Below are 144,179 nucleotides of genomic sequence, written 5' to 3' on the forward strand. Positions count from 1 at the left end.
ACTCTAACATTTGGTCAAAGTTAGCCTCGAAAAACGCATTAGACCCTGTATGCTTTGTGTAAGTTGCATGTCATATATTATTACTCTAACATTTGTGTAAGTTGCATGTCATATATTATTACTCTAACATTTGGTCAAAGTAGTATAGTGGAAGTGGATCCTCTGACGTAGGTATCCCTGCCTTACCCTCCCTTTCGGTCACTTACTGGCGGACCCCATGCTTGCTAGGCCCCGCATGTCAGTTACTCAATGGGTTCGGCCACGTCAGGGGATCCTCATCCGTAGTATACTCCCTCTGTTTTTATTTACTCCGCATAAAACGGAGGGAGTGGTGGTATAATAAATGACGCGGGCGGGGGAGGGGGAGGGACGTCGGTTTGCTCTCAACTGCGGTCCCACAAGCGAGCGAAAACGCAAGACGAAGCGCGTTCCATTCGGTGAGCGACGTGGAGGGTCCAGCGTGCCGGGCTGCAACGCGAACGCGACAAGAGCGATGTACAGTCAAAACCGATTGACCGGTCGTCACCGGAACCACTATTCACACCAGAACCTTCGCTGCTCGGCCTACGCCAGCCACTGCCCTAAAACCACACCAAATCTCCAGCCCATTCCCCCACCTTTCGATCCCCTAGCCCGCATCAAGCGTCCCCTAGTTCGCCGGAAAGCCATGGTGCGCCGCAAGATCACTTACTACAAGATGCTGACGCCGGAGCGCCGCGCAGAAATCGCGGCGGCGGTCGGCGCCACAGACCTCCGTTCCCAAGCTCGCTTTGCGGCGGGCCAATCCCCGAGTTCTCTGGAGCCAAGCTACGAGGAGGAGGAAGCCGATCCAATGTTCATGGCGGAGGTCGCGGCGCAGAAGGCCCCCGATGGGTATGAGACGATGGACGTCGACTTCGTGCCGGCGTCCGAGTCCCCCATGGTGCAGGCGGACCAGCGGTTCAACATGGCGATACTAAAGGAGGACCGGGAGGCAGAGGCTCAACTCGACGCGGAGCGCGCGCATGCCGCTGCCATCGAGGCTCTCCTGCAGGCGGAACCGGATGTCGTGGATGTGAACCGGGCGGCGGAGGCTCAACTTGAGGCGGAGCGCGCGGATGCCGCTGCCATCGAGGCCCTCCTGCAGGCGGAACCGGACGTCCTGGACTTGAACCGGGCGGCAGAGGCTCGACTCGACGCAGAGCGCGCGGATGCCGCTCTCATCGACGCCCTCCTGCAGGCGGAACCGGACGTCCTGGACTTGAACCGGGCGGCGGAGGCTCGACTCGACGCGGAGCGCGCGGATGCCGCTGCCATCGAGGCCCTCCTGCAGGCGGAACCGGACGTCCTCGACTTGAACCGGGCTGTGCTCTCGTCCGTGCAGAGCGCCCGCACGCTCCGCTTGAACGAGTAGCTGGAGGCCGAGGACAACCACGGTGCGGAGACACACGTCGGCAGCGACGGCTGGTTCGCGCCGGCAGCCAAAGACGACGAGGCCGTCTCTTTCCGCGAGCAGTGATAGTTTTTCTTTATGTTGTTGTTTTTATGGATCTTTTGCTGTGTAAAAACATATATTTGTTATGCAAGTCGCCTGACTTGGGTCAGTCTACCATTTCAGGCGGTTGGATGAATATCCTACGTCTCCTAACCCTTCTTTCCTTCTTCCTCACCTCTTCTTCTTCCCCAACAGACCACCGCACGGGCCGTACGGATACTCCCCAACATGCGGTTGGATAAACATACTCTATGAACGAAAATTATGTGTCAGCGATAGGATGGCTGAGTTTGGTTTGTTCACATGCGACAGCACGTGTCAGTGAGGGTGCGTTCCCTTGGTTGGGTTTGCGGCGTGCAGGAGCGACTGTGTGAGGGTGCGGTGCGACCGCGGCGTGCAGGAGCGACCGTGTGAGGGTGCGGTGCGACCGCGACAGCCGTGCGCAAGTGTACCTCCTTCTCATTTTGAAAACTTTAGGCAAGCTTGGCAAAAATGTGTGGCGAAGTTTGGCAATGCAAGGCCTAGACCCAAACAGGATAAGTACGTACGTACTAGGAGTACTAGTGTTAAAAAAGAAAGGCGGGGTTTTCCTTCGCGGGATTTAATCGATACAAATCCTCGTTTCACGTGTCAATTAATGCGTATTTTTTCTCCAAAGACCAAAGAGCTAACCATCTCACTCCTCATCGCTTGATTAATGCAGCGCCATGCAAACCAACCTTCTCACTTCCGCATGCATGCAGGGGATATTAATGTCCTTGGTTGCTAACCCCATCAATTTTGCCTCGATTAGTGTTAGTGGCCCTTTGCAAATTGTAATTTTGATATACTGGCCTTGTGTACAAAAAAATGGAGGTAGTAACTATATTTGACTTCCTTCCCCATTGCGGTGACGTCGACGATATCTTTTTTTGGTGGTTTGGCGAAGTGCGTTCGACGGAGAACACCATTGAGGGAGACCACGGTAAGTCGTTCGCAAGTGCCGCCTGCAAGCCGAGACAACCGCCTTATTTGCATCCAGGAAGTCCTTTACTAGTACTACTAGGAGTACTAGTGCGGTGAGATGGTTTCTCGAAGAAGACGATGGAGAAGCGGAGTCAGCGAAGAGTGAAATGATGGTTGCTTCGTCCGTGCTTTTGTGATTTGACGCCTCACTGCTTTGTGATTTGTGATAGAAGGGACAGGGGAGTAGACTCTGTGCTCTATACTGTACTACATGCGTCCAAGCATGGGAGAAAGAGGAGAGACGTTGCATTTTTCTATTCCTTCAATCAATCAATCAGGGAGCTTCGGTTCCATCTTTTTGGCTTTGGCAACACCGTCCACAATGGTTCCCACGATGCCAAAAGCTATTTTCACATTTGGCTACACATTGTGGATGCCCTTAACCGTACCACTTGGTTTTGCTCCTGTGTGCTATCTATACAAATCTCAATTATATTGATCTAAAAAATTATAGAATCAAGATTAGTAAAAAGGAGGTGATTTTGCCGCGCGGATGGCGGGGGAGGTTTCTTATTTGAGCAATGCTACATCCACGTAATGGTTTACGTAAAGTTACGAACTGATGTGATGTGGGACTATTTGATTGGATTAAAGGAGAGGATTAGGCCCACCCCACCTGAAAATCAGGGGGGCATATATAGATTAGATGGAAAGTATACGTAGCAGCTACGTAGCCCTTTGTAAGTCTAGGATTAGGCTTCTTATTTTCGGAGGACGTTGTCCTGGCGGTTTGCTAACATGCGGTCCCACGTGTCAGTGCTTTACCAAGCCGATCCGCGTCCCACATGAGGCAGAACAACGGCAGAAGCAACACGTGGTTAAGTTGAAGAAGATGAGGGAGAAGCGGATTCAGCAACGAGTGAAATGATGGTTGCTTCGTCCCTCCAACTTAACTGCGGGAAAGGTGCAGCTTGTGATTTGACGCCTCATTGCTCATTACTACGCCGGCGCCATGACTGGGGTGCTTCACCCCGGCTGCTCTGCACTGTATTCCGGTATGGCACGTGGACCCGGTAGCTTGATGTCCCACATGTCGGCGAAAGGGACTAGAAGATTTATGAAAGCGAGCGCTCCACTCTTACGACGGAGGAGTAGACGACACGACGGCCCAGTGAACTGTCACTTGTACTGTATAGTACTATAGTTTTGTTGTTTCGCACGATCCATCGATACAAACCCGATTAAACAGGAAAGGGCGGGATTTTTCCCGCGCGGTAGATGATACTGGCCATACATTTCAAAGGCAATTTTAATGTATGCAAACTGAATAATTATAAGTAACAATATGATATCTAGTAAAACTAAAAACACATATGATTTATTGTGTTAGAGTGTAGTAGTAGTGCTGTATTGCATAGTTGTTAGATGTAACATGCGAGAACGTGTAGAGATGTAGTTTTGGAGGGCCTACAGAGAGAAAAGCGTAATACGGTCACCGAACTTCAGAATAAGCTGATTACGGTCACTATATACGTTTTGCGGTGATTATACGGTCACTTGCTCACAGTTCAGCATCGGATTGCACTCTGTTGACCGGCCAAATAGTCTGCGTGGCGCCATGTTGACTAGTTAAATTGACCACGTTCCTTGTGGGTCCCACCTGTCAGTTCGCATAGGCAAAAGGTCAGATAAACACAAATTTACGCAGGCGCGACAAGGCTCCAACCCGTGCGCGGGAATCACCTGGTTGTGTATGTGTCTGTCAGGGCCTGATGTGTGCGCATGCACGTGTAGGTTGAGCACTTGAGCGTGAGAGTGTGTGTTGGTCGTGTGGTGTACTGGTGTGTGCATGCATGCGTGCGTGTGTGCGTGTGAGTGTTGCGTGCGTGCGTGTGAGTGTTGCGTGCGTGCGTGGCTGCGTGTGTACGTGTGAGTGTTGCGTGCGTGCGTGGGTGCATGTGTTTGTGTGAGTGTTGCGTGGATGCAGTTCGTGTGCATGCGTGCGTGTGTGTATAATCACCACACCAGCTCCTGTGTGTTAAAACAGACGGCTCAGCATACCAATACAAGGCCACCTTGTCCGCTGTGCCCGCGGTCATGACTTCGAACCACCGTCCAAATATTTTTTGTCGTTTGTTTTCATTCTTACTAGCAAGATGCCCGTGCGTTGCACGTAACATCAAGATGCATTTGTATGACTTGTTTATCTTGTGAGAGAAAAGGATGAACGAGGGAAGGCCTTATTTGCAAATGTGGAGAGGTGTGTGGGTACCTTTTTGCAAAATTGCCATAGTTTCTTTCCTATCCGTCAGATATAAATCGGACGGCCTATATTGCAGGATGGCAGGCACACCATCATCACCAACTCTGTTTTTTATAAGAGTGTATTTTATGTATTTTATAAGAGTGTAGATGTAGAGTAGATACAAGTCGACAGGTGGGCACGATGGTAGTGAGATAATGTGATGCAACACTAGAGGTGCCACGTGGAGCGTTTAACTGGTCAACTAGTCATGTCATGAGCAAATACAGAGTTGTACGGTGAGCCCGTGACTGTATAATAACCACTAAACGTAAATGGTGACCGTAATGAGTGGATTCTGAAGTCCAATGTATGTATCGTGCTTTCGCTTCAAATACAATGATCGTCATTGCATATATCGCGAGAGAAAGATGAAACATGCGTGAATTTTCTGGGGGCTTACTTTTAGAGGACCTGGAGATAGTTTTGTGTGCATACGTGAAAGGGGCGTACAGGGGGGGTATGCGATGGAGAGAGAGATGCTCTTCGTTTCTCTTTATTATGACTAACTTTGTATATAGTATAAAAATATACAAATTCACAGTGCGGAATAAATATCATTGTGGGCACCATGCAATGCAAATTAGCGTTCGTACTCCTCCATATAACTTTGTAATGTTGTATATATGTAGAAACTCTAAAATAATTTTTTGGCCACACTTTATTCAAAAGGAATGTTGTATGCGAAATAAACGTGAAGAGAGGGCTTTTTAGATCAATGGGGTACGTGATGTAACATGTGTGAATGTGTAGTTGATGCATTTGGCGGGGCCTAGAGAGGTATGTGTGTGTATTACGTATTCGAGAGAGGCATGGATAGAGGGGCCGACGGGGGGGCGTGGGAGAGATAGCACGAGAAATGAGAGTGGTCTAGAGAGAGAGACGAATATGACGTCACGACAAGAGATTCCATTCCCTTGAGTGTGTATATGCAAGGGGGGAGGGAATAGAGGCACCAGGAGAAATTTTCTGTGTGTGTGGTGTTTGTGTTGGTATGTGTGGGTGTGAGAAGATAATGAGACGTGGGGGCAGAGGGTGTGTCACCGCGTGAGGTCCGGTGGGTCGAGGTGAGGCCCTTCGTTCGGTTCCGTCCTGCGCCACATTGGTCGGCCCGTGACGCATTTAGGAAGACCCATGGATGACTAGTCGTACAAGACAAAGATAGCAGAATTGTGAAGGACTCTGTGTCCACTGACAAAGCCGGCTAGGATTTGTAACCCTAGGTTCTCGGACTAAGGTAACCCCTTTATCTCTGATATTACTATTCATCCAACCTAACTTTAAGGGGCATCCTACAGAATGCTCTGCTAGAATCATACTCGTCGATTAGGAAGAGAGGTGTGAGACAATGCGTGAGAGACAGGCGTAAAGATAATGTGCGTACATGAGACACGTAGGCAGGTCCATGTATATAGAAAGGGTCGATGAGGATTGTGCGTGTGTATGTTTGCGAGAGGAAGAGTGCTTGTGATAAAGGTTAGTGAAAACAGTTGTAAATGGTTACGAGAGGGAGGGAGGGTTATATCTAGAGCATGTGTGCGAGAAAGACACCTCGGGAGAGAGTGTGTGAGCATGTGTGAGAGACCACCGATGGAGAGTGAAACTACACGTAAAAGACTGCTCTACACATTGATTAAAGATATAAATTGTATCCAAATATTAGGATGGGATCATGATATTTGCAATTCGCGTAAGGAGCGGTCATTGATCCATCAGACATCTAGATTCTATCGAATTTGAGCATGTCTATGTTATTATTCGACACAATTGATCCACATAGTTAGTATTTTGAACTCCAGACAATGCATCGCTTTAGCAATCGAATATAAACGTGAGTATAGTTCATGTTGTGTGTGTAAAGCACATTATACATACGAAAGTTACACAATGGACATTATAAATAGCTACCTATGAACTAGCATACATTTGAATTCAACTTAAGGTGGTTTAAAAAAATCGAATTCAACATGAAGTCCATTCAATTATTTGAATTTGATATCATGGCATTTGTAAACCATACCTAAATTATGGGGGCACCAATCTTTGCTCTGATTTTGTACATAATAGCATATGTAGTCGTGTACAAAATAGATTCAAATTTAGCTCCTCCATTCCAAAATAATCGTAGTTATAGGATTTTCAAGTGTCAAAATTTCAAAAAGAAGCGGATAATTTAATGAGGTTTTCAAACATACAAGGTCAAATATAACGTTGTCTATTTAGGTCAATCCTCATAGTTCAAGAGTACTCTAAACGTGAATGCTTGTGTTTCAAAATTTCGAACGAAGCGCCAAAAGAGCCTCTACTCGCCCGAAACCGCGTGAGACCAATGTTTGGTAGTACAAGGAAATTACTTTTCTAATAACTCCGACCCGTGAAACCTACCGGCCCGACGTCCAAAGGTCTAAACCGGGGTAGGTTTGTAGCTTCATCTAGACGCCACGCAACCGCATCCGAAAAACATTCATACACAATGGCCGCCTAAGCACACATGCGCGCGGCCGAAATCGCTCCCGCCCACTATTTGGGACACCTGGGATTACCATCCTACCCCCGACCCGCAGTAGGTCCGAAATTTAAGAGGGGGGCAAAGTTTGTACTTTCCCCAAATTTCAAACAAGCGCGTCCCATCTTCTGTTCAAAAAAGCCAAAAACAAGCGCGTCCCAGACCGAAACATGGTTCCCCCCACCCGTCCGATTCCCCATTCGTACTCCGTGGGCGCCAAAACTACCTCTCCACCAGCCGCGAAACCCCGGCGTCCTCCGTCCGCCACCCCATCCCACCCATCAACCGCCGCCCTCCTCCATCACGCCGGAGCCGATACCCCGACGTCGTCGTCCACCGCAACCTCAACCGCAACGCCCTCCACGGCTAGTAGTTGAAGCCGAGGCCGAGCCGTCCGTACCCGAGCCAGTTCAACCACGCCGTCCTGCGCCTCACCGCTGCCGCTCCAACTTCGCCACCCTCCACCGCACCGGAGCTGTTCCTGCTACGCCGTCCTTCGCCGCCTCGGATCTGCTTCCCCTCCGCCGACATACGGCCACGGCAACACAGTCAACAATTTGGCCATGGGTTCGTCCAAGCCTGCACCCTCCAGAACATCGGTTTCCCCGGTAAAAAGAAGAAGATCGGCGCGACATGTGGAGGTGACCACACCGGCAACCGAAAAAGGTACTCCTCTTCCCTTATTCGTGCAAATCTTACGTCTCTGCTTGCACGGTATTCATCCCACAGAAGACACTAGTTGACCGCTTCTTCTTGATACTAGATGTTCCTAGTAACTCGCGATGCACAAGGTTTCTCCTCATATACTATTTCACCTTAGCTAGAGGTCCGTCGCCCCCCTGAATTTCAATTTCTGGCCAGTTGATTCCCAATTAACGGAAGCATTCCCCGGCGTAACAGGCGCTAGTACGCCTATTACGCCGGGGAAGCAGCGCCTTGGTGTTTATCTTAGGGGCGTGTGCGGCCTAGAGCTACTGGCGCCCGATCTGGAGGTCGGCCGGGATTAAAGGGATGGCCTGGGGGCGCTGCCAAGCACGGCGGTGGTGTGAGGTCGATGGGAGGGCGGGGCGGCGGAGGCAGGGGTCTGGGCCGGTGGTCGCTGGCGGTTCGAGAAAGATCGTCAACAGTGACTGGCGGGAGGTAGACGAAGGCCATCTGCCCGTTCCTTATAGATCGGACGGTTCATTAAAAAAATCGACTGACCTATTTATTTTCAGTCGACTGTTATCTTAGATATGACCACATGTGGTGGTGTGCTGGAGGAGTACCTGCATTTCCTGTGCTCATATATTACAAAATCATACGGAGTAGAATCTAATTTTGTTTGCCATGCAATGTTGTAGAGCTATCATATGTCTCCTGTCATTTATTTTTCAGCCACCTGCTATCTGCTACTTTTACAGTGCACTAGTTCTGCACACACTTCACCCTTACTCTCACTATTGTGTTTTTATGCAAGGGTATTTCAGACTCTGCTGCCATGAGAGAAGCCAAAAAGAAAAGAGAGAAGTCGCTCCAGCTTCGTGTGCGGGTAGGCAAGACACGTTACAGCGCTATAAAGGGTGCAGTGTCAGCAGATGGAGACGGTAAACGTAGCTCTGGAGTTGATGACCTCGCTCGCAATGAACCACCATCCCAGGTGCTTGCTTTAACTTCGCGGTGTCATATGTGGTTGCATGTTCCATATGGTGTCTAGCTTGTATTCGAAAGGCCGAAGTCGGTAAGATAAGGAAAGATATTTTTTTACATGAACCACCATCCCGTGAGCACCAGAAGACAAATAGCTAGTCAGGGCACTGGCCGAGCCAGTGACAAGCCCAGCAAAGATAGGCATCACCTGGAAGCCAACTAAAAAGCTGCGATGGTGGCGAAGCAGCCCGCCTCCCACCAGGCTCTCAGGTCCTAGATGATCATGCTCACCACTCCAGCCGGATGTCTAGCTTGTATTGCTTCCAATTTGGTTAAATTGCATCTGCTTAGCTTACACATTATACCTTTGAATATGACATGCCTTTCTGTTTTTGGTACATACTAGTACATCTGTGTATTAACCATGTTCTTACATCAAACTAATGTTCTTGTGTATCCCTCATCAATCACTTATGACGAGGCAGGCAGGCAAGGGGACTACTCCTCATTTAAAGAATGCAGCGTCAGCCTCCCGACATGATTCTCAAGAAACAGAAATGCTAGATGAAGATAGTGAACGTAGCTCTGTAGTTGATTACAGCATTTCCCCTACACTAGCATCGCAGGTGCTTGCTCTAACTTGGCAGCGTGATATGTGGTTGCATGTTGCATATGGTGTCTAGATTGTAATTCTTCCAATCTGGTTAAACTGCATGTGCTAGTCTGCTTAGCTTATACATTATACCTGTTAATGTGACATGCCTTCCTGTATTTAGTACATAGTACATCTGTCTATTAAGCATGTCCTTACATAAAACTATTGTTTTTTTGTATCCCGCATCAATCAACATGACGAGACACCTTTAGTATATGCAGTGCGATATTAGTTGCATCTTTCATATGATTTATAGCATGCGCTGCTTCTAATTTGTTGAAATTCCATTTATGATGGGACGCTTTTAACTTGGCAGAGTCATATTGGTTGCATCTTTCATGTGGTGTCTAGCTTGCATTGCTTCTTATTTGCTGGAATGGTTTCTGCTTAGTTTACACAAACAGTTGTGAACATGCCATGCCGTCCTGTTTTTCGTACATATTCCATCCTGGTATCATGTGTTTGCCTTACATCAAAGTAGTGATTGTCAGTATCATGCATGAATGAGTTCTGAAGAGAGAATTTTATTGCTTTTTCTTGTCGGTTTTACTTGACAATTCAAAATCAATAAAGCGGAAGGAAGTTAGCAAGGCAGCGGATAAAGGTGCTCCTTCCGAACGGAGGGCCTCTACAGTTTCTACTCCTCCACACCCCCAAGATGATTTCCAAGACAACACATGCATAGACACTCAACAAAGCTGTGTTTATGATGAGCACGTCTCCCCTAGTGCAGCATCACCGGTGCTCCCTCTAACTTGGCACTGTTATATGTGGTTGCATGTTATGTGTGATGTCTAGCTTGTATTGCTTCTAATTTTGTTGAATTCCATCTGCTTACTTTACACATTATACTTGAATAAGACACGTGTTCCTGTTTCTAGAACATACAATATCTGTCTATCACACCATGTTCTTACATCAAATTACTACTGTTGTGTAACCTGCAACAATCACTTATCATAAGACACGTTTGACTTCGGAGTGTGATATAGGTTACATCTCACATTCTTTTCTAGCTTGTACTACTAATTTGTTGAAATGGCACTTATGACGAGACAGTTTTAACTTGGTAGAGTGATATTCGTTGCATCTTTCATATGGTGTCTAGCTTTCATTGCTTCTAATTTGTTGAAATGCCTTCTCCTTAGTTTACACATCATAAGCTGTGAATATGCAATGCTGTGAATATGCAATGGCACTAATGACGAGAGACCTCTAACATGGTAGTGTGATGTTGTTTGCATCTTGCATATGATTTATTTCTTGTACTGCTTCACATTTGTTTAAACGCCATTTATGATGAGACACTGTTAACTTGGCAGAGCGATATTTGTAGCATCTTTCATATGGTGTCTACCTTCCATTGCATTGCTTCTAATTTGGTGAAATGTCTTCTTCTTAGTTTACACATCATAGTTCTGGTTATCTCTTCCGTCCTGTTTTTCATACATATTACATCCTCCTATCATGTGGTTGTCTAACATCAAAGTTCAGTTCGTCTGCATCACGCATCAATTTGTTCTGAAGAACTAAATTGTTATTCGTTTTTCTTGTCGGCTTGACTTAACATGGCACAGAGAAAGAGGAAGAAACACAGAATGGCAGGGAATGAGAAGCGGATGAATCCTGCAGATTCTGCTGGTACTGATGGTGCAATAGAAGGTCAAAGTCCAGCAGAAAATTCTACAAACACGGCATCCCATGCTACACGAGTTGCAAAAAAAGCCAAACAGAAACAAATAGCTGCCACCAAACAAGCAGAGACAGCCCTAGTTCTTGCAACACCTACCACAGTACTACCAGCTGCACGACTTACTCGTGCGTCAACTGAGCTAGCAGCACGTTCCCAAGCTCCCTTGCCACCTGACACTACTTCCCAAGCACTCTTGACACAAGACGAGTTGGCAATATCAGATGAACCTTGTGAGCTTCAACAGCAAGAAGGTAGTTGCTGGAGTCAAGTTACAGTTGCATGCTTCTTTATATGTAGTCTCACAGTTTGATGTACACTAACACTTCCTATGTTCGTTGTTGGACTAGCACCTAGGCGCAAGAGGAAACAAACATCAGGGATAATGCTCGATAGGTTAACTAAATCTAGAGGAGGAAGAATGGAGATCCGTTTTGAGGCAGGTTTAAAAAGGCCACGTGATGCTACAGAGTCAGCCAAGTTAGTATCAGAGGCAGCGGTTGCCGTTAGGTGTCATGTACGTATCCTCCCAACATGGATTCAGTACAGGAATGACAAAGACGAAACCCAGTTCAACACCTTCCTCGACCATTTATCTGTAAGTATGGTTATGTATGGAAACTAGTAATATCGTCTTGCTCTGTCCCATACTTTCTAGGTTGCTGATAATGAGACTCCCATAATTTTCAACAGATGAGGTTCAAGTTGGATAGCCAAGATGATGCAACCAGACAAGCTTGCACCCATGTTTTCAAGTCTGCTCTGCGACAGTATCGGTATAACTTGAGGAAAACTCACTTTGAAGGCAAGGCTAACAGTGAACTTTCCCAAACATCTCCAGTGGAAAATATATCGGATGAAGACTGGAGGGGCCTTGTTAAACACTGGTCTGATCCGAAGTATCAGGTACATTATATATATGTGATCAGATCACATGTTGAAGTCCTATTTACGCATGTGCCACACAAATCTATCTTCTTGTAGGTGAACTGTTCAAAGAACAAGGCCAACCGTACGAAAGTGAAATTCCAACAGACGACAGGATCTCGTAGCTATATTGCACACTGCGAGGCTCTTGTAATTAGCTGTTGTTTCACTCTTTTCGCTGTACCATATTATCAGATCTATATTGACTTGTTCGAAATGCAGAGGAAAGCCCGCAAGGACCAAAAAGTACCTGAACCAAATGCTGTGGAAATCTTCAAGGACTGTCACACCAGCAAGAAGAAGGGCATGACTACACCAGTCAAAGCCGCTGTTGTAAGTCCTTAATCCTCATGCCTTTTAACTACTACTTACTCTGACTTGTGCCTTGAACTGCATGGTTTGCAGCCAATGTCTATTACTCTTTTCAATTTTATACACAATTGTCTTAGCGTATCATTGCACCTTACAAGGTTTAAAAGAGAGGAGTGATGTTCCTTTGATCTTGACCCGTAATCTAGTTCCGTGCTGGACTTGCCCACACAACGTTACAATTGCCTGTTTGTCTGTTCTCAGTTGTTTTGTGATATGAATGATGTCATACTATGCTTACCGTATTATAAACTTCGTCTCTTTATCCTTAGCCCTCAATACAATGTGAAGAAATAGACAATACATTAGCGATGGTACATGGTCATATGTTTGGAACCTGGTTTTATTATGTACTTTGCAATAAAATACAACTAATATTTTACATGGGTTCACCAGAATAAGTTCTGTATATAGACCAAAGCTATTTTGTTTGGTTTTGCTGCCTCCTTAATATCTTCTGTTCTGGTACTACTAATGTAAAACCTCAACTTTTCAGCGAGCTATGGAAAAAATGGTGGAACCGCCACCTTCTGAAGGTGGCGAGGCAACTATAACCGCAATGTCAGCTCTTGCTGCAGTGGGTCAGTACCTGTCCACTAACAGTGCCAAAAGCACGTTCCTGCGTAATACTGGGTTGGTTGTTAAGGCAATATCGTCCAAACTGCCTCATGATCAAGATATGCAAGCTCAAAGCAATGTTGTATCTGCGCTCCAGACACAAGTCCATTCCCTAACAGAGACCCTTTGTGAAACAAGGAGAAACATTGCTCAATGTCGTCAAGATATGCATGGTTTTGAAACCAGACTATCAGACATTTGCTATGTTGTTCAGGAGCCTAGGGGAAATGAAGGCGAGGGTTATGGTGCTCCATCGGACAATACAGCATGAAAACGTAACAGTCAGGTCAAATGAACTGAGCTTCTGAACTTCTGGTGGTGCATTTATCTGCTAGACTGTTAAGTTTTATGCCAACCTTCCTTTTGTTATATAGTTGTAATTTGTTTTGGTGCGATACAAAATTTATTCTTAACGTGCAGCCACCGGGTCAAGAAAATAGCAAGCCATTTTTGTATAGTGTAGGGTGTTCCCTATATTTGCACTGGTGGCGATCTTTGATGTTGAGTGGATGTAATCTGTGCAATCGCCATAATAGCCTAGCGTTTTTCGGCCTTATTTATTTCCTAGTCTTCTTTCCCTGGTTTGCTAGTGGCCGCAACTACCATGGGCCATATACGGGCCGTAGGATCCATGGGTCTCCTACGGGCCGTTGATAAATGGGCCTGTAATCGGTGGGCCTCGGGCCGTCGGATAAATGGGTCTACATGGGCCGTAATTGGTATCGGCCCAGCATGGTAACAGGCCGTAGGACAGCAAAGGCTTAATTCTGTCACAGGCATAACGGGTCGTTAATGGGCCAGAATATAGGACGGGTTGGAAACGGCGCAACGGGTTAACAGGCCAGAAACGGGCCGACTCTTGCCATGGGCCGAATTTGGCCCATTAGGGTAACAGGCCAGTAACGGGCCGACTCTTGCCATGGGCCGAATTTGGCCCATTAGGGGAACAGGCCAGTAACAGGCCGACTCTTGCCATGGGCCGAATTTGGCCCATTAGGGGAACAGGCCAGTAACGGGCCGGAAGTAATCGAGGGCCGAAAAGGAGCCCAAGAACGTATGGGCCGTCAATAGGCCGAAAGCTAACACGGGCTGGAAATGGCCCATGTAAATCACGGGCCGTTAACGGGTATAAAGAAAATTACTGTTCATTATGGGCTAGAGTCACCGTGGGCCTGTAAAGGGCCGAAAGATACGAAGGCCTCATATGGGCCGAAAGACGTCGTGGGCCATACATGGGCCGAAAGTGAAATGGGCTGGTGTTATATTCGACGGCCCACATGACGTTGTTGGGCCGATTTCCTTTAGGGCCTAACGGGCCGTGAGTTAACGGGCCGTAAAATGGGCTATTTGCGAAGAGACCGTTAACAGGCTTTTCATGGGCCAGCCCGTTAACTTTTGACCAAGTCAAACGGGCCGGCTTTGTAAGCTAAATGGGCCAGTGGTGGGCCGTGGCACGTGTCGACATATCATAGGCGCCTATCTGACCCACTGACGAGCTGACACGTGTTTCGTCCGGCCAATAAGAATTTTACACGTGGAAATTTCCCATTGGTCGGGGCTGTTAACGGGTTATCGGATCCAAAACCCGACCCGATAGCTTAACGGCGTTCCGTTACGGTGGATGCCACGTGTCGGTCACCCTTGACGAAAGCACTTCTGTGACGCGTGATTTATCGTCATGGAAGTGGACACTTCCGTGATGATAATTTTGGTAATGTCATGGAACACTTCTATGACAGCACAAGTATGACTATCTTGATTCTGTCATAAAATCGTCCTGGATGTACATGCATGACAAAAAATGCGACCTACTGTGACAAACACGCATCATCATGGAAGTGTATTTTTTTGTAGTGCCACCACATTCATTCCATCATCACTCCACCATAGCAGGAGTAGGGTCTTACGCCTCGCGGCGGCCCGAACCTGGGTAAATTGCTCGTGTGCTTTTTGCCGTGCGCTGATCTGCTCTTTGTGCAACGCGATGTCCCCCTGCCGAACCATCAAGGGGCCAGCCAGTCCCATAGGTGGCCGCAGATATCCCGTGACATCTTTGGCGCGCCAGGTAGGGGGCTATCTTGCGTGAACTAAAAAGCGTGTGTAGCGCGTCATCTTCATCGTCATCTTCATCTTCGACGGTGCCATCGACCATGGCGCCCAGGAAGAAGAAGTCTGACCCTCCAGCCCAGCCATCAACCTCGAAGGCTCCGCCGCCCGCAGCCTCTAACGCTGCGGGGGATACGGAGATGAGCGAGGACGTGAACGCTGCTGGGGGCGTGGTTGGAGCAGGTGGCGCCATCACCACTCCCCCCGCGGCCGACACAGGGGCTGGAGACGTCAGAGGAGAACATCATCAGCAGCGTCTCGACGGCCATGCTCGGCAAGGCGCGGATGAGAGGGTCACTCAGCTTGCACCCCCTCCTCCTGCCGGCGGGCGCAGCCACATCAACGGCGCTCGGTCTGGGGTGAGCCATCGTCCTCTGGCCACCCCTGCTATGGGAGCAGTCATGGTGCATGCGCCTCTTCCCGGACGAGCTGACCCGACCACTGTGCCCGACGGAGCCGCGAGCCCTCGAGCACCATTACCGCGCGATCCCGCTGCCCAGGTGGTCATCCCACAGCAGCACGGGCGTGCCACCGCCGCCATCGCCGCCCCAGGCACCGTAAGGAGCCAGGCGATGGTGCGGTCGACGTCATCAACCGCTATGCCAAGCACAGCCACGGAGGCTATGTTGTGAGCTCAGCTTCTACTGAGGTTCCCGTCGGTCGCCGAGGAGATGGACAAGTGGCGTGCCACTATCCAGAGCCTGCTCGGTTTCGCCGAAGCTGGGGGCTCGCGACGAGCTGGCCCACCACGACCTCCCCAAGCGACAGCAACCGCCCACATTGATGGCCGAACGGAGGGGGCTGTTCACACAGTGCAGTCCCCACCACGGCAGCCGACGCAGGCACAACAGAGTCAAGACCCCGATGACGTCTCGATGGACTCCTCTGGCCCTCGAGCACGTCCAGGCCAACGTCGATCCCCGGAGGATGGGCGGCGGGGAGACGTGCGCATCGCCATGGTTCGGTGCCATGACGACCTTCGCCAAACCGATGGGTGCGGCGGCCTCAACGTCGACGAGCCTGCGTTCGGTGTTGGCGGGTGCCTACCTTTCAAGGTCGGCTGCCCTGCCTTTACACGAGAGCTGTGGCAAGTCCATTGGCCGTCCGTTCGCACGTTCAATCCAGAGATACCCGAGAAATACGATGGGAGACTGAACCCGACAGAGTTCCTGAGCATCTACAACATCGCTGTTCAGGCTACCGGGGGAAGAGATGAGAAGGTGTTCGCCAACTACTTCCCTTTGGCCCTGAAGTCCAATGTGAGGTCTTGGTTGATGCATCTGCCAGAGATCTCCATTTCGTCATGGGCAGAGCTGTGCCACGAGTTCATCAGTGCCTTCACCGGTGGGCACCAAGAGCCCGACAGGCCCAACGACCTGCAACTTCTCCAGCAGAAGGAAGGAGAAACCCTCCGTAAGTATTTATAGAGATTCAATAAAGTTCATAGAAATATTCCAAATATCCATCCAGTAGCTGTTATAGCAGCTTTCCAGTCCAATGTGCGCAACCGTCGCATTCGTTCTAAGATGAATGTACGGTTGCCCAAGACCGTGAAGGAGCTATACACACTGGTGGATAAGTGTGCTCGAATGGAGGAAGGAAGGAAGTTGCCCGGAGAGGAGGATTGCGTCAATGTTGATTCAGAGGATGAAGATGAATCAACTAGTAAGAGAAAGGGCAAGAAGCGCAATAAAAAGCCAAGAGATAAGGTAGTGATGACTGTAGAAGGTTCAGGCTCACCTAGTACCGGCAAGAAGGCCAAGGCTGAGGCTCCCGGCAAGGAAGCTGCCACGTGCACTGTCTGCTGGGAAGCCGCTGCCGCGGAAAAAGTTGGGGGCCATACTGCAAGATCCACCAAACCAAAGGCCACGACCTTAAAGAGTGCTACCAGGTTGAGCAGCTCGCCAAGAGGCAGAGAGCAGAGTATGATAAGCGTGATAAGGAGAAAGGTCAGAATGCTGCTTGAGGTAAGAGTCAAGGCGGTGAAGCAAATCGCCCTGGCAAACCCTTTCGGAATCAAGGAAAACCCGCCAGGGGGCAAGAGAAGGAAGTATGTGATGATGTGAGTGATGAAGGGAATGAAGAGGAAACCAGTGAGCAGGAATTTCAGAGGGCCACTGATGCCCTGTGCATTGATGGAGGTGCATCTTTGCACACCTCTCATCGCCAACTCAAGCGATGGGCATGGGAGGTCAATGCTATGGAACCAGCACCAGAGACCCGGAAGCCGCTCAAGTGGCCCCACACGCCCATCATCTTTGATGAGGAGGATCACCCTGGCCGCACCACAGCGGTGGGGTGTTTGCCATTGTTGGTCTCCCCAACAATTCGCAACCTCAAGGTCACAAAGATGTTAGTGGATGGCGGGGCCGGGTTGAATCTGATTTCCCCGGCAGTCATCAACAAGCTTCAGATAGGAGAAGAAGAGCTAGAGGTTACTGGCACGTTTCAAGGAGTCCATACCGGCAGGAGCCATCCCAAGGGAAATATTACACTGCCGGTAACGTTTGGGGGAGAACTGAACTATCGGACTGAGAAGATTGTGTTTGATGTGGTTGATCTCCCCCTGCAGTACAATGGGATTCTGGGACGCCCGGCCCTGGCCAAGTTTATGGCAGCATCCGACTATGCTTATAAGACATTGAAGATGCCTGGGCCACTGGGAGTCATCACTATCCCATCAGATGAGAATGGATGCAATTATCTGCGTGGACAAGATGTACCGAGATGCAGTCGCGGCAGAGGCAGCAGCAGCTCCCGCCAAGGAAAGCAAGGGAAAGAAGAGGGATTGTAGGACCTCTGGCAAGGAGTCTGGGAAGCGTGCCCCCTCCGAGTGCACGACACCCATCGACGACGTGCCGGAGTGTTCCAACAACAAGAGATCCAAGGTTGCTGCACCCCAAGTGAAGAAGGTCCCGACAGGGCAGGCTGGCGTTGATGGTACTTTCACTATTAGCGCCACCCTTTATGGCAAATAGGAAAGCACGCTCGTTGCCTTCCTGCGGGTGAATATCGATGTGTTTGCTTGGCAACCATCTGATATCCCCGGTGTTCCCAGGGAGGTAATCGAGCACCACTTTGCTATCTGCCCACATGCCCGACCCGTCAAGCAAAAAGTTCGGAAGCAGGCCTTGGAGCGGCAGCAGTTCATTGCCGAGGAAATCAAGAAGCTGGAAGCAGCTGGTTTAGTCAGAGGAGTGTTACACCCTACGTGGTTGGCAAACCCAGTGGTAGTCCAGAAGGCGAATGGGAAATGGAGGCTTTGCATTGATTTCACAGATCTCAACAAGGCTTGCCCGAAGGACCCATTTCCCTTGCCGCGCATCGACCAGATCGTGGATTCCACTTCAGGATGTGATCTGCTCTCCTTTTTGGATGCATACTTTGGGTATCACCAGATCTTCATGTCCAAAGAGGATGAGGAGAAGACATCATTCATCACTCCATGTGGTACATTCTGCTTTGTCCGCATGCCTTTCGGATTAAAGAGTGTCGGGTCCACTTTTGCAAGAGCAGTCCAGATTGGTTTTGAGCCACAATTAGATAGAAACATAGAAGCTTATATGGATGACATTGTGGTCAAAACCAAGGATAAGGCCACCCTTATCCATGATTTGGAGGAGACATTTGCTAATTTGCCCAAGATCAACTTAAAGCTTAACCCGGTGAAGTGTGTGTTTGGTGTTCCCTCCGGCAAGCTACTTGGATTCTTCATGTCCCAACGGGGGATTGAAGCCAACCCCGACAAGATCAAGGCCATTGAGCAGATCCAAGCGCCCAGGGCAGTTAAGGATGTGAGGCGGTTGACGGGATGCGTTGCCGCGCCGAGCAGATTCATTTGCAAGTCTGCCGAGCGTGCCCTGCCGTTCTTCAAAATTTTGAAGAAAGCAGGGCCTATGAAGTGGACCCCGGAAGTGGATGCAGCTTTGCAGGAGTTGAAGGCCGACCTATCGTCTGTACCTACCTTGGTTGCACCCAAACCTCAAGATCCGTTACTGCTTTACTTGGCAGCAACCAACCAAGTGGTCAGTGCAGCCTTGGTAGCACAGCGGAAAGTGAATGAAGCAGAGAGCGGCCACAACGCGGCGGAGTCAGAAGAGGATTAGAACAGCAGTGAGCACGGCAACGAGTGCAACCCCAAGGACGCGGCAAGGAAGAAAGTGGTGCAGCGCCTAGTGTACTTTGTCAGCTCCTTGTTGCAAGGGACTAGATTGAGGTACTCTGGTGTGCAAAAGTTGATCTTTGGCCTTATCATGGCCTCAAGGAAACTGCACCACTACTTCCAAGCCCATGAGATTACGGTTTTCACTCATTTCCCATTGCAAAGGATACTCCGAAATCCCGAGGCTACTGGCAGAATGGTGGAGTGGGCTTTGGAGCTATCCAGCTCTGGTTTGAAGTTTGAGAGCACATCAACTATTCAGAGCAGGGCACTGGCAGAGTTTATTGCAGAATGGACGCCAAACCCTAATGAAGAGATGACAGAAACAACTCTCCCTGGCAAGGAATCACCCCAAGAATGGATTATGTATTTTGATGGTGCTTTTTCCCTACAAGGTGCAGGGGCTGGCGTGCTTCTTGTTGCTTGCCCAGGAAGAAGCCACCAACAATACAACTGAGTATGAAGGGCTCCTTGCCAGGCTCAGAATTGCAGCAGAATTGGGAATCAAGATGTTAATCATTCAAGGAGATTCACAGCTTGTGGTGAGACGAGTCAACAAGGATTATCAAAGCCCATTGATGGAATCATACGTCAAGGAAGTGAGGAGATTAGAGGAGCACTTTGATGGGTTGAAAACAGAGCACGTACCCCGTGCGGAAAACAACATAGCTGATCACCTGTCAAAGTGTGCTGCGCAGAAGCTTCCTGTGGAACCAGGAACTTTTGTTCTCCATCTCTCTCAACCCTCCATATCACCATCCACAATGGCCCGGAAAAGGAGAAAGTTGGACTACGGTAAGCCTCTCCCGGCAGAGAGCCTGCCGGAAACAACTCCTCACAGCCTACCAGACCGCCCCCTCCAGCCGGGCCTATGGACCCCGCGAACGAGGCTGGTGCTCCCGCAGCCGAGGAGGTGCCGCTAGTCCCCTAGGCTCCAACTTGGGCAAGGCACATTGCCCACTTCCTCCAAACCAGAGAACTTCCCGGCGACCAAGATGAAGCTGAGAAAGTAGCCCGGAGGGCCAGTATGTATCAGTTTGTCGATGACACTCTATACAGAAGAAGGCCCAATGGTGTGAAATTGAAGTGTGTCTGTCGGGAAGATAGAAAGGAACTGTTGGCTGAGATTCACAGAGGAATATGCGGCTCACACATTAGATCAAGGGCATTAGTTGGGAAAGCATTCCGGCAAGGACTCTATTGGCCCACAGCCCTCCAAGATGCAGTTGAGCTCGTCACGACATGTGAAGCCTGCCAGTTCCATTCCAAGAGAACACACCTGCCTGCCCAAGCCCTTCAGACAATCCCTTTATCATGGCCATTTTCGGTCTGGGGGCTCGATATCCTCGGCCCCTTCCCTCGAGCAATCGGGGGCTTTGAATTCTTGTCTGTTGCCATCAACAAGTTTACAAAGTGGCCGGAAGTGACTACCATGAGGAAGGTGACTGCTCATTCAGCTATCAAGTTCCTAAAAGAATTGACGTGTCGTTTCGGAGTTCCGGCAAGGATCATCACCGACAACGGCACCCAGTTCACGAGCCACTCCTTCATGCAATACGTCATGCCCTCGTATGCAAGATCTCATTCACCTTTGTGGCACACCCCCGGAGCAATGGACAAGCTGAGAGGGCGAATGTTGAAGTGCTTCATGGACTCAAGACAAGGACTTCCGATACGCTGCAGAAGCACGACAGGAGGTGGATTGAGGAGCTGCCGATAGTTCTCTGGTCCCTCAGAACGGCACCTAATTGAGCTACCGGGCAGACTCCCTTCTCCCTGGTCTACGGGGTAGAAGCAGTTATCCCCACGGAACTCATTTACGGGTCCCCTCGAGTGCTTGCCTACAATGAAGTAGCACAGGATCAGCACCGGCGTGATGATGCTGTGCTAGTTGAGGAGAACCGTCTCCGGGCTGCTACGCGTGTTGCATGCTACCAGCAAGCCCTGCATCGCTATCATAGCCGCAGGCTTCATGCCTAGTGTTTTGAGGAAGGTGACCTTGTCCTTAGGCGCATTCAGTCCGCCAAGGGTACACACAAGTTATCACCGAAGTGGGAAGGCCCTTACCGGGTAGTACGAGTCACCAGACCTGGCGCAGTCCGTCTGGAGACTGGAGATGGCACTCAGTTGCAAAACTCATGGAATATTGAGCATCTCCGAAGGATCTACCCGTAAGGCGCAGAGGCTGCCGGGCCCTGCCCGGCAGCCACCCATTGTACATGGCCTTGCCGAAGTTGCATGTAACACCCTGTACAAGCCGGGGCGATGACCCCGTGCAAGAGAAAATAAAGAAGCACTATAGGGGGCCCCTGATGTCTACTACGCAACCTTCTTCTTGTAGACATTGTTGCGCCTCCAAGTGCAGAGGTTTGTAGGACAGTAGCAAATTTTCCTCAAGTGGATGACCTAAGGTTTATCAATCCGTGGGAGGCATAGGATGAAGATGGTCTCTCTCAAACAACCCTGCAACCAAATAACAAAGAGTCTCTTGTGTCCCCAAGACACCCAATACAATGGTAAATTGTATAGGTGCACTAGTTTAGCAAAGAGATGGTGATACAAGTGCAATATGGATGGTAGATATAGGTTTTTGTAATCTGAAAATATAAAAACAGCAAGGTAGCAAGTAACAAAAGTGAACGAAAACGGTATTGCAATACTTTGAAACAAGGCCTAGGGTTCATACTTTCGCTAGTGCAAGTTCTCTCAACAATAATAACATAATTGGATCATATAACTATCCCTCAATGTGCAACAAAGAGCCACTCCAAAGTCACTAATAGCAGAGAACAAATGAAGAGATTATTGTAGGGTATGAAACCACCTCAAAGTTATTCTTTCCGATCAATCCATTGGGCTATTCCTAGAATCAAACATCCCTAGAGTTCGTAGTAAAAATAACACCTTAAGACACAAATCAACCAAAACCGTAATGTCACCTAGATACTCCAATGTCACCTCAAGTATCCGTGGGTTTGATTATACGACATGCATCACACAATCTCAGATTCATCTATTCAAACCAACACAAAGAACTTCAAAGAGTGCCCCAAAGTTTCTACCGGAGATTCAAGACGAAAACATGTGCCAACCCCTATGCATAAGTTCACAAGGTCACAGAACTCGCAAGTTGATCACCAAAACATACATCAAGTGGATCACGTGAATATCCCATTGTCTCCACAGATAAGCACATGCAAGACATACATCAAGTGCTCTAAAATCCTTAAAGACTCAATCCGATAAGATAACTTCAAAGGGAAAACTCAGTCCACTACAAGAGATAGAGGGGGAGAAACATCATAAGATCCAACTATAATAGCAAAGCTCGCGGTACATCAAGATCGTGCCATATCAAGAACAGGAGAGAGAGAGAGAGATCAAACACATAGCTACTGGTACATACCCTCAGCCCCGAGGGTGAACTACCCCCTCCTCGTCATGGAGAGCGCCGGGATGATGAAGATGGCCACCGGGGATGGATCCCCCCTCCGGCAGGGTGCCGGAACAGGGTCCCGATTGGTTTTTGGTGGCTACAGAGGCTTGCGGCGGCGGAACTCCCGATCTAGGTTTCTTTTCGGGGTTTTTGTATTTATAGGAATTTTTGGCGTCGGGAACAAGCGAGGGGGGTCTTCGAGTCAGCCACGAGGTAGGGGGGCGCGCCCAGGGGGGTAGGGCGCGCCCTCCACCCTCGTGGATGGCTCGGGACTCTTCTGGCCCAACTCTTTTGCTTCAGGGGCTTCTTTTGGTCCATAAAAAATCATCAAAAATTGGCACGTCAATTGGACTCCGTTTGGCATTCCTTTTCTATAAAACTCAAAAACAAGGAAAAACAGAAACAGAAACTGGCACTGGGCTCTAGGTTAATAGGTTAGTCCCAAAAATCATATAAAATAGCATATAAATGCATATAAAACATCCAAGATTGATAATATAATAGCATGGAACAATAAAAAATTATAGATACGTTGGAGACGTATCGGGCCCCAACTAAGATTGCATGCGTGCACAAGCACACCCAGATCACTGCATAAGCATTTGAATGAGCATTTGCATATGCATATAGATAATATTACATCCTGCATTCATTCTCATCTACATGGAGTAGCAGGTTCCTGTCGTGAACTTGACTTTGACAAGGAACGAGAAGATTGCACGACATGACAATCCCTGACAAGCCAAACAGAAAAGTTTACCCCTTGTCCATTAGTGTTCTGTACAGCTATAACTTTGCATAAGGAAACCACGCCTCTCTTTTTGAAACTTAGGTGCTCCCATCCATGACTTGAACGTTGTTTCGGTTAGGATGGTCGCAGCAGCCTTTGGTAAAAGGGAGTTGGCGGGGGGCTGGCCCCTCTGTCTGTTCCCCGGCAGACTGAACTCTCCGACAGACAAAAGGGGGTGCCGGCAGGATATCCTGCTCGGGTAACACGTTTATTTTTTTAAAGAGGCACTCCACCTCTGCATGGACATACACATGCATGGGTCCCCGGCAAGATTCATCTTTTTCATTCATATGCTGATACAAGTACAAACATTAGATAACACAAAGATGGACTCGAGAGATTACATTATTTGAATTAAAATTTGGCAATTGCCGGCAGGTTTAAGATTGAAAAAATATAAGTGCCCCGTAATCCCCTCTTTTCGTTTTCCCTCCTTCAGGCACTGCGGCGGAAGGAGGAAAAGACGAGAAAAGGAGCACCCAAGCAGGAGCCCACCCCGGTCTCGTCAGGGCCCGACGATCATGGCCTGACAAGGCCGGGAGTGGCGAGGCTGCAAAGGAGGAGTGCGGGGACGGGGCGGCGCCTTCTGGTCGCCACCTCCAGAGCCAGCAAGAAGCCCCAGCTTGAGCACGGTGGAGTTATCCACCAAAGCTCAGCCGAAAGACTGCTGGAGGCGAGGAGAAGGCACCAAGAGAACATCCCTCCCCGGCTACCACCCGGAGGGCTGGTGATGACGGTGCCGGGGAGGGAGGGGAAGAGCGGAAAAACGAGGCGACAGGTTGACGATCGGAGGCGAAGGCATCCATGCCATCGTGCTCCGACCTGACCCCCAACCACCCGCCTTCTCCGTCTTCCCTCGCTTTGTCCTTGCCACCGCTGCTCTCGGGAAGCGCCAAGACCCCGGTCCAACACCTCCAGCAGAGAAACAACAAGCAGTCGGAGCTGTCGGGGGGCCTGAGGCGTGCCGCACCCCTCCTTGGTGGGCAAGAAGGCGCGCCTCTCATCGGCAATGGCCCCAAGGCCTCCGGGAGGGGCGACGCTGGGATTACCAATGATCTCCAGCCCTGCCTCCCAGCCGAGCCTTGAAGAGACCCAGAAATTCACCACGTCAAGGACCTGGCTCACTCCTCGAGTGCCAGCACCAGCATGGGACAACAGTTGCCCCAACAGAAGCCCCGGGGCTGGCCCCGGGCTCTCCCCTTCAACATCACCAGTAGAAGCAGAGATCAAGAGAAGAGGAGGAAGAATGCAGGGATGAATAACTTCGCCCTCCTCCGCCCCTCCTTTTATAGGCTAGGCGGGGAAGGGCAGCTGCCCCATCAACGGGCGACCACCGCCCTCCTCCGCCAATTCAAGACGGATGGACCCACTTCAAGATGCTCTCCCGTGCCACGCACCCCCGTTACCTACCCCGCGCGATGCATGCAACATACGTGGATAAGGATAAGAGCACGCTATGGGAAGAGTAATTTGGCAGTTTCTACCTCGTGCGTTAAAGTCATTCACGTGCCATCACTACCGTGGCCCCACCACTATTGGCTTTACACCACGCACGGGGAAATCGGAAACCGCCCCCGAAATCATGACTAATGAAGCAGCAACGGAAAAACTCAAGGGGCCAACCCCTTCAGCAATTCTGCCTGTGCACTTGTTAGGCCCTACCCCGACAATGCTCAGCAGCCCGTTCGGGGCAGGCCCCGGGGCTTCTGTCGGTGCAACAAACCCTAGGTCTATTGCCCAACTGTGCATAGGCACAAGATCAAGATTGAAGCACCAGCTCAAGACAGAGATCGGAGAACCACGAGACTTGAAGAACCAACATGCAGCTCAGAGATATCGAGATCGAGCCAAAGGGACAAGATATCGGCAACAGAAGAGCCTCCCTTGCTGGGCAGGTGAGCCCGGCAAGGGGCGAGACCAACACCCGAAGCAAGCAACCAAGGCTCCCCGACAGAGCCTGCTGGGGCTCACAGGGGCTGAACCACCCCGCCAACCACTCAAGCACAACCCACGTCGTCAATCAGTGCGGTGTCAAGCCGCAAGATGATTAAGTGGCAGCCATTCGCCACATGGCGGCCATCTCCTACAGAAGAAACTCACATATGACACCCGTCCTGCGACGTGTCAAGAGAACAGGTGCGGAGCTGGCGAGATAGCCTGGCAGGCCTTGCCGGATGGCCATTGATGTGACAATAAGTGGTGCATTTAATGCACCCTGTCAGCCCGTAGAGTTAGGTATGATAGCACTGTTTGCTATCATATCAGTGGATAATGACCACTTTGCCACTGTGGTGACCCCTTAATCTATAAAAGGAGGCCCATGGCACTCATAGGAGGGGTTAGAGGGTTAGAAACTTGACAAGCCCAAGCCACTACATGCGCGTAGTCGCTGCTGCCCTGAGGCACCCTTGCCGGGCAAGTGTACTACGCACCACCACATTCATTCCATTATCAATCCACCAAAGCAGGAGTAGGGTCTTACGCCTCGTGGCAGCCCGAACCTGGGTAAATTGCTCGTGTGCTTTCTGCCATGCTGCCGTGCGCTGATCTGCTCTTTGTGCAATGTGACGCCCCCCTGCCGAACCAGCAAGGGGCCACCCGGTCCCATAGGTGGCCATGGATATCCCGCGACAGATGAATATAATAAAGCCGACATCCCTAATAATTCAGGGCCTCTGTCGTTTCATTTATGAGAATATGAGTCTTTATTGTCACTTCATACGATCACTTGGAGGCTTCCTGCTTATTGAGCATAGCTATGATTACCCTCTTGATCTGTCTTGTACGCCATGATTACAAAATACTTGGGGGCTTCCTGCTCATTGAGCATAGCTATGACTACCCTACTGATCCGGCTTATAATCCTGGAATGAAATATTACTTGGGGGCTCTTTGTTAGTGAACAGAGCTTTGTGGACCCTTGTAATAGGCTTGGACGCCAGGTGTATTCACCAAAAAATTCGGGTTATCCTGCCTTTTTTTGCCTGCCACTCCGACCAGGTAATCCTGGAATGACTCGCCGTACTCTTGACAAATCAATCTTTGTAAAGACCCTGAATTTGTCAAAGTTAAAATGGTGATTGGTCATGTGAGGTCCGGCTTACAAGGTTTGAATTAAGGTATAACTCAGCGGCTGCGTGGCCCTTGAATAACGCTTGACATGCAGGCGTGGCAGCCTATGAATGCCTTGTTTTCTGTTTTTTCTGGTTTGTCTTTGATTTTTTGAGATTGATCTTTTCTGCCGTGTTGACACATGGTTTAAAACTGATATAGGCTATGTTTGCCTCATGGTTCATATATGAATCCATCCGGAGTTTATTAACCCGGCCTGGCTTTGGACTTTAAGTCGCCAGTATATGATGATTTTTGTGCTTCGAGTTCTGGCTCTAAGCTTTGGGATATTAACCCTTGCTACAAATGGCGTGATGAGCCGGCGGCAGGAATAAATTGAACAGGGCGTTGTGCTCTATCTTTAGGGATGATACCCTTACTGGCATGATAAGCCGGCAATGTGCATATATATCACAGGTATGATATTTATCTGTTATGATTATCTAAGGTTTTGATAAACCGGCCCTGGTTTTGGACTATTTAGTCACCGGTGGTTTTTATATGGGGTATTGTGACCCGCCCTGGGGTTAACCACCAGGGCACTTGTTATCTGTTTATGTGCAAGAAAAACAATAAGTCTAGCCTGCATAATTGATAATATTCTAAAGCATAAATGGCGGATCTTTCAATGATGGGTCGGCAGTGTTATGCAAATAAATACGCACGATGGTGTGACAGATCAGAATTGTTTAACTAGCCTATTACAAGGCATCTGATGGCCCAAACGGACAAGTGTTTTTGGGACATAGCATCAAAACGGTATGACTGGTAAGCCGGCTCATGAATCTTGGCGGGTTGAAGCCTCCGGATCATCCCGAGCCTCTTCTTGTTCAGCTCCTTGATTATCCATTAGCTGGAAGTCAGGCATAGACCAGTTGATACCGGTCAAAGCTCTAAACAAAACCTTGTCATCAATAAGGTTGGATGGATCAATGTTAGGAGCAAAGGTGTGCTTATGCGTCGGCGGGATGAGATCCACCTCTTGATGAACCGACGCCTTTATCTTCTTGTTCTCAGCATCGTAAGCCGCCTGGTATTGGGATAGATTGGTCTCCTCAGCCAGTTTGCTTGCTAATGGACGCATTGCTCTTTGCTATCTCTGCAAAGTCATAAGCACTGAAGGGAGACCCGTCTTCTTTAACACTTGGACAACCATTAGCCAAGTCTTCTGGATCAAGATCGGCTTGCCACGGCTTTGCCCGGCTTAAAGCAGTCAAAGTGTCGGCTTTGGCAGATGCTTGTTTTAACTCGTCGATCCTTTGGGGCAGCACTGATAACCTCTCCAATGTTTCCTTGATGAGGGTGGGCGGATGTTTCTTATGCATAGCAACAACAATGGTCCATTGAGCGCCCGTGTATAGCTGTTCTACAAGAGTGTAGACAGCCTTAAGCTTGATGCGCATGTCTGAGCCCAACTTAACGCTCCGGGAGCTTGTATTAGTAAAGTTCTTGCTAAACCGGCAGATGATTATGATATGCTTGTTGGGGTAAAGAAGTCATGTTTACTACTTACCGAAGATGGCTGATGTCATACTATTGATCTGATATTTTAAACCAGACAACTCGTCAGTCACAGGTTTAAGAGCTGCCTCGGCATCTTCTGCTCTCTTTAATAGAGCTGCTTTTTCAGTCTCCCAGCCAGTTTTATCAGCACTGAAGCCCGGTTTCAATTGCTCAATGTTTTCCAATGCAGTCTTCAGTTCTGACTTGGCCTTGGACGTCTCACATTGCTAAGTTTTAATATTGGCCCTCAGATCATTGATCTATGAGTCCTTTTCAGTTAGTTCAGCCCGGGACATGAACAAACATGGAAGATATTGATTATTTTTGAAGTCCCAAGCACAATACAAGTATTTTCCTTGGCACTTGGGGGCTAATGCCTATTTGCTCTTTTCAAGACATATTTATCTGATGACCCGGGCAAAATGTTATGATCCGGTTTATAAAGGCTACATATTGGGATATTGGTTCCAGCAATGGTTATAAGTCCCGGTTTATTCATACTGATTAAACCGGCCCTTGGGGGCTACAGACGCAAAGTTGATTACTACAAATTAAAGTCCCAGTTTAACTTGACAGTTTAAGCCGGCCCTTGGGGGCTACTAGCGATGATGTTCGTTTAGTTATGGGTATTTCAAAGTCTACAACATATTCAATTCTATCATATTCTATAGACATGGCGGCTGATAGAGATATAGTTATGAGGAGAATTTTGTTGGATTAACTCATAGCGCTCCTTCATCAAGTTGACCAAGCCGGCTTCAAAATCACGGCTGGTGTACAAACGGTTCAAATAACCGGAGTGGATTTCTTGGGCGTCGAATTGGGCGTAGCTCTCCAAGTCTACCTTCCACTTGCCTTTATCAGCAGCAGAAAATTCTTCGTTGGCGCTGTGCATGGATAAGGCAGTAGGGTTACCCGGCGCTGTATAACCAAGCCCGGTGGTGATGACATCATCATTTTTCTCTTCAGTGGGATTGACGGGACTTGGTGGCTTAGAGATGACTGGTTCAACATCTATTTGATCCATGGTGACTGGTTCAACAGCCAGAAGCCTCTCATTCAACCGCCGAAGAGCATGACGCCACTGAGAATAAGAGATACATAGATGTCAGCATATTAATCAGGCATGAAGTTTCAAGTGATGGAATACACCCTTACACAGGCACGGTCTTGAAGGCTGGGATTTGAGTTCCCGTTGAGTCGCCGGAGGAAGAATGAGATGTTCCCTGATAGTTTGAATCAGACGGGTAAAGAGGTTGTCGAAAAAGACCCGCCTTGGGATAAAATAAGTCGGAAATATTTGAAACCTCCGGTCGACGTTTGCGAGGTGCCGGGGTGTTTGGTAAGCCGGAGGATAAAAATCCACCGCCGCTATTCCGGGTTGTGCGGCGAGCTTCATGTTGCTGCTTCTTCAAAAGAAAGTTGGGATCCAAGTGAGCTAAAGGGTGAGAAAATCTTACTTTACGGCTTGTTTGTTGAGTTTTCTGTGTTGGTAGAGGTTCTGAGCCGGAGGAAAGAGTAATTACCTCTGCATCATCTGCACGGCTAGCCTCCTCTTCATCCTGACAATAGTCATTGTCAATAAGATGTACAAAAAACGAGCCAAGGGAATCAAGTTCTACCTCCGACTCATCATCATCATCCTTGTCATCCAATTGAATAATTCAGCAGGATTTGTCTTCTTCTTAGCAGGCTTTTTGATAGCCTTGCTCTTCGTCCGGGTTTTCTTGGGCTTATCCTGCAGCTTCTCGGTCCAGAAAGGTGAATCGGCCTGTAAACATTGAATGAGTATGAACAGGCAGTACAAATGAAAACATGATTCAAGTATGAACTTGGTTCAAAGCTTACAGCTGGCGACTTATTCAGAACGCAGAAAGGATTTAATCCGACTTGACTGCAATCTTCCAAGCTCTCATTCAGCAGGGTTTTGGTCATGTTATTGATGTCTTCATCAGTCATTTCGATCTGATGGTGGCGTTGAGGATCTGTTAACTCGCCGGTATATTCACACATTAAACCGGGCCGGCGGCTTAGAGGCAAGACTCTCCAGGCGACCCAGCATCGAACTAGATCAATTCCAGTCAAGCCATTGGACATTAAGGCCCGAATCTTTGCAAAAACCGGCACGTATTTCTTCCGTTCTGCTGTGCTGATATGGTCTGGAAGATGATGTCTGTTACTAAGCCGGCTGGCGCGATAACCCGGCAATGGATTTTCCCCTTCCGGCGAAGTATCTTGGCAATAAAACCAAGTCTGGTTCCAGTCTTTGGGGTGAATAGGAAGAGTGTCAGCTGGGAAGGTGGCTTCTTTCTGGCGATGTATAGAAAGCCTCCTAGCTCTAAGCTAGGCCCATCTGTGAATTCTTTCTGCCGGTTTAAGTAGTAGAACTCCATGAATAGTTCTACGGTGGGCTCCTGTTGAAGGTACACCTCGCAGAACACTTGGAAGTTGCAAATGTTTGAAACGGAGTTGGGTCTGATATCTTGTGGATGGAGCTTGAAAAAATGCAGCACATCGCAGAAGAATTTTGAGCCGGGAGGGCTGAAGCTTCGGTTTATGTGATCAGTAAAGACAACCACTCACCGTCCTTGGGCTCAGGACAAGTTTCATTGCCTTGAACCCTCCAATGGATGACATATTTTTTGGCTAAAACACCAATCTGAACATATTCGTTCAGATCTTCCTCAGTGACCCGGGAAATGACCCAGTTGCAGGCGGTGACAGTCTTGACAATTTTTAAGAAAAAGGCCTACAAGACAGAAACATTACTGACTTAAGATCATGCTATTAAACCGGACCATTGATTCAAAGGTAAAATACTATAAACGGTTATTACATTAAGCCGGAAGATGAACATTTGAAGTACGAAGGTATTCATATTGGCGGCTTAAAAGGGGACTAATGGTACCCACCGGATTAAGGATTCTGCTATTAAGTCGGACAGAGTTTTAAAGGCAAGTATATTATGCAGAATCAAATTATAAACAAGTATGGTTAAACCGGAGAAATATTGCCGGGTCATGCAAATTATGAAGCATATGGTGGATCACGGTTTGCAGTATAAGCCGCTGTGGCAGTTATGGTACTTCAATTTTTTGCTAAGTGTTGGACAAAAAGATTGTGCAAGCTGGAGCAATAATTTTGGATCTACCACAGTTCAGAAAAAGCAATAAAAATCTAGCCTAAGGTGGCGGCAGTAGAAAAGTTTGGATGCTCCGATGAGATCTTCTATGGAGAGATGCTAGTCTAATGATGAAAATCAATGCTAAAACTACTTCCGCGCAAGGTTTATGACCTATCTAGATTAAAATCCATCAGAGTTGAAGGAAACAACGAAGAACGGCAAGAACACCAATGAACTGCCCAAACCTTAATGCAAATCTAAGGTAAAAGGAAAGTGTACTTAGAGGTGATGAGGAGCAGCGGTGGTGCGCCGGAGTTCTCTGGTCCGGTCAGGTCGATGCAGCGGCCGGAGGTGGCGGCGACGGAGCTCGGGTGACAGAGGAGATGCGAGAGGAAGACAAAGGCAAGGAGGCAGGGGGGAAATGATAAAGACCCTTGTCGCTATTTATAAGGGGTGGATACAAGGCATGCGCGGGAATCGAGGAGGCCGAAATCATCATGTGGCTATATGGACGCCTCGGTTTTCGGGATGCTTATTAAGATAAGGATCAATTAAGATGTTCTGGGCTTTGTGTGAAATTAATGCGAAATGACGTCATGGCAGTTTAAGAAGATTCTGGGAGCTGACGTCATGGCGGGTTACAGCAAGGTTTATCAAACAAGCGATGCAAGATTTTCACAAGTCAGGTATTGAAGATTGATATGAACAAGTTCAAATCTACCTGGTGCCTAATGTTGGGGATATAACTACTGGGTATGAACCACCCAAGAGGGGCCGGGTCATACCACTGGCGACTTATCAATGAATATGGCGGCTCATACAAGCCCATTGACGGCCCAAGACCCAGAGGTGACTTGAGGCCCAAGAGGATGAACCGCCATATGTGCATGACTCTTTTGGTAAGGCAAGCGTAGTTAGTCACCGAGCCGGACACGTTGTGTACGAGCTGGCCGGGACTCCATGAGCCGCAAGGCATCTTCCTATGTATATAAAGGGGTGACCTGACGGCGGTTCAGGACAAGAAACAACAGATCGAGAACTAGGTCAAGCGTATTCACTCCCTGGTAATCGAAACCCAAGCAATACAATCGCAAACTGGAGTAGGCCTTGTTACCTCCAACGCGAGGGGCCGAACCAGTATAAACCCTCTATGTCCTTTGTCCCGATTAACCCCTTTAAGCTAACCTTGTTGCGATGGCTCCACGACTAAGTCCTTCCACTAGGACATCTGCCGTGACAATTCCATGACACATGGCGATGTGAACTAATCACATAAAAAGATGTGAACTATTGGTGTTAAATCACCTGACGATGTGAACTAGATTATTGACTCTAGTGCGAGTGGGGGACTGAAGGAAATATGCCCTAGAGGAAATAATAAAGTTGTTATTTATATTTCCTTATATCATGATAAATGTTTATTATTCATGCTAGAATTGTATTAACCGGAAACTTGATACATGTGTGGATACATAGACAAAACACAGTGTCCCTAGTAAGCCTCTACTAGACTAGCTCGTTAATCAAAGATGGTTAAGTTTCCTAACCATATACATGTGTTGTCATTTGATGAACGGGATCACATCATTAGGAGAATGATGTGATGGACAAGACCCATCCGTTAGCTTAGCATAATGATCGTTAAGTTTTATTGCTATTGATTTCTTCATGTCATATACATATTCCTTTGACGATGAAATTATGCAACTCCCGGATACCGGAGGAATACCTTGTGTGCTATCAAACGTCACAACGTAACTGGTGATTATAAAGATGCTCTACAGGTATCTCTGAAGGTATTTGTTGGGTTGGCATAAATCGAGATTAGGATTTGTCACTCCGAGTATCGGAGAGGTATCTCTGGGCCCTCTGGTAATGCACATCATAATAAGCTTGGCAAGCAATGTGAGTAATGAGTTAGTTGCATGATGATGTATTATGGAACGAGTAAAGAGACTTGCCGGTAATGATATTGAACTAGGTATGAAGATACCGACGATCGAATCTCGGGCAAGTAACATACCAATGACAAAGGGAATAACGTATGTTGTCATAATTGTTAGACCGATAAAGATCTTCGTAGAATATGTAGGAACCAATATGACCATCCAGGTTCCTGTCACAGCCCCAGATCAGCCCTTGTTTGACTTTTGCTTGTTCCTCATGTCATCATGTTTAATTTTCAAAGAAACTTGAAATGGGGATGTTGAAACCCTAGCACCAAATGCATTCAACTAGGTTCAAGTAAACAATATTTTCAATGAACCCAAATGCCCTTTAGAAAAGTTCATGATTTTTGTTAAAGGTGAAAACCTCTGCCAAAAATGATGCACCTATTTCTAGGCCATCCTGGATTTTTGAATTAAATCTTATTGTATTTGACTTTTGGGCATTTAAATGCTATAAATAATTTAAATGTTCAAATAATGTTGGAACTATTTTTGGGCCACTGAAATAATTCAGCAAGTGTCCATGAATATTTTCAGGATTTTAGGAAATGCCTTGGTATTTTTCCTAAGCTCAAAACAGAGGCAAATAATTAGAAAACAAAAACAAATTAGAAAACAGAAGAGAGAGAGAGAACCTTACCTGGGCCTTACCTGCAGCCCAAGTGACTAGGCCAGCCCACCACTGTGGCGGCCCAACCCAGCTAGCCCCCCCTGTCGTCTTCCTCGCGACAGAAGGACGCCGGGCGTGTGGCCACCGTGCGCCGGCACGCGCCCGTGCCACCTCCACCTTGCCTGCGTGCCCCCTCGGCGGCCTGGACGACCCTGGAGTCGCCACGCAGCCCCCGGCTCCCCCTCTCTCTCCCTCGAACGCTCTCCCCTCCTCTGTTCTTCCCGCCCGAACGCCTCCGTCGCCGCCGCTCGCCACCACCGCGGACACCGCCATCCCGGCGACGCCCTGAGATGCCCAAGTGCTCCGCCTAGTATCCCTCTTCCTCCCCACCGAGTCACGCCCCGCCGGAAGCCCTGCAGCGTTGTTCCCGACCTCGTCTTCAACCTCTGGCCGTCGGCGACCTCACCTGGGATTCGCGAGCTCCAGCCCGTCCCCGGCCTCGCCGTTGCCTCTACTCGATCCGCTGTGAGCCCCTGCGTCGAACCCCCCTCCTCTCTGCTCCGTTTTCTCATTGTAGACGCCGCCCCCTTGCTCACCGTAGCATGCCGCTGCGCGAGCTCGACGCCAGCATCACTCCGGTGACCATTTGGTCACGCGCGGGTGCCTAAAACACTCACCGCACCTCGTAGCGCCTCGCTAGTGCATCCATTCACCCACTAGCACGCTACAGCAGCAAAACCACCGACGCCCGAACTCCGGCCGCCGCATTCATGCTCGCCGCCGTCGACTTAGACCACCCCAGCTCCTCCCGCTTGGCCTACTAGATGCGCGAGAGCCCCAGCTACGCGTAGGACCAAACCGCGGTCGATTTAGTCGACCGTGGGCAAATCCCGAGCCCCTTCGCCGTCCCGGGTTTCACCGGCGACGAGCCGTGGACCAAGTCCGGCGGGTTTGACCCTGCTTGACCGGGGTTTGACTTCCCCCCTGACCCACTGACGTGTGGGGCCAGCCCTGTTAAAAGTTAGTTTAGTTTAAACCTAAACTTAATTAGGCACTGAGAGACTGACACGCGGGACCCACTGGTCAGGTTTGACCTGGACCAGCCGCTGTTGACCAGATGACGTCACAGTGACGCAGTGCTGACGCAATAACTCATTTTCTGGATTTAAAATAATTCAGAAAATTCCAGAAAATAGTATAAACTTCTAAAAATCATGTAAAATCAACCGTAGCTCAGAATGAAATAATTTATATATGAAAAATTATCAGAAAAATGCAATCTATCCATCTGTATCATTTTCATGCATGTCAAACTAAGTTATACCTGCTGTATAGGTGAAAACATGATAATGCACTATTTGAATTCATAGTTTGAATGTGAATTTGAACCTTGAGTTCAAACCAACCCAAACCTTTCTGTTGCTAGTTGCATTAGGCCAAATCACGTCATATTGCCATGTCATAATCATGCATCATAATTGTTGCATTGCATTGATTGTGTTCTTTCTTGTTTGCCGGTGATTGTCCCCTTTCGATAAGCCGTGATTCCGACGATGAGTTCGATGACACCGATGAAGAACTATAATATCTTCAGAAGTGCCAGGCAAGCAAAACCCCCTTGCTCATTCCGATACAATCCCACTCTCTCGCTCCTGCTCTCTTTTACTGCATTAGGACAACAATGATTCAACTGTTACATGCTGCGGTAGTTGAACCCCTTATCCTCTGCATGACCTGTCATTGCCACAGTAAATAGATGAAACCCACTAGCATGAGTAGGAGTTGTTTGAGCCCTGATGTGCCTACTCATTCATGCTTGTTTGTCATGCCTGCTACTGCTTAGAGTTGAGTCGGGTCTGATTCATCGGGGATGAATTGGAGTGGTGATGAACATGTCCTACTGTGTGTGAGCTAAGTGTGTGAACACGATTTGGTAAAGGTAGCGGTGAGAGGCCATGTAGGAGTACATGGTGGGTTGTCTCATTGAAGCCGTCCTCAGGAACTGAGTTCTGTGTTTGTGATCCATGATACAGTTACTACCACGCATTGGGCCCGAAACCAATGGACCCTCTCGGCTTCTTAATCACCCTTGTCCTCTGTCCAGGAGTTGCAAGTAGTTTCTGGTGTTTGTAGTATGCTGGAGGCCGTGGACAGCGCTGACCGAGGGGTGGGCTGTGATGCGGTAGGCACGTGGCACGGTGTACCGGGCGCCCGTTTGGTGTCTCGGGAACCCTGCACACATCGTTCGGGGCCGTATGTGGAAACCTCGGCCGGACTCCCTGCGGATGGAACCTGAATAGGCGATAAACCTGGACTAGAGACTTGAGTGTTTAGGTAGGCTGTGGCCGACACCCTCGCTGGGCCTCCGCTTGAAGGTTGCCGAGTACATGTCGTGTAAATGGCGGTAAGTGGTGAGAGCGTGTGTGTCGAAGTACACCCCTGTAGGGTTAACATCATCTATTCGAATAGCCGTGTCCGCGGAAATGGACTTCTGGGTTGCCTATAACAGTTCATAGACAAGTGAAAGTGGATACTCTAAAATACGCAAGATAAGCGTGAGTGCTATGGACGGCGTTCTCGTAGGGAGACGGGAGCGGGTCCATAGTGGAGTATTGATATGGTGAATATGTGGACTCGTGTGCGCCACCTCAAAAGAGTTACTTGCAGTCATAGTTTAGGATAGCCACCGAGTCAAAGCTGGCTTGCTGCAGTCAAACTCCACCACCCCCCTTTGTTGATACCGATGCATATGTAGCTAGTTCTGATGTAAGTCTTGCTGGGTACATTTGTACTCATGTTTGCTTATTTATGTTTTTGCAGAGAGACTTCAGTCTCGCTAGTAGTTCCGCGTGGACTTCGACGTTTAGCTTGATACCTCAGCTACGATCTTGTGCCCTCGGCAGGATCTAGTAGATAGTCAGGCTTCTCAGCCTTTTTCATTTATAGTTGTCTGTACTCAGACATGTTAAGCTTCCGCTTGTGTTTGACTTGTATGCTCTGAGTGTTGGGTCATGAGACCCATGTTTGTAATATCTCGCTCTTCGGAGCCTAATGAATAAATACTCTGAGTCGTAGAGTCTTGTTGTGATGCCATGTTGTATTTGCACATATCGAGCATATTGTGTGTATGATTGAAATGCTTGGTATGTGTGGGATCCGACAATCTAGTTGTCTATCCTTAGCAACCTCTCTTATGGGGAAATGTAGTCTAGTGCCTCCTTGAGCCATAGTAGTCCGCTACAGCCCGGTTCACCGGAGTCCTGCTAGCCTAGCACTACTGCTCTGGACACTTGACTGGCTGGCATGTGTTTCATATCGTTCCTGTGTCTGTCCCTTCGGGAAAATGTCACGCGGTGACATCCGGAGTCCTGCCTAGCCTGCTACAGCCCGGGTTCCCGGAGTCCTGTTAGCCCAGTGCTACAGCCCGGATTCGCACGCTGCTGACCGACACGTTCGATGTTGATTCATGTATGCCTGTCCCCATACGTTAGTGCCGCTTTGGGTTCACGACTAGCCATGTCGGCCCGGGTTCTCTGTCATATGGATGCTAGCGACACTGTCATATACGTGAGCCAAAAGGCGCAAACGGTCCCGGGCCATGGTAAGGCGACACCCGTGGGAATACCGTGCGTGAGGCCGCAAAGTGATATGAGGTGTTACAGGCTAGATCGGTGTGACTTGGAATCGGGGTCCCGACAGTTCCGCTATTGGTTGTTGACCGGAGAGGTGTCTCGGTCATGTCTACATAGTTCCCGAACCCGTAGGGTCCGCACGCTTAACGTTCGATGACAATTTTGTATTATATGAGTTATGTGATTTGGTGACCGAATGTTGTGCGGAGTCCCGGATGAGATCACGGACATGCCGAGGAGTCTTGAAATGGTCGAGAGGTAAGGATTGATATATAGGACGATGGTATTCGGACACCAAAAGTGTTTCGGGATGCACTAGGTACTTATCGGTTCACCGAAAGGGGTTCCGGGCACCCCCAGCAAAAGATATGGGCCTTATGGGCCAAGAGGGGAAACACACCAGCCACAAAGGGGCTGGTGCGCCCCCCCATATGGGCTGGCCAAATTGGAGAAGGAAAGGGGAATAAGGAAAGGAAAAAGGGAATAGGATTCCCCCTTCCCCATCTTCCCTTCCTACTCCGAATAGGAATAGGAAAGGGGGGAGGCCGAATTGGGAGGACCCCAAGTAGGATTCCTCCTACTTGGGGCGCCCCCTTGGCTGCCTCTCCTTCCCTTCAACATATATATATATATATGGGGGGGGATCTCTAGAACACACATCAACAGTTGTTAGCCATGTGCGGCGCCCCCCTCCACAGTTTACGCCTCCGGTCATATTCACGTAGTGCTTGGGCGAAGCCCTGCGCGGATCACTTCACCATCACCGTCACCACGCCGTCATGCTGATGGAACTCTCCCTCAACACTTTGCTGGATCAAGAGTTCGAGGGACGTCATCGAGCTGAACGTGTGCAGAACTCGGAAGTGCCGTACGTTCGGTTCTTGATCGGTCGGAACGAGAAGAAGTCCGACTACATCAACTGCGTTGTCAAACGCTTCCGCTTTCGATCTACGAGGGTACGTGGACATACTCTCCCCTGTCGTTGCTATGCATCTCCTAGATAGATCTTGCGTGAGCGTAGGAAATTTTTGAAATGCATGCGACGTTTCCCAACATTAACATCTTATATTATGGGCCAGAAGGAGTTTATTGCATTCTTACAAATTATTGGTTGATTAACTGTTGTTGTATCCATGGGTTAGAGTTAGTTTGAGCTAGTTCGGGCTCAAATAACCTAAAGTATATCCAAACATGAGGGCTAGTTTGAGCTACTTGCATATAACCCACCCAAGAAAACTATCCAACCCAAGAGGTGCCAATTGGAGCTAGTTCTCCTAGTGCATTTATTGTCAATCTAACCCTGTCAGCCAAACACCTCTTTGGATGGAGTTAGTTCAGGGTTAGTCATGAGCTAGAAATTAATTCTAAACTCTAGCTAAGTTGAGTATCCAAACAAGGCTGTGTTGTTGTTGTTATTGTTGTGCTGCTGCTGCTATTCTACGTATATCTAGACATCAACAGAACATTAAGGTAACACTCTTTGTTGCTATGTAGCCTAGGGTTGCATATTTAGACATTAGGTACAGTGCATGTTGCTATGTAGCCTCAGATATATTACATATGGCCCTAGTTAACCTAATGATAAATGGGTTATAGATATATTCAGTTAAAAGTTGATTCATCGATTAGTCCCTTGTCAGCCCCCGACCTATATGGTACTAGCTACCGATATCCTGAACAGTGAGTATGTATAAGCCATGGGATGAAACTAACCTCGATGGAAAACAGTAGTCGTTCCCAAAATTGTCCCGTGTAAGTACATCGAGAGGCATGTTAAGCACAGCAGGCTAAACATCAACCAAATATATCCATGGTAGACAAAATAATCTCCAAAAGATAGCTTCAGTGTGCAGGTTTAAGCCCGCTAGTAAAGCAAAACAAGTGGAAAGGTGTGTTAACTGCAACAGGCCTAACATTTAACAACAAGCAAACATAGTCATTCAAACTGGTATTGTCCCGGTCTAAGTACACTGGTTATTGTTAAATAAAAATGGAAAGGCGTGTTAACGACAAGACGCAACAACCAAATGTAGTCATTCATAGTGGTATTGTTGAAACTAGTATTGATGAAATTGAACTGCACAGTTCATAGTTGCACATATAGAACATCACATTGTGAAATAACTGGAATAAACAAGGCATACTACGAACAACCAAAGATAACATTTGAAACTGGACATATGCTAACTACAAACAACCGAACAATCAAAAAACTTTAAAAGAGGCATGCTATAACAAGATTAACAGCAAGCAAATATATGCATTCCTATCGGTATGTTTAAAACTGGATTGATGAAATGTACTACACAGTAAATAATTGCACATATAGAGCATCACATTGTGAACAACTGAAATAAACAAGGCATACTACAAACAACCAAATATAGCAATTAAAACTGGACATATTCTCACTACACTACAAAAGGGACTCGACAAAACAAATCATGGGTTCCCCCCTGTGAAGAGGCACATCAAAAAATATCATGGGTTTCCTCACTTGTCACAGATGGGCTCGTTCCCGTGGGAAGAGCATGGACCCTGGATGCGCTCCATGTTGTGGCAGATGGGCTCCTTCCCCTTGGAAAAGCACGGCTATAGGGTGCCCTCCCTAATGTTGCACACGGGCTCTTTCCTCTTGGAAGAGCAGATGGGCTCTTTCCCCTTGGAAGAGCTGGACAGGGTGCTCTCCTCGTGGTCGCCGTCGATGAGGTCTGACTTGGAAGCTGTGGATCCCAAGCCAGCATCGTAGAACATGTCCTTCAGAAATGACAAAAGGGGCTCGATGGCGATGTAGGATGGCAAATTCTTGACAACGAGCCAGAGGAGATCAGTGGTGATAACCCACAAGTATAGGGGATCAATTGTAGCCTTTCTCGATAAGTAAGAGTGTCGAACCCAACGAGGAGCTAAAGGTAGAACAAATATTCCCTTAAGTTCTATCGATCACCGATACAACTCTACACACGCTTAATGTTCACTTTACCTAGAACAAGTATGGAATTAGAAGTACTTTGTAGGTGTGATAGGATAGGTTGGCAAGATAATAAAGAGCACGTAAATAAAAACTAGGGGCTGTTTAGATAAAGACACAACTAAGTTAGTTTTAGTAGAGAGCTTTTTGTCACGCAAGAAAGTTATTTGTCTCTAGGCAATTGATAACTAGACCGGTAATCATTATTGCAATTTTATATGAGGGAGAGGCATAAGCTAACATACTTTCTCTGCTTGGATCATATGCACTTATGATTGGAACTCTAGCAAGTATCCACAACTACTAAAGATCATTAAGGTAAAACCCAACCATAGCATTATGAGGTATCAAGTCCTCTTTACTCGCATACGCAAACAACCTACTTACTCGGGTTTAAGCTTCTGTCACTCTAGCAACCCACCATAAGCAAATCATGAGCATATTGCAAACCCTACAGCAGGGATCCCTCACGCTTGCGCGACACGGAGAGCACCATAGGACAACACCAATAATAAAATATGCAACTCAAACCAATCACAATCATCAATCAACCCATAGGACAAGATGGATCTACTCAAACATCATAGGATAGCCATACATCATTGGGAAATATATATAGCATTGAGCACCATCTTCAAGTAGAGATTACAATGGGGAGAAGGGGTGTTATACCGCTGCATAGAGGGGGCGATCCGTAACTCCGACTGGGCTGAAATTTTAACACAATTTTTATTTGGATATTAGCTTTCTTGCGCCAGAAGAAGGGCACCAAACGCCATACGGGTTGACCACAAAAGCCCAGGGAGTGCCCTACCCCTGGGGCGCCCCTGCCTTGTGGCCCCCTTGGGCATCGTCTTGCGTTGATTCTGTTTCCCAAAATTTACATATATTCCAAAAAAAAATCTCCGTAAGTTTTTACCGTGTTTGGACTCCGTTTGATATGGATTTTCTACGGAACAAAAAACATCCAACAAACAGGAACTGGCATTGGATCAATATGTTAGTCCCAAAAGTAGTATAAAAAGTTGCCAAAAGTATGTAAAAGTTGTAGAATATTGGCATGGAACAATCAAAAATTATAGATACGATGGAGACATATGAGCATGCCCAAGCTTAATTCCTGCTCGTCCTTGAGTATGTAAATGATAAAAAAAGATAATTTTTGATGTGGAATGCTACCTAGGATAATCTTGATCATATAATCTAATCATGGCATGAATATTAAGACACGAGTGATTCATAGCAATAGTCTATCATTTGACATTAAGACAATAATACTTCAAGCATACTAATAAAGCAATCATGTCATCTCAAAATAACATGGCCAAAGAAAGTTATCCCTACAAAATCATATAGTCTGGCTATGCTCCATCTTCATCACACAAAGTATTTCATCATGAACAACCCTGATGACAAGACACGCAATTGTTTCATACTTTTAATGTTCTCAAGCCTTTTCAACTTTCAAGCAATACATGAGCGTGAGCCATGGATATAGCACTACACACTACAAAAAAAGACACATCCGTGACATTTTGGGCCAAACAAATTTTTTTGTCATGCTTATGACACTTCTATGATGATAATTGTGACAAAACCCGGTATCATCATAGATGCGGTGGGGTCATACTTCTATGACAAAAAATCATGACAGAAAATGGGCTTTTCGTCCTGGGCGGGCCGGAGACGCAGCTGCATGACATTCTTTGGGTCGTCCATGGCGAAAAAAACTATGGTAGAAGCGAGGGCAAGGAAAATATCGGGGGAGTTCCCGGTTACGGTGGGTGGTCGGGGGCCGAGCGATGCGCGTTTCTCTCATACGTACGCGCGTGTGTGCGTGGCATTGGGCTCTAACTGAACCCGAGCGAGGCGTTGGGCTCTAACTGAACCCGAGCGATTGCACTAGCTACATTACTGAACCCGAGCGATCGATCCCTTGCTGTTAACCGAACCCGAGTGATTCCTTCCCTACAGCTGCTAACTGAAGCCGATCGATGCTGCCTCTGGATGAACAATGAGTGTTATTGGGGGGGGGGGGTTGGATGAATAGTTCCCGGTGGGGGGTTGGATGAACAGGACCCCGTGGTAGTAGAGGCCGTTGCCGCTGGATGAAAAGAACCCCGATCGATCGAGCCAGTTGGGGGGTGGATGAACAGGACCGCGTGGAGGGCTGGATGAACAGGACGACCCCGTGGAGGGCTGGTTGAACAGTAGCCCGTTCAGGGGTGGTTGAACAGGACCCCGTGGAGAGGGCTAGTTGAACAGTAGCCGGTGGAGGAGCGCGTGGTGGAGGCTGGATGAACATGAGCCCGTGGATGAACAGTCGTAGGTGGAGGCTGGAGGAGGTCGAGGGTGGATGAACAGGACCCCCGTTTCGACCGTAGCGCTCCAACACAAGTCCGTTTCCTCCGTTTTGCGGTACGCCACACCCCCTCCCGATGAATAGGACCCCCGTTTCGACCATAGCGCTCCAACACAAGTCCGTTTCCTCCATTTTGCGGTATGCCACACCCCTCCCGATCAACAGGACTCCGTTTCCACCGTCGGAGGTCCGTTTCCTCCGTTTTGCGGTACGCCAGATGCCTCCCGATGAACAGGATCCCGTTTCGACCGTGGCCGGTCGAACACAAGGCCGTTTCCTCCGTTCTGCGGTACGCCAGGCCTCGTTTCCATCGACTATTCCGTCCAAGCCGGTTGGCTCCCGATGAACACGACGTATTCCATTGCCTCCCGATGAACACGACGCATTCTGTTGCCTCCCCATGAACACGACGATGGTGCAGCTTCTCTGTTCCGACCCAGCCATGTACACGTACGTATGTGCGACTAGGCGTTCGAGACCCCGTCCGTATGTACGTACATGGCCATATTTTCTTTCTTGCACCCTGGCCGCTGTACGTATGTGTACATGCTATGTGTACGCCTCTACTACGACACGTGCGCGCCTCTACATCAACCAGTATGTACATACACGTTCGCGACCAGAATGACAACGCTACGTACGCTTCGACCAGGTGGGTCCTGACTGTCAGACACTTCCTTGCGTGCGAAGATGTAGCTGGTGGGTCCCAGCAGTCAGGGGGCGAATCATTTTTTTGCCCGTAATATGGACGCACTTCCTCGCCTGTGAAGATATAGCTGGTGGGTCCCAGTAGTCAGGGGAGAAACATTTTTTCACGAAATATGGTGGCCCGTCCAGCGGGTCCCTGCTGTCAGGTGGAGGAATCATTATTTTCCGCGCAACAAGGAGGCACTTCCTTGCTGTGGCCGTGGACCCAACTGTCAGCCTCTCCACGTACAGTACTCTTCCAATGGAAGTCGTTCCTTGACCACGTTGACCGCGCCGTGCCGAGAGCACCAGCGTGGTGGATGACGGCGAGGCCTAGGAAGGGGACGACGTGGAGCCGGGGAAGACGCGGCAGTGGAAGCCCACGTGGACAAGAGTACGAGGGTTCACTGGTTCGGCTGTGATGTGAGCCTGCCGTCGCCGCAGAATAACAGGGGTTGTGGGTGAGTAGAGGGATGGACTGGCCAGCAACGGGAGTAGTAGGGGGAGGTGAGGCCTCCACAGCAGCACAGCCGGCCACGAGAGGCAAGAGCACGCGGTGGTTTGGACGGCTGGAGCAAGAAAATCAGAGGTTGAAGAAGCAGGACGACCGTTGGATGTTAACAATCCAATGGTCGCTGGTGATAGAATCGTTTGTTGATTAAGTTGACAAAGCCCTCCGTCCGCCTCAACTTAGTAGGCCCACAAGTCAGGCTCCCACTATGGTGGGTCCCAGCTAGCAGGGGGAGTATTCATTTTTTTGTGCATAATAAGGAGGCACTTCCTTGCGTGCGAAGATATAGCTGGTGGGTCTGAGCTATCAGCGGGAGTATTCATTCTTTCTTGGCGTAATAAGGAGGTGCTTGCTTGCGTGCGGCCATGGACCATGTGGGTCCCAACTGTCAGCCTCTCCATGTACATCCCTCTTCCGATGTTGTCGTTTGTTGACAACATTCACCACGCCATGCCAAGAACACTAGCGCGATGGACGACGGCGAGACCCAGGAAGGGAATGACCCGGAGGCGGCGAAGCCACAACAGTGGAGGGATGTGGGTGAGTAGAGGGATGGCCTGGCCAGTGGTGGGAGTAGTAGGGGGGTGTGAGGCCTGCGCGGCAGCACAGCCGGCCACGGGAGGCGGGAGCAGGCGGTCCCGCCGGCGCTGGATTTGGCGGCTGGAGCAAGAAGATCAGAGATTGAAGAAACACGACGGCCGTTGGATTGACATCCAACGGTTACGTCTGCTAGAATCGTTTGTTGACGTATATAATAAGTAAAAAAATCTTGCATACGCGTCAACTTAATAGGCCCACAAGTCAGACCATTCCCTATTTTTTTAATAATTTATATATAGCTCATTGCAACTTCTTATGCAATTTATTGCAGTCCATTTTTTTGTTGGCCAGGGCCAGGGTTAAAAATTTAAACGAAATTTCGCATATTTCTGTGGGTTCCAAACTATTTTTAATACCGAAATGTCGAGCCAGATTTAAAGTACTTTGAAGATATATTTAAATTAGGTTAAAGCCCAGTGAAATAGGAATCTGAAAATGTGAAAAAATTCAGAAATTATAAAGTAATTGCCAATTTGTCATCTGTTTTTATATTTACAACCCATTTCATATTACTTTCAAGATTTGCAGGCGTCTTGAAAGAGTTGCAGCCCATCAGGGCGTAGAAAAATAAGTAGGCCTGGATTGGGTATTCTTCAGAAAAAATAAATGGGCTCATTTTCACAAAGAAAAAATAGCTGGGCTGGTCATATGGTGAACATAAAATATAAGCTTGGGCTAGATGGGCCACAGCCCAGTTGAAACCCTGCTCCGTCTCAACAATAAAAAAATATTGCTCGAGCAGCTACGTCCCAGGTGTTAGCCGATCTTGTGGTGTTGTTCTCTTGTCTATTGACTATATACGCTGACAATGTCGTGGGTCCCAGATGTCAGGAAACCACTAGGAGGAAGCATTTTCTTTTTCCATACGCTGACAATGGAGTATATATAACAAAAAATGAGGAACTTCCTTGTGTCCGGCCATGGACATGGTGGGCCCCTACTGTCATCCTCTCCATGTACAGTCTGCCGATTCCTGTTGTTTGTTGACCATGTTGACAATGCAAGAGGGCGGCACCGTGGCGAGCGTACCAAAGTGCACGGAGGACGATGGCGAGACCTCGGATGTCGGCGTTAACGATTTAGGAGACGGTGGGGCGGCGATGCGTGCGCTGAGGCGCAGCCAGCCGTGGGAGGCGGAAGTAGGCGGCCCCGCCGGCGCTGGTTTGGTTTTGGCGGCTGAAGGAAGACAGGACTGAAGAAACACGATAGACTGTAGAAGCAGCATGAGTACTTAACGACCTTAACTGAAACCAGCAGGGGCACTTAACAACCATAGCTGAAAGCAGTATGAGTACTTATACAGGTTCAACCGTACAAAACACGCCTCGAACTATGCTACTTTGCCTACAGTTAACCAAGGGTAAGGCCGCCAAGCCCCAGGACAAGGCCCAGGCGCCACCCCGCGCATCCACAATCTTCTGAAAGCGACTTCATCTCGCAATGTGGTCAATAAACAGTATATTCGTTTTAGAGCCATGGAAAAGCAGGAACATAATCTTCTGTCCTATTCTCCAAGATGGACGGGCCTTCATTATTTGAGACCACCCATGAATAAGTATCTTTTCTCCTCCAAGGGGAATGGAGTAGGTCGACATAAACATCATGTTGTGACCAAGCGCAAGTCTGACCTGACCATGGTCAGACATATGTATAGGAACAATTGAACTGGGCAGTTTCTGTTTCAAGAAGATCACAGCTGTAAAACTGTGTATAAGCAAGAGTTTATGCACAACATATATAACAGAAAACATCTCATACCATAAGTTTCTCGAAAAAGTTGGACCTGTTCAACGAGTGCAGCAATGGCACACATATCCCACGTGGCCTTCCACCATTGAAATGCCCCACAAGGACCTCAAGACGATCATTGAAGTGTAGGAACTTGTGGATGTCGTCCCAGTCAACTTCAGTGCCATCAGTAACAGCCGAGTTCTTACAGAATAACAAACGAATAGCCTGCTTAACTCTGAAAAAACTTACATGTGCCACCAATTATAAGAAAATATTAGTTAGAAGTAGCATCTTCGTGAGAGATTCATTGCTACTTCTAAAGTTAAACTGTGATTAGTTAGACAGAATAGGTGGATTAAGAAATAATTGAGGCAACAAGCAAGAACCAGATACAAAACTAACATGGATGAACAATTGGAACAACGTCGGGGTGGAAGATCACAGTGAAGATGAGACCAGGTTCTGCTATTTCCATCAACATTCGTGCGCCAACTTTCAGTCCGTAACACTTGAGAAAGTTTATCCAAGTTCGGCCATAAAAAAGCAGCGATCTTCTTGGTTCATGAACCCAACTCGGAACTTATATCCATGGCTTGTCTTCACTGTGACCATTAAACTGGTTTATTCAGTTATGGCAAGGCCGAGCATCTTGAGTACATGTGTTCTGGCAGAGCAAGGAATGCACTGCAGGAAAAATAATATGAGAACACAATGTATTCCCTATCCAAATCTAGAAATAATTTCCTCCTTCACGTCAGTGTTGACCATGGTACTAGTACCTTTTATCCAAATATAGCAATCCAAATTTCCAAATTAGTCGACAGCATGTTCAAAAAACCCCACCCTCCCGGATAGAAAAGAGGATTCTAAGAACATACTATGCGCATTTTAAAATCCTGTGTTAGGATGAGAAGGAACAAGTGTGGCGTCTCGCCGAGGGCGCAGGAACCTGTAGGGTCCTCGCACTTTGGGCACTGCAAATGAAACACACTAGATTCAGTAGGAAGAAAAATGCATCAACGGTGGCGGCTGCCATCCTAGGATTACCCGCGACCAAGGGACTTGGATTTATCGGGGATGGATGAAGAATTTGTACCAGGTTCTCCATGAGAAAACCCTATGCAATCGCCGAGCGGGGGTTTTCTCTGAACAAGCAGACGAGGGAGAAGGGGATTCAGGCCGAGTGAAATATTGCCGCTTCGTCCGTCCAACTCACTGCTAAAGCTGGAAAGGTGGGGTTTTTTTGTGATTTGATGGCTCATTGGGCATTACTGCGGTGCTACGACCGGGGTGTGTCTACCGTGCAGTTGTGCACTCTAATTTGGTGCATATGGCACGTGGACCCCGTTGCCGGATGCCCCACATATCAATGAAAGGAAGTAGAAAGACAGGAGTAACTAGTTACACATAAATATATTTTTGACAGAGAGATACTCCCTCTGTAAAGAAATATAAAAATCTTTTATATCACAACTTTATACATAAGAAAAATCAAGGGGAATATATATAACATATATAATTATGAAAACAGAGTTTTTTTACATAGCATAGATGAGTTGGTGATGATGGTGTGCCTGCCATCCTGCAATATAGGTCATCCGATTTATATCTGGCGGATAGGAGGAAACTATGGCAATTTTGCAAAAAGGTACCCACACACCTCTCCACACTTGCAAATAAGGCCTTCCCTCGTTCATCCTTTTCTCTCACAAGATAAAATACTCATACAAATGCATCTTGATGTTACGTGCAACGCACGGGCATTATGGGGGTTCAGCTGAGAATATAATACTCAGATAGGCTCACGGTTCTGGACTTTGGGCCACAGGCCGGTGGGCCTGCATGTTTGGGGGCCCATGTGTTCTACCTCAGCGCTTTTCATATTGCAAGCGATCGGTACGGCGCTGGTTTTAGATGCGGTCGCAAGGCGAATACACAAAATTGAGTAAAGCACGACAGCTGTTAGAATGAAATCGAACGACAGTTCCTAACCAGCAATCAGAGTTGCAATTCTATCAACGATATACCATGTGATAAATAATACTGTCGTACTACTTATACACACAGGACACTTGTTTCACCATGCCAGATTATTACATCAAAATCTCTCGGAGGATAGATCAGTTCGGCAGTTGCGTGCTGCTACTGAAGAATTTCAAAGTTGATTTGGACCAGCTCTCCTTGCCGAGAAAGTTCGATTTTGACATCATCCCCTACCGCAAGATATGATTTAGATTTAAACCTTGACCATCCTTTAGAATCAATCATCATGCGACCATCCTTTGTACTTACGGTATATTGAGCAGGTTCATTCACACCAAGGCTGCGCATGGTAAGAGAAACTTGGCCACGGTCGCCCGGATTGTTGAACGACTCCCTCGTTGCTCTAGGAATTCTCTGTTTGCAAACAAGAAGACATACACAAACAGTTAGATCAACAAAGTGAATCATGTGAAACAACATGGAAAGAAAAAAAACGAAGCACTTGGGCAGCCAATGCTTACCAAGAAGGTGGACATGTCGGTTTTTGTAAGGACTTTGGTATATGAAGTGCGAACTGCAGCCCAGTCTGTTGTCGGTGAAACTGTTGTTTCTGTTGCCGCTGCATGGGCCGGAGCAGATGCAAGTGCAAGTGCTGGTGCAGGTGCCGAAGCCGTTGCTGGTGCCCGTGCCGGTGCGACTGGTAGTGCCGCTGCTACTGTCGGAGATGGTGATCCTTGTAGAGCTGGTGCCGTGTCGGAGCAGGTGCCGTTGTCGATGCCCGATCCTTCGGTAGATCAGCCTGATCCGCTGATGCGGTCGGTGCCCAATCCTCAGCTGGATCAGACTGAGCTGCTGCTGCTGTCAGTGCTAGAGCAACTGCCGGTGCTCGATCCGTTGCTGAAGGTGGTACCGATGTGCGAGACAACGACGATCGTGTCTGGTCTACTATGATCAGCTTTCTAACTTGAGTAGGCTCCGTGACCGTGATCCAGTCTTTTTCTTCATTTCTTTTAAACGCAAGAAGGACTAATTGTGGCATGTTTGTTAAACCAAACTACAGTTCATCATAGGGATTCATCTTGTACTCAGACAACAGACTGATCCAATTTTTTCCAGTGATATAAGTGATGGACAGTGCCTTCGTTACTGACACGATATAAGAAGGGAAACCTGCAAAAATATCCATCGTAGAGCAAACCAAATAATTTATTCTGTGATGAATGTCACATGGCAAAACCTGCATCGTAAAATTGCAGCAAAAGAAAGAAAACATGACACTAAATCACTAAGATTTAGACAGTAAATCAATAAGATTTACTTGATGTGACACAAGTGAATCCTTACCAGGAAATCACTATGTTGAAGTACTAAACGGAAGATTGATCGTCCAACTACGCGTGGCATACAGGGCCCCCGCCTACTCCCACAAGTAGGACAGTCCAAAGGTCGTGACAAATCGTATGGACCGAACATCCATGGGACTGGAAATCCTGGTGGGTGCGATAAACCCTGCAATGCATACAGATATCACAGTGTAACCATAATTGATAAACCATCCTCACAAAAAAGATGATCTGGATACTCCAAAATATACAGACTGAATTGAGTGGACAAACATGAACATAGACTATTCTTAGGTCTCATCACACACCAAAAGCGGCAGTACTAAACAATACAGGGTTCACAAACACAAATCAAGTACTGAACAATAGTACTTACTACAGACAAGCAAAGTTGCACTAATTAAACTCTGCGGACTATTTCTTGCCACCGACCTACGGGATGAACCCCGCATAACTGACTAGGCCATGGACTTCGTGAGATGTCTACCGGCACCATCACCATCTTGTCAACCTTGGAGAACCTAACAGAGTGGTCTTTCCACTCATAAACATTACGATGAAGACATGACGCATTAGATTTGTCAGGAAGCTTTATAAGAACCACACCCTTCGTAATTGAAGGCACAACCAGGTAATTGTTGTGGTCAAGTACAGCCTCGAGAACACGCCTGACAACAATGCTACAGGAAAACACTAGTTCAGGACACGTGGCGACAAGGACACAGCAGCTGGATAGTTTAGCAGTAGAACTCATCCTCAGGTCTTACAGTTCACACGACATGACTTTGAGAACTTCATCTCCACCGCGGACCTGGTTCTAATTCAAACAGAAACCAGATATTTTATTACTACCTCTGTTCAGAAATATAAGATGATTTTCGATATTTTACTCCATATATGACTACATATAGGCACAGAAATGAGTGAACAAAGACACTAGAACATGTCTTCAAAGGCATGAGAGCAGAGGGATTACTTGCAATATCCATAACACAAGTTACTGAGGCAAATATACCCTCTTCAAAGGTAGCATTGATGTTCATAAAGTAGTTGAAAGTAATCTATAAGAAATCAGTGTCAACCTCTCGCATGTTTTGGTCAAAAGAGGAATTTAGAATCGTCATTTGGCACACAAAAATCACATGCAGGATCACCCAGAAAGTTGCACTACTAGTACTAGTACTGCGTGTTAGATGAAAAAACACGATCAAGATCGAGAAAAAGATCGTCAAGAAGAGATATTACCTGGACTTGCTTAATGAGGGATCCCGGAGAGGGGGGCTTGGATAGGGCGATGGCTTTGAGCTTGTCTGCGGTAGTCTCGGCGGGGTGCTTGCGCTTCTTCGTACCATGACCCTCGACGGTTTTGGCCAGAGCCATAGACATCACTTCGGCCGGTGCTCCAGCGTCCATCATGAAACTATCAAATAGAAATAAAAGAAAAGAAACCATAATCACAAACCCAAAAGAAGAACAGAGAGGGGGTTATAGGATCAGTCTCGGGGTTGCAAGACCAGGCCTTGGCCAGAATCAACACCATTGATGCGCTCACCTTTCCTTCTTTGGGAGAGAAGAACAATGGCAGAAGCAGGTCGGGGTTTTCTTGAAGAAATGAGGAACAAGATGAGGGAGAAGCGAGTGGGGGTTTTCTTCAAGAGAGGAAGCTGAGAGAGAAGAGTGAAATGATAGTTGCTTCGTCCGTCCAACTTACTGCTGGAAAGGAGGGGGTTTTGTGATTTGACGGCTCATTGGGCATTACCGCGGCGCTTCGATCGGGGTAGTCTACCGTGAAGTTGGGCACTCTACTACGGAGTAGTTTAGTGCATGACTGGTGGACCCCGATGCTGGCTGTCCCACACGTCGGCGAAAGTGAGTAGCAAGGTTCCCGACGATCGTCGAGGAGGATCCGCACAGTAGAGCGTGTCCACTATTTTTCTGAAGAAAAAAATTATTACAGCAAGCGTTTCCACTCTTACGACGGAGGAGTGCGAAACACGGGAGCCACTTGAACATACACAGTGCTCCTACTACTAGGCATGTGCATCGGTTCATATGTCAGTACTACATAATCTTGTTGCTAGCATAGTAAGATATGACGACAACAAATGATGTTGTGCATATGTCAACTATATGAACAGTAATGTAACATAGTACCGCTTTTTCGACTGTCCGGTTGAGAATGAACGGTGAGATCAATGTTAACAGAACTAGGTCTACAGTGCACGGAGAGTACGGTTCTACAGTACTCCACTAAACATGAACCACATGAAGCACGAATCGGTGTTAGGTAGGGTGTATGAAGGGTGCACAGGATGGGAGCAAAAGTTCCCTTCTCGACCCACTTTTGGGTGTTTGGCAGAGTGCATGAAGGGAGCATGAGTCCACACTAGTAGGTTAACACAAATACACGAAGAGGGAACAACTATATTGAGATGAGAATGCAACCAAACACACCCACACGCTTTGTGCTACAGTGACCGATCTGCACCATCTGAGTTTGATCCAACGGTCATGTTGCGCCGAGACATGGACATGCCCACGTAGAGGACGCCTAAACACCACCGAAGTCCCTCTGCTTCTCGAGGCGCACGACATTCGTGATGTAGGGTGCAACCGCCCGCAGAGCCCGCTCCCGGTCGACGGGAGCCAGCTCGTCAAAGACGGCGTCCAATGGCACAAATGGATTCCGGTGAAGGAGCCCTAAGAGGATTCGCCCAGCAACGGCAACGGCAGCCCGCAACCCCTCCTCGTCCAGCTCCGCCCCCACCATCGCGTGGAGACGACTCAGCTCCTCGAAGATATAGGTGAATAAGGAGACCAGGTCAGGAAGCCGCAACTCGTTGAAGTCGACGGGGTGGTCGAACGAGTTTAGCCCGAAGGCCGGCATGGTCGTGCTGGCACGACGGTAGGCATCACGCAGCCGCAACACGTGCGTGGCAACTTGGTCCACCAAGTGGCTGAGGCGATCCTGGACCTCGTCACGATCGGCCCGCTCGCACTCCAGCCGGCTCCCCTGACGGCCTATCGTATCTCCCTCTTTCTGCAGCAACGCCGCCGATGCCTCGAGCATCTTTGTGCTGGACGCCTGCCACTTTTGAAGCTCCATGAACTCCCGCACATAACAGAGGAGCATGGCGCTCCTCTCCTCCTTGAGCTCACGGAGCTCCACATCCTTGGCCCTGAGCTCCGCATCCTTGGCCTGGACCCTGGAGCTCTTGTGTCAGGCGCCTCACCTTAGACTCTGTGATCTGCTGCGCCGCCATGGCACCAGGTAGAAGTAATGGGGAGAGGAAGCAAAGGGGGCAAAACGGCTGAAAGGCAATGCAATCTACGGGAAGGCGGAGGGAGCCAGCCGAGGAGCGGGGTGGATCTTTTGGTTTTCACCATGGGAAAACACCAGTTGACGACTTTTCACATCAGCGAGCAGTGGTTTTTACAGGCGGAGTCATCATGACTAATTGCTGCCACGCCTGCTCTCATTAATCAAAAAATTAAAAATGCTGCCGCGCCTGCTCCCGTCAATCAAAAAATTAAAAATCATGCCACGCCTGCCGCACCCAAAGACCAGAGCAACGCGGTGGTGGATATTTAAATTTACCTGCCAGCAAGGAGATAGAAAAAGCGGTGAAAAAACAAATGTGGCGGCGGCCTAGCTAATCGGTCGCACTAGCCCAACTAGCTAGCCACCGTGCTTCACTGATGTACTCGGCGAGAAAGGTGGTCTTTCGTGATTTGATGACTCATTTAGTTCCTTCGGCGCTACGACCCAGGAGGAGCCAGAAAACGCGCGGTAGGGCATCCCACATCTCGGCAAGGAAGAATATATGCGTGCACCACCCGGGAGGAGCCTGAAACCGCGCGGTAGCAGGGTGTTCCACGTCTCAGCACGGAGGAAAAATGTGCGTGTAAAATTATACTGTATCAAACGTACTACCTATGTTTCGACCTCGGGACACAGCCAGTCGGTCGAAAACACCCCACTAGCCACATAGCTTCATCATGCTAATGTGGCACAGAGGATAGGTGTGGTTAGCTCCGTCTCGACCAGCCACAACGTCTCTTATTCTAGGCGATTCTTCTATTTTCCAAGCTTTTTTTAGTTATAATAACACCACGACAAGCTAGCGCCGCTCTGCATGTGTGCCCGTGCGTCTAAAGGTTAGACGATGGAGAGGAGAGAGAGATCGCAGACCTGGGACCCACTAGTAAGTGAGTCAATGGTCATGCACGTGTTGACGAGCCACTCCCTCCACTCTACTCAACGTAATACTATATAAAATCAAGTTATGGGACAAAGCCAACAACCGTTGTTGTTTCAGGCTATCGACTTACGCTTTGTAGTCCAGGTTGCCAGTTCGAATCTCGTCTTTCAGATTTGTTAGTTTTAGGTCCAAATTTGATCAATGACAAGTGGGACCCCCGTGTGTTGTTCCGATATTTCAGTGTAGGATGGTTTTTTGAACAAACATTGTGCGCGCTTAGACAAGTAACGACACAAGTTACACGTATTTTGCAAGTTTACGAACAAAAATGACAGCGGCATAAAATATCACATCCACCCCGCAGCTTAGATGCTATGGTGATACGAGTTTTTACATCGTTGGAACTGAGATCCAATGGCTTGGGAGTAGTCTTTGTAATTATGCGCAATTTCCAAACACTCCAAGTTTTGTTTTGCAAATAAAACATTCAGGCCTCGTGTGTGCCGCTGCATCTTGGATCCAATGGCTCCCCGTTGCTCATATTAGGTGCTCCCGTAGCTTAATTAGCCGATACGGTTACAAGCATCTGGGTCATATGATCTGTGATCAGATGCCACATGCGTAGTACTTGTAATTTCTGCGCAATTCCCAAACTCTCTCAGGCGTATATTGCAAAAACATTCAAACCTCCTACTGTGAGCCGTTAGATCTCCGTGAACTCGTATCACCATAGAATCTACGGTGTGGGGCACCTCATATTCTCCCATGCGAGAAAACATTAGGTGCTCTCGCAGCTTGGACGCTACGGTGATACGAGCTTCGATGTCCTTTGATCTGAGATCCAATGGCATCTGAGCAGTCTTTGTGCTTGTAAGCAGTGGCTGAACTCTTTGGGGGCTTTTCTGCAAAAAAATATTCGAACCACCAAGGAGTTGTTGGGCCACAAATCCAACGGCTCCGAAGAGCTTGTATCACCAAAGCATCTAAGGTGTGGTAGCACATGATATTCTTACATACAGGAGAATATGATGTCCTCCTTCATCTTAGATGCTACGGTGATACGAGCTTCGAGGTCGTCGGATATGGGATCCAAGGGCATCTGAGTAGTTTTTGTACAAATTGTGTGCAATTCTCAAACTCATCAAGGTTTCTTGTAAAAATATTAAGACATCTTGTGAGCTGCTATATCTCAGATCTACAAGCTCCAAGGAACTCTTATCAGTATATAGCATCTAAGGTCTGGGGGCACATGATATTCTCCCGGGGAGGAGGGGGGTGCAGAACCAATCGCTGTTTGGGAGGGTGGGGACAAATATAATCTAAACAATCCTAAACACAGCTTCACAATTTTATCTAAGGTCGAGGGGTTAACCCCCGACAATCTACATAGCTCTGCCTAAACACAACATTTGCATGTACTGTAGCACTAGACTTAATATTCATGTTTCAGTTTCCTGTTCCTTTTAAATATTAAATTGAGGACCATGCATGTCTTACATTTTACTCCCTTCGTTCCTAAATATTAGTCTTTTTAGAGATTTTCAAATGGACTGCCACATACAGATGATTATATACATATTTTAGAGTGTAGATTCACTCATTTTGCTCCGTATGTAGTCATTGTTGAAATCTCTAAAAGACTAATATTTAGGAACAGAAGGAGTATTTTTGAATTCGTGCCATACATGCATGGTTTGGAAAAATAGATGCACTATACTTATTGGATTGTTGTTGTGTTCGTGTGTGTGTGTGGTCATATACTTGATACATACAAAGTTTTCTCACCACCATACCATTCATCTTTTAAATTTGAATTTGCAATGAAAAACTTACTAGGGATACCATGAAATGTGAAATCCACGTTGAGATCACTATATCACAAACTCAGTCTAATTCAAGAACTCATCATAAATCAATTACCATGTTGAGATTACTATTTGCAAGGAAAATACGGGCATTGTAATACACATAGATTCGTTCGGAAATTGAAAAGATTCATTTCGTATACTCGAATGGTAGGACCGAATGGCGTACCATCCAGACCTTGGCTCGTGTTGATCCTAAAAACACCGGGCTCGTGTCCTTCTGGTGGCGTGTGTGGTACGCACATTAGCCAACTGATACGTCTCCAATGTATCTATAATTTATGAAGTATTCATGCTATTATATTATCTGTTTTGGATGTTTATGGGCTTTATTATACACTTCTATATTATTTTTGGGACTAAACTATTAACCCAGAGCCCAGTGCCAGTTTCTGTTTTTCTCCTTGTTTCAGTGTTTCGCAGAAAAGGAATATCAAATGGAGTCCAAATGGAATGAAACCTTCGGGGGAGTTATTTTTGGAACGGAAACAATCCAGAAGACTTGGAGTATACATAAGGGAAGCAACGAGGAAGGCACGAGGCAGGGGGGTGCGCCCACCCCCCTAGGCGCGCCCTCCACCCTCGTGGGCCCCTCGTGGCTCCCCTTACCGACTTCTTTCGCCTATATATCTCCATATACCCTAAAACCATCGGGGAGCAGAATAGATCGGGAGTTCCGCCGCCGCAAGCCTCTGTAGCCACCAAAAACCAATCGGGACCCTGTTCCGGCACCCTGCCGGAGGGGGGGGGGATCCCTCATCGGTGGCCATCTTCATCATCCCGGCGCTCTCCATGACGAGGAGGGAGTAGTTCACCCTCGGGGCTGAGGGTATGTACCAGTAGCTATGTGTTTGATCGCTCTCTCTCGTGTTCTTGAGGTGATACGATCTTGATGTATCGCGAGCTTTGCTATTATAGTTGGATCTTATGATGTTTCTCCCTCTCTACTCTCTTGTAATGGATTGAGTTTTCCCTTTGAAGTTATCTTATCGGATTGAGTCCTTAAGGATTTGAGAATGCTTGATGTATGTCTTGCCGTGCTTATCTGTGGTGACAATGGGATATCACGTGATTCACTTGATGTATGTTTTGGTGATCAACTTGCGGGTTCCGCCCATGAACCTATGCATAGGGGTTGGCACACGTTTTCGTCTTGACTCTCCGGTAGAAACTTTGGGGCACTCTTTGAAGTAATTTCTGTTGGTTTGAATAGATGAATCTGAGATTGTATGATGCATATCGTATAATCAGACCCACGGATACTTGAGGTGACATTGGAGTATCTAGGTGACATTAGGGTTTTGGTTGATTTGTATCTTAAGGTGTCATTCTAGTACGAACTCTTGAATAGGTCGATCCGAAAGAATAACTTTGAGGTGGTTTCGTACCCTACCATAATCTCTCCGTTTGTTCTCCGCTATTAGTGACATTGGAGTGACTCTTTATTGCATGTTGAGGGATATTTATATGATCCAATTACGTTATTATTGTTGAGAGAACTTGCACTAGTGAAAGTATGAACCCTAGGCCTTGTTTCCTAGCATTGCAATACCGTTTATGCTCACTTTTATCGCTTGCTACCTTGCTGTTTTTATATTTTCAAATTAAAAAAACCTATATCTACCATCCATATTGCACTTGTATCACCATCTCTTCGCCGAACTAGTGCACCTATACAATTTACCATTGTATTGGGTGTGTTGGGGACACAAGAGACTCTTTGTTATTTGGTTGCAGGGTTGCTGGAGAGATACCATCTTCATCCTACGCCTCCCACGGATTGATAAACCTTAGGTCATCCACTTGTGGGAAATTTGCTACTGTCCTGCAAACCTCTGCACTTGGAGGCCCAACAATGTCTACAAGAACAAGCTTGCGTAGTAGACATCAAGCCCTTTTCTGGCGCTGTTGCCAGGGAGGTGAGTGCTTGAAGGTATATCTTTAGATCTTGCAATCGAATCTTTTAGTTTCTTGTTTTATCACTACTTTAGTCTATAAAATAAAACTACAAAAAAATGGAATTGAGTTTGTCTCATACTCTTCATCTTTTTAATATCTTTCGTAAGTATGATGGGAAGGAAAATTTTGCTCAAGTGCTAGAAGAAGAAGTCTATAAAATGTTTGGCACTAAATCTTTGAATGATGAGCATGATTGCAATGTTGTTAGTATGAACTCTTTGTATATCCATAGTACTAATGATGATTGCACTAGTTATGATGAAAATGTCTCCTATAAGCATGCCAATTTTTGTGGAGTGCATTGGGTTTGCAAGTACACACCAAATAGGGAAGATAGATATTGCAAGAGGCATAAGCATTTAGAAACTAAATTGTTGCAAGAAAGGCTAGATGTTTGTGCTGAAAATTTAAATTTTCTTAGTCGTACTTGTGAAATTTGCAATGAACGGGGTCATTTAACTATCCGATGCAAATTGTTTCATGACCTAATCGTGTCTAAAAATTGTGATGACTTGATTTCCCTTGCACATTATAATGAACTTAGTTTTCTTATGGGTTAGGAAGAAATGAAACGTATAACTAAGCATCTTCCAGAATTTGTCCGTTATAAACTTCTTGATTTTGATCTAGAGAAAATTTATATGTATTGTGCGGTGAATTGCATTGAAAATCCTTATATTGCCAATTACATAAAGACAAGAAAACAAATAGAAGATGTAGAGAATACTAATGGAAGGGAAGAGACTTCCCAATATCCTCCTATTATTTCTTATGATGAATCAGGCAACGAGGAGGAGCCTTCTATTCAACCAATCTCATTAATAAGGAGCTCCAAAAAGAGGATTGAACCCACACATGATGTGGTGAAGAAGAAGAAAAGAAAAAGGAAGAGAGGTAAAAAGATATCTCTCCCAAATAATGTTGCTCCTATTATTGTTGTGCCTCATGAAAATGAATCAAAAATAATTGTGGAAGATGATGCACTTGACGATAATCTCGTTATGCCTATTGCTTGTTGTGATGATTATGATTGGGAAGATAATGATACTTCTTATGATCTTGAAAATCTTTTTGGCATTTGGTTGGAATAATATGATAATAATGTTTGCTATATTATTGGTGCTATCCATACTATTAATGATGAGAGTGATTATGCTTAGGATATGAAAAGGCCCAAGCTTGGGGATGCTATGTTTGATGAGAATGACATGTTTCAGAATATATTTGCTGAAATGAATGTTTGTCCCAAGCTTGGGGATGCTATGTTTAATAGAAGATGATATTTTTAGCCTCCCAAGTTTTGATGAGCAAATTTATTATGAGGATAGCATGCCTCTACTTATGATGATTATATTGATGAAAGTGGGTTTGGAAGAGTGTTAACTTTAGGAAGTAATGATCCCACTATTTTGGAGGATGTTGAATCTTATTATGATAATTATGAAAGTGGATTTGGAGAGGTCATGACTTTATTTAGTGATGTATCCACTATTTCAGAAGATGTTTCAATTGATTATGATGAGAACAAAGTTGCTACTTATGATGATTATTGTGATGAAACTTATGCTATAAAAAGTAGTGATGGTTCTATTTATAAAACTTGTCATGATTATGATTACCCCTTTTCTGAACATTACTCTTCTAATGTGGAAACAATTTATAGTATTCAAGTCTCTTATGATACCCCCACTATCCCGAATGAGAATAAATTTGCTTATGTGGAGAGTAATAAAATTTCTATGCTTGTAGATCATGAAAAGAATGCTTTAGGTGCTGGTTATATTGTTGAATTTATTCATGATGCTACTGAAAATTGTTATGAGGGAGGAACATATGCTTGTAGGAATTGCAATAATATCAAGTTTCCTCTCTATGTGCTGAAAGTTTTAAAGTTGTGCTTGTTTTGCCTTCCTATGCTAGTTGATTATTGTTCCATAAGTTGTTTGCTCAAAAAATCCCTATGAATAGGAAGTGGGTTAGACTTAAATGTGCTAGTCATATCCTTCATGATGCTCTCTTTATGTTTCAATTCTTATCTTTTAGGTGAGCATCATTGAAATCATCATGCCTAGCTAGGGGCGTTAAACGATAGCGCTTGTCGGGAGGCAACCCAATTTTATTTTTGTTTCTTGCTTTTTGGTTCTGTTTAGTATAAATATTTGATATAGCCTCTGGTTAGATGTGGTTTTATGTTTAATTAGTGTTTGTGCCAAGTAAGACCTATAGGATCTTCTTGGATGATAATTATTTGATCTTGCTGAAAAAGACATAAACTTTCTGCTCACGAAAACTATTGTTAAAAATCATCAAAAAGTGATAAAATAGTGATTCCAATTTAAGTAGATCAATAAAGAAATTATCTAGGTCGTCCTATTTTGGTAGAATTTTTTAGTTACATAAAGTTTGCGTTTGATATAGATTACTACAGACTGTTCTGTTTTTGACAGATTCTGTTTTTCGTGTGTTGTTTGCTTATTTTGATGAATCTATGGCTAGTAAAATAGTTTATAAACCATAGAGAAGTTGGAGTACAGTAGATTTAACACCAATACAAATAAAGAATGAGTTCATTACAGTACCTTTAAGTAGTGTTTTGTTTTCTTTCGCTAACGAAGCTTACGAGTTTTCTGTTGAGTTTTGTGTTGTGAAGTTTTCAAGTTTGGGTAAAGATTCGATGGACTATGGAATAAGGAGTGGAACGAGCCTAAGCTTGGGGATGCCCAAGGCACCCCAAGGTAATATTCAAGGATAACCAAGAGCCTAATCTTGGGGATGCCCCGGAAGGCATCCCCTCTTTCGTCTTTGTTCATCGGTAACTTTACTTGGAGCTATATTTTTATTCACCACATGATATGTGTTTTGCTTGGAGCGTCATTTTATTTTGTTTTGTTTTGCTTGCTGTTTGAATAAAATACCAAGATCTGAAATTATTGAATGAGAGAGAGTCCTCACATAGCTAAATAATTATTTAACTACTCATTGATCTTCACTTATATCGTTTTGGAGTAGTTTGTCATTTACTCGTGTGCTTCACTTATATCCTATGAGTAAATGGTTGAATGAATTGAATATCATAAATATGAAATTTTACATGTTTCATATGCTTATCCCATGGGGAGTAATGACTTTACATATAAGAAGTAGAGGTGGTAAATTTCTTGAAGGTTAGCAAACATTGTATTGGTCACTTGAACAATTCATGAAAGAATATTGAAGGAAGAGAGATTGAACATATAAATATACTATCTTGGACATCTTTTGTAATTGTGGGCACTCATTAAAATATGACATGCTAAAAGGTTGATGTTGGACAAGGAAGACAACGTAATGGGTTATGTTTTCTTATATCCGAAATAAAGTATATTGTCATGGATCGCCCAACACGTTGAGCTTGCCTTTCCCCCTGATGCTAGCCAAATTCTTTGCACCGAGTAGAGATACTACTTGTGCTTCCAAACATCCCTTAAACCAGTATTGCCATGGGAGTCCACCATACCTACCTATGGATTGAGTAAGATCCTTCAAGTAAGTTGTCATCGGTGCATGCAATAAAAATTGCTCTCTAAATATGTATGATCTTTTAGTGTGGAGAAAATAAGCTTTATACGATCTTATGATATGGAAGCAATAAAAGCGACGGACTGCATAATAAAGGTCCCTATCACAAGTGGCAATATAAAGTGACGTTCCCTCGCATTAAGATTTTGTGCATCCAACTATAAAAGCGCATGGCAACCTCTGCTTCCCTCTGTGAAGGGCCTATCTTTTATTATTGTCTTTTACCTTATGCAAGAGTCATGGTGATCTTCACCTTTCCTTTTTTACATTTTATCCTTTGGCAAGCACCTTGTGTTGGAAAGATTCTGATATATACATCCAATTGGATGTAAGGCATCATGAACTATTATTGTTGACATTACCCTTGAGGTAAAAGGTTGGGAGGCGAATCTATAAGCCCCTATCTTTCTTTGTGTCTGATTAAAACTTTGAACCCATAAATATTGCGTGAGTGTTAGCAATTGTGAAAGACTAAATGATAGTTGAGTATGTGGAGTTTGCTAAATCAAGGCTCTGACATAGACTCTTCCTGAAAATAAGATGGATTGTAATTGTTTGATGACTAATAACACGGTTTGTTGGTTTTCAAGAAAGTTTATGATCTATACTTAAACATGTGAATAGCTTGTTACTTGATCATGAGAAGTCCTATGAGTTGAGCTACTGTTATGATATATAATGATGCTAGAAAAGGTGATTGAAATTATCATTGATCAAACATGTGCACCTGCTAGCATTCACACTTCATAAATTCATTCTTTTATCATTTACCTACTCGAGGACGAGCAGGAATTAAGCTTGGGGATGCTGATACGTCTCCAACGTATCTATAATTTATGAAGTATTCATGCTATTATATTATCTGTTTTGGATGTTTATGGGCTTTATTATACACTTTTATATTATTTTTGGGACTAACCTATTAACCCAGAGCCCAGTGCCAGTTTCTGTTTTTCTCCTTGTTTCAGTGTTTCGTAGAAAAGGAATATCAAACGGAGTCCAAACGGAATGGAACCTTTGGGAGAGTTATTTTTGGAACGGAAGCAATCCAGAAGACTTGGAGTATACGTAAGGCAAGCAACAAGGAAGGCACGAGGCAGGGGGCGCGCCCTCCACCCTCGTGGGCCCCTCGTGGCTCCCCTTACCGACTTCTTTCGCCTATATATCTCCATATACCCTAAAACCATCGGGGAGCAGAATAGATAGGGAGTTCCGCTGCCGCAAGCCTCTGTAGCCACCAAAAACCAATCGGGACCCTGTTCCGGCACCCTGCCGGAGGGGGGGATCCCTCACTGGTGGCCATCTTCATCATCCCGGCGCTCTCCATGACGAGGAGGGAGTAGTTCACCCTCGGGGCTGAGGGTATGTACCAGTAGCTATGTGTTTGATCTCTCTCTCTCTCTCGTGTTCTTGAGGTGATACGATCTTGATGTATCGCGAGCTTTGCTATTATAGTTGGATCTAATGATGTTTCTCCCCCTCTACTCTCTTGTAATGGATTGAGTTTTCCCTTTGAAGTTATCTTATCGGATCGGGTCTTTAAGGATTTGAGAACACTTGATGTATGTCTTGCCGTGCTTATCTGTGGTGACAATGGGATATCACGAGATTCACTTGATGTATGTTTTGGTGATCAACTTGCGGGTTCCGCCCATGAACCTATGCATAGGGGTTGGCACACATTTTCGTCTTGACTCTCCGGTAGAAACTTTGGGGCACTCTTTGAAGTAATTTGTGTTAGTTTGAATAGATGAATCTGAGATTGTGTGATGCATATCGTATAATCAGACCCACGGATACTTGAGGTGACATTGGAGTATCTAGGTGACATTAGGGTTTTGGTTGATTTGTATCTTTAGGTGTTATTCTAGTACGAACTCTTGAATAGATCGATCCGAAAGAATAACTTTCAGGTGGTTTCGTACCCTACCATAATCTCTCCGTTTGTTCTCCGCTATTAGTGACTTTAGAGTGACTCTTTATTGCATGTTGAGGGATATTTATATGGTCCAATTATGTTATTATTGTTGAGAGAACTTGCACTAGTGAAAGTATGAACCCTAGGCCTTGTTTCCTAGCATTGCAATACCGTTTACGCTCACTTTTATCGCTTGCTACCTTGCTGTTTTTATATTTTCAGATTACAAAAACCTATATCTACCATCCATATTGCACTTGTATCACCATCTCTTCGTCGAACTAGTGCACCTATACAATTTACCATTGTATTGAGTGTGTTGGGGACATAAGAGACTCTTTGTTATTTGGTTGCAGGGTTGCTGGAGAGAGACCATCTTCATCCTACGCCTCCCACGGAATGATAAACCTTAGGTCATCCACTTGAGGGAAATTTGCTACTGTCCTACAAACCTCTGCACTTGGAGGCCCAACAACGTCTACAAGAAGAAAGTTGCATAGTAGACATCACCAACCCCAACCAGTCGAGCCTCCGCATTTCGAGTCGCAATATCTGGCGGCCAGAATTCCACCCCTAGGAAATTCCCCTGATGTCCCCTGTCCATAGTGACTACTGATGAACAATGGAGGGATGCTTTAGTAACTAGACAACATTACCTACCGTGCGGAGCACGGTTCAATTCCCTCGGTCGCCGCTACCCACGGTCACCTGTCAACTGCATTGCCTAGTACTAATAGGAGTACTACACCAGGATGAGCACAGAATTGAGCCCGTTTGTTCGTGCCTAGTACTTGACTTAATACTCCTATATCAGGCAATGCACTGGGACGGAGGGATTATCCTTTTACTCTGCATATATAACTTGTCTGAAATCTAACTAAGCAAAATGTTTGACGAAATCCTTTCTTAAGAAATACAACATTTTACTTATGTGATATAGGAGTAAATATATTGAAATATTCCTGGATTTTATTGCATTTGGTCACTGTGCTCAGGTTATTGCATGATATAGGAGTGTTGTAATATGTGATATAGGAGTAAATGTTGTATCCTGAGAAAATTTATTGCATGATGCAGGTTATGGTATTGTTTCGAATCCTATATTTTATATTTCAGAAAATCCAAAAGTGACCAGAAATTCATGAAACTGAGCATGGTCACGTGATATGGCACAAATATTCCTACGTAATTTTTTCTTCAATTTGAGACAGGATGCTTATGTGAAGTTGCACAAATGAAGAGCCAAGGTATTTTGGAACAAAGACCTGTCACATTAAGGCGAACGCTTTCACTATTGTAACCGTGGGCGTTTACGTGCCGCCACGAGTACCGCTTCTCATCGGCAGGTGCCGTCCGAGCAAGCGTGTGAGTCGACGGGAGGCGTGCGAGGAGACCGCTGCGCCGGCTGACAGGAGGCGTGCGAGCAGACCGCTGCTCAGGCTCCCCAGGAGGCGAGCCCTTTGACCAGGCTCCCCCGCCCACCTTCGTCCCAACTGCTCCCACTTTTAATGTTGCCGGCGCCGCTATTTAAAATCAACCCCGCACTACCCGGTATCGCTACAATCTGCTCTCTTCCTCTCCGATTCTCCTGTCGGCTACCTCCAACCAGCCTGACCTAACCGTACGCCATGCCGCATCACGATGGTCTGCCCTTAGTCTTCCAGTTTCCTGAGGAAGACACCCAACCGGAGTCTCAAGCACATAAGGTGCTTTGGGACGAGCTTGAACCGGCCTTGCGGGAAAACGTTGCGCCTGTCCCCACTCCCGTTCCGGCTCCCGTCGCCCCGACTGCACCAGCGCCAATCCCCGTGGCATTGATGGGTTGGGAGCCGCACATTGTCGCCGAGCTTGATGCCACGGGGTTCCACGAGGTCCCCACCGACTTTCACGCGCCCGTGCACTTGCCAGCGCATGCACCTGCGCGTGCACTGACGTGCGCGCCCGTGCCGGTGCCCGTGCACATGAATGTCTCCACCGCGCCGTTGCCAGCGCCTATCCCCGCGCGGGTGCCAGTGCCCCCCTTAGCGGCATGGATGGTCGCCGTCGACCGCTTCCTTGCACCAACGCCAGTCGCCTCCTCCCACCAGTTGACTCGCTCCTGGAGACCGAAGTCCAGAACATTGTGGCCTTCCTTGAAGCTAGGGCCAACGTCCAGGGGTACACCAACATCGGCGCAAGACGCCGCCGTCACCGTCGGTCAGTGGCCTGATGACACACGAAGCACGACAGAGGAGCCGCTTCCCACCGCAAGACGCCCCCGCCGCCGCCGCGTAATCTAAATTTGCTATGAAAAACGTTCGGATTGCATGCTTAAAATCCGAACGTTTATCATTTCCGTTTATTTAAGATCGATCATCGTATGAATGTAAAGTCGGAGTCAGACTGAATGAAATCTATGGTTTGATCTACTAAATGTTCTACTAGAGCCGTATCAAAATAATATAAAACGTCATCAAGCCACATGTATTCCTTCTCATCCAGCGACCTAGACTGCTTCAATGTCGAGCGCTCAACACGTTTAACGTGCAGTTAATTTCATGCCAAAAATAGTGCATGCACTTAATATACTTCCAAATTAACGTGCATTGCATGTACATATTGACTAGTACTACTAGTACGTGAAACTGGTGCCGTAACTTGTGAACGCGTCCAGATATGGTCAACGGCAACATCGCCCACGAGTTCTTTGTGTTTTCCCGTGCGTCTAAACGCAGAAGGGGAGGAGAGAGAGAGAGAGAGCACACACAGAACCCACCAGTAAGTGAAGGTGAATAGTACTACGTGCTAACGAGTCGGCCCCACTAATGTACTAAAAATAATATTACATGTTATGCATTAAATAGGTTGTGGTAATATAAAAACATTATATGAACAAAGGGGGGGTACAACAAACATTGTTGTTCTACATATGTTGCCTATTGACGTGCGGCTTGAAGGCCCTGGTCGCATGTTCGATCGTCGTCCTTTATTTTTTAATTTGTATATGGGTCCAAATTTGTTTCATGACAGGTCGGCCCCTCGGTGTGTAGTTTGTAGCACTTTAATTTGTGGGTCGAAATTTGTTCCATTCCAGGTGGACTATCGGTGTGTAGTTGTGTAGCTTATTTGTAATAATTAAAGAGAACAACAGAGTTTTTTGCAATAATACCATGGTGCGACGTTGAAGGCGAGAAAGGACGTGCGAGAGAGCGATGACCGAGCCAGAGGGAAATCAATTGGGGGAGGTGCGGGGGTTGCAACGGTGTTCGGAGTAGTTGTGGGCCGAATGCTACGAAAATATAATCTAAACCCACCCGAATAAATGCCTACACAAATTAATCCAAGGTTGGAGTCCCCCTTGCAATTTAAATAGCTCTGGCTTTGTGAGGATGGAGAGGTAGCTTCAATGTGTGGAAGATACGGCGTGAGAAAGCGAGGTCAGTCGAGAGACATATAGATAGAGAGACAAAGTGAGTGTGGTCCGACATTCATTGAAAAGATAGATATGCTCTGGAGAGATATCGTCGGATTGAGCTTTTGGGAAGGGTGAGGGCTATAAGATAAAGGATCCAGCCACATACATGTAGATATATTTTGTGCGTCGAAGGAAGGAAGGTCAACCGATTACATATATAAAGGGAGAGAGATTGAGCGAGTGTGGGTCGTCGTGCGATCAAAAGAGTGAGACGGGTTGGAGAGAGTGACCTAGATAGACAATGTGCATGAGAGAGTATATACAATATGAATATGTCGATTTGGGCTCAAACATGCAGATATATCGTTTGTCTCCGAGAAAGAGCGAGGTCAATCGAGACATACAAAGAGAGAGAGAGAGAGAGAGAGAGAGAGAGAGAGAGAGCATAGCCCGCCATGAGGTCAAAAGAGTGGGGGCGTCTTGGATGGACTGACCTAGATAGACAATCTGCGTGAGAGAGTATAGAGTGTGTCGATCGAGGCCCGAACAGGGATATATATCATTTGTGTGAAAGAAAACGAGGTTAATTGAGACTCAGATAAAGAGAGCGAGATTGAGAGAGTGTGGCCCGCCGTGTGGAAGAAAGAGTGAGACAGTCTCTAGGTAGTGACCTAGATAGACAACGTGCGTGCGTGCGCACGAGAGGTTGGGGGGGGGGCTAGATAGGGAATGCATGTATCTAGCGAGAGAGGGTGGGAGGGAGAGAGAGAGGGAGAGCTCGGCATGGGGTGCAATGGCGGGTGTGTGAGGTAAATACATTTGGTAACAGAGTGGAAAAAGGGGGTTGTGTAGTTGAGAGAGTTAGAGATCGAAACATGGAGAGAAAGAATGAACGTGTGTCGGAAACCGATAGCCTACTAAGGTGGTTAGGAGAGGAAGATTGACCGATACAGGAAGTATGTAGCGTGTGTGCCGAGGGGGGGGGGGCTTGGGCTAAAAACAACATTTGAATGTAGATAGTATGAGACTTAATATCGATGATTCAATTCCGTGTACATTGTAAGATTTGAACTAAGGACCATGCATATGGGTAATTATTTCGAATTCGTGCCATATTAGGTTTGGAAAAGTTGACATTGACTCGATTGTTGTGCTATTTTGTAGGTCATATGTTTGAATCCATCCAAAGTTTTCTCACTACCATGATATTCATCATATACATATGAATTTGTATTTAAAAAATAGCGTGGATACCATGAAATGCGAAATCCACGTTAGAATTGGAGATTTCTATGTGACACACACTCTCATTCAAATAACTAATTATGTGACACACACTCTAATCCACGTTAGCGTGGATACCGTCTCGATTTTTTTTTCAAATAACTCCTCATTAATTAATTTATAGTATCTCGTTTCGAATGACTAATTATTTGCAAGGAAAACACGGGCATGGTAACACATACAGATTCGTTTGCAAATGAAAGAAGATTCGTTTGCATTCTCAAATGTAGGCGCACCAGGCAGACCAGGGTCGTGTCGTGGTGGTCGCGTGTGTCGTACGGACGCTTAACACCCAGCCACCCACCCCCTCCCTCCCTCCCCCCTTCCCCCCAAAAAAATGACAACAAAATAAGTTCGCGCTTCCACGTTTCGGATTGAAATATCTGGCGGCCCCAAGCAAAATCTCCCTTCTCCACCGTCCCCTTCCGTGCTGAGATTGCTCAAATCCCTAATTCACCGCGAACCCAAGCAAAGTTCTAATCGCCCCTTGTCTCATCTCTTCCCCCACCTATGTGCCGGATGACGACGACGAAGACGACGGTCGCGCTTCACCACCACACCGGAGCTACCTCATCTACGCCCTCGTCCACCGCACCGGGTGGTCCACCGACAACTTCGTCCGCCGCAACCGACGTGCCTCACAGACACCGACTTCCATCGCATCAGGTGCGCTTCATCGACGCCGTCTCCCACCTCACCGGGGCTACTTCACCGAGCACATCGTCGTACCTCCACCCCCCGAGGCCGTTGGGGCTTCACCAACGGTCTCATCCACCGCATCATAGCGCTCCGCTGCCACTCAAGATTTGCATCCGTGCGCGGCCAGCCAACGCCAGCACATCACCCTCAACGGCTCTGAAGTGACCTACACTCTAGCTAGGCGAGCATGCCCAAACGCCAGCCCGAACTAGGTATCCACACATCACTCCCTTGTGCACTGTTCCGACGATGTTTGGATATCCTTTCACTACTGTCTTAGCTTACACGCCTATGCAATTCTGACTTTAACTGTTGTTTCTTCTGGAGATATCATCTGAAACAAGCGAAACCATTTTTCAGCGAAGCATGACGGCGCTACGGGATTTGGTATACATCCTGCACACCCGTATAACCTTGTAAGTATCTGCTCTCCGATACAACAGCAAGGTCGATTCCTCTTATTTGATCAACCATTCGCCGTGTCAAAAATGCAGAGGGGGATGCAAGGAGCACAAGGCGTGCACATCCAAGCAAGTAGTAACATGGACTTGTACATGGAACATCCCAAGCGCAAGCAGAGCTGCAGTGAGCCTGTACAATGAGCTAGCGTAAGTCCCTGCATTTCATTTAATTCATACTGGCCTGCGTGTATGATTTGTGTGCAGTGGCGGATCCACGAATTCAAGTTACCAGGGGCGAAAATTTAACTTAAAAAATACGAAGGCACTTGCACTCCGGAAATCAACATAACTTGAGAAATGTGAAGCTACATGCACTTTGAAAACCAGCTAATGATCCAAAGTAGTTCAGATTATAAAACACTAAATGATGCAAGCACCAAAAAACACAAAATGCAACATGGTGTACAAGGACTACTAACATGGTCTGTACCTGCTTGAATTATTCGTTCTCTGGCTGAAAATATCGAAGTGTAATTGCACCTATAACCAGTGCGCAAACTGCATATCAATATATCTATCCTGGACAAGTATGCCAATAGTTTCAAACAACATATTCGAAAAGTATTTATGCTATGTTGTCATGATATGGGGACTTTTTGGTAGATGGCCTCGATGTTTCCTGAAGCCATGAAAATGTACTATAATTTGCTTGTCATCAATGCCTGCAAATCTCTATGTCTCTCTCAACATAGCAGATCATCATTAGACACTAAATCCTTCAATGGGAGCTTGCAAAATGCTTGCACTAGATCCCTCATTAGACACTATATGTTCATCGCCAGGAGCATGTAAAATGTTTGCATCAAATCCTTCATTAGCAGTCTGTTCATTAGACACTTCAGGCTCAAGAACAAGATGAGCTTGTATGTTTGCAACAGAAACTTGATTAGATACATCAGATTCAGTCAGTTCAGTATTGATTGGGGGAGCTATAAAATAAGCAGAAATTGGTTTCATTTTCTCATAGATTCCCTACATACAAGCAGTTTCACAACACCGTCAGGTTTAACTATTGGCCAGAAATTGAACAGTTGAATTAGATATAATCAGGGATGTGATGTACCTGCTCGTTGCGCATGCTGCTCTTGAAAGCTGCAACTATCCGTTTGCGCAAGCTCGCTGCCATGCCCGTGCTACCGCCGCTACCTCCCACGCAGGTTACACCCAGGGCTGGATCTTTGTCTTCTTGTCCTTCCATTCGCTTGAAGCCCGGCGACCGCCCTCCAATGAGGGCGCGAGGAAGTGCTGTGTTGGTCTGTCCAGCGGCGGCTAGGTTAGGAGTGAACCAGACTGGAGGCTGGAGGGAACGAATTGGGATTTTTCCTGCTATCGATCGATATGGGAGGCGCTCGTTTGGGTCGCAAGCCTACTATAGGGCCTGCCTTGCACTTATGTTATTGGCCCATCCAAATTGAAACGTTTTTCTTCATTTTTTACATTGCCTGCTCGTGCGTTGGGACGAACATACCTAGCCTGGGCCAACCTAGACGACTCAAACTAGGTGCACACTTTCTAGCCACCCGAGGCGGCCGCCCATACCAGCCCCTACGGTGGCGTCGCCCCTTTTTGCGTGTATGATTGGGGTAGTGAAAAATATTCCAATGGCGCTTTTGATTTGCGCACAGAATGGTTGAATTGCTTGTTTCTATGAACTGAGTTCGCCAATAATGTGAAGGATGCCAGTCTTTTCATCCTATTGTAGATTTCTTAGATCTCGATATGCCAAATGTAATCACATGAAATATACAGTTAAAGCCAGTGTGATGTGTGTGGCTACAACTAGTCTGACTACACGTCCTCATATAACATATCAAGGACGCACCATCTTACCAGATTAACCATTCGACTTACAAATGCAGTGTGGAAATAAAGAAGTATTGGGACTACGTATCCAAGCAATTGATGCCATGGACTCCTTCGTAGAATCTTGTAAGTGAAGAAGAAGTTGCAGTGTGCCTGTACAAAGAGCTAGCGTAAGTTTAGTTACCTGCTTCTCGGAATTTTAGTTAGCCACTTATTGCAAAATTGTTCAATTACGTTGCTTGGCTTAATTTAGTTTGCTACTGATTACATAATGCCATAGCCTGTTAATCCTATTATAGACTGCACCTATCTATGTGTTTGATACTTACCGTTAAGAATTACCTGTTTGTCTGAACTTAAATAGTTACTTAAGCACGTAGATAGCTGGTCATATGTACTTCTAGGGTGCAGCAGAATTCACGTGTAATTTACGTTCTAATACCCTGTTTGTTTAAATGGTTTGCTGTTATCACTTGTAGCACTAGTAATGTTTGCATGTTCATAGATAGACAACTGGCAGGTTTATATGAGGGATACCGTCTTTTTAACTTATATATGTGTTGGAATCATCTTGCTTACGTCAAAGAAATTTACAGATGTCTGTGTTGCTGGTAAACGGTACCGACTTGTTACTTTAATACGTTGCCAAGAACTTGTTAGTTTTACTAGTTCATGTGTAATTAAATACGTTGCCAAAACTGGTTAGTTTTACTAGTTTGATGTTAGTTTCTTATGGCTCTTGCGAAACTTTATTTATTGATTGCTAACATTCAAGTTTGCAGGATCCAATTGAAACTCCATTGGCACAACATGTATGTTTTCAAAAACTTCCTTGTTTACCTGGTTTGCTGTTGTAACTTGTTGCTGTAATCATCTTACCAACTTCAAGTTTTCAGGATCCAATTGGAAGTCCAATTACACAGTTGGTACATTTTCAAAAATATATTTGTGTAATAGGTTTGTTGTTGTAACTTGTTGCTCTAATCAAGTTAATGACTACTCAACTTTTCAGGATCCAAGAGAAACTCCAATGCCACAACAGGTTCCTTTTGCAAAACTTGTTTGTTTAACTCTGCTGCAACCAGTTGCTCTAATCACGTTACTGGCTACTCAACTTTTCAGGATCCAAGTGAAACTCCAATGCCACAACAGGTACCTTTTGCAAAACTTGTTTGTTTAACTGCTTTGCTGCTGCAACAACCAGTTACAATGATGTTAATAACTACTTTTCAGCATCCAATTGAAACTCTTTATTTCCTTGTTTGTTTAACTGGTTTGCTGTTATAACTCCCAGTTGAGATGTTTTGCTAACTTTAACTTTTCAGAATCCAATTGGAACTTTAATGGCAAAACAGGTTAGCCCAAGATCAAAGAGCGAGGTCCCCATGGATGTTGTATCATCCCACAGCAGTGGCACCGGCCCAATCGTGCATCATGAATTGCGAACTGCTGATGCTCTAGAGGCTAAACAAGTGGTAGAAAGAGATTCTGCTTCTGCACTTAGAGATGAAGTTGACATGTTGAGGAAGCAAACAGCACAATCACAAGAAGTACTCAAGACAACTATTAAATATTTGGTGGATTTCAAAATGAAGCAAGCTGAGACTGACCGCATTGTTAAGGTCCTGGAGGAAAAAAGGAAATTAAATTCCCACTTGGTAAATCATAGGTGAAATTTTCTTTCCATCATTGAATAACCTTTGTGTTCATTGTTCATGTAATCGATCAAACCATTTGTTTTAGAGATCATGTAATAATTGTTTTTTGTTTTTTGGTTTGTAATTTTATTTGAGCACAAATCTGTATTAATTGATATGACTCGGAGACATTTCATTTTGATTGCTGTGCCAGACCTACAAATATGCCAATCGGGCTGAATGTGCATTCAGCAATAATAGTAGTATAGATGGACCATAAGTGGCACACATCGGAAATGGCCAAGATGTTGTACTAGCTTCGCTAAAAAAAGGATGCTCTTCTAGCAAAAAAGTACAGCGGCATGGCTTATGTATGTTAGTTGATATTATTGATCAATATACTCCATAAGTGTTCATATGTCTGTTAGTTTTGTACATTATTGGTTGATTGACTCGGTATTTGAATCTTGATACATCGCTTGTGTACATATCTAAATGGGAGTACACATTATGCTGCGTGTGACATTTGAGTTGGACATAATAAAGTGTTCCAAATATTCGAATTCACCTTAAACTGGATTCTAGCTTCTGAATTCGAGTATCGGCATTTGCAAATCATATTCATATATGACAGTGGAATACATCTTTGTCGTGCTTTTGAATATATATAAAAACACATAGAATGATTTATAAAGATTCGTATAGGAATACAAAATGGATTCGAATTTAGTTGCCAGGGTAAACGTGCATGCTTATTGTCCCAAAATTCGAAACAAGCGGCAAAATGTCCACTCCCACGTCGGCTGCCCGAAGCCAAGTGTTTGGGAGATGGAAATTACTGTCTACCCCTTACACGGACAATCCATCGGCCCGATTTCCACTGCTCTCAATGGGGGTAGGTTAGTAACTTCAATTAGACATGACACGACCGCCTCTGAGCCCATTCCGACAAGGTGGGCGCCAAACATGGGCGGAAAAACACATTTGATTCAAGCTCGTCCGAAAGACCTCTGTTTCTCCCTCCATTTCCCCATTCATACACGGTGGGCGGCAAAACAAACTCGACTCGGCCGAAATCGATGTTAGCAAATAATTTCAATAGGGGCAGGTTTGTAACTTCACTCAGACATGCCACAACCACCCTACCTGTCAGCCCCATTCATACACCGTGGGCGTCAACCATGGGCGCCAAAACACCCTCTCCTTGCTCGAAATCACTCTTGGCAAATATTTGCGAGATGCGAGATTACCGTCCTATCCCCAACCAACGAGACGTCCAAATGTTAAACGGGGGCTAAGTTCATAACTTTCCCATATTTCAGACAGGTGCGTCCCAAAAACATGGTTCCCCGTACCTCTCCCTCCACTTTCCCATTCATACACCGTCCATGCTAGAACACCATCGCCACACCAGCCTCCTCCGTCCGCCACCACATCCATCGCCGCTGTCCTCCACCCCATCCATCGCCTCCGTCCTCCACCCCATCCATCGCCACCGTCCTCCACCCCATCTCTTCCGCCGCAATGGGACTTATCACCCGATGCACCCGTCTAACATTGTAGATCTGCTTCAACGCCACCGACAGCCATCGCACCCCCGATGCCTACACGGCGCCGCAAGAGAGGTGGTACTTCATATCTCCACAACATTTTTGTCTCAACCAGAAAATAGATCGTAACTTGGTTACTGTACTTTCTTTTCAGCTCTTAGAATTTAGTTCTTAGTTCGAAGCAAACAATGGATGATAAATAGCATTTCCTCGGTTTGCAGCTTTAAATCTGCCATGGCACAGTCATAATAGGGTTTAATTGATCATGCTTAGGGTTTAATTGATCATGTTGGTTCCGTGGTGGTTTCTTTAATAGAAATCGGAGGGGAAACCCTCTTTTGCTAAAAAAATGCTTAGGTTTCCCCCTTTTATGATTACTATAGGATCAGCATACGTGCTTCGTGTCATAATAGCACTGCTCCACCCATCAAGCTAAACAAGCTTAGTTGTTCAAATACGAATCTGATATTATTAAAACAGAGTCGTTTAACTGGTCAACTAAATGTTCCTAATTTAGTTCCGAAAATGCATGTTCGCCGCTCGGGTGTGTATCTCTACAAGGTGCCCACGGTGGGCCGCAGCCCACCCTAGGATTTTGGGTCAGCCCAGGCCCCGATTCCCCTGTGTTCTGCTGCGCGCTTCCGATCTCTACTCGCCCCCAGCCGCCTGCCTTGCCGGCGACTTGCCGTCCCCAGACGTCATGACTCTAGGAGGAGACGCCGGACTAACAGGAGGTCAGGAGCCGCTCGCCCAACAGCGTCACCGCTGCCCGGGCGCGCCGCCGTGCCTACCTTCCCAGTCCGTTCAGGGCTCAGGCGTTCTGCACCCACTAAGCCAACCCGATTTATCCTGAGATACGTCCTCAACACTCAGCATCCACTCCTCATCACCCATTTTCTAATTGATTCAATACTCATTAGGTAGGACTGTCATTAGGGTTTGTTGTGTGCTGAGTGCTACGTACACTTAATGGTTCAGATGTATTTTAGTAATCTTTAGTACCTGTAAAGTTCACAGGGTTTCAAAATTCTGGCCCTAGGAACAAACACTAGTCATTTTGGATTGTTGGTCGTAGTGACATTGACCTAGATTACTACTGCAGGCCAGGTTTGTTGACAATTTTACTTGTCTTTCTTACTCATTTGATATGATATCCAATTATTCACGTCTATTAGTTGCAAACAATAAGTGCTACACAAACTTCTTGATTCAGATTTTGGACGATCTTGTACTGCAGTTACAATTCTGCATACCTGTCCTAGTAAGCTCACAAGTAAATGATTGATTCACTACCTCCATGCTTGCCTTGTCATATTTGTTGTCAATATTCTTTTAGGGTGGACCACCCTGTTTCAAAATACTGGAACCGTAGACATGAGTGAATAGTATTTCTCTATGTGATCTCTTCCATCATGTGTGGGCAACGAGCACTGCATTGTATAGAAAGAAAGTGTCATTTCCAGCTTTTACAAAGACTACGATCTTTTACATGGAATACAATCTGCCTACGTGCTTTGTGTCGCACTACCAGCACTCCACCCTTGAAGCTAAACATTATGCCACTGATAATTCCTTAGTTTATTTGTTCAAATACGAATTTGATATGATTCTAATGTTCCTACTTCAGTTTTGAAATGTGTGTCTGCCTGTTATAGAGACATAAGAGGTTTGTATTTCCGTGTGTGGTCTGGTCAGCATGGTTGGGGGGTGAACTTTGCATATGCAAGGGTTTATAGGGAGACACTCTTCGAGTTGAATCCGCAATGCATTCCATAGATAATCTGACTACTTTTTATGTTTTCATGAATCTCAGATTCTGAACAGCATCATAATGATTATGAGCTTGCGCGCATGAAAAGAATAAAGCAGAACAATGCCATGGCTGTCAAACTTGGCATTAAGGGACTGAAATCAAGTCTGGATGCAATGCAATGCAAACACTCTACACCTACAGATTCATGCTCAGAATATGATCATAATAGTGATTCTGAGCTAGAGGGAGACCTAAGTCGATGTAGCTCCCTAGTGGAGGAGTCAGAGGCAGATGCCCTATCTTATTCACCCATCAAGGTGCTTGCTCTAACTTTCCAAGGTTATATTGGTCGCACATATCTTGCAATTGATGCTTTGCATTGCTTCTACTTTGTTGCACTGCCATTAGCTTAGTTTACACATCGTGTATGTGAATACGCCCTGCCTATCCATTTTCAGTACATATTCCATCTGTCATCATACCATATTTATCCATTCAAATGTTGTTCTTGTGTATCAGATGTTCAAGAGGAAGAGGGCGATTGCTATCGCGGAGGAGCACGAGCAAAGTATTTGGAAAAGGTAGTGACACCTGATAAATCAAATAGCCCATTTGGTGTAGTTGCAATATCACCTGACCCACAAAACACCCCAACTCTAGCAGACTCTAGCCCTACTACACTGGTCATTTCGGATGCCCCAACTCAGTAGACCCTAACTGCAGCAAACAGTATGACGATGCCAGTTGACATAGCACTAGCTCTATGACGCAAAACCCCCATTCCAGCAAAGAGTGCACCAAATCCAGTTGCCAAATCCCTTTTCAAACCAGAGAGACCCCTGTTCCATTTCTTCCCAGTTTAGAAGATGAAGCTTATATTGTTGTCAGGAACTTTGTGCGCATCTTTCCTTCATGGAAAGATTATACCGCAGACACAGAACAATTTCCAGTCTACCTCCGCAACTTATGCGTGAGTAATGTACTAATGTTATTCATGGTAATTACTGCATATGTTTCTGCTGACAGAAGACACAAGATTTCATTCTTTTAAATAGGCGAGGACCAAACTGGATTGTCTAGACGAGCAAGGGTTGGTTGCGCTTTTCCAGCACTCATTGATGAAGTATCGTTCCTACCTGAGGCAAGCGCACTTCGATGGCAAGCCTCTAAATGAAATTTCTGTAAAGTTTCTAGTGCTATATTTATCAGACAGTGACTGGAATAATCTTGTTACACATTGGTCTCGTCTGAAGGAAATATGCCCTAGAGGCAATAATAAAGTTGTTATTCATATTTCCTTATATCATGATAAATGTTTATTATTCATGCTAGAATTCTATTAACCGGAAACTTAGTACATGTGTGAATACATAGACAAACAAAGTGTCACTACTATGCCTCTACTTGACTAGCTCGTTAATCAAAGATGGTTAAGTTTCCTAGCCATAGACATGAGTTGTCATTTGATGAACGGGATCACATCATTAGAGAATGATGTGATTGACTTGACCCTTCCATTAGCTTAGCACTATGATCGTTTAGTTTATTGCTATTGCTTTCTTCATGACTTATACATGTTCCTATGACTATGAGATTATGCAACTCTCGAATACCGGAGGAACACTTAGTGTGCTATCAAACATCACAACATAACTGGGTGATTATAAAGATGCTCTACAGGTGTCTCGGATGGTGTTTGTTGAGTTGGCATAGATCGAGATTAGGATTTGTCACTCCGATTGTCGGAGAGGTATCTCTGGGCCCTCTCGGTAATGCACATCACTATAAGCCTTGCAAGCAATGTGACTAATGAGTTTGTTGCGGGATGATGCATTATAGAACGAGTAAAGAGACTTGCCGGTAACGAGATTGAACTACGTATGATGATACCGACAATCGAATCTCGGGCAAGTAACATACCGATGACAAACGGAACAACGTATGTTGTTATGCGGTTTGACCGATAAAGATCTTCGTAGAATATGTAGGAACCAATATGAGCCTCCAGGTTCCGCTATTGGTTATTGACCGGAGATGAGTCTCGGTCATGTCTACATAGTTCTCGAACTCGTAGGGTCCGCACGCTTAACGTTCGATGACGATATGTATTGTGAGTTATGTGATTTGATGTACCGAAGGTTGTTCGTAGTCCTGGATGTGATCACGGACATAACGAGGAGTCTCGAAATGGCCGAGACATGAAGATTGATATATTGGAAGGTTATGTTTGGACATCGGAAAGGTCTCGGATAGGTTCGGGCATTTTCCGAAGTACCGGGGGGTTACCGGAACACCCCCGGGGGGGTTAATGGGCCTTCATGGGCTTTAGTGGAAGAGAGGAGGAGGGGGCCAAGTGGAGGGGCGCGCCCCCAAGCCTAATCCGAATTGGGAGGGGGGCCGGGCCCCCTTTCCTTCTCTCCCTCTTCCCTTTCTTTCCCCTCCTAGTTGGACTAGGAAAGGGGGGAACCTACTCCTAGTAGGAGTAGGATTCCCCCCTTGGGGCGCACCCCATGAGGCTGGCCGGCCCCCTCCTCCACTCCTTTATATACGGGGGAGGGGCGCACCCCATAGACACACAAGTTGATTTCTTAGCCGTGTGCGGTGCCCCCTCCATAGATTTCCACCTCGGTCATATTGTTGTAGTGCTTAGGCGAAGCCCTACGTCAGTAACTTCATCATCACTGTCAACACGCCATCGTGCTGACATTCGACTACATCAACCACATTACTTAACGCTTCCGCTTTCGGTCTACGAGGGTACATGGACACACTCTCCCCGCTCGTTGCTATTCTTCTCCTAGATAGATCTTGCATGATCATAGGATTTTTTTTTGAAATACTACGTTCCCCAACAGTGGCATCCGAGCCAGGTCTATGCGTAGATGTTATATGCACGAGTAGAACACAAAAGAGTTGTGGGCGATAATAGTCATACTGCTTACCAGCATGTCATACTTTGATTCGGCGGTATTGTTTGATGAAGCGGCCCAGACCGACATTACATGGCCGCGTTCATGAGACTGGTTCTACCGCCGTGCTTTGCACATAGGTGGCTAGTGGGTGTCTGTTTCTCCAACTTTAGTTGAATCTAGTGTGACTACGCCCGGTCCTTGTTGAAGGTTAAAACAACACACTTGATGAAAAATCGTTGTGGTTTTGATGCGTAGGTAAGAACGGTTCTTGCTAAGCCCGTAGCAGCCACATAAAACTTGCAACAACAAAGTAGAGGGCATCTAACTTGTTTTTCCAGGGCTTGCTGTGATGTGATATGGTCAAGATGTGATGATATATAAATTGTTGTATGAGATGATCATGTTTTGTAACAGTTATCGGCAACTGGCAGGAGCCATATGGTTGTCGCTTTATTGTATGAAATGAATTCCCCATGTAATTGCTTTACTTTATCACTAAGCGGTAGCGATAGTCGTAGAAGCAATAGTTGGCGAGAAGACAACGATGCTTCGATGGAGATCAAGGTGTCAAGCCGGTGACGATGGTGATCGTGACGGTGCTTTGGAGATGGAGATCAAAGGCACAAGATGATGATGGCCATATCATATCACTTATATTGATTGCATGTGATGTTTATCCTTTATGCATCTTATTGCTTAGTATGACGGTAGCATTATAAGATGATCTCTCACTAAATTTCAAGGTACAAGTGGTCTCCCTGAGTATGCACCATTGCTACAGTTCGTCGTGCTGAGACACCACATGATGATCGGGTGTGGTAAGCTCTACGTTCACATACAACGGGTGCAAGCCAGTTTTGCACATGCAGAATACTCAGGTTAAACTTGACGAGCCTAGCATATGCAGATATGGCCTCGGAACACTGAGACCGAAAGGTCGAGCATGAATCATATAGTAGATATGATCAACATAGTGATGTTCACCATTGAAAACTACTCCATCTCACGTGATGATCGGACATGGTTTACTTGATATGGATCACGTGATCACTTAGATGATTAGAGGGATGTTTATCTAAGTGGGAGTTCTTAAGTAATATGATTAATTGAACTTTAATTTATCATGAACTTAGTACCTGATAGTATTTTGCATGTCTATGTTGTTGTAGATTAATGGCCCATGCTACCGTTCCATTGAATTTTAATGCGTTCGTAGAGAAAGCTAAGTTGAAATATGATGGTAGGAACTACACGGACTGGGTCCGTAACTTGAGGATTATCCTCATTGCTGCACAGAAGAATTACGTCCTGGAAGCACCGCTAGGTGCCAAACCCGCTGCAGGAGCAACTCCAGATGTTATGAATACCTGGTAGAGCAAAGCTGATGACTACTCGATAGTTCAGTGTGCCATGGTTTACGGCTTAGAACCGGGACTTCAACGATGTTTTGAACGTCATGGAGCATATCAGATGTTCCAGGAGTTGAAGTAAATATTTCAAGCAAATGCCCGGATTGAGAGATATGAAGTCTCCAATAAGTTCTACAGCTGCAAAATGGAGGAGAATAGTTTTGTCAGTGAACATATACTCAGAATGTCTGGGTACCACAACCACTTGACTCAGCTGGGAGTTAATCTTCCTGATGATAGTGTCATTGACAGAGTTCTTCAATCACTGCCACCAAGCTACAAGAGCTTCCTGATGAACTATAATATGCAAGGGATGGATAAGACAATTCCCGAGCTCTTCGCGATGCTAAAGGCTGTGGAGTTAGAAATTAAGAAGGAGCATCAAGTGTTGATGGTCAACAAGACCACCAGTTTCAAGAAGAAGGGCAAAGGGAAGAAGGGGAACTTCAAGAAGAACGGCAAGCAAGTTGCTGCTCAAGTGAAGAAGCCCAAGTCTGGACCTAAGCCGGAGACTGAGTGCTTCTACTACAAAGGGACTGGTCACTGGAAGCGGAACTGGCCCAAGTATTTGGCAGAAAAGAAGGATGGCAAAGTGAAAGGTATATTTGATATACATGTTATTGATGTGTACCTTACTAATGCTCGCAGTAGCGCCTGGGTATTTGATACTGGTTCTGTTGCTAATATTTGCAACTCAAAACAGGGGCTACGAATTAAGAGAAGATTGGCTAAGGACGAGGTGACGATGCGCGTGGGAAATGGTTCCAAAGTCGATGTGATCGCCGTCGGCACGCTACCTCTACATCTACCTTTGGGATTAGTTTTAGATTTGAATACTTGTTATTTGGTGCCAGCGTTAAGCATGAACATTATATCTGGATCTTGTTTGATGCGAGACGGCTATTCATTTAAATCAGAGAATAATGGTTGTTCTATTTATATGAGTAATATCTTTTATTGTCATGCACCCTTGATGAGTGGTCTATTTTTACTAAATCTTGATAGTAGTGATACACATATTCATAGTATTGAAGCCTAAAGATATAAGTTTAATAATGATAGTGCAACATATTTGTGGCACTAACGTTTAGGTCATATTGGTGTAAAGCGCATGAAGAAACTCCATGCTGATGGGCTTTTGGAATCACTTGATGCTTGCGAACCATGCCTCATGGGCAAGATGACTAAAACTCCATTCTCCGGAACAATAGAGTGAGCAATAGACTTGTTGGAAATAATGCATACTGATGTATGCGGTCCGATGAGTGTTGATGCTCGCGGCGGGTATCGTTATTTTCTGACCTTCACAGATGATTTGAGTAGATATGGGTATATCTACTTGATGAAACATAAGTCTGAAACATTTGAAAAGTTCAAAGAATTTCAGAGTGAAGTGGAAAATCATCGTAACAAGAAAATAAAGTTTCTACGATCTGATCGTGGAGGAGAATATTTGAGTTATGAGTTTGGTCTTCATTTGAAACAATGCGGAATAGTTTCGCAACTCACGCCACCCAGAACACCACAGCGTAATGGTGTGTCCGAACGTTGTAATCGTACTTTATTAGATATGGTGCGATCTATGATGTCTCTTACTGATTTGCCGCTATTGTTTTGGGGTTATTCTATAGAGACAGTTGCATTCACGTTAAATAGGGCACCATCTAAATCCATTGAGACGACACCATATGAACTGTGGTTTGGCAAGAAACCCAAGTTGTCGTTTCTTAAAGTTTGGGGCTGCGATGCTTATGTGAAAAAGCTTCAACCTGATAAGCTCGAACCCAAATCGGAGAAATGTGTCTTCATAGGATACCCAAAGGAGACTGTTGGGTATACCTTCTATCATAGATCCGAAGGAAAGAAATTCGTTGCTAAGAATGGATCCTTTCTAGAGAAGGAGTTTCTCTCGAAAGAAGTGAGAGGGAGGAAAGTAGAACTTGATGAGGTAATTGTACCTGCTCCCTTATTGGAAAGTAGTTCATCACATAAATCAGTTCCAGCGATTCCTACACCAATTAGTGAGGAAGCTAATGATGATGATCATGAAAGTTCTGATTAAGTTACTACCGAACCTCGTAGGTCAACCAGACTAAGAACCACACCAGAGTGGTACGGTAATCCTGTTTTGGAGGTCATGTTACTTGACCATGACGAACCTACGAACTATGAGGAAGCGATGATGAGCCCAGATTCCGCGAAATGGCTTGAGGCCATGATATCTGAGATGGGATCCATGTATGAGAACAAAGTGTGGACTTTGGCTGACTTGCCCGATGATCGGCAAGCCATAGAGAATAAATAGATCTTCAAGAAGAAGACTGACGCAGATGGTAATGTTACTATCTACAAAGCTCGATTTGTTGTGAAAGATTTTCGACAAGTTCAAGGAGTTGACTACGATGAGACTTTCTCACCCGTAGCGATGCTTAAGTCCGTCCGAATCATGTTAGCAATTGCCGCATTTTATGATTATGAAATTTGGCAAATGGATGTCAAAACTGCATTCCTTAATGGATATCTTAAAGAAGAGTTGTATATGATGCAACCAGAAGGTTTTGTCGATCCAAAAGGTGCTAACAAAGTGTGCAAGCTCCAGCGATCCATTTATGGACTGGTGCAAGCCTCTCGGAGTTGGAATATACGCTTTGATAGTGTGATCAAAGCATATGGTTTTATACAGACTTTTGGAGAAGCCTGTATTTACAAGAAAGTGAGTGGGAGCTCTGTAGCATTTCTAATATTATATGTGGATGACATATTGTTGATCGGAAATGATACTGAATTTCTGAATAGCATAAAAGGATACTTGAACAAGAATTTTTCAATGAAAGACCTCGATGAAGCTGCTTATATATTGGGCATCAAGATCTATCGAGATCGATCAAGATGCTTAATTGGACTTTCACAAAGCACATACCTTGATAATGTTTTGAAGAAGTTCAAAATGGATCAAGCAAAGAAAGGGTTCTTACCTATGTTACAAGGTGTGAAGTTGAGTTAGACTCAATGCCCGACCACTGCAGAAGATAGAGAGAAAATGAAGGTCATTCCCTATGCTTCAGCCATAGGCTCTATCATGTATGCAATGCTGTGTACCAGACCTGATGTGTGCCTTGCTATTAGTTTAGCAGGAGGTACCAAAGTAATCCAGTAATGGATCACTGGACAGCGATAAAGAACATACTGAAATACCTGAAAAGGACTAAGGATATGTTTCTCGTTTATGGTGGTGACAAAGAGCTCGTCGTAAATGGTTACACCGATGCAAGCTTTGACACTGATCCGGATGACTCTAAGTCACAAACCGGATACGTGTTTATATTAAATGGAGGAGCTGTAAGTTGGTGCAGTTCCAAGCAGAGCGTCGTGGCTGGATCTACGTGTGAAGCGGAGTACATAGCTGCTTCGGAAGCAGCAAATGAAGGAGTCTAGATGAAGGAGTTCATATCCGATCTAGGTGTCATACGTAGTGCATCGGGTCCAATGAAAATCTTTTGTGACAATACTGGTGCAATTGCCCTGGCAAAGGAATCCAGATTTCACAAGAGAACCAAGCACATCAAGAGACACTTCAATTCCATCCACGATCAAGTCAAGCAGGGAGACACAGAGATTTGCAAGATACATACGGATCTGAATATTGCAGACCCGTTGACTAAGCCTCTCTCAGGAGCGAAACATATCAGCACCAAGACACCATGGGTGTTAGAATCATTACCGTGTAATCTAGATTATTGACTGTAGTGCAAGTGGGAGACCAAAGGAAATATGCCCTAGAGGCAATAATAAAGTTGTTATTTATATTTCCTTATATCATGATAAATGTTTATTATTCATGCTAGAATTGTATTAACCGGAAACTTAGTACATGTGTGAATACATAGACAAACAGAGTGTCACTAGTCTGCCTCTACTTGACTAGCTCATTAATCAAAGATGGTTAAGTTTCCTAGCCATAGACATGAGTTGTCATTTGATTAACGGGATCACATCATTAGAGAATGATGTGATTGACTTGACCCATCCGTTAGCTTAGCACTATGATCGTTTACTTTATTGCTATTGCTTTCTTCATGACGTATACATGTTCCTATGAATATGAGATTATGCAACTCCCGAATACCGGAGGAACACTTAGTGTGCTATCAAACGTCACAACGTAACTGGGTGATTATAAAGATGCTCTACAGGTGTCTCCGATAGTGTTTGTTGAGTTGGCATAGATCGAGATTAGGATTTTTCACTCTGATTGTCAGAGAGGTATCTCTGGGCCCTCTCGGTAATGCACATCACTATAAGCCTTGCAAGCAATGTGACTAATGAGTTAGTTGCGGTATGATGCATTACAGAACGAGTAAAGAGACTTGCCGATAACGAGATTGAACTAGGTATGATGATACCGACGATCGAATCTCGGGAAAGTAACATACCGATGACAAAGGGAACAACGTATGTTGTTATGCGGTTTGACCGATAAAGATATTCGTAGAATATGTAGGAACCAATATGAGCATCCAGGTTCTGCTATTGGTTATTGACCGGAGATGAGTCTCGGTCATGTCTACATAGTTCTCGAACCCGTAGTGTCTGCACACTTAACATTCGATGACGATATGTATTGTGAGTTATGTGATTTGATGTAACGAAGGTTGTTCGGAGTCCCGGATGTGATCACGGACATGACGAGGAGTCTTGAAATGGTCGAGACATGAAGACTGATATATTGGAAGGTTATGTTTGGACAGCGGAAAGGTTTCGGATAGGTTCAGGCATTTTCCCGAGTACCGGGGGGTTACCGGAACCCCCCCCCCCCGGGGGGGGGTTAGTGGGTCTTCATGGGCTTTAGTGGAAGAGAGGAGGAGGCGGCCAAGTGGAGGGGCGCGCCCCCCAAGCCCAATCCAAATTGGGAGGGGGGCCGTCCCCCCTTTCCTTCTCTCCCTCTTCCCTTTCCTTCCCCTCCTAGTTGGACTAGGAAAGGGGGGAACCTACTCCTATTAGGAGTAGGATTCCCCCCTTGGGGCGCACCCCATGAGGCCGGCCGGCCCCTCCTCCACTCCTTTATATACGGGGGAGGGGGGCACCCCATAGACACACAAGTTGATTTCTTAGCCGTGTGTCGTGCCCCCCTCCACACATTTCCACCCCGGTCATATTGTCGTAGTGCTTAGGAGAAGCCCTGCGTCGGTAGCTTCATCATCACCGTCAACACGCCATCGTGCTGACGAAACTCTCCCTCGGCCTCAGCTGGATCTAGAGTTCGAGGGATGTCACCGAGCTGAACGTGTGCAGATCGCGGAGGTGCTCTGCGTTCGGCACTTGATCGGTTGGATCACGAAGACATTCGACTACATCAACCGCGTTACTTAACGCTTCCGTTTTCGGTCTACGAGGGTACGTGGACACACTCTCCCCGCTCGTTGATATGCTTCTCCTAGATAGATCTTGTGTGATCATAGGATTTTTTTGAAATACCACATTCCCCATCATCGTCTGTAGCGTAAGGTACTGTTTATGATATCACATCACAATTTTAACTACATTTGTACATTTGCCTTAACATCTCACTTGTACAAAAACTGTTAGCAGAAGAACATTCATTCTCAAGGGACCACAAAATCTCACAGCTATATTGCACACTACATTGCTCTTGTGAGTACCTCTTGCCCTATATGACCATACTTACTTTCATAGTTGTTTGATTATGTAGCATCACTGCACATGTTAGCCGCGTTATCGTCCATTTGGTGGACATTATAAGATCAGTATGGACTCTTACATAAATTTAGAATCAACGCAATGCTTTCGAAGAGGTTTAGCTCTGCAGTCCTCTTGTAAGGACTGAACGTCGTCTATCACTGTACTTACATTAAGAGCTACTCCCTCTGTCCCATAATATAAGAACGTTTTGTACAGTACACTAGTGTTCAAAACACTCTTGTATTATGGGAAGAGGGATTGGTTCATTGTGTAGCATTCTGCATCTTATCTCCCTCGCCCACCATTTACTAAAAAATATCAGATCTATATTTAATCTTACCAAAAAGTCGAATACACAGACAATGCCAGTGCAGAAGTGTAGCCCATTGCTCTTGTCAGTACATTTTGTCCTGTAACGCTTGTACTTCCAAGGATTGGTAGTTGATTATGTAGCATCAATCTTCATCTTATCTTCATTATCCTCTATCCCTTCCAGTATTATCATATCTATAATTACTCTACAAAATGTAGAGTACAGGCAATGCTTATGAAGAAGATTCTGTGCTGAAATTCTTGAGTTATCCTTCCCTTGACATGGAGAAGGCCATTATAAAGCCGGTGTTAACTGTTAATGTAAGTCAGTCTTTCTAAAGCATTTATCCTCAACTGCTGTTTAATTTGCTCATACTCCCTATCGTTTACTGCTGTTTAGTTTGCTATTTCTATCATAATGGATGTTCGCAACAACCGTAAGTTCTAAGTTTTACTTGTAAAACCAAATTCCTTATTCATACCATGCACATTACTCAATACTCCCTATATGTATGCTTGTTTTTGTGGATCTATAATCCAGTGTGTGGTGAAGCAGCCCACGTTTGCACCTTGTCATCTCCTGTTTTATCTTACTGATGTGGCTGATGATATGAAAAACATGCCATGCACATTAACCAAAATAGATACAATGATTGTGTTTGCCCTTCATCTATGCTTGTTATGTTGACATGGTAATCCAGCAGTGTGGTGAAGCTCCCCGCATTATGAACAATGCCAAATTATGCTATTGATATTTTGAACTTACTCTTTATTTTCTAATTTGAAATTGGATGGAATTGACAACACAGTTATCATCTTTGTTTATACATGTGTAAAACCTGTCAGCTCTCTGCTTGTTTCAGGGTGATATGCCTAATGGCATGCACAAGTCTGCTGAAGGCTGTGACACAAACCCAACATATATTGCAGCAAAGAAGGCAAAACATCTTGAAGATAGCGAGACAACCCCAAAGTCTTGTCTTGATGCAGTGCTCAAGTTACTTGAGACTAGCAGTCATACAAGCTCACATAATTTGCTGTCTGAATCAGTTCGACTTCTTCAATCCCAAGTTCTAGAAGAAAGGCATTCTGCAACTCAACTTAGACTTGAAGTCCTATCTCTAAGAAAGATTGCGGAGAACAACAATGAGAACCTCATTGCTAAACAGCTACACCTGGAAGCTATAACCGACATGCTAGGCCGGTCTCATAGCCTTGCTCAGCAGCTTGCGCAGCACGCAAGGCTAACCTTTCATGAACTGTCTTGGAAGTGGTCTCGGTTCAGTATTATTTTGTTACGCTGCAATGGTGCCTAGTTTTTGTAATCTGATTCTTCGTTGCGCTTTATGATCACTTGTGGTGAACTTCAATGCCCAGTGGATGTAATATACCATAAATCCTTTATTGTATAGTGTAGGTTTATTCTAAGTTACTATGCCGTAATTTCTTTATTGTATAGAGTAGGTTTGTTCTTAATTCCTACTAGTTACTGCCATCATTCGCTATCTGAAAAAAAATCTGATGTAGTCGATCGGGCCGAAACATTCGCCTCTAACGGGCCTGGTTTTTAGCGGGCCACAATTGGGCTGGCCTGCATCTTTCTTGGGCCCGAATGGCCATTGGGGCCTTCACACTTTGCGCCAGGCCCACAACTTACTCCGGCCTATATTCGACCCAAATTTTAGTTGGGCCTTTTGTGGACCTAGCGCTTAGTTTGGCCCATGTAGCATTGGGCCATTAACAGGCTGAATATTCTGGTGGACTGTTAGCCCAGAAGAAACCATGGGCCTTTAGCAGGCGGGAATTCATGTTGGGCCTCAATTTTCACTAGTAGTCGACGAGCCTTCAGCAAGCTGAAAGGTAGACCGGCCGTTTTTTGGCCCAGTTATATGACGGGCCGTTACCAGGCCGAAACATATTTCGGGCCTTAGTTGGCCCATTGATATCATGGGCCTTTAAGAGGCTGAAAGCTTAGTACATGCATCAAAGGGCCGAATTGTACGACAGGCCTTTAACAGGCCCAAAGTCACGTTGGGCTGAACTGTTGCCACCTTTATCACGGGCCATTAGTGGGCCGGATGTCGCGTCGGGCCATATATGGCCCATGGGCAGCACGGGCCATTCCCAGGCCGAAGGACACACCGGGAAGAAATGGGCCCATGCCTACATCAGGCCTCTAACAGGCCGAAAGTCACTGGGCCGTAATTGGGCCCAAATATTCGGCGAACAATTAACGGGCCAAATCTGGCTTCAGGCCATAAATGGGCCTTATTAAATAGGTCGTTATTGGGCTGGCCCACTAGTACCTGAGTAAGTACTACGGGCCTTTGACCGGGCCGGCCTTTTTAACCTATATGGGCCTTTGTTGGGTCGTGCCATGTGTTGACGTATCATAGGCGCCTCCTGTCCAATGAATGGATGACATCTGTCCCAACGGTGAGCCAACACGTGTTTCCTCCAGCCAATGACAATTTTACATGTGGGAAATCCTCATTGGTCCTGGCTGTTATTGGGTTATTGGATCCAAAACCGAACCTGATAGCTTAATGGCGACCCGTTACGGTGGATGCCACGTGTCGGTCACCCTTGACGGAAGCACTTCTATGACACGTGATTTATCGTCATGGAAGTGGACACTTCCGTGATGATAATTTTGGTAATGTCATGAAATACTTCTACGACAACACAGGTATGGCTATTTTGATTCTGTCATAAAATCGTCATGGATGTACATGCATGACAGAAAAAGTGACCTACTATGACAAACACGTATCATCACGGAAGTGTCTTTTTTTGTAGTGACATGTGGAATAGAATATGATGGTGGAGGTTGTGTGGAGAAGACAAAAAGGAAGAAAGTCTCACATCGACGCGGCTAATCAACGGGCTATGGAGATGCCCATCAATTGATATCAATGCGAGGAGTAGGGATGGCCATGCAACGGATGCACTAAGAGCTATAAGTGTACGAAAGCTCAAACTGAAAAGTATGTGGGTGTGCATCCAACTTGCTTGCTCATGAAGACCTCGGGCATTTGAGGAAACCCATCATTGGAATATACAAGCCAAGTTCTATAATGAAAATTCCCACTAGTATATGGAAGTGATAACTCAAGAGACTCTCTATATGAAGAACATGGTGCTATTATGAAGCACAAGTGTGGTAAAAGGATAGTAGCATTGCCCCTTCTCTCTTTTTCTCTCATTTTTGGGGCTCTCTCCTTTTTTTGGCCTCTTTTTTATTTTATTTTTCATCTAGAGTCTCATCCTGACTTGTGGGGGAATCATAGTCTCCATCATCCTTTCCTCACTGGGACAATGCTCTAATAATGATGATCATCACACTTTTATTTACTTACAACTCAATATTACAACTTGATATCTAGAACAATATGACTCTATATGAATGCCTCTGGCAGTGTACCGGGATAAGCAATGATCTAGCATAGCAAAGATATCAAAAAGCAGACAATCCATGAAAATATCATGCTAGCTATCTTACGATCATGCAAAGCAATATGACAATGAATGCTCAAGTCATGTATATGATGATGATGGAAGTTGCATGGCAATATATCTCGGAATGGCTATGGAAATGTGATATGTCTCCAACGTATCTATAATTTTTTATTGTTCCAGGCTATTATATTATCCATCTAGGATGTTTTATATGCATTTATATGCTATTTTATATGATTTTTGTGACTAACCTATTAACCTAGAGCCCAGTGACAGTTTCTGTTTTTTCCTTGTTTTTGAGTTTTGCAGAAAAGGAATACCAAACGGAGTCCAATTGACGTGCCAATTTTTGACGATTTTTTATGGACCAAAAGAAGACCCCGGAGTAAAACAGTTGGGCCAGAAGAGTCCCGGGCCATCCACAAGGGTGGGGGTGGGCCCATCCCCCCTGGCGCGTGGGCCTACCTCATGGACGACTCGGGCACCTTCTTGACATGAGACCTACGCCAAAAATTCCTATAAATACAGAAACCTCCAGAAAATAACCTAGATCGGGAGTTCCGCCGCCGCAAGCCTCTGTAGCCACCAAAAACCAATCGGGACCCTGTTCTGGCACCCTGTCGGAGGGGGGGTCCCTCACCGGTGGCCATCTTCATCATCCCGGCGCTCTCCATGACGAGGAGGGGGTAGTTCACCCTCGGGGCTGAGGGTATGTACCAGTAGCTATGTGTTTGATCTCTTTCTTTCTCGTGATCTTGATTCGGCACGATCTTGATGTAGCGAGCTTTGCTATTATAGTTGGATCTTATGATGTTTCTCCCCCTCTACTCTCTTGTAATGGATTGAGTTTTCCCTTTGAAGTTATCTTATCGGATTGAGTCTTTAAGGATTTGAGAACACTTGATGTATGTCTTGCATGTGCTTATCTGTGGTGACAATGGGATATCACGTGATCTACTTGATGTATGTTTTGGTGATCAACTTGCGGGTTCCATAACATTGGGAATCTATGCATAGGGGCTGGCACACGTTTTCGTCTTGACTCTCCGGTAGAAACTTTGGGGCACTCTTTGAAGTACTTTGTGTTGGTTTGAATAGATGAATATGAGATTGTGTGATGCATATCGTATAATCATACCTGGGGATACTTGAGGTGACATTGGAGTATCTAGGTGACATTAGGGTTTTGGTTGATTTGTATCTTAAGGTGTTATTCTAGTATGAACTCTATGATAGATCGATTAGAAAGGATAACTTTGAGGTGGTTTCGTACCCTACCATAATCTCTTCGTTTGTTCTCCGCTATGAGTGACTTTGGAGTGACTCTTTGTTGCATGTTGAGGGATAATTATATGATCTAACTATGTTATTATTGTTGAGAGAACTTCCACTAGTGAAAGTATGAACCCTAGGCCTTGTTTCCTAGCATTGCAATACCGTACGCTCACTTTTATCATTAGTTACCTTGCTGTTTTTATATTTCAGATTACAAAAACCTATATCTACCATCTATATTGCACTTGTATCACCATCTCTTCGCCGAACTAGTGCACCTATACAATTTACCATTGTATTGGGTGTGTTGGGGACACAAGAGACTCTTTGTTATTTGGTTGCAGGGTTCTTTGAGAGAGACCATCTTCATCCTACGCCTCCCACGGATTGATAAACCTTAGGTCATCCACTTGCGGGAAATTTGCTACTGTCCTACAAACCTCTGCACTTGGAGGCCCAACAACGTCTACAAGAAGAATGTTGTGTAGTAGACATCAAGCTCTTTTCTGGCGTTGTTGCCGGGGAGGTTAGTGCTTGAAGGTATATCTTTAGATCTTGCAATCGAATCTTTTTGTTTCTTGTTTTATCAATAGTTTAGTTTATAAAAGAAAACTACAAAAAATGGAATTGAGCGTGCCTCATATGCTTCATCTTTTTAATATCTTTCATGAAAATAAGGATTCCGATAATTGTGCTAAATTGCTAGAGGAAGAATGCATTAGAATGTTTGGCACTGAATCTTTGAATGATGAGCATGATTGCAATGTTGTTAGTATGAACTCTTTGAATATCCATAGTACTAATGATGATTGCACTAGTCATGATGAAAATGTCTCTTATAAGCATGACAATTTTTGTGGAGTGCATAGAGTTTGCAAGTACACACCAAATAGGGAAGATAGATTTTGCAAGAGGCATAAGTATTTAGAAACTAAATGGTTGCAAGAGAGGCTAGATGCTTGTGCTGAAAATTTAAAATTTCTTTGCCATCCTTGTGAACTTTGCAATGAACGTGATCATTTAAATCCCCAATGCAAATTGTTTTATGATCGTATCATGTCCAAAAATTGTGATGACTTGATTTCCCTTGCACATCATAATGAACTTAGTTTGCTTTTGGGTTATGAAGACATGAAACGTATAACTAAGGATATGCCAAAATTTGTCCTTGATAAAGTTCTTGATTTTGATCTAGACATTTTTTATGTATTGTGCGATGAATTGCATTGAAAATCCTTATATTGCCAATTACATAAAGAAAAGAGCACAAATAAAGGGAAGAGATTTCCCAATATCCTCCTATTCTTTCTTATGATGAATCAGGTGACGAGGAGGAGCTTTCTATTCAACCAATCTCATTAATAAGGAGCTCCAAAAAGAGGATTAAACCCACACATGATGTGAAGAAGAAAAAGAAAAGACGGAGAAGCAAAGGTAAAAAGGTATCCCTCCCAAATGTATTGCTCCTATTACTCATTGTGATGATGATAATTGCTAACTATTGGTGGTATCCATACTATTAATGATGAGAGTGATTATGCTTATGATATGAAAAGGCCCAAGCTTGGGGATGCTATGTTTGATGAGAATGACATGTTTGAGGATATATTTTCTGCAATTAATGTTTGTCCCAAGCTTGGGGATGCTATGTTTAATGAAGATAATATTTTTAGCTTTCCAAGTTTTGATGAGCAAATTAATTATGATGATAGCATGCCTCATATTTATGATGGTTATATTGATGAAAGTGGGTTTGGAAGAGTGTCAAATTTAGGAAGTAATGATCCCACTATTTTGGAGGGTGTTGAATCTTTTAATATTTATGAAAGTGGATTTGGAGAGGTCATGACTTTATTTAGTGATGAATCCACTATTTCGGAAGAGGTTTCAATTGATTATGATGAGAACAAAGTTGCTACTTATGATGATTATTGTGATGAAACTTATGCTATAAAAAGTAGTGATGATTATATTTATAAAACTTGTCATGATTATTATTACCCTTTTTCTAAACATTACTCTTTTAATATGGAAACAATTTATAGTATTCGAGTTTCTCATGATACTCCCACTATTCCGAATGAGGATAAATTTGCTTATGTGGAGAGTAGTAAAATTTCTATGCATGTAGATCATGAAAAGAATGCTTTATGTGCTGGTTATATGGTTGAATTAATTCATGATGCTACTGAAAATTATTATGAGGGAGGAACATATGCTTGTAGGAATTGCAATAATATCAAGTTTCCTCTCTATGTGCTTAAAGTTTTAAAGTTATGCTTGTTTTGCCTTCCTATGCTAGTTGATTATTGTTCCCATAAGTTGTTTGCTCACAAAATCCCTATGCATAGGTAGTGGGTTAGACTTAAATGTGCTAGTCATATTCTTCATGATTCTCTCTTTATGTTTCAATTCTTATCTTTTATATGAGCATCATTGAAATCATCATGCCTAGCTAGGGGCATTAAACGTTAGCGCTTGTTGGGAGGCAACCCAATTTTATTTTTGTTATTTACTTTTTGATCCTGTTTAGTAATAAATAATTCATCTAGCCTCTGTTTAGATGTGGTTTTATGTTTTAATTAGTGTTTGTGCCAAGTAGAACCTTTGGGAAGACTTGGGTGAAGTCTTTGTGATCTTGCTGTAAAAAACAGAAACTCTAGCGCTCACGAGATTAGCTGCCATTTTTTACTGGAGAGTGATTTTAGGTTGATTATTTTTGAAGATGATTAATAGACAAATTACTCAGGTCCACCAATTTATTTAAGAATTTTTGGAGTTCCAGAAGTATATGTTTGATACAGATTACTACAGACTGTTCTGTTTTTGACAGATTCTGTTTTCATTGTGTTGTTTGCTTATTTTGATGAATCTATGAGTAGTAACGGAGGGTATGAACCATAGATAAGTTGGAATACAGTAGATATTACACCAATATGAATTTAGAATGAGTTCACAACAGTACCTAAGTGGTGGTTTTATTTTCTTATATAACAGAGCTTACGAGTTTTCTGTTGAGTTTTGTGTTGTGAAGTTTTTAAGTTTTGGGTAAAGATTCGATGGACTATGGAATAAGGAGTGGCAAGAGCCTAAGATTGGGGATGCCCAAGGAACCCCAAGGTAATATTCAAGGATAACCAAGAGCCTAAGCTTGGGGATGCCCCGGATGGCATCCCCTCTTTCGTCTTCGTTCATCGGTAACTTTACTTGGAGCTATATTTTTATTCACCACATGATATGTGTTTTTCTTGGAGCGTCATTTTATTTTCTTTTGTTTTGCTTTCTGTTTGAATAAAATACCAAGATCTGAAATTCTTAAATGTTAGAGAGTCTTCACATAGTTACATAATTATTCAACTACTCATTGATCTTCACTTATATCTTTTGGAGTAGTTTGTCATTTGCTATAGTGCTTCACTTATATCTTCTTAGAGAATGGCGGTAGTTTTATTTTGAAGAAATAGATGAACTCTCATGCTTCACTTATATTATTTCGAGAGTCTTAGACAGCATAGTAATTTTCTTTGGTTATGAATTTAGTCCTAATATCATGGGCATTCAAGATGGGTATAGTAAAAACTTTCATATAAGTGCATTGAATACTAAGAGAAGTTTGATACTTGATGATTGTTTTGAGATATGGAGATAGTGATATCAAAGTTGTGCTAGTTGAGTAGTTGTGAATTTGAGAAATACTTGTGTTGAAGTTTGCAAGTCCCGTAGCACGCACGTATGGTAAATGTTGTGTAACAAATTTGAAACATGAGGTGTTCTTCGATTGTCATCCTTACGAGTGGCGGTCGGGGATGAGCGATGGTCTTTTCCTACCAATCTATCCCCTAGGAGCATGCGCGTAGTGCTTGGTTTTTGATGACTTGTAGATTTTTGCAATAAGTATGTGAGTTCTTTATGACTAATGTTGAGTCCATGGATTATACGCACTCTCACCTTTCCATCATTGCTAGCCTCTTTGGTACCGTGCATTGCCCTTTCTCACCTTGAGAGTTGGTGCAAACTTCGCCGGTGCATCCAAACCCCGTGATATGATACGCTCTATCACACATAAACCCCCTTATATCTTCCTCAAAACAGCCACCATACCTACCTATTATGGCATTTCCATAGCCATTCCGAGATATATTGCCATGCAACTTTCCACCGTTCCGTTTATTATGACACGCTTCATCATTGTCATATTGCCTTGCATGATCATGTAGTTGACATCGTATTTGTGGCAAGGCCACCATGCATAATTTTTCATACATGTCACTCTTGATTCATTGCCCATCCCGGTACACCGCCGGAGGCACTCATATAGAGTCATATTTTGTTCTAGTATCGAGTTGTAATCATTGAGTTGTAAATAAATAGAAGTGTGATGATCATCATTAATAGAGCATTGTCCCAATAAAAAAAGAAAGGCCAAATGAAAAAAGGCCAAATAAAAAAAAGAAAAAAAAGAAAGGCCAAAAAAAGGGAAGGCCCAAAAAAAGAGAAAAGAAAAGAAGGGACAATGCTACTATCCTTTTCCACACTTGTGCTTCAAAGTAGCACCATGATCTTTATGATAGAGAGCCTCTTGTTTTGACACTTTCATATACTAGTGGGAATTTTTAATTATAGAACATGGCTTGTATATGTCGGATCTCGGGTTCCGGCAAAACCCTCAAGGTTCGAACACTGGGGTGCGCGCGAAGATCTCCCCCCTATCGATTCACGCCCTAGGTCTCTAAGATCTCGCGGACGAACTCGACGAACTCGCAACACAAAGACACAAGATTTATACTGGTTCGGGCCACCATTGTGGTGTAATACCCTACTCCAGTGTGGTGGTGGTGGATTGCCTCTTGGGCTGATGATGAACAGTACAAGGGGAAGAACGACCTCCTAAGGGTGAGGTGTTCTTGTGCTTGGCGAACTTGTGTGGGCGAGATGCCTTTCTATCAGATCGTCCCCTACGGTGGTGGCTAGCTCTACTTATATAGGCCCTGGTCCTCTCCCAATATTGAGTGGCAAGGGAGCCAACAACGGCCAATTTGGAAGGGGACAGCTAGTACAGCTTATCCTGACCAAAGTGGTCTTCGCCTGCAAAAGGCTCTGGTGGTGACGCCGTCTTGGGCTCCATGGTGATCTCCGTCTCACTGTACTGCTGGTATTGGTCTTGTTGCACCGATATGGAAACCTTTGCCTGATGCCTTGGTACTCCGCGTCTGTGCTTGCCCCTTTGGCACCAAAGAGGAAACAAGGACGCTGCGCGCGCTGGCGCCTGCCTGGTCTCGATCATCATGGCTCACGTCACAAGGACCTCGCGAGGTTTGCCTTGCCTTGATCTCTCCACCCCTTGTGAGCCTGCCTGACGAGGCCGCTCCTGAGGAGGTCTTGTGTCGTCCGCCTCGTGAGGCTTGGCCCCTCGCGAGGGTTTTGGATGCCTTGTCGATGAAGATGGGCCATACGGGCTTGCTAGCTCAGCCACGACGTGGGCCGCAGGCAGGCAAGTCCGGGGACCCCCATTCCCAGAACAACGACAGTAGCCCCCGGGCCCACGGCGTGCTCGGGCTTGGCTTCGAGGTGAAGCCAAAGGTCAAGCGCGGAGCACCGCGGGCCCCCAAAGCCTGCGGCCTCGGTTGACGCGTGGCGGTTGATCGGACGTGGGCGTCTCCGCTTTCCCATGCTGCCTCGGCAACTGCCCGACTTGACAAGTCCCTGCGACATGCAAGGGAAACCATCATTACCTGTGATCGTGGGGGGCACTGGTTGGCCTTCTCCTACTATAAATGAGGAAGGGGACGGAGCCCCCGTCCCCCACTTCTTCCCGTTCCGCCTGCTTCTTCCTCCTCTGTTCCACCACCGACCCCAATGGCCCCGCCGAAGAGGTTCTCCGTCGCGGAGAAAGGAAAGCCCCATCCCCCCGCGCGAGGGGCCCGGCTCCCCGGCGCCCAAGCGGGGACGCGGTCGTCCCCGTAAGCACACCACGACTCCCGCCATGGCCCCCGCTCCCGGGGTGGCGCCGCTGCGCGTGGCGGGGGTCGCTCCGGTCACGGCAGCCCCGTCGATGAGGTGAGGCGTGCCTTGGTTGCGCGGCCTCCCCGGCCACGCTTCCACTCGGCAGAGGTGCTGCCGGAGTTCGTTGTCTGGTCGGAGGATCCGGCCGGCAACTGGGTTCAGCTTTTTTGCTTCTTCGTCGACGAGCTGCCGGCCTCTGGTACAGGCGGGCTCTGGCTGCAGGCGGACGGCTGCTGCAGCAGAGCCTCCTGGGTCGCGGTCGAGGTCTCCACCGCGGGCAACATAGCTCTGGCCCGGGGTTGGCAGACGTTCGCCCGCGCGCGCGGCCTGGGCAGGCGGTGCACCCTCCACTTTAAGTACGACGGTGACGCGGCCCTCTGCGTGAGGGTGTTTGGGGAAGATGGTCGCCGTGCCGGGTGCTGCCCCGAGATGAACGACGGCGAGGAGGTGCTCGGTCTCGGCGATGGCCGCGACGAGGGCGAGGGCGAGCTCGCCGTCCGCGCCTCATCTAGCTACGGTGGCTCTTCTCTTGGCGGAAGCTGCAGCAGCGGCAGCTACGACCAGCCGCCCCGCTGCCGCGCTCACTTTGAAGGTGGTAGCGGGTCATCTCGTCGCCGCGCCTCTGTGAAGCGCGAGGCGGGATCTGGCTAGCTCGGGACGTCGCCAGAGGCCTGCCCCCATGGATCGCTGCAACGCCGCTTTTGTCTTGTTCCTCTTTTCTTTCCTACATTAAAATGAAACCAGTATGGGTCCACGGGGGCGTGTATCGAACTGTGATTCCTCGGCCATTATGCTATGCTTGTTAGTTCCGTGCTGTGTCATTACTTTGTGTTGAGATAACTTAGCCTGGCGCGTTCGGGGTAGTCTCTTCTTCACGAGGCACTTGTTTCCTCGTGCCCGTCTTGGCTTAGTGGTTGCTCAGGAACTGCAAAAATTTCGTTAGGAAGCTCGCTAGGGGGCTTATCGTTCACCCGAGCCTTGACCCAGCGCTTCATATCGCGGTACCCGAGGGGCACGGATTAGGAGAGATGTGCCGGCTTGTGGGCTTGGACGAGGGTGCCTCGCAAGAAAGCAGACCGAAGGCAGAGAGAAGGACCAACACAGGAGGAAGAAACCTTCGCGAGGGCACCTGCCTAGCCCCCTCGCGAGGTATGCGAAAGAGAGAACACAAGAGAACTAGAGTCGGAAAGGCCGTAAAAAGCGTCGGAACCAAACCAGCAAGGAAGACCAGAAGCAAATTTCGATTAAGAGAAGGCGAGCAAACTACGAAAAGAAAATGAAAAGCCGCGTCCGGCACCTAGTCTAGTCTTCAATTCTTCTCACCAGCGCGGAGCTAAGTGCTGCCACTAGGCGTGGGAGGGAGCCCCCGAGGCCCGAGGGCGGCACTCCTGAGACTCCGGGGCGTGTACAGCCCCACTCATTATTACGTGAGAGTGTCACGGGCGGCGATTCTTCACAGGCACCGGGCCTTCTTCGCAGGCACTGGGCCTTTCTTCACAGGCACTGGGCCTTGCTTCATGGGTAGAACTTCCGGAGGTGCTGGATGTTCCAGGCGTTCTCGATGGGTACCCTGTCCTGCATCTCCAGGTGCGCGGCGCCAGGCCTGGAGACATGGACGACCCTGAACGGGCCCTCCCACATGGGTGAGAGCTTGTGCAACCCTTCCCTGGAGAGGACCCGCCTAAGGACGAGGTCGCCCGCCTCGAGCGTCCTGGAGTGGATGTTGCGGCAGTGGTACCGCCGTAGCGCCTGCTGGTACCTTGCCACCCTCGGTGTAGCTTCACGGCGACATTCCTCCCCTAGCACGAGGTCCATCCCCCGCGTGCCGTCCTGCTGCGATTCATCAAACGCCAGGACCCGTGCGGAGTGATGCTTGACCTCGTGAGGGAGGACCGCTTCGGCTCTGTAGACAAGGAAGAACAGGGTTTCGCCCGTCGGCTTGGTGGCGGTGGTGCGGATGGACCACAACACGGACTGGAGCTCATCGTGCCAGCCCCTGCCGCAGGCCTCGAGCTTCTTCTTGAAGGTCCTGGTCTTGAGGCCTCTCAGGACCTCCGCGTTGGCGCGTTCAGCCTGGCCATTGCTCCTGGGGTGCGCCACCGAAGCGTAGCAGATCTGTGTTCCAAGGTTAGCACAGTATGTTTTGAAGAGGTTACTTGTGAACTGCGAGCCGTTGTCGGTGATGATGCAGTTGGGGTCCCCGAAACGGCTCACGAGGCCCTTGATGAACTTGACCGCCGAACCGGCTGGGATGGTGCGGACAGCTTCCACTTCCGCCCATTTGGTGAACTTGTCGATGGCGACGTAGAGGTAGCGGTAGCCCCCTGGCGCTCGAGGGAATGGGCCCAAGATATCCAGCCCCCAGACCGCGAACGGCCATGTGAGTGGTATAGTCTGGAGGCCCTGAGCTGGCTGATGGATCTGCTTGGCGTGGAACTGGCAAGCTTCGCAGGACTTCACCAGCTCGGCTGCGTCGTTGAGCACCATGGGCCAATAGAATCCACTGCGGAATAGCTTGTCGACGAGAGTCTGTGACGACGAGTGGTGTCCGCAGTCCCCACCGTGTATGTCAATCAGCAACTCCTTCCCCTGGTCCCTGGAAATGCAACGCAGCGAAACATCATTCGGTCGCTTTCTGTACAACTCACCGTCCTGGATACAGTATGCCGTGGCTTGCCGGGCCACGCGCTCTGCGTCCTCTTCCTTCTCCGGTAGCGCCCCTTGCATCAGATATTCCTTGAATTCCTTGGTCCAACATCCCTCTTGGGGCTCGAGCGCCAAGAGCAGGCGAGCTCCTGAGGTCGGGCCACAAGTTGGGGCTCCCGTGGCAGGCGGTTGTGGGAGCTCCTCCCGAGACCGTGTTGTGCTTGAAAGTGGTGGCGTGGCCGACGGCTTAAAGAGCCGCTCCTCGAAGACGCCAGGCTCCTGGGACTGCCGCTTGGATGCCCTCCTGGCGATGTCATTGGCTTCCTTGTTGGTGCCACGGGGCACATCCTGCACCTCCAGGCCTAAGAACTGCTTTTCCATCTTACGTACTTCTGTGAGGTATGCCTCCATGTGCTCGTCCTTCGGCTCGTACACTTTGTTGGAGAAGTTGACGAGGAGCTGCGAGTCGCCCCTAACGGTGAGGAGCTTCACCCCTAGAGCTGCCGCGGCCTTCAGGCCAGCTATGAGACCTTCGTATTCTGTGATGTTGTTGGAGACCTTCTCGCCCTACTAAAAACAGAGCTGCACAGCGTAGTAGAGTTTGTCCTGCGTGGGTGAGGTGAGTACTGCTCCAGCCCCCGTGCCCTGGTGCGCGAAGGCACCATCAAAATACATGACCCATCCGTCGGGCGCCTCACTTCCTGGCGAGGTGGACTGATCCTTGCCTACTTCCAGCGTTGGGGCATCCGTCCATTCTGCCACGAAATCAGCGAGTGCGGCTCCCTTGATGACCCTGGTGGTGCTGAACTCCAACTGGAACGCCTGCAGCTCGATGTTCCACTTGGCGACCCTCCCGGCAGAGTTGGGGCTCCTGAGCACCCTCTCCAAAGGGTAGGCCGAGACGACTTTGATGGGGTGGCCCTGGAAGTAGTGCCGCAACTTGCGCGAGGCCACCAGGAGCGCGAGCAGGAGCTTCTGAGGCATGAGATATCGTGCCCTTGCGTCCCTCAACACCGTGCTGAAGAAGTACATTGGGTGCTCGACGAGGACAGGCGTGTTGGCAAGGCTCGCGTCTTGCGAAGGTTGGGGTGCCTCCTGAGGTGGCGGGACCCCTGGCGCTTGATTGCTTGCGGGTATCTCTACGGTGTTGTCTTGCCGAGCTTGGTCTTCTGTGTTGTCGCTTCGGCTCTCGCTGCGCCCTCATGACCTTGCATCATCTCGGCTAGCGGCGTAGCTTGGTGCAGCGTGCTCCTGGCTTGGTGCTCCTCTCGGACCGCCACTAGCGCTGCGCTGGCGGAGTATGGGGTGGCGGCAAGATAAAGTACTAGAGGCTCGAGAGGCCATGGCGCCACCATCACCGGAGGGCTGGTCAGGTATCTCTTCAGGTCTTTGAAGGCTCGGTCAGCCTCCGGGGTCCACTCGAATGGGCCCTTCTTCTTCATCAGCTTGAAGAAGGGGAAGGCGCACTCTCCCAGCTTGGAGATGAAGCGCCCCAACGCAGTCACCCGGCCAGCCAGCTTCTGCATTTCCTTGAGGGTCTGCGGTGGGCTCATGTCCTCAATGGCCTTGATCTTCTCCGGGTTCGCCTCGATCCCTCTATGGGACACGAGGAATCCCAGCAGCTTGCTGGAAGGGACACCGAATACACACTTTTCCGGGTTAAGCCGCAAGTTCACCTGGCGCAGGCTCTCAAAGGTCTTCTCCAGGTCTTGGATCAAGGTTCTCGCCTCCCGAGACTTCACCACAATGTCGTCGACGTAGGCCTCCGTGTTTCTCCTGAGCTGCCGTCCTAAGGCGATGTGCATCAGCCGCTGAAAGGTCGCACCCGCGTTGCCCAGTCCGAAGGGCATGCAGGTGTAGCAGTACACCCCACACGGGGTCAGGAAGGCTGTCTTCTCTACATCTTCCACCGCCATCTTGATTTGGTGATACCCTGAGAACGCATCCAGGAAACACAGCAGGTCACACTCGGCGGTGGAGTCGACGATCTGGTCGATGCGTGGGAGGGGGAACGGCTCTTGAGGGCACGCCTTGTTGAGGTTGGTGAAGTCAACGCACATTCGCTCCTTTCCGCCTTTCTTCGGCACCACGACGGGGTTCGCCAGCCATTCGGGGTACCTAACCTCACGAATGGCACCCGCCGCCTCCAACTTGCGGGTCTCTTGGATGATGAAGGCCTGCTTCTCCGTGGACTGCCGCCTCGCCCGCTGCTTCACAGGGCGCACATTGGGGCATACCCTCAAGTGGTGCTGAATCACCTCTCTCGGGACCCCCACCAGCTGATTGGGCTCCCATGCGAATATATCCTGTTTGCGCGCAAGAACTTCACCAATGCTTCCTCTTGGCTGGGGTTGAGGCCCGCATCTATGGTGAAGGTGGCTCCTGAGGAGCCGTCCTCGTCGACCGACACCTGCTTGGTTTCTGCCTTGTCTTGGGTGAACAACTGCTTCTTTTTGGTTGGCGCGGCCTCCTTGGTGTCAGGGGCACCGACGACGACGGGCTGCGCCGCCTTAGCGGCCTTGAAGGCAAGTTTGAGAGCCGTCACAACCTCCTTGGTGTCCCCCTTGATGGTGAGGACACCTTTGCTTCCAGGCATCTTCATGAGGTTGTAAGCCGGGTGAGTCGCCGCCATGAACTGGGCCAGAGCTGGGTACCCGAGGATGGCGTTGTACGGGAGGCTGATGCGGGCGATGTCGAAGTCGATGAGCTCGGTGTGGTAGTTCTCGCGCGTGCCGAAGGTGACAGAAAGGCGGATATGCCCCAGGGCAGCGCCGCCACTAACTCCTGAGAAAGGCTTGCTGAGGCTGAGCCGCTCGAGCGGCACATGAAGAAGGCTGAAGACTTCCACAGAGAGCAAGTTGAGGCCAGCGTCGCCGTCGATGAGGGTCTTGGTGACGGCCACGTTGCAGATGGTGGGCGTGCAGAGCATCGGAAGCATGCCCGAGCCGGTGGTGGTGACAGGGTGGTCTTCTGTGCTGAAGGTGAGGTCGGCCTCAGGCGCGGCCCAGCCGGGCGGAGCCCCCGAGCGCTTGGAAGCGGCACCAATCTGGCGGAGGAACGACTTGATGTGCCGATCTGAAGGCGGCGCCTGAGAGCCACCTAGCAGGGCCGCGACCGCGCGGTGCGCCGATGCCACGTAGCGCGCAGTGAAGAGGTCACGCAGCTCCTCCCAGGACGCCACCGTGGATCCGGGAAGGTTGAGCAGCCAGGCGCGCGGCTCGCCGGTGAGGGCCATGGGAAGCCAGTTGGCCATGACCTTGTCATCACCCCCGGCCTCGAGGACGGCCTCCTCGTATGCTAGCAGGAAAGCTGACGGGTCCGTCGCGCCGTCGTAGCGCGGCGGCATCTCTGGCTTGAACTTGGGTGGCCACCGCACTCGTCGCAGGGCGGGGGCCAGGGATCGGAGCCCCCTGGCCCCGTCGTCGATGCTGGCCGCCTGAGTCGGTGGCGGGGTGCCTGCCATGCGGGCGGGGCGCAGATCGATGGAAGAGAAGCTACGGCGCACCCCTACCTGGCGCGCCAAATGTCGGATCTCGGGTTCCGGAAAAACCCTCAAGGTTCGAACACTGGGGTGCGCGCGAAGATATCCCCCCTATCGATTCATGCCCTAGCTCTCTAAGATCTCACGGACGAACTCAATGAACTCGCAACACAAAGACACAAGATTTATACTGGTCCGGGCCACCGTTGTGGTGTAATACCCTACTCCAGTGTGGTGGTGGTGGATTGCCTCTTGGGCTGATGATGAACAGTACAAGGGGAAGAACGGCCTCCCGAGGGTGAGGTGTTCTTGTGCTTGGCGAACTTGTGTGGGCGAGATGCCTCTCTATCAGATCGTCCCCTACGGTGGTGGCTAGCTCTACTTATATAGGCCTTGGTCCTCTCCCCAAATATTGAGCGAGAAGGGAGCCAACAACGGCCAGTTTGAAAGGGGACAGCTAGTACAGCTTATCCTGACCAAAGTGGTCTTCGCCTGCAAAAGGCTCTGGTGGTGACGCCGTCTTGGGCTCCATGGTGACCTCCGTCTCGCCGTACTGCTGGTCTTGGTCTCGTTGCGCCGATATGGAAACCTTTGCCTGATGCCTCGGTACTCCACGCCTGCGCTTGCCCCCTTTGCACCAAAGAGGAAACGAGGACGCTGCACGCGCTGGCGCCCGCCTGGCGCCCGCCTGGTCTCGATCGTCATGGCTCACGTCATGAGGACCTCGCGAGGTTTGCCTTGCCTTGATCTCTCCGCCCCTCGTGAGCCTGCCTGACGAGGCCGCTCCTGAGGAGGTCTTGTGTCGTCCGCCTCACGAGGCTTGGCCCCTCGCGAGGGTCTTAGATGCCTTGTCGATGAAGATGGGTCGTACGGGCTTGCTAGCTTAGCCACGACGTGGGCCGCAGGCAGGCAAGTCTGGGGACCCCCGTTCCCAGAACGCTGACAGTATATTCCAACAATGGGCTTCCTCAAATGCCCTAGGTCTTCGTGAGCAAGCAAGTTGGATGCACACCCACTTAGTTTCTTTTGTTGAGCTTTCATACATTTATAGCTCTAGTGCATCCGTTGCATGGAAATCCCTTCTCCTTGCATTGACATCAATTGATGGGCATCTCCCTAGCCCATTGATTAGCTGCGTCAATGTGAGACTTTCTCCTTTTTTTTCTTCTCCACGTAACCCCCATCATCATACTCTATTCCACTCATAGTGCTATATCCATGGCTCACGCTCATATATTGCGTGAAAGTTGAAAAAAGTTTGAGATTACTAAAGTATGAAACAATTGCTTGGCTTGTCATCGGGGTTGTGCATGATGAGAGCATTCTTGTGTGACGAAAATGGAGCATGACCGAACTATATGATTTTGTAGGGATGAACTTTCTTTGGCCATGTTATTTTGAGAAGACACGATTGCTTAGTTAGTATGCTTGAAGTATTATTATTTTTATGTCAATATTAAACTTTTATATTGAATCTTTCGGATCTGAACATTCATGCCACAATAAAGAAGATTACATTGATACATATGTTAGGTAGCATTCCACATCAAAAATTCTGTTTTTATCATTTACCTACTCGAGGACGAGCAGGAATTAAGCTTGGGGATGACTGATACGTCTCCAACGTATCTATAATTTTTGATTGTTCCATGCTATTATATTATCCATCTAGGATGTTTTATATGCATTTATATGCTATTTTATATGATTTCTCGGATTAACCTATTAACCTAGAGCCCAGTGCCAGTTTCAGTATTTTCCTTTTTTTGAGTTTTGCAAAAGAGGAATGCCAAACGGAGTCCAATTGACGTGCCAATTTTTGACGATTTTTTATGGACCAAAAGAAGACCCCGGAGTAAAAGAGTTGGGCCAGAAGAGTCCCGGGCCGTCCACAAGGGTGGGGGGTGAGGGAGTCCTGGATTAGGGGGTCCTCGGATAGCTGGACTATATACTTTAGCCGGACTGTTGGATTATGAAGATACAAGATTGAAGACTTCGTCCTGTGTCCGGATGGGACTTTCCTTGGCGTGGAAGGCAAGATTAGCAATACGGATGTGTAGATATCCTCCCTTGTAACCGACTCTGTGTAACCCTAGCCCCCTCCGGTGTCTATATAAACCGGAGGGTTTAGTCCATAGGACAACAACAATCATACCATAGGCTAGCCTCTAGGGTTTAGCCTCTACGATCTCGTGGTAGATCAACTCTTGTAATACTCATATCATCAAGATCAATCAAGCAGGAAGTAGGGTATTACCTCCATCGAGAGGGCCCGAACCTGGGTAAACATCATGTCCCCCGCCTCCTGTTACCATCCGCCTTAGAAGCACAGTTCGGGACCCCCTACCTGAGATCCGCCGGTTTTGACACCGACATTGGTGCTTTCATTGAGAGTTCTACTATGCCGTCACCATAAGGTTTGATGGCCCCTTCGATCATCGGCAACGATGCGATCCAGGGTGAGGTTTCCTCCCTGGACAGATCTTTGCGTTCGGCGGCTTTGCACTGCGGGCCAACTCGCTTGGCCATCTGGAGCAGATCGAAAGCTACTCCCCTGGCCGTCAGGTCAGGTTTGGAAACTTGAACTATACTGCTGACATCTGCAGAGACTTGATCTTTGACGAAATTGAGCCCATGTCAGGTGCGCCGCACAATCACGACGAGCATGACTTAACTCTGCCGTCGGACAGTGTTCGGGAGATCACACCTGCAACTGCTCCGGCCCTCAATCCGGAACAAATCGCGCCATCTGAGGACGGGTGGATGGACCCCGCCACGGAGGCCGCACACTCAGTGGCGATAGAGCCTTATACTGACTTCACCTCCTACGAAACCCGTGTTGCCGAACCATTGGATTCGTCCCCGACCATGGGCTCCGAGCCGCCTGCATCTGTGCCTATCGAATCCGATTGGGCACCGATCATGGAGTTTACCTCCGCGGATATCTTTCAGCACTCGCCCTTTGGCGACGTGCCAAACTCGTTGAGGTCTCTCTCCCTGTCAGGAGACCCTTGGCCGAACTATGTTCGGCTAGATGGGGATGCGGACGATGAAGAAATTCGCTCCCCACCCACCACCCACTTAGTAGCCACTGTCGACGATTTAACCGACATGCTCGACTTTGGCTCCGAAGACATCGACGGTATGGACGACGATGCAGGAGACGAACAAGAACCACCGCCCACAGGGCGCTGGACTGCCACCTCATCATATGACATATACATGGTGGACACCCCCAAAGAAGGCGATGGCGATAAGACAGCGGAGGATAACCCCTCCAAGAAGCAATCCAAGTACCGGCGTCAGCGGCGCCGCTCTAAGTCCCGCCATAGCAAAAGCAGCGATACAGGCATGAGAGACAATAATGCTCCGGATAGTGCCAAAGACGACGATAATCCCCTCCAGCCAGAATTCGAGCGGGAGGGCGAACAAGCTAGTCCTCCGGGACAGGCAGCAGACGGAGAATCAGAGGATGACAATTACATGCCTCTCTCCGAAGACGAGGTGAGCCTCAGCGACGAAGAATTTATCGTGCCTGAGGATCCCGTCGAGCAGGAGCGCTTCAAGCGCCGGCTTGTAGCCACAGCAAACAGCCTGAAGAAAAAGCAACAACAGCTTCGAGCTGATCAAGATCTGCTAGCAGATACATGGACTGAAGTCCTGGCAGCCGAGGAATACAAACTCGAGCGCCCAACCAAGAGTTACCCAAAGCGCAGGTTGCTACCCCAACTCGAGGAGGAAGCATTAAAACCTACATCACCAGCGTATGATGCGGCTGATCGGCCACCTCGTAGTTGAGACAGAGAGGCATATCAGCCCGAAGTCCAGCCCGCACCCCGCCGACATTCAGACAAGAATACCAAGGCCCGGGGCAACACGCGGGACCTGCGAGACGTATTGGAAAACAAAGCAAAACATGAAAGATCGATCTACGGATCACGGGGTCGCGCCCTAACGCGTGACGGTGATCGTCACGCCGGATACACTAAAAGCAAGTCTGGTCGTGCCGAATACAGCAGACAAGACTCGTATGAACTGCGTTGTGACATAGCCCGGCACAGAGGCGCCGCACACCCCCTATGCTTCACGGATGAAGTAATGGATCATGAATTCCCAGAAGGGTTTAAACCCGTGAACATTGAATCATATGATGGTACTACAGACCCCGTGGTATGGATAGAAGATTTCTTCCTCCACATTCACATGGCCCGCGGAGACGATCTACACGCCATCAAGTACCTCCCGCTAAAACTCAAAGGGCCGGCTCGGCATTGGCTGAATAGCTTGCCGGCAAACTCCATCGGAAGTTGGGAGAGCCTGGCAGACGCATTCCTGGACAATTTCCAGGGCACTTATGTGCGACCGCTGGATGCTGACGATTTAAGTCATATAACTCAGTAGCCAGGGGAATCGGCCAGGAAATTCTGGACCCGGTTCCTAACTAAGAAGAACTAAATTGTTGAATGTCCGGATGCAGAGGCCTTAGCAGCATTTAAGCATAACATCCGTGATGAGTGGCTCGCCCGGCACCTCGGTCAAGAGAAGCCAAAATCCATGGCAGCCCTCACAACACTTATGACCCGCTTTTGTGCGGGCGAAGATAGCTGGTTGGCTCGTAGTAACAACACATCAAGCAAACGTGGCTCATCAGAGGCCAGGGATAGCAAAGGCAAACCGCGACGCGACAAACACAAGCGCCGCAAGCATGGTGAAAATGCCAAAGATACGACAGTTAATGCCGGGTTTAGTGGCTCAAAGTCCGGTCAACATAAAGGGCCCCTCGAAAATAATAATTCGGGTCCACGCAGTCTGGACCGCATACTCGATCGTCAATGCCAAATTCATGGCACCCCAGGGACGCCAGCCACCCATACTAATAGAGAATGTTGGGTCTTCAAACAAGCCGGCAGGGCAGGCGCCAAAAACAATAAAGGGGGGGTCTCAAAGCGATGATGGCGACGGAGAGCCCAGATCACCGAACACAGGAGGGCAAAAGAAATTTCCCCCACAAATTCAAACGGTGAACGTGGTAAACACCACCCAAATTCCCAGACCGGACCCGACACGCACCCCTAGGGATGCCGACTTAACGGAACCAACCGTCCCACAATATAAACTAGGGCCGGTCACCTTCAACCACACAGATCGTCCGGTCAAAGCCAATCAGGGCAATCCAGCCGCACTAGTCCTTGACCCAATAATTAACAGGTTCTGCCTAACACGAGTCTTTATGGACGGAAGAAGCAGCCTAAACCTGCTTTATCAGGACACAGTGCGCAAGATGGGCACCGATCATTCGATGATCAAACCCACTGCAGCCACTTTCAAAGGCATTATACCAGGTGTGGAAGCCAGTTGTACAGGCTCCATTGCCCTTGAGGTAGTCTTCGGATCACCAGACAATTACCGCACCAAAGAGTTAACCTTCGAAATCGTCCCCTTCCGCAGTGATTATCAGGCACTGCTCGGACGAGCCACGTTCGCTCGATTTAACGCGGTACCACACTACGCCTACCGTAAGCTCAAGACGCCCAGTCCGTGCGGCGTCATCACGGTTAAGAGCAAGGCCGACCTTTCCTCCGGCAGCAACAAGTAAACCGCTGCCTTCACAGCAGAAGCAATGAGCAGCACCTTGCAGCCGAACCTCGAGTCGACGGCCAGGCTCCCAGACACCGCCGAAGGACTCCGAACTACTTCGCGGCAGCATAGCCCGGCTCGTCCAGAGCTCAATTAAACACTCCGGCGAAGGCCAAGATATGCCGCATACAGCGGCTCAACCGCTCTCCGGCACACAAACATTTCTTACATTTCATTTGAAGGCACACCTTTGCGTCGACCAGGACGGGCAATATGGAGGCAGCCCAAACACGCAAAGGAATCCTTAGATGTTCCCCACGATGACCACCCGACTATACTCGAGATCCGCACGCAGCTTCGTCTTCCCTGGTCTCAGCAGGTGCCACAGTCATATTTCTTTTCCATTATTACCTGTCTTATACGCATCTATGTACTATTCAAATAAAATATGTGGATTTGTATGACGCTTTTCTACTGTCATTTCTTGTTAAAACTCTTTTGTCGAGTGGCATCCGTACACCACGATATACCTTTAAACGTGCCAGGGGCTTCGTTTTTCCCACAGTACGGTAATGAAGTCCGAACACCTTCGTGGAAGTTCGGCACCCCGAACTTATAGCATTATATGCATCAGCTCCGAATCATGTCTTGGGTCAATAGTTGGGTTTGCCCGGCTCCCATGTTTTGGTACCTTACGTTCCGCTATATCGGCTAAGGTAGCACTGGGAGAACTACTGCGATTGTGTCCCGGTTCTTCCGGACGAGCACCTCAGTAGAGAAAGCCAAAAACTAACTGTCATGATACGGTGAGAGCTGGTCAGCTGTTCGAGAGGTTATAAAATCTTTAAGGATTTCTCCCGCATAATGCCATAACCAATGCAGCGTGTGATGGATCGGTTTTTTCTCCGATCAGGTGCTTATAGAGCCCCTAGTACGGTATTCCGAACACCAGGGGCTGCGCCTACCTTACTAAAGCTCCTATGGCTAAGTGAGAGTGATAAAGCCCTATAGTTCGATTGCCTGGTTCGTTGTGCTGAGCACCTCCTTCGAAGGACCCAAAACTGGGATAAAGAGTGCTCAGGTTTATCCCGAACACCCCCATACTTCTTACGTGGGGGCAGAAGCCGACGACTGGCCAACTCTCAGGTTTAACATATAAAACGGCCGCACAAGAGGGTAAACTTTTATATAACAGGAAATAAATAGTATAAATGACCCTGTTTCGACATTTAAAAGGATGACATGACTCACATTCATGGAAATATAATGTCCTTGGTACATAGCTCCGCTGCAAGGTAGGATCCTTTAAGGACATTTTCATAATATAATTCGGGCTTGCGGTGCTCCTTCCCCTCTGGCGGCCCTTCGGTCATCAGCTCCTCAGCATCCATCTTCCCCAATGCACCTTTGCACGGGCGAAGGCCATTCGCGCACCCTCTATGCAGACTGACCGCTTGATGACATCAAGTCGGGGGCAAGTGCTTACAAGCCGCCTCACGAGCCCGAAGTAGCTGCTTGGAATCGGCTCGGCGGGCCATAGCCGGATAATCAAATCCTTCATGGCTAGTTCCGCCGCCTTATGCAGTTCGATCAGCTGTTTCAGTTGATCAGCAAAAGGCACTGGATAATTCGGTGCCAAATACTGCGACCAGAAGAGCTTATCCGCAGTGTTCCTTTCTTCGGCCTGGTAGAATTGGGCGGCATCCGCTATGCTGCGGGGCAGCTCCGCAAACACCCCTGGAGAAATCCGAATTCAAAATTAGAAACATAATCTTCTCCTCAAAAACTTGCTTTACAAGGAGAAAGCCTTACCCGCTGCGATCTTCCTCGCCTCCTGGATCCCTTGCAGGGCGCTTTGGGTTTCCCCCCGGGCATCGCTCGCGGCCTGATGCGTCTTGGTGAGTTCGGATTCTTTATCCGTTAAACTCTGCTCCAAGGTCTCGCATTTCTTCACAGCCTGTTGCAGCTCCTGCTCAGCTTTAATTACCCCAGCCTCGTACTTCTCACGGAGGGCCTGCTCTGCGGCTGCCTTTTCCTCGGCCTTGGCCACAACCTTCTTAAGAGCCTCGACTTCGTTCACCATCCCTAGAGAAAATCAGGGAACATATTCTATAATACTGAAAATTTGATCACACTAAACGCGAACAAGACTTGTGCATACCCTGTTTATCTCCCAACTGCATTTTCAACTGGCCAAGTTCTTCTTTGGCCCGCTCCAGACTTTGATTTAGTCCGGAGATTTCTGCAGTATGGGAGGCAGCAGCCACTACAGACGCCTGCTTATAACAGAAGAGCAATAGATGTCATTCAATGAGTCTTCCTGCGAACATAAATTTGATCCTCTGTCCGGTTTCTTCTTTCACCGAACAGTGTATCAGGGGCTACTATCCATACTATGACACTCTTCAAAAAACATACCTCAAAACCTTTTATAAGGCTGATACAAGCTCCATTTAGTCCACTCTCAGCACACTGAATCTTCTCAATCACCGCACCCATAAGGGCACGGTGTTCATCGACGATGGAGGCGCCCTTCAGCGCCACCAACAAAGCATCCGACGCCTCTGGTTGGACAGAGGTCGCCGGTATACCTCCTCCAGCTGAGAGAGGCTGGCTACTTGATTCTGGAGCCGTATTGGTCTCCGGAACGGCATCTGGCTAGGAGCCGAATTCAAGATGACCCCCGCCATCAGCTCCCCCATGTGTTCGGCCCCTGAAGTTTGACCTCCAGGCGCCGCCTTCACGGTCTTTCCCTCTCCTCCTGGGTCGGGGTCCCTCTGGGACGAAGCCTCAGTGGTATTCACCTGTTTGGAGGAAGGGGCCTTCGGGGGTGTCCCGCTTTCCATAGCATCCAAGCTCAGCAAATCCTCTGATGAGGATTGTTTGGTACGGGACCTCGCCGGACTACAAAAACATATGGCTCAGGTTAAAAAATTACGCCATGATGAGTCTGGACGCATAAGCATGTTCGGACTATATATACTCACGGGTTCACCAAGGGCTGGACCCTGAGGTCCCACGCCGAGCCACTGTCGGTGGCGGCAGCGGACTCCTCCGGAAGAGGAGCTTTTCCCCTTTTGGGCGACTCGGCCTCCAAGTGTGTGGAGGCCGTCCTTTTCTTTCTTTCCCCCGCAGGGGATTCATCTTCCTCCTCCTCCTCGTCCTCTTCGGAGGCGGAACGGGCATCAGAGCCTTCGGATATTGTGTCCGAAGTGCCGCGGCGACGAAGGCCACCCCGGGTCTTTTTGACCTCCTTCTCGGTCATCTTCTTCGGCACCTTGTAAGGCGCCGGGACCAGCATCTTCGTCAGAAGAGGGACGGCCGGTTCTTCGGGCAGCGGGGCCGGACAATGGATCCGCTCCGCCTTCTTCGTCCAGCCCTAGGAGAATCATGGAAAGCACATTAAGCGCTTCCCTTGGGTTATGCGGGCAAAAAGTACGATTACTCACCGAACTTGCAGGGCGGGACAGTTGGTACCCACGGTCTTCGGCGGAGTCCGGCCATGACATGCTGGACTTGAAAAGCACCTTCCAGATGTCCTTGTGCGAGGAGCCGAAAAGCTCCCGCAAGGTTTGGTGCTTGGCCAGATCGAATTCCCATAGATTGCAAGTCTGGTATTGACAAGGTAGGATCCGGCGAACTAACATCACCTGGACCACATTGACAAGTTCAATGTTCTTGTCTCCCATATCTCTAACATGCATCTGGAGCATCGACAATTCGTCGGACGAGGACCAGTTCAGGCTCTTCTTGACCCAGGATGTGAGCCGCAGGGGGCACCGGTTCGAAACTCGGGAGCAGCGGCCCATTCTGTGCCGCGCGGCTTGGTGATGTAAAACCACTGTTGTTGCCACTCCTTGACGGAATAGTTAAAGGTGCATGTTGGCCATGTAACGTTGGGCATCTTGCTCACCATAGCGCCCCCGCATTCAGCGTGTTCACCGCCCACTACTTTGGGCTTCACATTAAAAATCTTCAGCCATAAGCCAAAATGTGGCGAGATGCGGAGAAAAGCCTCGCACACGACAATGAATGTCGAGATGTTGAGGAAGGAATTAGGGGACAGATCGTGCAGATCGATCCCATAATAAAACATGATGCCACGAACGAACGGGTGGAGGGGAAACCCCAGCCCGCAGACAAAGTGAGGGAGGAATACAACCCTCTCGTGGGGTTCTAGGGTAGGGATGATATGTCCCGCTGTTGGGAGACGATGGCTGATTTTCTTGGCCAGATACCCGGCCTCCCGAAGCTTTTTGATATCCTTCTCCCGGACGGTAGAGGCCATCCAATTGCCTCCTACTCCGGATCCGGACATTTTTGGAAGGCCTTTGTGGGCATAGAAGATGAATGCTTGGGCGCTGGAGCTTGAGCGGAGGGGAATGGATCGGGAAGGAGAAAGCGTGGGTGCGAAAGGGAGTCCTTATCCCCTTATAAAGGCAGCAGGGATTCTGCGCCTCCCCACCTGCCTGGTAAAACTTGCTTATTCCCCAAGCGCCATGATTGATGGCGCGGTTGGGTTACCCACCCCCGTATTGATGAGAATCCCGTGATAAGGGGACACGATCTCTGCTTTGACAAAACGTGCCAAGGAAACCGCCTCGCAATATGTGCAGTAGCTGGTTGAGAAAAACGGTTCGAATAATGACCGGGCCCTGGTGTGATGTCACGTTATGAAAAGTTGTCAGCATATTAGATTTGTGGAAATATTATTCTCTCTACGGTGGTATGTGGAATTTGTTTTGCAGAGCCGGACACTATCCTTGTGTTCAAAATGTTCTATGGAGTATTCGGAGGAAGAACCCGCCTTGCAATGCCGAAGACAATCTGCGCGCCGGACTCATTGTCATTGAAGCCTGGTTCAGGGGCTACTGAGGGAGTCCTAGATTAGGGGGTCCTCGACAGCCGGACTATATACTTTAGCCGGACTGTTGGATTATGAAGATACAAGATTGAAGACTTCGCCTTGTGTCCGGATGGGACTTTCCTTGGCATGGAAGGCAAGCTTGGCAATACGGATGTGTAGATCTCCTCCCTTGTAACCGACTCTGTGTAACCCTAGCCCCCTCCGGTGTCTATATAAACCGGAGGGTTTAGTCCGTAGGACAACAACAATCATACCATAGGCTAGCCTCTAGGGTTTAGCCTCTACGATCTCGTGGTAGATCAACTCTTGTAATACTCATGTCATCAAGGTCAATCAAGCAGGAAGTAGAGTATTACCTCCATCGAGAGGGCCCGAACCTGGGTAAACATCGTGTCCCCCGCCTCCTGTTACCATCCGCCTTAGACGCACAGTTCGGGACCCCCTACCCGAGATCCGCCGGTTTTGACACCGACAGGGGCGCGCCCACCCCCCCCCCCCCCCGGGCGCGTGGTCCTACCTCATGGACGACTCGGGCACCTTCTTGACGTGAGACCTATGCCAAAAATTCATATAAATACAGAAACCTCCTGAAAATAACCTAGATCGGGAGTTCCGCCGCCGCAAACCTCTGTAGCCACCAAAAACCAATCGGGACCCTGTTTTGGCACCCTGCCGGAGGGGGATCCCTCACCGGTGGCCATCTTCATCATCCCGGCGCTCTCCATGACGAGAAGGGAGTAGTTCACCCTCGGGGCTGAGCGTATGTACCAGTAGCTATGTGTTTGATCTCTCTCTCTCTCTCTCTCTCGTGTTCTTGATTCGGCACAATCTTGATGTATCGCGAGCTTTGCTATTATAGTTGGATCTTATGATGTTTCTCCCCCTCTACTCTGTTGTAATGGATTGAGTTTTCCCTTTGAAGTTATCTTATCGGATTGAGTCTTTAAGGATTTGAGAACACTTGATGTATGTCTTGCATGTGCTTATCTGTGGTGACAATGGGATATCACGTGATCTACTTGATGTATGTTTTGGTGATCAACTTGCGGGTTCCATAACATTGGGAATCTATGCATAGGGTTGGCACACGTTTTCGTCTTGACTCTCCGTTAGAAACTTTGGGGCACTCTTTGCAGTACTTTGTGTTGGTTTGAATAGATGAATCTGAAATTGTGTGATGCATATCGTATAATCATACCCGTGGATACTTGAGGTGACATTGGAGTATCTAGGTGACATTAGGGTTTTGGTTGATTTGTATCTTAAGGTGTTATTCTAGTATGAACTCTATGATAGATCGATCAGAAAGGATAACTTTGAGGTGGTTTCGTACCCTACCATAATCTCTTCGTTTGTTCCCCGCTATTAGTGACTTTGGAGTGACTCTTTGTTGCATGTTGAGGGATAGTTATATGATCCAATTATGTTATTATTGTTGAGAGAACTTCCACTAGTGAAAGTATGAACCCTAGGCCTTGTTTCCTAGCATTGCAATACCATTTACGCTCACTTTTATCATTTGTTACCTTGCTGTTTTTATATTTTCAGATTACAAAAACCTATATCTACCATCCATATTGCACTTGTATCACCATCTCTTCGCCGAACTAGTGCACGTATACAATTTACCATTGTATTGGGTGTGTTGGGGACACAAGAGATTCTTTGTTATTTGGTTGTAGGGTTGTTTGAGAGAGACCATCTTCATCCTACGCCTCCCACAGATTGATAAACCTTAGGTCATCCACTTGAGGGAAATTTGCTACTGTCCTACAAACCTCTGCACTTGGAGGCCCAACAACATCTACAAGAAGGTTTTGTAGTAGACATCAAAATGCCATCATAGGTAGGTATGGTGGCTGTTTTGAGGAAGATATAAGGAGGCTTATGTGTGATAGAGCGTATCATATCACGGGGTTTGGATGCACCGGCGAAGTTTGCACCAACTCTCGAGGTGAGAAAGGGAAATGCACGGTACTGAAGAGGCTAGCAATGATGGAAGGGTGAGAGTGCGCATAATCCATGGACTCAACATTCATATAGAACTCACATACTTATTCCAAAAATCTATTAGGTATCGAAACAAAGTACTACACGCATGCTCCTAGGGGGATAGATTGGTAGGAAAAGACCATCGCTTTTCCCCGACCGCCACTCGTAAGGAAGACAATCAAAAACAAATCATGCTCCGACTTTGTTACATAATGGTTCACCATACATGCATGCTGAGAATAACAAACTTTAACACAAGTATTTCTACCATCCACAATTACTCACTAGCATGACTCTAATATCACCATCTTTATATCGCAAAACTATTGCAAGGAATCAAACATATCATATTCAGTGATCTACAAGTTTTATGTAAGATTTAATGACTAACCATGTGAATGACCAATTCCTGTCAACTCTCTAAATAGATATAAGTGAAGCATTAGAGTTTAATTCTTTCTACAAAAGATATGCCCACACTCTAACAAATATAAGTGAAGCAAAAGAGCATTCTACAAATGACGGTTTTCTATGCGTAGAGAAACAGGCAATCCAAACTTCAAATTATATAAGCGAAGCACATGAAGCATTCTATAAAGCCATACTCAAAAGATATAAGTGAAGTGCAAAGAGCATTCTATAAATCAACCAAGGAGTATCTCATACCAGCATGGTGCATTATTAAAATAAAAATAAAAATCACACGATGCTCCAAGATTTACGCATATCATGTGACGAATAAAAATGTAGCTCCAAGTAAAATTACCGATGATCGTTAGAAGAAAGAGGGGATGCCTTCCGGGGCATCCCCAAGCTAAGTTGCTTGGGAGTCCTTGAATATTGTCTTGGGGTGCCTCGGGCATCCCCAAGCTTAGGCCCTTGCCACTCCTTATTCCTTCATCCATCGTGATCTCACCCAAAACTTGAAAACTTCAATCACACAAAACTTAACAAAATCCTAGTGAGATCCATTAGTATAATAAAACAAGTCACCACTTTAAGTACTATTGCAAACTCATTCATATTTTGTTTTTGCACTATAGCTATTGTATATTGACTTCTCCATGGCTTATACCACCGATAAAATCGATAGTTTCCTCAAAACTAGCAAAATAATGCATCAAAAACAGAATCTGTCTTAAACAGGACAGTCTGTAGTAATCTGAACATCAACCATACTTCTGTAACTCCAAAAGTTCTGAAAAATTAGGACAAAATAAACAATTTGTATATAAGTACTGTGCAAAAAGTTTCAGAAGCTTTTGACATTCCAGTAAAATTTTCAAGTTCACACGCTACAGCCAAAGTTTCTGTTTTTCCACTGCACATACCAAACAAGCAATCTAATCATCCTAAAGGCAAATATTGGCACATATTTTTATAATATAATGGATTTGTACAAGGGGATAATTATTTTTGTTGAAAAGTTTCTGTAATCGAGATTCACAAAGTTTCCATGGCGATGAATAAAGTTCAAGGAGCCCCCCATTTCAACGGTGCTCGTCTTTCTTACTTTCACTTCTCTTTTTGAAAATTTTAGGTTCCCCACTTTTTTTAAACTTTATAAAAGCACACAACAGAAATGAATGACTCTCTAAAACTTCCGGGTTGTCTCCCTGGCAACACTTTCTTTAAAGCCATTAAGTTAGGCATATAGTGCTCAAGTAATGCATCCACCCGGATCCCAAGGTATATCAAAGCCAATTTTAAATTACAATTATTTGTAATTTAGTAGTGAGCACAAAGCAACATATATCATGTAACATCGAAGTCTAGCTCTCTTCCTATGCATCGGCATATCATAAAAGAACAATTCATGCACACATAGTAAAGGCCGATACATAGCATAAACAACTTCTTGCAATTTTATCGTATTGGAAACAAAGAGAGGCGGAGACGTAGTTCCTCTCTCTTAATAACTGCAAGTAGGAGCAGCAAGCACATGCATGTTATATTCATCAAAATCATCATGTGTAATGGTAAAAGGCAACCCATCAATATAATCCTTAATAAGCGCAAACTTCTCCGATATAGTGTAGTTGGAAGAATTCAAAAAGATAATAGGACTATCGTGCGTGGGTGCAATAACAAAAATTTCATTCTGAACATAAGGAACTATAGCAAGTTCATCTCCATAAGCATAATTCATATTGGCATCATGGCCACAAGCATAGCAAGCATCAAGTTCATCAAAAAGGGATATTTCAAACGAATCAAAGGGATCATAGCAATTATCATAGCAATCATCCTTCGGTAAGCACGATAGGAAATTAAACAATGTATGAGTTGAAGAGTTACTCTCATTAGAAGGTGGGCACGGGTGATCAATCCGCTCTTCCTCATTTTGTCCTTCGCTCTCCTTGTCATCTTTTTCATCTAATGAGCTCACAGTTTCAGCAATTTCTTCTTCCATAGATTCCTGCAAAATATTAGTCTCTTCTTGGACAGCGGAGACTTTCTCAATAAACACATCAATAATGGCATTGTATTCATAAGTATCATAGCAATATTTAAGTATAGCAGAAAATTTAGGCCTATAAACATCATCATCAAAAGCTTCATACTTTTCAAACAAAGATTCAATTTCATAAGAACCCTTAAAAGCAACGAATTCTACTATTCGTTCCGCATCATAGTAATCATATATACCATTAGCATAAGAAGCCAAGGTTTCATTATCATTAAATCTACAAGAAAAGGGAAGGTGTAGAGCCTTCATCCTAGAGCAACAAGTATAATCATATCTCAAGCATAAATTCCGAGCATACCAATGCAACATATGAATTTGATCCCATAACAGTTTCCCTTTTTGAGTCAAGCGATAATCCCTAAAGTATTCACGTTGATCCAATGTGTCTCCCATTATATAATTGAATGGGGTTTTCTCAGGATTATTAAAGTAGTGCATAATATCTTTCACATAATGAGCATCGAGGGTTTTAGGAGGTCCCCATCTCCGTGAGTAGCAGGTACACCTAATTTTTTGGTATTTCGTGTTCCATATCCATAACTAAAGATGGAGAATGACTTAGAACAGCAAATAAAATCTACTTAGTGATAAAGCAAACAAGCACACATGAGAATATTCACCCCACGCTATTGCTCCCCGGCAACGGCGTCAGAAAAAGGTCTTGGTAACCCACAAGTATAGGGGATCAATTGTAGCCTTTCTCGATAAGTAAGAGTGTCGAACCCAATGAGGAGCTAAAGGTAGAACAAATATTCCCTCAAGTTCTATCAACCACCGGTACAACTCTACGCACGCTTAACGTTCACTTTACCTAGAACAAGTATGAAACTAGAAGTACTTTGTAGGTGTGATAGGATAGGTTTGCAAGATAATAAAGAGCACATAAATAAAAACTAGGGCTGTTTAGATAAAGACATAGCTAAGTTAGTTTTAGTAGAGAGCTTTTTGTCACGCAAGAAAGTTATTTGTCCCTAGGCAATCGATAACTAGACCGGTAATCATTATTGCAATTTTATATGAGGGAGAGGCATAAGCTAACATACTTTCTCTACTTGGATCATATGCACTTATGATTGGAACTCTAGCAAGCATCTGCAACTACTAAAGATCATTAAGGTAAAACCCAACCATAGCATTATAAGGTATCAAGTCCTCTTTACTCCCATGCGCAAACGACCTACTTACTCGGGTTTAAGCTTCTGTCACTCTAGCAACCCACCATAAGAGAATCATGAGCATATTGCAAACCCTACAGCGGGGATCCCTCACGCTTGCGCGACATGGAGAGCACCATAGGACAGCACCAATAATGAAACATGCAACTCAAACCAATCACGATCATCAATCAACCCATAGGACAAAACGGGTCTACTCAAACATCATAGGATAGCCATACATCATTGGGAAATATATATAGCGTTGAGCACCGCGTTCAAGTAGAGATTACAGCGGGGAGAAGGGGTGTTACACCGCTGCATAGAGGGGGAGAGAGTTGGTGATGATGGTAGGGAAGTTGTTGGTGTAGATCGACGTCCCGATGATGGCCCCGACGGCGTTCCGGTGCCACCGGGAGAGAGGGGGAGTGAGACCCGTCTTCTTCTTCTTCCTTGACCTTGCCCCTAGATGGGAGAAGGGTTTCCCCTCTGGTCCATGGCCTCCAAGGCGGTGGAGGGGCGAGAGCCCCTCCGAGATTGGATCTCTCTCTCTGTTTCCTTTTGTTTCTGCATTCCCAGATTCTGGCCTTTCACCGTTTCTTAAATTCCCGGAGATCCGTAACTCCGATTGGGCTGAAATTTTAACACAATTTTTATCTAGATGTTAGCTTTCTTGCGCCATAAGAAGGGCACAAACCGCCTTACGGGGTGACCAAAAGGGCCCAGGGCATGCCCTACCCCCTGGGGGGCGCCCCCTGCCTTGTGCCCCCCTCGGGCATCGTCTCGCGTTGATTCTTTTTCCCAAAATTCACATATATTCCAAAAAAATCTCCGTAAGTTTTTATCTTGTTTGGACTCCGTTTGATATGGATTTTCTGCGAAACAAAAAACATGCAACAAATAGGAACTGGTACTGGGCACTGGATCAATATGTTAGTCCCAAAAATAGTATAAAAAGTTGCCAAAAGTATGTAAAAGTTGTAGAATATTGGCATGGAACAAAAAAATATAGATATGATGGAGACGTATCAAGCGGCGGGGCCATGGATGAGATCAACGGCGGTTGAACCCGAGGGGTTGGGGGTGGGCCACCTAACCTATGACATAGCCCGCCTCAGGCCGTCGCTGTCGACGACCTCGATGTCATAGCCGGCGTCCGTGACATACCCGCATACTCTAGCCCGTTGATTGAGTGCCTGCGGCCAGTAATGGTCGCCAACTTCCTCGGTGACGTCGGGGGAAGAGACCGCGATACACCTCTTTTGGGCCAGTTGCTCCTTAGCTCCACGGGAAGCGTAGCCGGGCTTAGGCTGCGACGCTCTAGAGTGGGTGATGGGGATCTGTGGGAAAGGGGGTGTTTGGCAGCCGTCATCTAAGAAACTCAGGGCGGCCTGCGTATGGAGATCGGTGGGTAAGCTGCATGGGCAAACCGGCAGATGTTGACAATGGAGGCCTTGCGGCGGCGACCTTGCTAGGGTTTCGAGCGAGGGAGGGTGTGTATGTGTGTGTGCGCACGCGCGCCTGATAAGGTTTTGGTGTGTGTGTGTGTGTGTGTGTGTGTGTGTGGAGGGGGGCGGGGTGTGTTTGAGGAAATGACGTGGCTACTGAAAATTTTACTATGCGGGAGTGAAATGCCGGGGCTATTGAAAATTTGGATCATGGTGCATCACACACGGTCTGGAGACAACAACCGTGTGTTATGAAATAGAAAAACCCTCGAGGCGGGGCATATTTTTTCGAGGGATGCAGGCGGGATTGGGAACAAGAAACATCACACACGGTTGAAACATAATAACCGTTATCAAACAGAAAAAAGCTGCAGGCGGGTAGATAGTTTTGAGAGGGGAAGCCTCGTGGAGCCCAATGTACTGTGTGGATGTGCGTGACAGGGGCACCGGCGTGGCACACGGTTAGTGTGAGTGAACCGTATCTGTTGCGTCATCCGACTTGTCTAATGATCATAAATTTGGCGAAAAATGTCGCGTGAGAGGGTCAGAACACGAATACACTTGCATGTGGACCAAATATATGTATGAAAAGGGTGGTTTGATGTTCAAATACCAAATGCAACTTCGATGTGGAACCTATCTCGCAAAGCGCACGGTATTGCTTGCCCCCCTCGTGTCGGTACGAAGGGAATATAAGCTATGAATGCATGCCCCCCATCGAGGTTCACCTAGCAAAGTGTGAAGTGGCAGTCCCCCCACACAGACACCCACTTTCAGTCGGCGGGCCAGAGAGGCATCTCACCAAGATGGATCATAAAATGGACCAAGAAGAATCCACCTTGGTCATACAACCTCTCTCTTGTTGTTGGTCAAAGTGATGGCCGTCCATGCGACCCAGGAGATGGGCTAGCTCGCCAATAATCACGCAAGTAGCTAGTCCCCAAAGACAACCACTGCCTGCGTGTGGCCCAAACATATGTATGGAGAGGTGTGTTTTGAATACACAATGGAACAACTTTGATGTGGCACCGTGCTTTCAAACCAGAAATCCCCACATGTAGTGAGGGTTAGGTTGACGATGCATATGTATGTCACACCACACTTCAAGCCAATGACGGGGATTCATGCATGCATGCGTGCATGGTATGTGCTCAAACTTAATTAGGTCTGAATCTCACCATGACCTATACTACAATAGCACGAACCAAAGGAAGAATCCTCCATGGTAACCTATTTTGTTGTCGGTCAAGGTGATCATGGATGTCCACGCGGGCCCACGAATATATAGGCTTGTCACTGATAACCACGCGAGGGAGTGTATCGTTCGAAGACAACCACTACATGCATATGTATGGAGGTGATGCATGCATGTGTGTTTGAATACCATTTCACAACATTGATGTGGCGCGTGCGTCGAAAATCATACAGTCCCCACACAGAGCGAGATCGGTTCATCACGTGTCGTGGTACTAGCCACTTCGACTCGATGGGAGGGATTCATGCGTACACATGCATGTGTGTGCTCAAACTGTATCATGTCATCCCAAAGCATGACCTATATATATATACCGTATTACAAACAAAAAAAATCCCCTCCTAAGTCAAATTAACCTCTCTCGTTGTCAGGCAAAGTAGTGATGGACTAAGCAGGCCCATAGATGGAAAACATTGATATCGCTGATAACCGCTTAAGTGGGTGCGAGAGGACAACCACCATGGCTTTGCATGTGGGCCAAACATATGTTGAATACCCAAAATGCACAACTTTGATGTGGCACATGCCTCGAAAACCGTAAAGTCCCCACATAGAGCGAGGTTCATGAAGCGTACTACATATGATGGTCCCCTTCCCCCTGTTCGACGCATACTATATGCTCCTACCGTAATACAACCCAAAAAGAATCCTCCTTGATGGTGAAATTAATTAACCTCTCCCGATGTAGGTCAAAGTGATGCATGCATCGATGATGGCCTTGTGGGCCCACCGATGGAAGCGTCACACGTGAGTGTCCTAGGATAACCACCGCCTGCATGCATGTGGCCCAAAGAGGTGTTGTGTGATGTTTGAATAGCCAATTTCACAACTTTGATGTGGCACGTGCCTCGGAAACCGAAAATTCCCGACACTGAGTGAGGTGTACTTGTTCACGGACGTGTACGTATAGTATATATGCTAGTCCCCTCCCACCTCTTCGACGCGTACAAAATATATACTCCCACCATAACACAAATAAAAAATATTCGAACTTGCTGGTCAAATTAACCTCACTGCCAGTTGTTCGTCAAAGTGTTGGACGACAACCTCGCAGGCCCACAGAAAGCGTCACACATGAGTATCAAGTGTCGTGTAGGACAACCATCGACTGCATGTGGCCAAAACATGTATGTATGAAAGGGTTGTGTAATGTTTTAAAAAATGAATTCATGACTCTGATGTGGCACCTACCTCACAAAACGGCCAACCCACACGGTGGCTCACGACTCGTAGTGTACTACGAGCCACCCGCCACCCCCAGACGCACACACCCACACACACACACCGCGAATCCACCGCAACTACGATGCATGTCAAATTATCCCGCGTTGAACATATGTTACCAAAGGAGGGACATTTTAAATAAAAAAACAAAGATCATTAAGACATTTTAGTACATTGATTGATTTTCTAGGGGTATAATGTGCAAAAATCAAATTTGAGCTACATGCACACATGACAGTGCACCTAAATGGATTGCAAAAACACATGTGTCTCACTGGGTGCATGTTTACTCCCCGTGCAAGTAATTTCAAACATTGAGAATCTTGATTTTTAAATTCTAGTACATCCAAAACTTATTTGAAATTCATGAATCTTATCGTGTTGTCATATGGACACCAATACAAAGTGGCATTGTACTTTTTTCTGTCAAATTTGAGACCAATTTTGATGTAATCTTTATCTTCTTACAAATAGGAGATTATTAATAATTGGGAACCAATATCCGAAATGGATTATTTATTCGAACCATGACCGTTAGACCAACAATGGTTACGTGCCATGCTTCGTTTAGGCAATAAAGCGGCAGCATTAATCATCCAAATAAAAAAATATACGTGCCGACACGCGACCCGTGTGCCATGCGAGCAGGCGTGAGTTGACGGGACGCATGCGAGCAGTCCGTCGCGCAGGAAGACCGAGAGGCGTGTGTGTGCAGGTGTGTGAATTGATGGAGGCGTGCTCACTGCGCAGTGTCATCAGGAGGTGTGTGAGTAGCTGTGTGAAATGACGGTAGGTGTCATGGAATTGTCACGGCAGATGTCCTAGTGAAAGGACTTAGTCGTGGAGCCATCGCAACGGGTTAGCTTAAAGGGGTTAAAACGGACAAGGGACACGAGAGTTTTATACTAGTTCGGCCCCTTACGATGAAGGTAAAAGCCTACATCTAGTTGTGATGGAATTGCTGGGGTCTCGATGATCAGGGAGCAAATATGCTTCGCCTGAGTCTCGAGTTGTTATCTGTCTCTCTTGAACCGCCGCCGGGTCGTGCCTTTATATACACAGGCGACGCCCGCCGGCTTACAGAGTCCCGACGCCGGTTTGTACACATACCGACCCGGTCTCTACTTCGTCATACCTTATAATACAAGTCATGAATTACATGGCGGTTTATAACTACAGGCCTTAATCTACCTTTGAGCCTTGGGCCTTCAAGTCTCTGTAATAATCCGCTTTATCCTTGTCTTCATGGGCTTTAAGCATAAACAATCCATTATGGGGATAACCCGGCTATCTCGGCCGGTTTACACCTAGTAGTAATATCCCCAACATTAGGCCCCAGATTGATTTGAACTGGTGCATGTCAATCTCCAAAACCTTGAGAAAATTTCTTCTTCCATATCTTCGCATAAATCTTGTAAACCGCCATGACGTCATCATCCAGAATCATAATAAACCGCCATGTCGTCACCTGTTATTTTAAATGGTATATTCCTCACCTTCATTAATGAGCCTCCGATAATCGAGGCGACAAATCTGTCACATATCCATTTGTTAAGCTCCTCGATTCTCGCGCTTGTCCCTTATCCTTTTGTCCTTATAAATACGGCCGAGGGCCCTTTCCATCTCTCCCTTTTCCTCTTCAATTCTTCTTCTTCCTCGCGACGCCTCAGCGCCCGAACTCCGCCGCCGCCGTCGACCTTCACGTCCACACCAACCCAGGCCACTACATCAACCCATTTTGACCAGAGAACTGCGATGCACCTCCGCTGTTCAGCAGCACCAGTAAGTATTCCTCTCCTCAAACGTCAGATCTGCATTAGGGTTTCCACTGTTCGTCGGTGTTCTTCACCGTTCATCTTTCCTTTCCTAGATCGCATAGTTTTTTATCTGAATCTGATAGCACAGGCGAGCTTCAGTAGTTTAGCGCCCCTTTTAATCCTCAAAAAGCACCCTTTCCTGCATAAGATCCCATCCAAGCATATGTGTTCTTCCACTGTCACGGCTTTAGGTTAGATTTATTTCCTCTTTTTAGAACTGTGGCGGATCTAGATTTATATCACCAATCTGTGAAATCTCTTTGCACCATACTTAGAAATTTTTGCAAATGTATAGCCTCTTCGCCATTGTGGACGGTTTATCCTTGAACCTGTGATAACTCATCATATACCATTAGCCCTCTATTAAACCGCCAACCTGTTTTAAACCGGATATTGTACTTCCATCATTGCACCGGTTTATAAATTATAACCATGAACTTTAAACCGTATATTGTGCTTTTTTCCAGCTTGTCACCAAAAATGGCCAAACAATTCTGTTCCTGTAATTGGGTTCTTTCCCGGGTTACGGAAACGCAGCTGACTGGTTATGTTTCAACAGGCGCTTTAGCAAGTAAGAACACTATCCACTGGCGAGTCCCCGGCCTAGAATCTCCTCCTGAACCCCAAGACGGGGAAGTTATTGTATTTGTTGATCACCTAAGCCGAGGCTTCACTCCTCCCGGATCAAAATTCTTCCGTGACGTGCTTGCCGCCTTTCAAATCCATCCCCAAGACATCGGTCCAAACTCCATATCCAACATTTGTGACTGGCAAGTATTCTGTGAGATATACCTGCAAGAGGAGCCTACTGTTGATCTGTTACGGGATTTCTTTTATCTAAACCGCCGTACTGAGTTTACGGATGGCCCCAATACTGAACTAGGCGGGGTTTCAATTCAAAAGAGGAGAGATGTTGATTTCCCTCATGCCAAGCTTCATAGTCATCCTAAGGACTGGAATCAGACTTGGTTCTACTGCTGCAACACAGCTCTAGTCAATGAAAATCCTTTGCCGGGTTACCGTCCACATCGGCTTACTCAAACTCATCCTTTCCTCAATGGTTGATAGCCCAAGAGTGAGCAAAATATGCCCCTCAACTAGCCAAGCTCAGAGCGTTTATTGCAAGTGGGCTGACAGGCGTGGATTTTGTCCGATGCTGGGTTTCATGGAGCATTTTACCTTTAAGCCAGCGGCCCGATTTAATGTGTGAATACACAGGGGATCTGAAAGACCCGCTATGCCATATTGACATCCAGCTGACTGATGATGAAGTCACTGAAGCTGTTAAAAAGATGCTTAATGAACCAATAGATGCATGCAGCAAAACCGGGCTCAGTCCTTTCTATGCTGCCAATAAACCGCCGAAGGTATAATCTTCCGTATTTCTGCCTTTAACCATCCTCTATTAAAATTTTCCTTTAATGACTTATTATTTGTCCATATAGGCCGATGATCCATTCTGGAAGAGAAAATCACAAGATAAACCGATAAAGAATCCTCGGATTAAAATGAAGGCTTCAAAAAAGCCTGCAAAGAGAAGGAACGTTGAACCGTCCGAGCCTATTATTGAAGATGATCCGGATTCAGATGTAGAACTTGACTCTCTCAGTTCACTTTTTATACACCTTATTAACAATGATCATTCTCAGGATGAAGCGGAAGCCAGCCATGCTGATGAGGTAACTATTCTTTCTTCTGATTCTGATCCTATGCCAGTACCAAGAATCCGTCGAGCCATTCGGAAAGTAAAATTTTCATGCCCTCTTTCTTATGTGGACCCGCACTTTCTTTTAAAGACACAGCAGCATGAAGCTCGCCGCACAACTCGACATAGCGGCCAAGTGGTGTCCTCCTCCGGTTTACCAAATTCGCCGGTTCACAAACGCCTCCAAGAGGTTGCTTATACTCTTGACACCCTTTACCCTAAGGCGGGTTACATCCGATATCCTCTTAATCCGTCTGACTCAAATTATCAGGGAACTTCCCATTCATCGTCCGGCGAGTCGTCAGCGACACAACTTCCTCCTCTGAAAACCGTCCCTGGGTAAGCATAACATACTCTTAACTCTTTGGTCTTGTATTATTTTATCATATTGATCTTCGTGTCTACTCTCTTTTTCAGTGCTAAAGCCATACCAAGCAAGACGGCTAAATTGAACAAGCAAACCGACCATGAACCAGCTACCGAACAGGAGAAAACCCCAGAGGCTATTGACCCAGAGGCTGACACTGTTACTGATAATCCGGAACCTCAAGCAACTGATACACTTGTTGAACCGTTAGAAAATAATCCGCCAAGCCAGTCAGCTGATCCACTTAGTCCAACTGTTGATCCGCCGAGCCCGGCTAAAGAATCTGATAAACCGCCAAGTCCTACCAAAACCACAGACGACGATGTTGTCATAACTGGCCTTGGTTTCAGCTCCCCTGGTCGTCCTGTCGCTTTATCAAAGCATAGCGCCAAAGAAATTTCTGCTATGGATAAAGTGAAATGGAAATCCGAGCTATCCAACTATTCCAACCTCAGCGCTCAAGAGCTACATTCTGGTTATTTAAACCGCATGTATACAAACCGCGACTTTGAAGCCGGTTTAGTAGGCCTGATGAAGGAGCGGTATGAGGTAAATGTCACTTTCCCTTTGCATAAATATTCCAATAGTCCTTTTGTTAAAACTGGTCCAATATATCAACTCTAGTAGCCCCCAAGGGCCAGTTCATATCATTGGTTTGAACCGGGTCTTGAATCGATATTTGCATTTTGCTGGTGTAGCCCCCATGAACCGGCTTATATCTTTTAGAATGAACCGGTACATCCTATTAATCTCACCACTTATAATGATGACCATCCATCTGAATCTGAATGAATACACATTAGCCCCCAAGTATCAAGTAGATAACTTGTTAAGTGCTTGAAACTTTAAATGAATAGCTGATAAGAAGCAATCCGCATTATCCCCCAAGTGTCAAGTAGATAACTTGTTAAGTGCTTGAGACTTTAGATGTTGTAATTTACTATCTGTATGTTGCAGACTGAGTTGTCCAAAAAATACTCCGAAATCACTGATCTCCAAGGGAACATTAAGTCTCAGCAAGATGAAACTTGCAAAGTCAAGAGCACGCTGACCACCGCTTTAACAACCATGGAGCAGCTGAAAGAATCCTTCAAAGGCGAACGGGCAGATTGGGAAACTAAAAAAGCCACCTTGTTAAAACGGGCAGAAGATGCAGAAAACGCCCTTAAACCAGCCACAGAGGAACTGAGCAGCCTGAAACGGCAGATTGACGCTATGACCTCCGCCATCTTTGGTAACAACCTCTTCACCAATCTGTAACAACATCAGCTATAAAAAACTTCTGGTTTTAATAAAAATTGGATCCTTTTGCAGGTAGCCGTGTTACTCATCTTGGCACAGATATGCGCAAAAGATTGAAAGCCGTCTATACTTTGGCAGAGCAGCTTTATACCGGCGCGCAACGGGCCATCTGCACAGCTTCCAATAACCATCCGCCACCGTCGCTAATCAAGGAAACATTGGAAAAATTGTCTATGATGCCTGCCTGGATTGTGGAATTGAAGAAATCCGCTGCTAGGTCCGGTGCCCTTACTGCACTGATGCGCGCCAAGGCCTGGATCTCTGACCTTGATCCGGAAGACATTGGTAACGGTTACCCGAGTCAAAAAGAGGACTGTTCAGAATTCAGCAATAATGATCTCCGGGCTATCACGAGAGAGATGCGACCACTGGCAAGTAAATTGGCTGAAGATACTAACTTGTTAGTTTATCAGAATGTATATAATGCCAGCGGCAAGCGAATAAGTGCTCCAATTTATGATGTGGAAAATCTGATCCTGCCGATCCGTAAGTACAGTTACGCTCCTGATGTTGAACTGTCTGATCTGATACACGATGAAGCTGTCTTTCAAGCCTTAACAGGGATTGATTGGACAAATATTGACTTCCAGCCATTGGGCGAAGAGAAGGAGGATGAACCGGCGCAGAAAGATCCGCAACCTTCCCATCAATCTGAAGCAGAATTATAATCCGGAACCCGGTTTAATTTGTTCCTTTTGTTATCCTTGAAAAACAATTATTCTTTTGGGCAGTCGAAACGCCTTGTAATAGGCTAGCTTGAACAGGTGATCTGATATGCCATCGTGCATACTTGTTGCGCACAATATTATTAATCCATCATGCTATATTTGCTTATGATCTTTATCGGTTTTATACAGCCCTGTTTCTGCATAAAACAAAGTGAAAACTGTCCTGGCGGCTTACCGCTGGACGGGTCATAATACCCAATATATATAGCCAAGGTTGATAACCATAGCTTTAAATAATGAAATATGAAAGATATCATACCTGTGATATTGAATCACCTTGTTGGTTTACCAACATTTTTGTAATAAGGGTGATAACCCAAGTATTGAGCATTGATAACTCAAATTATGTTACGCTGGTAAAAAACAAGCGATGCCGGCTTATGATAAACACCGGATGATCATCCTGGCAACTTATAGTTAACTCCAGGCCGGGTTAAGTACACCGGTTTATACGGATGACTTACAATCAGGCCGGGCCATTGGATGCCGGTTTAGCTCAAAACTTTAACAAGGGAGAAAAACAAAATTGACCAATAAAAAACCAGAGGATAAAGAAAAACTTGTAGTCGAGGCTTTTCAAGGGCTGCCAGGCCACTGAGTTAAACTGTTTTACACAGCCTTTTAAGATGGTCCTCAGTCTTTAACCAATCGCCGGTCTATCATTGACAAGTTCAGGGTCATATGCGATTGACTTGTCAAGTTGGCGGGTCATACCAGGCTTACCTGGGCAGAGTGACTTACTTAATGAAGGCAGGTTAACCCGGGGTTTTAGGTATATATACCAGGCTTCCAAGCCACGGCTCAACGAGTAGCCTATTGCAAGTGTAGATTTCTTTGTTCATTTCGATAGCAAAGAATCCCCAAGCAACATTTTGAGCTGTGCTCAACGGGTGCCTATGTTTGAGTTGTTCTTGACAACACTCTTTGGCCCCTAAGTAGTGGCATTGCGCCAGCCAAAAGGTGTAGCTATGGTTTGAATATGACCAAGCCCCCAAGTGACTTACTATCATGGCCTTTGAGCCAGCCAAGAGGTGTAGCTATGGTTCGAATACGACCAAGCCCCCAAGTGACTTACTGTCATGGCTTTTGAGCCAGCCAAGAGGTGTAGCTATGGTTCGAATACGACCAAGCCCCCAAGTGACTTATATTGAATGGATAGCTGTAAACCGGATGTTGCTTCACAAACAGAATCCTTCGTGTAACCACTCATGATATGAGAAAAACAACAGATACCCCGCCTTAGCTGGGGCTCCAGTTTATTGCATTGATCATAATATATACATCGTCAAAATATGTACATGATAGGAGCCTATGGCTCAGGTGTAGTACGGCCGTAGATGAGCTATGTTCCACGGCCGGATCGTCTCCTCCTCTGACTTGCGTGAGTCTTTATGCTCTCGAACATCAATGAGGTAATATGATCCATTGTTCAGATTCTTGCTGACCACAAAGGGCCCTTCCCAAGGCGGGGATAACTTGTGCATATCGGTCTGATCTTGGATAAGCCGGAGCACCAGATCACCTTCTTGAAAAGTTCTGGTTTTAATCTGGTGACTGTGATAACGCCGCAGGTCTTGCTGATAAATCGCCAAGCGAGCACCGCTACGTCCCGTTTCCCATCCAACAGGTCCAACGCATGCTGGCGTGCTCTTTCATTATCTGCTTCAACATAAGCTGCCACCCGAGGTGAGTCATGACGAATATCACTTGGAAGGACAGCTTCCGCTCCATAAACCATGAAGAAGGGTGTATAACCCGTGGATCTATTGGGGGTGGTGTTAATGCTCCATAAAACGGAAGGCAGCTCCTCAACCCAACAACCCGGTGTCCTCTGCAAAGGAACCATAAGCCGGGACTTGATCCCCTTCAAGATTTCCTGATTAGCTCTCTCCGCTTGACCATTAGATTGGGGGTGGGCCACTGAAGAGATATCCAGACGGATGTGCTCTCTTCGACAGAACTCCTCCATAGCACCTTTGGAAAGATTCGTGCCATTGTCTGTTATAATGCTGTGTGGATAACCAAAACGGAATATCACCTTCTTCATAAATTGAACCGCTGTGGCTGCATCACATCTGCTAACTGGCTCTGCCTCCACCCACTTGGTAAAATTGTCAACCGCCACCAAGAGGTGGGTCTTCTTATCCTTAGATCTAAAGGGTCCAACCATATCAAGCCCCTAGGTTGCAAACGGCCAGGTAATTGGAATCATCCTCAGCTCCTGAGCCGGAACATGAGCCCGGCGTGCAAACTTCTGACAACCATCGGACCTTTTGACCAAGTCCTCAGCATCAGCATGAGCCGTCAGCCAATAGAAACCATGACGAAAAGCCTTAGCCACCAAGGACTTTGAACCGGCATGATGACCACAATCACCTTTGTGAATCTCGCGTAAAATTTCATGACCTTCTTCAGGAGAAACACAACGTTGAAAAGCCCCTGAGATACTGCAATGATGTAGCTTGCTGTTGACAATAGTCATGGACTTGGAACGCCGGATTATCTGCCTGGCCAGAACTTCATCCTCTGGAAATTCACCCTGGTCCATATACACCAAATATGGGATCGTCCAATTCGGGGTGACATGAAGCGCCGCCACCAACTGAGCCTCTGGATCAGGAATAGCTAAGTCTTCCTCCGTGGGTAGCTTGACCGACGGGTTATGCAAAATATCAAGGAAAACATTGGGCGGCACTGGTTTACGCTGGGAGCCCAACCGACTTAAGGCATCCGCCGCTTCATTCTTTCGCCGGTCTACATGATCAACCTGATAACCCTTGAAATGACCTGCAACAATATCCACCTCTCGACGATACGCTACCATGAGGGGGTCCTTGGAATCCCAAGTACCAGAAACTTGTTGAGCCACTAGGTCCGAGTCACCAAAGCATTTAACCCGACTCAGATTCATCTCCTTAGCCATCTGAAGACCATGGAGCAGGGCCTCGTACTCAGCTGCATTATTAGTACAAGGAAACATCAAGCGGAGAACATAAGAAAATTTGTCACCTCGAGGGGAAGTAAGAACCACTCCAGCCCCCGAGCCCTCCAATTGCCTGGATCCGTCGAAATGAATTGTCCAGTATGTGTTATCTGGTCTATCCTCTGGCACCTGCAACTCTGTCCAGTCATTGATGAAGTCCACGAGTGCTTGAGACTTGATGGCCATGCGAGGCATATATTTTACTCCGTGAGGCCCAAGCTCAATAGCCCACTTAGCGACCCGGCCGGTCGCCTCTCTGTTCTGGATGATATCTCCCAAAGGAGCAGAACTGACCACAGTAATGGGATGGCCCTGAAAGTATTGCTTCAGCTTCCGGCTGGCCATAAAAACCCCATATACAAGCTTCTGCCAATGTGGATATCTCTGCTTTGACTCAATGAGCACCTCACTGATATAATAAACCGGCCGTTGAACCGGATACTCCTTTCCTGCCTCCTTGCGCTCCAGCACAATAGCCACGCTGACAGCTCGAGCATTAGCAGCCACATATAACAGCAATGGTTCCTTATCCATGGGAGCAGCAAGAACAGGTGGTTCGGCATGCTGCCGCTTCAGAGCCTCAAAGTCTTCATTGGCCGCATCACTCCAGACAAAGTTGTCCGTTTTCTTCAGCATTTGATATAAAGGGATGGCCTTCTCCCCGAGACGACTTATAAACTGGCTCAATGCTGCAATTCGGCCTGCAGGTCGCTGAACATCGTTGATGCACTTCGGTTTAGTCAGTGAAGTAATAGCCTTGATCTTCTCCGGATTAGCTTCAATGCCCCTGTTAGATACCAAAAAACCCAAAAGCTTGCCTGCTGGCACACCAAAAACACACTTGGCCGGGTTGAGCATCATCTTATAAACCCGGAGGTTATCAAAGGTCTCCTTTAAATCATCTATTAATGTTTCCTCCTTCCTGGACTTCACCACAATATCATCCACATAAGCATGGATGTTGCGCCCAATCTGGTTATGAAGACAATTCTGAACACAACGCTGATAAGTTGCTTGGGCACTCTTGAGCCCAAAGGGCATAGATACATAGCAGAAGGCTCCAAAGGGAGTTATAAAAGCTGTCTTCTCTTGGTCCTTAACTGCCATCTTAATCTGATGATAACCTGAATAAGCATCCAGAAAACTCAAACGCTCACAACCCGCCGTAGCATCAATGATTTGATCGACACGGGGGTGGGCAAAAGGATCCGTCGGACATGCTTTGTTCAAATCCGTGTAATCTACACACATACGCCAGGTGCCATTTTTCTTAAGCACCAGCACCGGATGAAAAACTTCAACAATGAACCCTACCGCCAAGAGCCGGGCTACCTCCTCACGAATAGCCTTGCGCCTCTCTTCATTGAACCGGTGAAGGAATTTTCGGACCGGTTTAAACTTGGGATCAATATTAAGGGTGTGCTCAGCGAGTTCCCTCGGTACACCTGGCATGTCAGAAGGCTTCCATGCAAAGATATCCCGATTCTCACGGACGAACTCGATGAGCGCGCTTTCCTATTTCGGATCCAGATTTGCACTGATGATGAACTTTTTAGATGAATCGCCGGGCACAAAATCAACCATCTTAGTCTCATCAGCCGATTTAAACTTCAAGGCCGGATCATGCTCCATGGTTGGTTTCTTCAAGGAAGTCATGTCCGCCGGATCAACGTTGTCCTTATAGAACTTCAACTCCTCTGCTACACAAACCGACTCAGCATAGGCCGCATCACCTTCCTCACACTCCAAAGCGATCTTGCGGCTTCCATGTATTGTGATAGTCCCTTTATGACCCGGCATCTTGAGCTGCAGATAAACATAACAGGGTCGTGCCATGAACTTAGCATAAGCCGGTCGTCCAAACAAGGCATGATACGGGCTTTGGATTTTCACCACTTCAAAAGTCAATGTCTCTGATCTTGAGTCATACTCATCTCCAAAAGCAACTTCCAGAGCTATTTTACCAACCGGATAGGCTGATTTGCCGGGCACCACACCATGGAAAACAGTGTTCGACGGTTTAAGATTCTTATCTGTCAATCCCATACGACGGAAGGTGTCATAATATAAGATGTTGATACTGCTGCCTCCGTCCATGAGCACCTTAGTGAACTTATAACCTCCAACTTGAGGCGCCACCACCAACGCCAAATGACCCGGATTGTCAACCCGGGGCAGGTGATCCTCTCGGCTCCAGACGATAGGCTGCTCAGACCACCGTAAATAATGAGGCACTGCCGGTTCAACCGAGTTCACCGCTCGTTTATGATGCTTCTGATCGCGTTTGCATAGGCTGGTGGTGAAAACGTGGTACTGTCCACCATTCAACTGCTTTGGGTGACTTTGGTACCCTGACTGTTGCTACTGCGGTCCTTGTTGGCTATAACCACCCTTGTTGCTCTGATTGCCTTTATTGCCATGTCCGCCCTGATTGCCTTGGAATCCTGAACCGGGGTTGCCTCCTCCATAACCCGGCCCATAGGACCCAGGTCCTGAACCGCCGGATGGTCCATGATCATTCCGGAAGAGGTCTGAATTTTTGAATTCTTACATGATATAACAATCTTTCCAGAGGTGCGTGGTCGGTTTATCCGGCGTTCCAGGATGCTTCGGGCAGGGCTGGTTCAACAGGTAATTCAGGCACTCCGGATTAGGACTGGGCTCTGCCCTTCTCGGGGGCGGCTTTCCTTTACGACGTTGATCATTACCCTGTGTATTGGTGTTAGCCACAAAATCTGAATTATGATCTGCCTTGCGCTTACCATTATTATTGTGGCCCATCGGGTTATGCTGCTGCCCCTTGGCGTTGGCGCTCTTCTTTCCCTTCCCTGGCTTGTCATTGTCAGACTCGGGGTCCTTGGTACTATCAGAATCAGCATACATAACCAGAGCAGCCATAAGTGTTCCTATATCATTGTAGTGACGCTTGAGCCGTCCCAACTTCAACTTTAAAGGCTGAAAACGACAATTCCCCTCCAATGTTATAATCGCTGAGTCGGCTTTGATGCGATCCGAAGAGTGTAAGATCTCCGAAACCCGGCGCACCCAATGGGTCATTAACTCGCCTTCTCCCTAGACGCAGGCGGCTAAGTCCACAATTGACATAGGTTGCTTGCACGTGTCTTTGAAGTTTGCTATAAACCGGGCTTTCAACTCAGCCCATGTCTCGATGGAATTAACTGGTAAGCCTTTCAACCACGTGCGGGCTGTTCCATCAAACATCATAGTGAAATATTTCGCGCAGGCCGCTTCATCCCAATCTAACATCTCCATAGCCATCTCATAACTCTCGATCCATGACTCGGGAGGCAAATCAGCGGTGTAATTAGGCACCTTACGAGGGCCCTTGAAATCCTTGGGCAGCCATACATTGCGCAAAGCCGGGACGAGCCAGGGCACGCCCAAGAGCTGAAAGTAAGGCCTTGCTCTACAGAAACCACCGGACGAGCCGGAGTGAGCTGACGGTCCTGCGCAGCTAACTCGGCTTCACGACGTGCTTCGTTGTTCACCACATCCTGAGCATGCGCCCCACCACGCGCCGGATTAGGCCCTCGAGGAGCGTCTCGGTTCCGCGCACTGCTTGACACAGCCGGTTCATCAATGTGCCTGCTATAACTCCGGCTCGGGCGTGGGGTTGAGTGAATTCCATCCCGGCTATATGAATAAGCCTGCTGCTGCATCATAGCCGTCTGAAGAAGATCCCTAGCACGCCGCGTCTCAACCGCCGCTGGGGATTCACCCTCCATTGGGATAGCAGCTAATCGTGATGCGGCCGCGATCATATTATCCAAAGGGGTGGAGAAGTGACCCGATGGTGCCGGTACAATCTGCAGCGGGTTATGGGTCTTTCGAGGGGGATCCGTCATCCGTGGCTGATCCGGTGCTCCGCTCCTCGGCGCCTCAATTCGGTTCACCGCTGCCGGATTACTGGTTCCTGCTCCTGGCGTTCCAAAGAGATTCATTGCCTCATAAACCGGTGGTAGTCGTGACTGATGCCTTCTCCTTAACACGTCGTTTGAAGCGTTCTGATCCAACAGGAGTCGATAATTTTCCGCCTGAATTCGCAGTGCTTGTGCCTCTAAAGCGACCCGCTCCTGAGCCATCCTGGTTTCTTCAGCCGCTAAGTCCTCCTTAGCTTGAGTTATCTGATCCTGCAGTTTTGCCACCTCCGCATTATGCTGATCTCGCGTCTCGGCGGTAACTTGTGTGGTCAGTAAGGCCGTCCAGGCGTCCAATAAATCGGACAAGATTTGGGCCAGCCGGCGCGCGGGGCCTCCCGCCCCAGCTGCCGATCCGGAAATTATTGCTGCCGCGGTTGAAGATTGCAACGTGGGCTGAGTTCCAGCCATGAAGATCGCAACCCGGTTTGCCGGTTCAAAGGGGTCCGGAATACTGTCGCCATCGGAATAGCCCCCAAACTGGCCATCTTGCAGTTGGTACAGTGACTCGGTCTCCCCGGTGGATGACTCGTCATCTGAGTGGACGACGGTCTCGCCATCGGACGCCGGTTCAAGTTCTGCACCATTGATGAAGCCTACGAACGCCCGCTTCACAGCGGGCTGAACCCGGGCAGGGCTTGCACGCTGAGCCGTCTTGATGAGGTCGGTGCAGATGTCCGGCTCAGGGCCCGGTTCGCCGATCTTGCTGATGAAGACGTGAATTCCTCCAAAGGGGACCCAGTACCCGTACTCGATTGAGCCGGCCTCGGGGCGCCAGCCTGCGTCGTCGATGTAGAGCTTGCCGCGACGACTCTTGGTCATCCGGCCCACGGCGTATCCCTTGAGCCCTTCAAAATTGCCCTTCAAGAACTCGAAACCATCGCATGATAGCCCCACGGTGGGCGCCAACTGTCGTGGAATTGTCACGGCAGATGTCCTAGTGAAAGGACTTAGTCGTGGAGCCATCGCAACGGGTTAGCTTAAAGGGGTTAAAACAGACAAGGGACACGAGAGTTTTATACTAGTTCGGCCCCTTACGATGAAGGTAAAAGCCTAAGTCTAGTTGTGATAGAATTGCTGGGGTCTCGATGACCAGGGAGCAAATATGCTTCGCCTGAGTCTCGAGTTGTTATCTGTCTCTCTTGAACCGCCGCCGGGTCATGCCTTTATATACACAGGTCGACGCCCGCCGACTTACTGAGTCCCGACGCCGGTTTATACACATACCAGCCCGGTCTCTACTTCGTCATACCTTATAATACAAGTCATGAATTACATGGCGGTTTATAACTACAGGCCTTAATCTACCTTTGAGCCTTGGGACTTCAAGTCTCTGTAATAATCCGCTTTATCCTTGTCTTCATGGGCTTTAAGCATAAACAATCCATTATGGGGATAACCCGGCTATCTCGGCCGGTTTACACCTAGTAGTAATATCCCCAACAGTAGGCATGCCAGCAGTCCTGTGCGCAGGCTCACCGGGAGGTGAGCCAGCGTTTGACCGCCGCCCGCCTCTCTCCCCACTACTCCATATTAATGGTGCGCCCGAGCAGCCGCACCCCTCATCCTCGCCACACACACAATCCTCTCTCTCTGCTTGCATCCTCGACGCTGCTCTCAGTCCTCAAAGCCGTCAGTGTATGAGGATGTCACCGAAGCGCCCCATCAGAGGGAGTGGCAACGCCAGGGCTGCTGAAGCACTGGAGCACGGTGTGGAGATGGAGACAGAGGTTGCCGTCACCATCGGCGAGGTATCGCTGCACCCTGACGTCGTCGACGGCGTCGAGCTTCCACTGCCGGAGGCGGAGTTCCACACCGACTCCGGTGACGACTCGGGCGACGACCCTGGCGACGACTCCGACGACCACTCCGACGATGACGGACAACTAGTTAGTCATCTATACCCATTTATGTGTCAAATAGATCCTAGGGTTTCTCTGGTTACTCCTGCCTCTCCCTTTTCGGAATAGAAATCATATGGTTATGTTCTCCCAATCCATGAAATCAGAGTATGTTACGTTAGATCCGTGTAGTGTATTGACTGTTTGAATGGTACAAGTGATAAGTGATTAGTTGTTTCATCTGTGCAAATGATTTCTGCTAGTAATCCGATTAGGGTTAGTGTTCGTGCTAATAATTCCTAGCCAGGACTTGACGATTGATTTTAAATGACCTACATATATGTTTGTGCCATTATTTTCTTCAAGATTGGTCTGTACATAGACGTATGTGCTTAAAAAATGAACCATAATCTCTGAATATGTATAAAAAATAGCCATAAATTCCTAATCCTACTTCACGGCATGTAAACATTGATATGATGCCAAATTTGTTTTACTATTTGTATAGGTGTTGTCTGACGATGTGGACAACGAGGATGAAGATGGCCAGAGGAGGTACAAGAGGCAAATCCTGAGGGAGCTTTATGCAGGAATGCATAACATGCGTATTAGGACCTGGGACAGTGGCTATCGATGCCCATTTTGCAACCACAAGCTTCATGACGCGTATCAAAGTGTTCTGGCGCATGCAAGAGGACGGGCCACTGGCTCCTTCAAGCAGAAGTATTCTCGCAGGGTGGCACACGGTGCGTACGCCGAGTACCTAGAGAAGCTTCAGGATCGTGCCGGCAGATGAGACAAGATGGGGGATCGAACTATGTACGCTTGAGTATGCTTAATGACAGTTGAACTATGTACTTATGGTTGAACTATCCTTGTGTGCGCTTATTATCTATGTCTGAGTATGTTTAATCTATGTTTACTTATGTCTAAATGTGGGATATGGATGCAATCAGTTCGGTTGAGGGAATCTACCTCTCCGTCCTGGTTTATTGGTCCCCTTTGTAATCTGTGTTAAAATTTGACCAAATATTTAACTGACAAAATGTTAGTGCAGGTCAGCAAAAATTATATCGTTCGATGTGTATTTGAACATAGTGTTCAATGATATAATTTTTGGTGACATGCATAAACATTTGTTAGTTATATATTTGTTCAAAATTTGGTACAAATTACAAAGGGGACCAATAAACCAGGACGGAGGTAGTACATCAATCAGACATGGTTCCCAAAATTGGAACCGTGTGCAATGACTTTCATTTTGCCTGTTGCGTCAATCACACACGGTTGGCTCTAGCAAACCGTTGCCTCCGAAATTTTTTGTGGGACAGAAAACCCTCACCACCCAATTCAAAAAAGAAAAAAGAAAACCCTCACCATCCCCACGTCACAAAAACCCTCACCCCGCCTGCCACCCCCTCCGGTCCCCATTCACACCTGCACAAGCTCCTCCGCGTCTATGCATGGCACCGCCTATCGCGGCGGCAACCACTTAGCTAGACGCCTGGCACCGTCGCCAGGCTGCCGGCAAACCCCACCGCATTTCACCACTTCCGCTTGCCGCCGGCTATCACCATCGGTCGACCCAGCTCCGCCCGGTTGGGGAATCCGCCGCACTGAGGGTTTTTCCTCATAGACAACAAGGTAACTAATTTAATGAGATATTGTCTCATCTCTTATCCCAGTTCATCTGCCTCCTTTAATCACCCGACCAAAATTGCCGTGAATTCATTTTTAGTCGAGCTGATTTGAGGGTTTTTGTAACATCCCAAAATTCTAAATTTTGGAATGTTATATTAAATAGATAGATTTGATTGATTGTTTGATTGATTGACTCAAAGTGAGTGAAATTTGAAACTTTATTTTTATGAAAGTTAAATGAGAGGGAATGAAATGACTTTCCCAAACTTCCACCTTTACTTTTATGATCTCCATGAATTCAAATTCTTTTCACCACAAAACCCTGGAGAGAAGATGACATGACTTCTTCCATTTAAATAAATGAAAAGGGTTTCGAAAAGATTTGAATTTCATTCGGAAATATTTCCAATTCATAAACTTCAAGCAACTCAATGATTTTCATGAGAGAAGATAAAATGACTTCTTCAAAACATATGAAATATGAGTTGGGAGTTTAAAAGGATCAAATTTAAAGTCCTTTTGGAAATTATTTTCAATTTGGAGATATTTGGGTTTTATTCAAATTATTTTTCTCCAAAAATAAAATATATGGAAAAATACGGTAAAGTGTTTCCCTACATCAGAAAATTGGAGAGAAATTAATTTGAATTAATTTTGGTATTTTTAAAATGATTTTTATTGGATTTTATTATAGAAGTAGCAGTGTTTGATTTATTTAAAATTGGTCTCATGTTGTAGAAAATGTTTTCTGAAAATTTTGATATATTATATGCCTATATAATATTTTATTTTATTTGCGTTTTCTTTCCTTTTCTCTCTGTTTAAAAAAATGCTTAAAAAATTTCTTCTTCGCCAACTGGGCCGGCCCAACACCCAACTGGGCCCGGCCAAGCCCAGCCCAGCCGCGCCGTCCCCGACCTCACGCAGGAGGCCGAATCCCGCACGCCACTGCCTCGGCGTCCGAGCCGTCCCCGCCGCGGACTCCTCCTCGCCGCCTCTCCCCTTACCCCTCGCCCCCTCCATAAAGACCGAGGCGCCACCCCGGCCCTCTCCTCCTCTCGCTTCGCCGCCGCCGTCCTCGCAGATCCCGCTACCGCCACTGCCACACTCCGCCACCAACCGCCGCCGCCGCAAGCGAGCCACCCTGCCGCCTAGTCCGCCGCCCCGCCTCGCTGCTCGCCGCCGCACTGCCATTGCTTCACGCCGTCGCCTCCGCCTGCACACGCCGCCGCCCCGTCGCCGCCGCCGCACGGACTCGCCGGAAACCGCTCGCCGCCGGTTTTTCGCCGTAAACCGCCCCGAACCACCCGAGCCAGTATAACCGCTAAAAACCGCCCCGGTTTTCTCTATTTAGTTCGATTTATTTTTTTAGATCGGTTTATTTTTTAGGTTTAGTTATTTAGCAGACGTCCATCCATTAGGTTCGGTAGCGAACGATTTTCGTTCGTTAGGTTATGTTAGCGAGCGTTCGCTCGATAGGTTTTTCTTTTTCTTTTTATTTTCGGTCAGGGACCTATCTGCAAATATTTTCTTCACAGTTTAGTCCCTGTTCTTTAAACCTTTGCTACTTTTTACTCGTTTGTCCAAATCCAACGAAACCAATGCCCACTTCTTCGTTATGATCCCCTCTTTCCATATAATCAACTTAAACATATTTTTGAAAGTTTTGAATTTGAATTCAAACAGATTTGTATTTAAACTTCGTTTGATCGTAACTTGAGTTTTATAACTCCGTTTGAATTGATTCTTTTTGCCAAACGAAGCTCTTGACCTAAACTTTCTGATAAGGCCAAATTCACTTAATTTTGGTACTGTTAGAAATTGTTTTATGTTGCAAGAGTTATTTGCTTGGTTTTGTTGTTTACCGAACTGTCTTCTTCGTTCATTCCGATCTTTTGAGTGATTGCTTATGTGTGGTTACCATTGCTTGCTTACGCTAGATTGACCGGAGTGTGAGGAGTAGAACTATCAAGAGTTTTGAGTGCGAATCATCTTCATCAACAGTACAGGCAAGTTCACACTTTGACCATACTTTTCATTACCCAGTTTTTATGCATTAGTTTCAACCCTCAAACATTGCATGAGTAGGATTGATAACATGTGGGTATTGGGAAGTAGTTGATGAGGTAGAAACCTATTACCCTGCATTCAAACCTTCAGAGTTACTATTACGTTATGCTTATATTGCCATGCTATGCTCGTAGACGTGGATTGGGTTTGAGTGTATTCCATGACAGATGTGAGATTGTTTACTTAATGGTTCAACTTAAAGTGGCTACTTTAATACACATCTGGGTGGATTGGTTGCGGGCACCTGGAGAATCCAGTGTTGTCCTAGGATATCACGGAGGACCCGTGTGATCATCCTACGGCTCGCCACCCAGGCTCAAAGGGATCATAAGATTATTCATGCTAGAAACTTCCGTGTGCAGCCACAAGCTATTATGGGCTCTAGCATAGTTGAGTAAGTTGCATGACCTCTTCCAGTGGTAGGCTAGCAGATGTAGGGGGTGTAGGTTGGTACTGTCTACCCAGGGTTAGAGTTAATGCTTCTAAAAGACTGTGTCTCGGTCATCCGTTTCTCAAACACCATGTAGTGCGAGAAATCCAACGCAGGAGATCGAGTCTTGTGGGGAAAAGTGCGCAAAGCTCCGCAGAGTGAACAAACTATCATGGTTAACCGTGTCCCCGGTTATGGACATCTTGAGTATCTGGTTCTTGGATTATCATGTTGATCTCATCACTTTATTTAATTAATTTGATTGGGCTAATGATTAATATTTTGGGATTGAGTTGGAGGAACCTTCTCAATATTTATCAACCAACTTTGTAGTTAAATAAATTATATTCCTTTGTAGTAGGGAAAAATTGGCTTTTTGCAAAAACATTGCTAACCATAGAGCTTTTCCACCAGCGAAATATGCATGTAGTGATAGTTATTATTCATCATTATCCTATGGTGTGAATTTGCCAGTACATTCAATGTACCGACCCTTTGTGGCTGCAACGTCTCATGTTGCAGGATTTTTACGACGAGTAAGTGATACGTTAGGGTTACGATTTCTACACTCAACTTTGCCGTTGGTGTTGATGGGAATCCACAACCTTGTTATTACTTCCGCTATTTGGATTGAGGTAATAGTATTTATGTTCCTTTATACATGTGATTTACCTCTGTTATAAATCCTCGAGTATTGTGTGTGTCAGCATACCGATCCAGGGATGACACTTAAGCACAGAGACTTGACCGTCTGAGGTCGGGTCGCTATAGTTTTTTTCATTCATAGAGTGTACAGTGCGCGGACACATCAGGACTTTGCGGCCTCCGCCAGACATCCATGGAGTTCCATCTCACCGTACCAGATGACTTGAGGATGTGCGCGGTATGTTCAATATCACCCTAAATCGGTTGGCATGGCCTACTTTCCTGAACATATACTAAGTATTGCTACATTTGGATAAAAGGTGCCACATGCACCATATACGTCGAAGGGGGTTTTTTTTCCTCTTGTTTCTATATTAGGCAAATGAATGATGTATCGTTCTTTCGATTACTCTCATATTTCCATGGCATCATGTTTACCCTATCTGTTTAATTATAGATTTTTTCCTTCGATTTCGACTGCTGTACAGTTCTTTCAATTTGGGCCCACATTTGCATTTTACCATATTTTCTTTAACAATCCTGCCATTTTCTGCAGCGCGTCCCTTGCTATGCAACAGTTACATAAATCAAGACTGCAGGGATGTCATACTGAACACAAACCATGGATTTACAGTCGTTGCTACTATCAGACTCGATGAACATGGTGACTCCTATTTTGGCACTGGCCTTTGGAAAGAAATTTCTAAGTTTTATGTACTGAAAGCTGCCACTAAAATTGCACTGCACATAAAAGAGCCTGGTCATGAGATATATGCTAACTTCCCCGACGATATCATTCGTCCAGACTTTGTTCGAAGTAAGTTTTCTTTTCAAGTATCTGCATGTTGACTTACCCGGCAATATCAAATGGATCGTGTAGTATTTAAGCAACCAATTATTATTCCATTTTCTTACTATATTCCTACCTAATAACTTCTAGTCACCAATACACTTTTCTATTGCCCTGTTTTAACTAAACTGCCAACAAGCGGAGGCGGGGCGAGCAAGTACCGCAAGCGACTCTAGCAGGCCTAGACTTCATCAGCAACCTCCCCAATGATATGTTGATAGTCATCATCTTCCTCCTCCCAATCAAATATGGGGCACGGACAACCGTCCTTTCCCGACGGTGGCGCCCCCTATGTAACTCCACCCATCTCGACCTCATCGACACCCACGAGCTCTGCTATGGCTATCAGAAAAGCTTGGATGCATTCTCCAAGATCCTCGACAGTCACCCTGGCCCAACCAGAGGCCTTAGAATGGGCACGTTCCGTTCCAACGGCAAGGACCGAGCCGATATTGACGACTGGTTCTGATCCCCTGCCCTAGATCAGCTCAAAGAGCTCACATTTGATGATGGGCATATGCGCTCACTGCCAACGTCCACGCTCTGCCTTGCGCCCATGCTGCGCATCGCCAAGTTTAGGAACTGTCACCCCCCTTAATGATGCGCCCACACTTATTCTACCACGACTGAAGCACCTCGATCTCGTCGCCGTCTGCCTCCCAAACGGTGACATGGGAGCACCTGCTTCGTGGCTGTACTGCCCTCGAGTACCTTCATCTTTAGGCGATCAATGGGTTGAGTAGCTTCCACATCACCTCCATGACTCTCTGGACTATTTATGTGTGTTGCTGGTGCGGCAAGAAGACATCACAAGATGTGTACCACGGTATGGTCATTGAGGACACACCTGCATTTGAGAGATTGCTTGT

This window comes from Triticum aestivum, chromosome 4D (genome assembly GCF_018294505.1).
Source record: "Triticum aestivum cultivar Chinese Spring chromosome 4D, IWGSC CS RefSeq v2.1, whole genome shotgun sequence".
Taxonomy (NCBI): Eukaryota; Viridiplantae; Streptophyta; class Magnoliopsida; order Poales; family Poaceae; genus Triticum; species Triticum aestivum.